The 124,242-nt window shown below is 38.6% G+C and overlaps 7 protein-coding genes and 1 long non-coding RNA gene across 16 annotated transcripts; 4 read left to right on the forward strand and 4 right to left on the reverse strand.

Annotated features, from left to right (window-relative positions):
* Positions 1–10,507: 10,507 nt before the first annotated feature.
* Positions 10,508–26,038, reverse strand: LOC122659754. Of its 4 annotated transcripts, none has more exons than XM_043854878.1 (10): positions 25,128–26,038; positions 23,879–25,021; positions 22,597–23,793; positions 22,284–22,325; positions 16,601–16,677; positions 13,154–13,238; positions 12,969–13,052; positions 12,716–12,817; positions 12,528–12,626; positions 10,508–10,863 (listed from the first exon to the last, which is right to left on the reverse strand). In XM_043854878.1, exons 1-10 carry the CDS (start codon positions 25,860–25,862, stop codon positions 10,753–10,755), a joined length of 3,675 nt encoding a protein of 1,224 aa, XP_043710813.1. In that variant the 5' UTR covers positions 25,863–26,038; the 3' UTR covers positions 10,508–10,752. The 4 variants fall into 4 exon arrangements, 3 of the variants coding, with proteins under 3 accessions (XP_043710813.1, XP_043710811.1, XP_043710814.1); XM_043854876.1 differs by having other exon boundaries at positions 25,125–26,038; XM_043854879.1 differs by having other exon boundaries at positions 23,879–24,978; positions 25,125–25,259.
* Positions 26,039–32,208: 6,170 nt separating this feature from the next.
* Positions 32,209–43,642, forward strand: LOC122659755 (patatin-like protein 2). Of its 2 annotated transcripts, none has more exons than XM_043854881.1 (7): positions 32,209–32,213; positions 41,607–41,788; positions 42,103–42,289; positions 42,383–42,544; positions 42,659–42,961; positions 43,097–43,272; positions 43,538–43,642. In XM_043854881.1, exons 2-7 carry the CDS (start codon positions 41,688–41,690, stop codon positions 43,608–43,610), a joined length of 1,002 nt encoding a protein of 333 aa, XP_043710816.1. In that variant the 5' UTR covers positions 32,209–32,213; positions 41,607–41,687; the 3' UTR covers positions 43,611–43,642. The 2 variants fall into 2 exon arrangements, with proteins under 2 accessions (XP_043710816.1, XP_043710815.1); XM_043854880.1 differs by lacking the exon at positions 32,209–32,213 and adding an exon at positions 41,312–41,492.
* On the forward strand, positions 35,563–37,714 carry LOC122659756 (patatin-like protein 2). Its single transcript, XM_043854882.1, has 7 exons — positions 35,563–35,716; positions 35,889–36,070; positions 36,189–36,375; positions 36,477–36,638; positions 36,757–37,059; positions 37,149–37,324; positions 37,617–37,714. Exons 1-7 carry the CDS (start codon positions 35,576–35,578, stop codon positions 37,687–37,689), a joined length of 1,224 nt encoding a protein of 407 aa, XP_043710817.1. The 5' UTR covers positions 35,563–35,575; the 3' UTR covers positions 37,690–37,714.
* A 3,829-nt stretch (positions 43,643–47,471) lies between the features above and the next one.
* Positions 47,472–57,143, forward strand: LOC122659758 (26S proteasome non-ATPase regulatory subunit 14 homolog). The gene is made up of 6 exons (XM_043854889.1): positions 47,472–47,664; positions 47,768–47,945; positions 51,318–51,399; positions 55,149–55,325; positions 55,573–55,740; positions 56,763–57,143. The coding sequence occupies exons 1-6, from the start codon at positions 47,526–47,528 to the stop codon at positions 56,952–56,954; spliced, it is 936 nt and encodes a 311-aa protein (XP_043710824.1). The 5' UTR covers positions 47,472–47,525; the 3' UTR covers positions 56,955–57,143.
* LOC122659759 lies at positions 47,848–67,239 on the reverse strand. Its single transcript, XR_006332540.1, has 3 exons — positions 67,229–67,239; positions 60,389–60,394; positions 47,848–47,972 (listed from the first exon to the last, which is right to left on the reverse strand). It is a non-coding gene; the product is annotated as an uncharacterized LOC122659759 (long non-coding RNA).
* An 881-nt stretch (positions 67,240–68,120) lies between these two features.
* Positions 68,121–79,139, reverse strand: LOC122659757. Of its 5 annotated transcripts, none has more exons than XM_043854884.1 (8): positions 78,720–79,136; positions 78,122–78,174; positions 73,429–73,488; positions 73,241–73,318; positions 71,738–71,867; positions 71,479–71,531; positions 69,242–69,382; positions 68,121–68,295 (listed from the first exon to the last, which is right to left on the reverse strand). In XM_043854884.1, the coding sequence occupies exons 1-8, from the start codon at positions 79,015–79,017 to the stop codon at positions 68,146–68,148; spliced, it is 963 nt and encodes a 320-aa protein (XP_043710819.1). In that variant the 5' UTR covers positions 79,018–79,136; the 3' UTR covers positions 68,121–68,145. The 5 variants fall into 5 exon arrangements, with proteins under 5 accessions (XP_043710819.1, XP_043710818.1, XP_043710822.1 ...); XM_043854883.1 differs by having other exon boundaries at positions 69,194–69,382; positions 78,720–79,132; XM_043854887.1 differs by lacking the exon at positions 69,242–69,382 and having other exon boundaries at positions 78,720–79,138.
* An 18,392-nt stretch (positions 79,140–97,531) lies between these two features.
* Positions 97,532–105,306, reverse strand: LOC122659037 (F-box protein At3g07870-like). Its single transcript, XM_043854195.1, has 2 exons — positions 104,856–105,306; positions 97,532–98,205 (listed from the first exon to the last, which is right to left on the reverse strand). Exons 1-2 carry the CDS (start codon positions 105,274–105,276, stop codon positions 97,532–97,534), a joined length of 1,095 nt encoding a protein of 364 aa, XP_043710130.1. The 5' UTR covers positions 105,277–105,306.
* Positions 105,307–106,177: 871 nt separating this feature from the next.
* Positions 106,178–106,810, forward strand: LOC122659038 (putative F-box protein At3g23260). Its single transcript, XM_043854196.1, has one exon. It carries the CDS (start codon positions 106,178–106,180, stop codon positions 106,808–106,810), a length of 633 nt encoding a protein of 210 aa, XP_043710131.1.
* The last annotated feature ends 17,432 nt before the right edge of the window (positions 106,811–124,242 follow it).

The raw sequence follows: 124,242 nt of genomic DNA on the forward strand, positions 1-124,242 counted from the left end.
GGGTGTGATGGACAGACAGAGATAATGACAAAGTTTATAAAATCAAACCATTCTTTAGAATGACTTGCAGAATCCAAGCCAAGGAGGAGATTTGATAGGTTTTGTTTTGTATTCTGTAAGGCACACGTAGTTATTTATGGGTTTGTATATGTTTTACTAAATCGATTTTAAGTCCATTATATATACAGGGGAAAAATTGTAATTGTGTTGGAGTTAAGGTTTCTAGGAATGCCTATTTATTGTCTCTTTAGGAAATACCTAGGTAAAGGGATCACACTGAGAGGTGGATGTAGGGATTAGTGCCGAACTAGGTTGAATTCCTCGTGTTTGTGTGTGATTGTTTGCTTGATTTCTTTTTCGTGTTTGCACACTTGACCCAATAGATTGTTTGATGTTTTTATAATAGCAAATCCTCTAATTCAACACTTACAAGGTGCAGCAATTTCAATCATTTGATCTTCTCTATAGAAGAGAAGAAAGTAATGTTAGTTTAATTTGATCCGAATAGGGACAAAATCCCAAAAGCCAGGATCTCCATAGGGTGTTCAAGAATACAATCAAATAAATAATAGACAACAGGGATAAGACCACCAACCTTGTTTTGCATCCATGGTGAAGATGATCGCAGTGGAAAATAAAGATCAAAGATCTAGGTGCTTCTCCTCTATTCCCAAAGTAACTGGCTTGATGAGAATACCGTATGCACAGGGATGATGAGCGTTGAATATGTCATTCTCTTTCTAGAATGCACTCCTCAACAGAGATTGAGAACTAATAGTTGTGATGGGTAAAGGAGGGACCTAACTCTCTTTATATAGTAATTCCTATAGGGTCTGACTCATCACAGTCCCAATAGGAATCTATCTGCCCACACTAAAGCCAGTCCACATAGGATTCCTAATATAACCCAATGACCCCCTTAATTAGACCAATACCATAATTAGCCTAAGTTTTAGGTTATTTAATATTAGTCCATAATAAGGAATATAGAATTTTATTCCAAATATAATTCTAACAAGTAAACTTCTAATATCTAAAATTAGATCAAAGGCTCCACACCAGTCTGACTGAAAATTCAACAACTTCAAACCAGCTAACAGTTTCATAATTGGAAGTCCATTACCTTTGGTTACCCCAAAATATCTTCATATGATAAAAATTGACCCTTGATGGCCTTAAAATAAGAAAATGGGAGAAAAGTTGCAAGTTCCAGATCAGACCTACAGAAGCTTAGAGTGGCTTGCTCATGAGATTAAAGATGTCGTTGAAGGTTCTAACTTATAAACAAGAGGTTCATTGAGAAGAAAATGAAAACAGAAATTGATGAAAAATACAAAGATTTACGTTCAATAGAGAATCAATCTACCTGTTGGTGGTTCACTTCAACACTGTAGGCGCAGTTCCCACTTCCCAGATGACAATTGCAGCAGAAATCGCTTCTTCGTTCCTTTCACTAACGAAGTATTCTTTCTCATTTAATATTTTGTTATAAGCATTGTCCAATTTTAGTGTTTTAGCCCCAGAATAACGGTCGTAATAGCGCATAGCAGGTTTCATGGCCGGACCAGATGGGGCTCATGTGTAGCACGACATGTAGCACACATTCGATGGCCCTGCATGCTCTGGCACACAGGCCAACACTCCACCTATGTGTTGGGCTGCTTGCCCGAGCATGCAGGGCCATCGGATAGTGTGCTACATGCCATGTCGCTCTATAGAGTACCCAAATCCTGCTCTCGGTCCTCTCCACAGGGTATCTATCCAAAGGGATGTAAACGGATATTCGAAAATCCGAATTCGATTCGCATCCGTGTTCATGTAGAGGTATTCGTATCCATTTAAGGATATCCAAAAAAATATTCAAATAATCCAGAAAAAAATCTATCCGATCCAAATAGATATCCAACTAATAAAAAAAAGATTAAATAACTAATGATCTTGAGGGTTTTTGAAGATTCAACAACAACTGATTTTATGAGGAAATGAGAATCATGAGACTACAACAGCTGAGAGATCTGGATTGAGGGTGAATCATAGGGAGGAAGGTCTGGGTTACATAAGTCAGGGATGTAAATGGATAGTCGAAAATCCGAATTCGATTCGCATCCATATTCGGTCATTGAATATTCAGATCCGACCATCTGATTTGTAGTCGTCGATCCGTTTACATCTCTTTATTCTATCGATGATCCACTTATTTGTACAATACTACTACATAACATTTAGGCCGAAATTTTATAGAAAGGTAGATTCAAATGTCCCTCTTACTTCCATGTCAAGTTTCAGTTTATAATAAGATCGATCAAGTGACAAAATAAAGTTTTCAAAAATTCAAAACTACCTAATAGAAGTTGCATTACGCATGACAAGATGATCCGATTAATTTTCCAGATATTCAATGTTCAGACTTATTAGAAAATCAATCCATATGGCACAACTAGGGTGGTTCACCCATAAAGATAAATCGGCCAAGTAGCCAAGTGAAATTCTAAAAATTTTTAGAACTACCGAGCATGTTAAGGTGATCGAACCAAAAACATTTTCTAGATATCTAATGTTCAGAATTATCAAAAAACCAATCCACGTGGCACAACTAGGTGATCTCTTTGAACGAGACCATCCATAAATTCTTTTTGCCTTTTCTTGTGCTACAACTTGCATAAAAGAACCTCCAACCCATTTCCCAATTTTTCCAGAGCTCTCTTTCTTTCCTAAACTTTTTTTAAGAAAGTGGAAAAGTAATAGTTGAAAATGAATCATAGAAAATTATACCAAAGCATTAGTGGGTGGGACATTGTCCTTTATCTTTTCCCTTTGTCCATTATTGTGTGAAAGGTGGTTGTAAAGGTATAGCACAAAAGAAAATTAATCTTGGTCACATAAAGGAGTGATCAAGCATCTTAGCCAATAAAATCCATTGGATGGATAGTATGTGTTTTTTTTTTTTTTTGGGTAAGAGGATAAGATGCATTTTGGGTATGCCACATATCAAATTTGGTGATCAAATGTAACTATATTATTTCAGTTTATTTTTTTATTGATTTTTTTCCTTCAATTATTTTTGAAACATCTATTTTATAATATGGCAAACTTATTGGGCTTGAGATTTTGTATGTGACAAAGAAGAAGGTAAAACCTATTTGTGCACCGAAACTATCATGTAGTACTTACAATGTTGTAGACTAATTGTTGTGCCATACCTGGGGTATTTATTGGGGGTGTGGAGGATACTTTTTTAGTATAGTTATTTTTCTATGACATTATGTTTTTGTTGTATTAAATGATTTATAGATGGAAGTTTAAAAATACTTCTTTTAAAAGGTTTTACTATGTTTTATTTCAAGTGTGAACCCAAGGCTTACATGTTGTGTTGCTTCTAGCAAAGTAAAAAAGTGAGAAATCTATAGTCCACATTGGTGAGAATAAACTACAAAGGTAGGGCTCCATAAAATGACTCATTATACTCTTGTCTACAGGGATTTAGGGTTTATTTTCACAGAAGCAAGTGTACGGAGCAAGGTCGTGGCAAGGTGAGGCGAGGCTAGCTAGGCCTTGGTGTGTGTCTTCCTTTTTGCCTGCGGCCAGACTTAGATCTGTAACAACCTCGATCAACGATGGATAAGCTTTTTCCAACGCCATTTTTTGGTTGTTGACTAGAATATGTTCTAAGTCAAGGGGGTTTGTCAGGAATGTTATCTACATGTTAGTCTATGTCCAATGTTCAATGGGGTTTTACCAACGTCGGCAATTTTGAGTTGCACTTCGTTCAAATTGCATTAAACATCAACAACAACTATTTTTTTTTGTTTCTTCTCTCTCCAAGAGACACCCCTTTTAGGCTTTCTTAGACATATATTCGTAAGAGGTAACTCTCCTCTATAAGTAGACAACGTCTTGACACTGTAGTACGGATTTCTAAGTATTCTATCATTTCTCTCACTCACATGCTCTTCGATACTATCTCCTTGTTTTGCCGCCTAATTTTCACAGTTTTTAAGAGTATTCTAAGATTCTTGTCATTATTGATTGAGCACAACCTAAGTGTGTTTCGACGTAGCCCAGTAGTTGAGTGCAACAACTTTCGAAAGGACCTATGGGGCTGTTTCATTTTGGAGGCTCATTCACATTAATTGAATTGCAACGTGAGGAATGTCTACATCCTCAAGAAGAGTGATCGGCGGCACAACTCAGCCCCAACATTTTCACTTAACAACTGCAAGTTTGTCACCATAAACGAGTTCATGGTTGTTTGTGAAGCATTACTACACTATAGTAATTCTAGGTTGGTAGCCAATTTAGTTAAAATAAGTCTATCTCTCATACTTTTATTGTTCTATTTAGAATATATAGTTTGTTTTGTTGTAAAAATATTTTACAGGATTTGGTAAAAATCAATACCAAATTGTACAAGAATTGAAAAAGGGAAATATATTCTATTGAAATGAAATATAAAAATTTGAGAAGCATCATCAATTTCAAAATCCAAGATGCTGTTTCCTGAAAATAGAGATGGTATTTTGATCAATGGTACTCTTGGCACCCAAGAAACGATATGCATTCTATTCCCATCATTTGGTTCAAAATTTTTTTTTTTTTTGGGTTTTTTACAATTACCACCCTCAAATCTTTCATATCTACTATTACCCCCCCCAAAACTTTCAAACAACTGTTACCCTCCCCTGTTGCATACTAATGACAAAATGACCCCCCACGTTACAGACCCGTAACGGAGGGGGTTAGTAGTGATATTGTGCTATTGTCACGAATTATATATGACCAAAATACCCTTCGTCCAAACCCTTCCTCTTCACTTCATCACTTGCAGCAAATCGGAGGAACAAGAACATCGTCGGCTTCCTTCTCCGGCGAATGAAGTTAGGGTTTGAAAAATGACCTCTCCAATGATAAATTAACCACTCTCATTGATTCAAATCAAGCCAAATGAGATAAACATGCCAAAAAAAACACAGAACCACCAAAATCCATTTCTATGGATTCAGATTCAGGAAGTTAGGGTTTGAAAAAAAAATTCAAACGTTAAGGTGGATTCAGATTCAGGAAAGCTCAAAACCCTGAATTAAAATTAGAGGTTAACAGAGGAATAAAATAGAAATCGACCTCTAATCTCTGCAGCGTTTGGAGAAGATGGTTTCTTCTATGTGATTGATGCCAGTGGGAAACTAGATGCGGTATGATGGGAGACGAATGGGAGTTCATGTGCAAGGGAAGAAGAAGAAGAAGAAACACCTCCCGCCTTCTTCTTGCTCCTCTACGAACAAGAACCTGAAATCCTCAAATCCCTTATGAAGACCAATTTTGAAGTAGCTGCCATGGTTCCAAATCACCAATATGTCATCAATTCAAACCCTCGCAAACGAATGGGTCAAAACCAATCTTCTCCCCTTCTATCCACGATCGTTTCAGAGCAAACCCTCCTCGATTACACCCAATTTTGTGTTTCTGAACGAATTGGATCCTAAAATGGGAACAAAATTGCAAAAAACGAAATGAGTCTCCTAAACCTTTCCACAGCATGCCTACGTAGGTTTTCATCAAAAGGAACGGTGACAGGTTCAAATGGCCCATCAAGGGTCGTCGGAATCCGGCCATGAACGATGGCCAAATTCTCTAAATACAATAGAGTGATCGAAATCAAGGACAAACAGAACAACAACTTGTAAACCATTCCTAGGGTTCTTCCCATTCGATTGATTTGATTTGTTTATTGGGTTCTTATCTATTTTTTCTTTTGGGGGTTTCTTCTTTCTACTATTCATATTCTCGTTTTGCTTCCTCTGTACACGCCGACAAAGTTCGGGGATGAGTGTTGTAGCGCCGCCGACGAAGTTTTTCCTCTGGTTTGCAACACCATGTGAAGTGAAGAGGGAAGTGAAGAGGATGAAGTGCAGGTGAAGTGACGAGGAAGTGAAGAGGGGAAGGGTCCCATTTGAAGATTTGTTTTATTTCGTTTTGACATAAGGGTATTTTGATCCTTAAAAACCCGTGACAACGGCACACTCTCACGACTAACCCCCTCCGTTACGGGTATGTAACGGTGGGGGGCAGTTAGGTATTAGTATGCAACAGGGGAGGGTAGCAGTTGTTTGAAAGTTTTTAGGAGGGTAATAGTAGATATCAAAGTTTTTGGGGTGATAATTGTAAAAAACCCTTTTTTTTTTTGGTAAGAGGTTGAATTTTTTTTCCTCAGTGAATTATGCTCAAATGTGCTTATTGGTCATACACTCATACGCTATTTAAAAATTATCAAATAATAAAAATATAAAATAAATATTTAAATAATAAATACCTTTTCATTAAATATTATATCTTGAAAGAAATGAAACTTTTTTTTATTAAAAAAAAGTAAAAGTTTTCGTGCACGATCGTGCATGTGCACATCCTATATTAAATGCAGTCAGATTGATATAAATATTAATCTAAAATGACATAAAAGCCTTGCACCCTTTGTTTGATGGAGTTGATGGGAGAATCTCCTCTATGAATACCTTCCCCATAAGAAAATGCAACCTTGTTAGACGAATATAGAAGTAGTGGCTTGGAATGGTTTTGGAAAGTAACGAAAATCCTTGTCACTAGAATTGATACCTAACGAAGTGGAGGACCCCAATACCAAATTCTTCAAGAGTTCTGCCAAAAGAAGATGCCCTATTCCTGTAAACAAGTGTGGAACCTTTTTCTTTTCTTTTCCAAAATAAAGACACACCAAGTAGAATCATTGTTTCAATTTCACTATAGTGGTCCCCTATTGACAAAAAGCCTAACCATGTCCTTCAATATTCCCTCTATCCGTACTTTTTTCTTTCTCTCTTTCTCTCTTTCTCTCCCCCCCACGCTCTTTCCCTCTTAGAATGTTGAGAATTGATTATAAATTGTGGTCATAATACCAGTAAACTAGTTCTCAAATGCTTACCTTATAGTTCCCAAACAATTTTTTTTTGACAATTTCTTAAACACCTCAAAATTTTTGGGGACCAAGAGGTTCTCCATGTAATAAGATTCCTATAATAATTGATGTTGAGACTTGAGAAGGTGGTGTATGGTCAAAAATGAAGATGAACCATTGATGTCCTTTCACAGATAAGTAGGTCTGAAGACCAAGACGACTAACTGTGAGAGGACTGAGTGAAAAGAGTCTGTCAAAGTGAGACAAATGGTTCATTTTTGAGTAACTTAAATTGGGTTTCTGAAGTGGTGGGTAGAGAGGGTTATGCGCTTGATTTGATCAGCTCAGGATGTCGTGAAAGCACAATTACCATAGAGAGGTTGGACTGGAAGACTATCTGTTTTTATTGTTACATTTTATGGATTGTTAGGGTTGGACCAGAATCAGCCCCTTGGACATCAAGTCCTGGTCCAATTTCAAAAACAAGATTTCTAGAAAAGGATAGCCATGGGCTGTGTTCTCTTGTTGTTAGAATATTTTTTTAAGTTCTATTCGTCTGTTCTCCTATTTCAATGTTAGATTTGTATTCAGAGAGGAAACTTGAGAAGCACATTCTTGATGCACAAATTTTTTACTAAAAACTAGCAGGTGATGCTACATGTGGTTGCAATCAAATTGAGGTTGAGTATGGGGGATCTGGGTCACTTGGGTCTGATGCGTTTGTCCTACAGTATGGCACCTTGGGGCTAGTAGATTAATAATCTACATTATGACCCATTCCAAACCCTGTAGTAGTGGGAGCCTCATGCACTGGGTATGCCCTTTATCTTGGTTTGTAGCTATCTACATACATTCTTTAAGGGAAAAAGGTATGTAAGCTGGTGGCATAGGCTGCGCCAGCGCTTTCTCTATCTATCTATCTTCTTTGCCAGCCTTATTGGCGAACCATCTCTCGTTCTCCCCATTGGCTAGCTTCCCATCCCGCAAGCTCAGAGATCACCCTCCCAATTCTTGAATTTACTCAATCTGCTATAGTTCCTGGTAGAAATTCTCATGTCTTATTTTCATAGGTGCCAAATTGATGCGGGCAAAAACTTAAAAGGTAGCGTAAGCCATCAGATACACCAATCTGCACAAAAGAAAGAGGACACAAGAGGTGAACCAGAGCTGACCCAGGTGTAATCATCCGATGCCTAAATCAGTTTTTGTTAACAAAACAGGAATTTCGTAAATGGATTGAATGATCAATGAGATCAGTCAAGCTCTCTATTTATAATAATAATAATAAAAGATATTACAAAGGGAAACACTGTTCATGATACTATTCACGACACTGTTTATGACATTGTTCACGTGAACAGTGTCACAACCCAAATTACAATCCTACCCTTGTTCAAAAGTACATAAATAAAGCATAAATAAAAAACCCAAAATACCCTTATAATATCGAGTAACACATCTCAACACTCCCCCTCAAGTTGGGGCATAGATATCACACATGCCCAACTTGACTAGACTAGGATAAAACAACTTCCCACTCGACCCTTTGGTGAAGACATCAGCCAGTTGATCTCCAGACTTCACAAAAGGAATACAAATCTGCCCACTCTCTAACTTCTCCTTGATGAAGTATCTGTCAATCTCCACATGTTTGGTACAGTCATGCTGCACTGGATTGTGGGCAATGCTAATTGCTGCTTTGTTGTCACAGTACAACATCATTGGAAGATGAACAAAACCACGAATATCAAGGAGTAAACTCTGAAGCCACAGTACCTCACATATGCCATGGGCCATAGCACGGAATTCAGCTTTAGCACTAGATCTTGCCACAACATTGCACTGATACCATGTTAACAAAATAGGAATTTCGTGAATGGCTTGAATGATCAATGAGATCAGTCAAGCTCTCTATTTATAATAATAATAATAAAAGAGATTACAAAGGAAAACACTGTTCACGATACTGTTCACGTGAACAGTGTCACAGCCCAAATTACAATCCTACCCTTGTTCAAAAGTACGTAAATAAAGCATAAATAAAAAATCCAAAATACCCTTATAATATCGGGTAACACATCTCAACAGTTTTCGATGCAACCAGTCAAATGCGAGAGCCAGGGGAGAACCAGGAGAGAGTGTCATGGGGGAAGGGGAGGGGAGAGATTGTGAGAGGGCAACGTGTTCAGCTTTTTCATAACCAGATTTTGGAATGCTTACAAAAGTTTCCATTTTAGTTTCACAAATTTAATTTCACTTCCCTTCCCTTGGAACCAAACGAAGCCACAGCTTTTGTAAAGACAGCGTTTGTCCTTCCTGTTGGGCTACAATGGTTTTCTCTGCTCCTTTGTGGCCTATAAGTAATTTTTGATGGAGTTCGTAATTGAATGACCATTAGGGTCAGTCATGGCATGCATTGTAATCTTTAATGTCCTTTTTCTTCTCTTTCTAATTAATGTAAATTAACAAGGGAGCTGCAAGTCATCATCATAGCATCACATTGTAAAGTTAGGCTTAATTAAGGGGCAAACATAAGAAGGGCAGTTACCAATCAAAGCCATCGAACTGGTGAGCCATGACCCCTCATCAAAGTTCAGGAACCGATGTGGGAGACAGAACTACAGTTGTTAAGAAAAAGAAACTGGTTCATTGTCTATGTAGGAGAACACAATACATGAGGTACGGCATCAACCATAAGTAAAAGTAAAGGCAAAAGTAAATGCCTGCAATAATTTGGGATGCTTGAATCATGAGAGTTTGTCGATCTAGCTGCCAGGAAATAACCTGAGATTGTTTCTGTTAAGTCATTTCTATTGTGGGAGGAGGGAAGACAGGAAGGATGAAGGGTTGGGACATGGACAAAGGAGGCAACTTTCTCCCTGTTTCTGGATTTGGATCACTTGTCACTAAGGTCATCACTGCAAACCATTCTTGTTGAAGCAGGATGGAAGATGGGTGCGAGTCTATGCAACAGAGAATCCAAAATGAAAAGCAAAATATTTAACATCAATTTTTCTAAGATCTAATTTTTTAACAGATTCTGTTATGCAACTGATCTTATTAAACTTTACAACAGTTTACAGACAGAAAAAGGACTGAAGACTCAGCAAATTATCATAAAATGTCTTTAGAAGGGTTGAAGGGTGCAAACTCCTTGCTCAGAGTTTCAACACTAGAACTTCTACAGAAGATTTGATGCCTGTGGTGTTGTGACAAAAATAGATTAAGCATTGAGCTGCAGTTAAGTGGGTTACCAAATAGGCAGTACAGTAATTTTCTCCTAAAAACCATGAAAGCAAAGCCGTGGTGCAAATAATATGTTACTCACAATGAATTTCCACCAGATATCGTCTATCAACTTATGAAGCAAACCACTTACAATTTATCAAGCAAAATAGCATCATCTCATAAATATTCATTTCTTTTATTCATAAAACCAATTTTAATGCAAGTACATTACATCTTCAACCTTTTCAGTACGTATCTGAACCATCACTAGAAATGAGGTACAAACTACACCCTCCCCAAAAATTAATAAATATATACTGTAACATCCAATAATGAAGTACATTTCTCACCATTTTCCCAGCAAAAATGACTATGGCTGAATGACCTTTACACAAGTGGGGCTTCATCTCTACCATGTTTCGGCTCTTCATGTATCTGTCATCTTACTCCTGCAACATACATGTATCTCTACGTCTACCTACCTTCTCCAACCAACCCTTTGATATGTGGTGCATGAAGATCTAATAGCCGAATTCATGTTTACAGAACTCCACAAATGTAGATGGTTACACTGCTATATGCACAATGTCCAAGTGCCACATATACAAAACCATGTCTCTTCATCTACAATGGGCTTTTAGCTTCTCCATGAAATGTAATGTCTGTGTGTAGGAAGGATCTGTACGGCTAACTGGCTTGCAGGAATTTATATGATCACTTGAGTCTAATACCTGCTCCAAAATCAAAACAAAACAAAACAAAAATATAAGCTGGTACAACACACCTGGCATCCAAGTTAAAATGATCAATATTTTAGACTATGAGGTAAAGAAGCCCACTTGTAGACAAATTGGAGCCTATAACTCCAGGCACCATCCCCAGCTACTTTCAAATGAAAAGCACAACTGATAATGTGATAGTTTGTTCCTACAACTTTGTATTCTACCTTCAATCATATCGTCTCATATTGCACATTTTCCTTTGTGCCATCAAGGGCCCAAAATTGCTCAATAACACCCCCCCAAATAATAATTATTTGCCTAATTTGACACTACACATTAGTTAGGTATAAAATTTGGGGCCCTAAGCCCCTAATTCAATCTTTTGGCCCACCCTGCATTGCACATTTCCTCTTATTTTTCAATGGCCCAGAATTGTTTGAAGATTTATTTTCACTTTTTTTTTAACATTATTTGACACTTGCAAGATCATACTGGACTCAAAACTTGCACATAAGTATGGAAGGGTGGAGCATTTAGGTCCCACCTGACCTGCCATGTGACACATAGGGACAGTGGTGCTGAACCCTCCCCCCATACAGCTATAACATCCTTCTAGTAAAAAGAATCACTCAGATCTAGATGATGAAAAACCTAATGATTCACCCATTCTTTCACTCTCCAAAATAACGATGAAATTACTCTCTTGCTTCTTGGCCTTCTCCATAACAGAATCAGCCGTGTCCCTATTGCATTTCTCCATGGTCACAGCTATGTCAGAGGAAATAAATACCTTGCGAAGTGCAAACCCCAAGTTACAAAACATTTGCAAATTTATAAATCAAAATGGCCACAAGTGTAGCAGCTTGATCAGAGGATTCAGGGATCTCAATTCTAAACCCTAAAATCTTACCCACTCATAAAAACATAGAAAAAGGAACCCAAATCACCAGCTCTGCTCATTTGTTCCATCTTTCAAAACCATTAGGAATCCATTGCATTATGTTCTTCCCATAATTTCCCACCAAAGAAAACTGTCATATTGTTGTCGGGCAGAGGCAACGAGGAAGAAAGAAGGCATGGCCATTTCATAGGGAATTTTCCCTTATTTTATGGGCTGTAGAGAGAGGGCCAGTCATTTGTCAAACTCCCACCTAAAAAATAACCTTTTTAATCAATTCTATACGAGTCATTCTCCCAAAATTAACAAGCAGTCATCACATGCAGTTTGGTTAGTGCTCAAATTTACAGGATAAGTTGTACATGTCATCATCTCGTAGTCATGCATTAATTTTCAGTCCAGTCTGACTACATAATATGTCAGAATTTCTGAATACTGTTTGAAAAGTCAATTATGCTTGAAGAACATGGGCTGTTGAAAAATAAAGAAATGAGTGGGCACCGTACATGGTGGTCCATATAGTTGAGATTGCTATTAAATTTGACATGTGGCCTATCCAGGGAACTCTCCATCTATCCAATGGTTGAATGACCAAATCATCTCCTCAACATGGAGGAATGTGGCCACCAAGCCAGATTGGTCTTCAGCACTGTCTGTGCCAGGAACATGTTTCTAAATATCTCATCATCGTAACCAATCACTAATGCTATCAAACTGACAACAAAAATGCTCGAACAGAGAAACAAAGGGGGGGAGGGGGGAGAAAGAAACTTACAACAAGTTCACCAAACCCAGGATATGCAGATTCAATAGGTACAATTTCCATTCGGAATGCCCATCCTCCATAACCTTCAACAATTGGAGTCACCTTGGTCTGTGAAATGGCTCTAATTAGCCTGCTTGATGTGCTGTAAAAATGATTTTGAAATGCTAGGGATATATCTAAAGCACAATCATTCATACCTCACTGAAACTGAGAACTTCTAGCAATCCTTTATTATGAAGGTGACGAATGAAGTCATTAAACTCTACCAGTCTTGGAGATCCACTCCGTAGCTCCCCTATCTGCAAAGATGGATAAGTAATAATTATGATATCAAAGCATGATACAAGAACTATCAACAAGTTAGCAGCACTGTTTTCATGGAAAATCATGGCTAGCAATGATTTATTTTGAACAAAACATATGTTCAGGCTATTATGAAGAAAGACTAACAGTAGGAGCAGGACGAAGTACAAGGCCCATCCTCCAAGGCATGTCTGCAAGCTTGCTGCCAAAATGTGGACAGCTATAAAAAACCTGAAGCAAAAGCAGGAACAATTTTCATGAATTACTCTGAACAAAAATTTGTAAAGCTCTGCCTTGAAAAGTAAATGGCATAGTTCATGAAGGAAGCATACAACTCCAATGGTGTTGTTTATAAACTTATTCAAGTTATCTTCCCTTGCTTGGTACAGCATCTGCTTAACCACCAGACCTCCCATGCTGCAAATGAGAACACATTGGTAAGTATTGGTATGATAAGTACTCGGAATACAAAGGTTACTGTAAAAATAAATCCGAAACCCATTATACTTAACTTGATAATACTATTGAGAGGGAAGAGGACATATTTACATGACATGCTTTCATACAAGATTTTATGAGAGGCAATGCATAATAACATAATAACACAAATTCTACCAGTCATCTCCCCTATAGTGGTTCTAAGTGATCATCAGTGTGTTCATCAATGGCATTTACTAGCTCTAGAGCAGTTCTCAGTGATCATCAGTGTGTGCATCAATTGCATTTACTAGCTCTATCTATATTGATCTATAAAAGTAATGCTTGTGCATACAAGTAGAAATTGAAAGCAACTGTAAAAAAGAGAATAGTGGCAAGAGAAGCATCAAATCTAAGTTTCTCACCATAGTGGTCAAGGTGTTGCCTAGGTGACCACCTTGGCATCCAGTCTCCTTGACAACTAGTGTCACCCTGATTGCCTAGGTGGGCGTTTTGGTTGCCTTGGTCCCCTTGTTGGTGTCGCCTTACATCCAGGCCCCCCTCCAACGCCTTGGTTCGCCTAGACGCCGTGACAACTATGTTTCTCACAAAAGATCTATTCGGAGGTAGTGAACTGAGGTCTAATAGTCAAATGTTCAATTCCCATCATGATTATTTGAGGGTTAAAAGGTGAATGGAGGAGTGACCAGTTGAATTTTAGAAATTATCAGTAAGGGAAGTAGTGCATCTGGGCACCACCTAGAATGGATCACTGTTGCATAAAAAAGAGCGTCCCAGTGCATGAGGTTACTGCTACCGCAGGGTCTGGGAGGGGAAAATGTACGTAGCCTTAACCCCCAGCTACGCAGGAGAGGCTGTTACCAAGTTTTGAACCCGCAACCAACAAGTTGCAATAGCACGCAACTTAACCGTCACTGTTGCATCCAAACAATAATTGAGTAGCAGAAGCATAAAACATTATCATTTAGTCTAGATCCCGCAACAGTCTAATTCATTTAAATGGTTTTTGCACTGTTTGGGGTGATGGCCCTTGCAGCAGCGTGGTCCCAAAATAAATCAGCTAAAGTTTGGCATTTCTCTATAGAATTAAAAAACAGGCCCTTTGATATATATGCCCTTTCTGAGGGGCTCGTGAATAAACTGATGACATTATACTTAAAGAAATGGAACTAAACAGAACTGACAAACTCAGGATGATACTGGACCCTGAGTATCACCACTACACAGTGCTAGGATTGGTCATTGAACAATCATGGATTCTTTCCTTCCGAAGTCTCCACAAAATAACAGAAGGGACCAATCTTGAGAGTGCAGTCAACCCTATACAATAAGGTAATGATCACTACAGATAATTTTCATAAATAAAATACATCCTAGCTTTGCAAAAAACTGTCAATCATTCTTTCTTCCATAGCCTCTTGGATCTTGCATAAATCCATTAGGAACTTCAGCCACCATAATGAATAATCAATTGGAAAGGAAGAACACTTAAATGATGCAAAACATTTGACTGAATGACCATGTCGAGCCCATTCAACCTGAGAACTTTGTTTCCCTGAGACCCTTAAAGGATTTCACCACTTCTCATTCCTCAAAGAAGCCATTTGAAACAACCTTTACCCAGGAGAACAGTAAAATGGGGTACTTGACTCCAAAAATAGTTTTTGGGAGAACAGCTAATCTCCTGCATCACTCTCGCTTCAACAGCAATACCAACTTTTACACATAGTTCGAAAACTCGTTTCGTTTCAGTGTTTCGGTCTGACTGAGATGAGTGAAATTTCGCCAAAACAGTGTATTTTTTCCCATGAGTTCGCTTGGCCATTTCAGGGGGTAAACGACCGAAATGAGTCAAATGGCCAAAATACCGAAATGAAATGACTGAAATTTCAACGAAACAATGCATTTTTTAGACAGAAATTGCGGATATTTCGGTCGAAACACTGCCAGTCTCATATTTCCCACAGAGCTTTGTTTCGGTGCCTTTGAAACTACCGAAATATAGGAACTTTTTCACTGAAATTTCGGCGAGTTTTCGAACTATGCTTTTACAAGCATGGGATTTTGGGAATCAAATTAAATCAACTAGTAGCATTCTCCTTCTAATTTAAAAAAAAAAAAAAAAAAGAGAGAGAGAGACTATTTTGGCCACCAGATTTTAACCTGTGGATCCTCAAGTAACGGTTCCAAATTATTTCCTAAACATGAGCTAGTTTCTTGTAATCTTCACTTGCAAGCAACTTTCTCACCTTTTACTCCATGTAAACACTTCCGGTTTTTCCCTCTTGCTATTTACCGTTTCAACATTTTTCATTATCAATTATGCTAACATAATAATACACCCATACTATGGAAAAAGCATAGTAACAGCAAAAATGTAAAATAACAAAAATAATATTAATATGGTGATCATTGACAAATGTAGTAGCTGTTGATGTATACATTTACGTTGCCCTTACCTAACAGTTCAAGCTTTTAGGCTAAGCGGTAACCCACATGGTATCAAAGGAGGGAAGTCAACTGTTCGACTCCTGGGAAGTGCAATGGGGTTCCACAACACTTCATCCCCCTTGGTTCCACGTGAAGTGTTTCAGTGTGTACAGGCCTGCATGTGTGTGTGTGTGTGTGTTGGGGGGAGGGGTGTTGATGTATACATTTACGTTGCCCTTACCTAACAGTTCGAGATTTTAGGCTAAGCGGTAACGCAGAATAGCTAGTTTGATACCGGTGATTCCAATACCCTTAGGTTGCTCATGGCCCCCCACAATTCTGAATTCAGAAAATGAGGATAACATTGACTGTTGAGTTATAACCCTTCCAGAGCTATTAGACCATATTTTAGATGGATTCATGCTCATACATGTCCTATTTAATGACGCTAGGATCAGAAACTTATTTAAGCAACTCCCCAACCACCCCCCCCCCCCAAAAAAAAAAAAAAAACGAAAAGGAAAAGTGGTATCGTTTTTTGGAGGGGGGTGGGGGAGGACTAGGAGAAGCGGAGAGAAAAATGGTGGAGCCTTCAACCTTTATATTAAAGAATTCACATCAGAAAAATTGAACCTAAAACCTCATCTTCCACAAATGGATTCCAACAAATGAAACCCAGCTGAGCAAAGATCCAAAGAAAAACAAGCAGCATGTAATTGGTCACTTTCCATTAACATGTTGTATTTGAATTGACTGTTTCTGCAATTAGAGACCCATCATTTAAGACTCCCATAGGAGCAAAGAGTAAATCAACATAGTTATGAATGACCACTCAGTTTAAGCATCATAGTAATTGCAAATGATTAACAGTCCAATATCACTGTCTAACCAAAGCTGAAATAAGCACAAACCTGTGAGTCACAAACACAACAGGACGACTCCCAATGCCTGCTGCAGTAAGTCTCTTCAGCAGCAGCGAACTAACTTCCTGTACATATCAAACAGTCAAAGAGGCTAGACTGAAATTAACAGAAAGAAAAAATAAAATGAAGCAACTAGATAAAACATGCAGAAATCTGCATGCATAAAAAGTCCTTAATAGTAATAAATACCACAAGTTCAAAACCGTTATATTTATGAAACTCCATAATGATAAAAAGTTAGGGAAGGATTTGCATATAACTATGCAGTTAAGGAAAATAAATAAAATGAAGCAACTACAAGAAAACATGCAGAAAACTGCAAGCAACAAAGTTTCCCTGAAGTGATGAATATACAAATTCAAACCCCATAAGGAATCCTGTAATAATCATAGTGATAAATTGTTAAGGATAATTGGTAGCCCCAAACAAGGTGTCAAGTATCGGTATTGGGCAGTGTATCGGTAAGCTGGTTTAAAGAAATGTTTTGGAGACGTATCGGAGAAACGTTAAATACGTAATGCAGAAAAATCACAAATGTGAGCTTATTTTAGTGGAAACAAGCTTTGGGTTGGGTTATGTATGTGTTGGGCCTTTGATCCAATGTATGTTCATTGTAATGGACAACTTTAATAGGTCAATAATATGGGTAGAGGCTAGAAATACACGATTAGTTAAGTAAGTATATTTTAATTTTTATTAAGTGTTTTAGTTAGGCTGGATTAGGATTCTATAAGTCCAGTCCGGTTTTGAGTAAGTTTCCTAGTTAGTTTATGTTACCTAATTAGTTAAGGATCGGGTTAGGCCTTTCCTTTTTAATGTTCGAGGCTGTTTTTGAGTCTTCGATATAAGTTTGTAAGAGGGTCCAGCATTGTACACGAATTTTGATTAATCAGAAGCTTTGTCTTTGCTTTCTGTCGTGGTATGCTCTTCCCTTGTGTGAATCAAGGTATGTAAATCCAGCCAACACCTTGCGGCAGTAAGCCAGGGTGCCATTGCTCTTGCTCTATTCTACCTTATGATGTAGTACTGAATTTGAATGATCAAAATAGTAGCCAAACAAGATCCTTTCACAGAGAAATAATTCCTGATTTGGGAAGATTATCCATAACACAAAATCAGATGGTTGAATGGTAACTCCAATTGAGTTCAGTATAAGGATGGGAAATAGTTGCTGAAAATTTGAACCCAATCGGGTGGTTAAATCAGCAACTAATAAGGTAATCCTAGATTCCTAGTGAAGTAGTAGGAGTAAAACAGTAAAAACAAAATTCAGGAACTAGGGTTTGTAATGGACAATCGATCCAATAATGTTAGACATAAACAGTAGCTTAAACATTAGAATCGATTAAGGTAGGAAGGTTGAAACAGTAGCTATAATGGGGGTAGGGGCAGAATAGGAAAACAGAAATATCTCAAGATCCAACAGTCAGAAATAGGTCAAACTTAGGGTTCATGAACATGCGGTTAAAATCTTAAGACAATCCAACGGCTGAATTGCTCATCTCAAAAACATGTAGCATATGATCTTCTAGAAGCAAAGGTTCTAGTTGCAGGAAAAATAGAAGAATACTTGTTAATGGACGAAGAAGATGAGGGAATAATAAGAATAAAAAATAACACCTGAGCTTAGGGTATCCTTGATCAAACACAAGAGATCTTCAAACATGAAGAGGCAAGCAAAAACTGCAATTTCTTTTCTAAATTCGTGTACAATGCTGGCCTCCCTTACAAAGTTATATAGAAGACTAAAAAACAGACTTTTACACTAAAAAGAACAGGCCTAAACCAATCCTTAACTAATAAGGTTACCTAAATTGGCTAAAAAAGTGAAATAATAAAGGAAACAGACTCAAAACAGGACTGGACTTATAGAGTTCTAATCCAGCCCAACTAAAACACTTAATAACAATTACTTGGAACTTAAATTGAACTAGATAGAACTGAATCAATTGAACTAACCCAAAACAACTTAACAAATAAACTAAGTATAAGAAACTGAGTCCTAATAAAAGAAATCCTGTATGCAGCCTTAATACCCATAGTTTAGGCCCATTAAAGTGGCCTATTATATTGAAAACCCCATGAACCAAAGGCCCAACATGTATACAACCCAACCCTAGGCTTATTCCCTAAGCAAACAAGCCCCTTTTGGTTATGTACGTCACCTTAAGGTACTGTTTTGCAATTCTATTTTCTGATATTTTGTCCAGATTTCATTCTTGTTATTCAACAATCATACTCTCACTAGGATTGCCAATTTGAAGGTGATTTAGGCTGTTGATCTCAGTTCTGAGTTCGAAACTGTTTTGTCAATAATATTCCCTTTCAGATCTTATTTTCAGTTTTCAAAGCAGTTGGTTATTTCATAGAATCCTATATCAAGTAGGATTGCTTTAAGGTTTGAAGCGTGCATTCGATAAAGCTTAATTCTATTCTGTTTGATCTGAAATTAACATTACATACTGATGTTCTACTTGGTTATATGAATCTGTAATTTGTTCTTTGATCTAAGTTCTAATTTGACAGATTTACCCATCCCTAGTGTCAATAGGAATCTCCCATAAATTCAGATCCGACCATTGGATCAAGCTGAACTTTTCAGCAAAGTTACTAACCCTTTAGAGAGTAACTCGACCAGGCTTTCAGCCTGATCCGACCATCTGATTTAAATCTATTGGTTTTCTCCGTAATCTGGAATTTGACATCTCTGTTTTCGATTCTGTTTTAGTACTGTTTTAACTTCTTAAATCAGTATTGCATTAAGTGGTATCAGAGCATGGCAGAAAACAGCTCAAGAACTCCAGAACAGCCTCCTGAATTAAGTCCCTTTAAGGTAACCTACATCGAAACTATTCTTAATCAACTTCTTGGAGAGATGAGGCAACAAAATAGCTCTAATTCAGCATAAATTGGCAGTACCAGAATCAGCCTTTAATTTAAATATTGATCTCAACTTTGCACCTCCAAAAGAAGAGAATATACCACCACTCAGAGAAAAGGAACTTAAGGTCGAAGATAAACCTGAAAAGATCACAGTAGCCTGTAGTAACAAAGAAGCAGTGCTTGTCGATTCCAAGATAGAAGACCTACAGGTAGAGAATTCTAATGTGGAGTTCTACCTCATAGAGCTCAAAGCAAACAACAATGAAGATGAGGTTGAAGTAGTAGTGGAAGATGAGCTAGTGGCCGAGAACACTCTACAAGAAATCGTCAACATTCATGATGTTGTTCTTGAAGAGGTAAGAGCGTGTGCACAAGTCTTCGATGAGAAGGCTACCAAAGTTTGGGACTACAGCTAAGACATTCACAATTGATATTGATTCAGAGGTTGAGCACATAGAATTCATTATGCCACCAAAGTTCTTTGAAGAGAAAGCTCCACGCCACGAAGACTACATTCCAAACATCCATGAACTACCATAATACTACTTTGGGCTACAGATGGATATGCATCACATACAGATAAATCATAGATGTGGGCTTATTTTAGTGGAAATAACCTTTGGGTTGGGCTATGCATGTGTGGGGCCTTTGATCCAAATGTATTTTCATTGTAATGGACCACTTTAATGGGCCTATAATTTGGGTAGAGGCTAGGCATACGGGATTAATTAGGTTTCTTTATTTTATTCGTTATTAAGTGTTTTAGTTAGGCTATATTAGGATTCCGTAAGTCCAGTCCTGTTTTGAGTCAGTTTCCTAGTCAGTTTTACATTACCTAATTAGTTCAGGATTTGGTTAGGTCTTTCATTTTTAGTGTTTGAGTCTATTTTTGAGTCTTCTATATAAGTTTGTAAGGGGGTCCAACTTTGTACACGGATTTTGATTAATGACTAATGAGAAGCTTTGTCTTTGCTGCCTATCGTGGTAATGGTATGCTCTTCCCTTGTGTGAATCAAGGTGTGTGAGTCCAGTCAGCACCTTGTGGTGGGAAGCCTGGGTGCCATTGTTCTTGCACTATTCTACCTTAAGGTACTGTTTTGCTGTTCTGTTTTCTGATATTCTGTCCAGACTTCGTTCATGCTATTCATCAGTACTACTCACACTAGGATTGCCAATTTGAAGGTGATTTGGGCTGTTGGTCTCAGTAATGATTTCAGAACTGTTCTGTCAATAATATTCCCATTCAGATCATGTTTTCAGTTTTCTAATCGGTTGGTTATTTCATAGAATCCTATATCAAGTAGGATTGCTTCAAAGGTTTGAAGCTTGAATTCGATATAGCTTATTTCTATTCTGTTTGATATGAAAACAACATTACATACTGAGGTTCTGCTGGGTTATATGAATCTGTAATCTGTTCGAGTTCTAATTTGACAGATTTACCCCTCTCCTAGTGTCACTAGGAATCTCCCATAAATTCATATCCGACCATTGGATCAAGCTAAACTTTTCAGAGAAGTTACTAACCCTCTAGAGAGGAACTCTACCAGGCTTCCAGCCTGATCAGACCATCTAATTTGAATCTATTGGTTTTCTCCCTAATCTGGAATTTGGCAACTCTGTTTTCAATTCTGTTTTATACTGTTTTAACTTCTTAAATCAGTATTGCATTAATATGTTTAAGTTACACTTTTATATGCATGAGTGGTGTATTTTAAACCTTGAAGACCATAAATAATCAATAAATAATGATATCCAACCAATGCCAGGTTATCTCTGCCTTCACGGCATCTATGTAATTCAAATCTTTATTGGCAAATGCAATGTCAAACCTACTAATTAGTAATAAGAAGCAATTAAGCAAGAAGGTTTGAAAAAGAGAAATCTACGCGATTACAATCTTCATTGGCAAGTGCATATTTCTGCTCATTTAATCCTTCTTCCTAGGATATTTTTTAGTATAAATGGGGTCCGCTTAGATTTTAGCCAAAATATCAGAGTAGGAAAAAGTTTTCTATAAAAAAACTATGATTTTTGGGTTTTGGCAGTTTGTATATCAAACTTTATCGTTACATAAGTTCTGCACATATTTTTATGTATTGGTTCTGTATCGTATCGACATGGCCAATCTCGATACATATGACTTGACACAAAAGCCTAGATGCACACATTTAAAGGACAGAATCAACTAGGAGCCTACAGAAAATGGTAGCCAGAAGTGCATCAAGAAGATGACCTCAAAACTGATTAATAAGATTGTTCAAGTAATGCTCAAGACACTACTATTGATTTTTATATTAAACACATATCAACCTTCTTAGGTCCAGTATATGGTATTACAGATCACAGACATTATAGGCTGACTAGAATTAAGCATTTATGAAATAGCATGCCCATTTAAATGCAGTTGTGCAAGTTAAATTGATAATCTATGCGAGAGTGGTACATTTACACAGATAGGAAATCATAGAATTGTGTAACCTTACACCACTGAACTCCTAACTGTAACCTTTTATTTTTGCTACTCCCTAGCTGTGTACTCTCTGTTGTATAAATCCTCAGAAGAAGAACTTCTATGATGATGTTTTCTATTCTTCTGGCATCAACAGAAAAGGGTTCAAAATAAACAAAAAGTTTATTCGTATCCAATCAAAACATGGAATAAAGTCTGATAAGTTCTGTCTTCTACAAAAGCAAATTCTTAAACGAAAATTGATGAAATAGAAAAATCCTTTCAAAATAAAGAATATTTAAGATAATTCATCTCAATAAATGAAAAAGGGCAAACCTGAAGAGGCAGGCTAGCTCCAGACCACTGAGTCAGATTTGTCTGCATGAATCATTCAATTAGATGGTATATGTTCATCAGAGGGTCCCAACCTGGAGGCGACCTTAGAATATTAAAATTACTAGAGCTGCTATGAAGACAGGCATGAAGGATAGCAGTCTTCACAATATGAAGACAAGCATGAAGGATAGCAGTCTTCACAATAAAATTACGGAAGAAGATACTATTAGTAGGTCTTAATAAAATATTAGGAACATCACATTAACGAAAGATGCAATATCAGACTATTAATGCACCACAATACATCACAAACCTTGTATTTAACACTAAATAAGCGAGCCTGAGGAAAATCAGCTGAAAGCCATTCTCCTGGCCAAAATGTTCCCTCTTTTCCAGCCTCCAGATCAATAGTCTCTACCAGGCCAGATTTAGTAGTCGAGGACTTGTCCTCTGCCATGCGCCAAGTTTTGAAAGGGCCGCCACGCAGACCATGAACAAAAACAACATCCAGTAAAGGAACCTCTGACTGAGAAAGTTTGCCAGGCCCAGTAGCAGGAGAAATACCCCTATCATTTGAATCTCTGGTTAGAGACCCACCATCACTGTTAACAGATTCTTCATGATATGCAGATAGATTACAAAATGGTTTATTGGAAGATGGAAATTCTGACTGAGCTACACCTGAAGCAGTTTTTTCAGGAGATTTCCAATGTGGCAGTTCAGGATTGATTAAAAAGATCTTGTCTTCATAGGAGGGACACATATATCTTTGGATCCCAGAACCTATGTCAGGAACACTACCATCTACAGGATTTCCATCAATTTTCTGAGAGCAAAAAATATTCAACAGTGTTGCCCTAGCATAACTTCGAATTTTAAGATCATTACAACCAGGGATCTTCCCATTGGCACAATCTTCAAGCCATTTGCACCAAGTTTCATCTGCCACAACAGCCTTCTGGACCTTTGGGAGCACAGAAAGAACAGTGAGCAGCTGAGCAGCATGCCTTCGAATATGTGCTGTAGGAGGAACTCGAACACTTGAAGAATTATTAGCACCTAAAGCATTTGCTTCAGAAGAGACATTTACAGTTCGGTCCTGTGCAGTTCGGTCCTGCATCTCACGGACTCTTGATGCATCATATGCCTCAATAGCAGCCAGTTGTTCATAATCATCCCGCAATAGGAAGCGCCTCAGCAAACACAATACTCCAAGATCAGCTATTTTGTTTTGGGCAATAGAATCTTCAGTGCAAACCTCAGACAGTGCTTTAATACCCTTCAATGTAGCCACTGCAGAATCGGCAGCATCAAACTTAGACGAACTATTTTTGTTCATATTTTTTAATGGCCCAGCAAATGGTTCCAGAGAAAGAAGATCCGCCAGAGGGAACATATCAACAGAATCAGTGGTTGTACTCAACTGCTTCCCTGCACGATTAACAACAGCACCAGCTAATTGACTTGCAATCTGTGCAGCAGAAGCAGCATTTGAATGATCAATTTGAGTCTGCAAAGATCAAAAGACTTTCCATAAATGTCAGCAGAAAAAATCAGTTTGTTAATGTTTAAAAAACACGGAAACCTAAGGGAACCTTCACTTTATCGCCCTTAAGCTGTGTGCTTTTTTTGAATGATGTTGTCTTGCTGGAACCCAGAACCTCAATGAGCAACAGAGCCAGCCATCCTTGAGAAATTGGGATTGAGTATGGCCCACAGTCTTCAAGAATGCGAGAAAGGATTTTTGTAGCTGAAAACCGTGTTATGTCTGAGGAGAATTTTCCAAAAACCCAGGGCAGAAGGATACCAGACCATTTTTTACTTTCTTCAATAGATAAATGCTTGTCTCCAGTAGAAAGCAATTCCAAGGCTTTCGCCAATGCTTCTTGTACATGCTTATGCTTTTGAGTTCTTTTAGCTGTTTCTCTCATCAGATGAAGACCCTTCTCCATGACTACTCTTTGTGCATCAGGACTTCTCTGGACTGAAACAAGAAAAGCTGAGAGTGCCATCCGAGCCAAAGTAATATCTTCAGTTTTACTTGCCTGAGAAACAGTAGAAAGAAGAATGAAGCTCCAATCGGGAACAGAATCGGTTAGGGGTAAATTAAGATCTTCCAACAGCAGTCTAGCCACCAAACTCCCATGCCATTTCACAGTTCTTTCAGGTGCCATTAAAGCAATCATGACAGCATAACCATCTTGATCGAGTTCTTGAATATGTGATCGATTAACATCTGATGCCAACGCCCAATTTGCTAAGGCCCATGTTGCAAAAGGCACGGCAACATGTTGACCCTGCAGATCATCCCAGAGGCCTGGAGTAGGACTAGGAGCCAAATTCCCTTGCACAAGACAATTATCACGATTTTCAAGTAACATAAGTGGTCGAGGAATACACCCAACTGATTCCAAGTAATTCAAATGAGACCCATTAGTCCTTGAAAGTCCCAACACAGTTGTACCTCCAAGAACTTTAATTCCAACACCCCGAATTCCTTTCCCCCCATCCTTATCATTGTCATTCCCATGTGACGCATCAAAGTGCATACCACCTTCCTCAATAACTTGAATGGCGGCTGCAATATCCCTCATATCAGCATTCCCAGGTAGCGATGGCTGAAACATAGTTCCGTCCAAGTTATCACAGTTGGAAGTGACAATGTCCATGATGGCAGCAACAAGCATGCTCCTACCTTTCAAAGTATCAGAAACATCAAATGAACTTCGTCTAATTTGCTGGTCCCAGGAGAAAACAAAAGGTTACTATCTGAAACAATATCACATTAAACCCAAGACGTAATTCAATCCAATCAAGAAATCCCCCAAAACTAGAACTCACCTTCTTGGAGCGCTGAGGTTGGAAAGAGAATATAAACCTGAGAAGATAGGGAACAGCGTGTGGCCTTCCAAGCACCGCCTCGCACACCTTTGGGTCAGCAATCAAGTGCGCAAGCGCCCTCGCAGACTCAGCTTGGGTGCCTGAGTTATTATCTCCCGAAGAAGCAACCGTCTCGAGGAGCCAATCCACAACTGCGCCACCACCAGCACTAACGATGGCCGACCTGCGTGTATCATTGGCGGCAGCAATATCGGCAAGAAGCGCAGCAACCCTCAGCTCGAACCCGGAACGGACTTCCTGATTGGCCGTCGACAAGACGGAACTCAAGGACTTCCAAAGAACACCGGCGGCAACACCGGTATTCTTCATTTGGTTGAGAACCTTCTTGAAGGATTCACTGGAGCGGTGGACGGAGTACTCGAGATCAGCATAGATATCGGTGGTTTTGCGCTTGAATCGATCTACGTCGGTGGATATTAGAACGGCGGAGGCGATGATGGCAGAGAGGGCGAAGAGGGATTTACGAGAGAGGGCAGAGGATGATGCGGAGATGGTGGTCGTGGAGGAGAGAGTGGACGAATGGTGGAGGAGGACTGGAGGGGGAGGAGGGACATGTTGAGGATTTTGGAGGTTTTTCGGGGAGTCGGTAGGATTTCCGAGTGGGCGAGAAGACGAGGAAGAAGAGGAGAAGGTGTGGATTGGGAAGCGACGGGTTCTACGGATGCAGAGACGAAGCATATCGTATATAACTATAACTAATCATCCAACGAACAAGAAATAGAAATGGAAATGGAAATGGAGACGAAGCTCTCTCATCTCATCAGCAACTGGTGCCTGGATTAATTGTGAAAGAAGAAGAAAGAACGATTAATGTGATTTTTCACTTTTTAGAGTTGCAGCAGAGGAGAGGAGAGGAGAATCGTTGCAGGGCGCTTCTCGCGGGCAAAAAAAAGAGGCTGTCCGTTTGCGCGGGCGGCAAGTGTCGTGTTTGCCGAATTGGAGTGGAAGGATTCGCGAGACGTTCGCTCTTAGTTTGAGGATTGCAGACGGTAAGGATTGTCTACCAACGTGAGTATTAAATTCCGGATTCGGATCTTCGAAGATCCAGCATTCCCTCCACCCTCCGCCCCGGGGGAGTTTTGTGAGGAGTAAATCAGGCTATAGTTACCGTTAACTTGTAATCCCCAAAAAAATCTCTCTTTCAAAGTACTTTTAATGGAGTGGGCATCAAGGATTTAGTAATTGGCATGGGGATCGGTACAGATCTCAGCAGATACCGATCCAGATCAGCTCATATCAATATGGATCAGACAGATTTTCCCTTGTCTTTTTTTCTTCAAATATCAGATTTTTTTTTGTATATTTTTACCCTTAGTCTGTTCAAATCCACTATTATGGGATTGGCCAAAAATCGATACCAAAATCGATACGAATATGCCTCTATCGATACTGATAGATCGACTAATCTAATCGATTCAATACCAATACTTTCAGTTCCTCCATCACATGGACCCAACTTTGTTTGCTGCTGAAAATGGCCTGTTACATGTTCCATTAAGCTAAGCTGAGATTTATACAAATGTGCCCCAGTTGATTGGGCTAGGGTTTGTCCACGGACCATCTCGATTCCAAAAGACAATTGTCAGCCACAAATTATAACATAGGTCCAGCCTACTCAACTGAAACCTCGGTCTGGTAGCTTCAATTTTGGAATGGGCCAGTCTACTGTACAAAGTCCACACATAAGCCCATAAGATTTGCTTGACGAGAGGGAAAAAAGAAAAAGAAAAAAAAATTGATTCTGTTGCGTCAAGAACTGGTGCTAGAACGAGCTATTCCTGCAAGTAAAGAATTAGCAAGGGAGGCCGGGCTGAGCCGGTTTAGCCACTTCGATGCTTACGTCAGTACTCTTAGCAACATATGATAATACTAGAATTCAGATGATCACGAAAGGAATTTACCCAGCTATTTATAGGCGATGAGCGAAGCTTTGAGGGTAGAGTCATGCCCTATTAGGAAAGGAGTCCTGAGCATGGAGTGAGATAATTTAGGAGTGATTCTAGGGATAAGGTTAACCCTTTTATCCCCTTACACCTTATTAGGCAGCGTATGAGCAATAATCTCTGGCCATCAGGGCTCGTTTGGCAGTCGTGTTCTTTCCTCGTGAAGTGTGGTGTACAGGTCGTCCTCGCTCTGTATAGGGTGGTCATAGTCCCGATCTGATTGTTCTTTTAGGACGGCTTGGTCTGACGACTTCTCGCTACTCGATCGTATCTGGCCCCGTGCCCACGATCTTTGGGGTCGCGCATTCGCGTTTGACCTCGATCTTCTGGATAGGGACAGATCGTGCTTGTTCTGCACGACCTCACCTCATCCCTGATACACACATCAGCCTCTCATTGGCTGATAGTTTTGTGAAGTATCAGGTTCCTACCGATAGTCCGATCATGATTAGAATCTCGGAATCAATACCAAAAATCCTAGAATCAGACCCTTAGATCTGAAACCCAACGATCCAATCCAAAATCTCTCGGAATTTGAATCAGTCACGGCCAATTCTGATCCGAATCAGCCAATTTAACCTGTTCAATTCCGGTTTTTGAAACATTGATCAGAACATCAGGATTGGCTGAAAACGCTTAGCACTAACCAAATCCAATGAGTTTTTTTTTGTTTTTTGGGTACGATAACTACTTCTAATTAACTTCAAGGAAGAGGTAAGGGAGGTTGTGAATTTCCACGTACTGGTGTCAAATGGTTGATCCGGTCAATTTTAATTGGGCTTTAATCTGTCTTGCACTTTTGAAGAACGGAGGCCAAAACCAACCAATTATATAGCGGTGCTCAAAGCCCAGATTGAGACCTATTAATAATTAGTTGGTCCGTTGGTCCGTTGGTCCGTTGGTCCATTTTCAGTCAAAGTTAGTTGGTTAAGCCATGAGAGGGTCCCATATGTTATGGGACACTCAACAAAGGAATGCCACTGCATCATTCTATCACTTCCCTCAGCAAAAAAAAAAAATTTGATGACAACGGAATAAAACAAGAAAATAAAATTGTAGATGCATCATCTCAACAAGTTAATTTAGCTGATCTGACATGGTGTTAACCAGTAACTTTTTGTTTTTTTAAATTGACCTAACCAGAATCCTTTTGCCATGACTACTACAATCCTAGCAAGATCTCTTCGGACTTCGGTGCCAACATCTCTGCCCTATAAAACCAGCCCTCAAATAGTATAGTGAACATTTTGAAATTATAGAGTAGTACTAAAATCCATCCACTACGACAAGTAGGAGTGTCAATTCCAGGGCTAGCCCGACAGACCTGATCAAGCCCACTCAATTAAAGCCCAAATCGGTTCGGCCCACTTACGAAACGTGTCACGCTTAAGCTCAACATGTTTAATAAACTGGCAGTCCCAATGTGGGATGGGGTTCTAACCCGTCGAGCGCCCGACCTAGCCCGACCCTTTAACTTGTAAACTTTCCCTCCCCTTCCCTCTCCCGGTCCCCTCTGTGTGGTTGTGTCAATATTTACCTATGTATGAAAATTGAGAGGAAATTATATGGAATTTACGAGATTGGAGATGCTTTACCTGAAATATTGCACCAATTACACAATTACAATAGTTGATTTCTCACCCACTCCATTAGTACCCAAGAGAGTACAAAGAAAATAAGAAATTATAGTTCAAAGTATTAAAAAATGCATACAAGTCTAAAGGTGAATAAAGTACTTGAAATAGTTGTCACTTGTCAGGATTTTGAAAATTAGAACCTTACTTGGGTGGAGTCATGAATCCCAATTTTGGAAAGGAACGAAATCGGACATCACACTACTCTGAAATGGTTGCACCTTTTAAAATCCGTTTGGATTTAAACAGGGTTGTAGCCCAGTTCTACACCATTTAGGGCCCGGTTAAGGTCTGATTATATTACCCGATTATAGCCCGAGCTCGTCCAGGCCTGACCCGATTATATAAATGGACGGTCACAGTGTAGGCTTTAAGCATCGTGAGGCCTGGCTAGGCCCGATCGGTTGACACCCCTAACGACAAGTATTCTCTTCAAAGAGCCATCACATATAAGAACTGGTTGATCTCTAGTCAGCAAGGCTTGATATTCAACATGAGACATCAATAACAAGCAATCCGAAAATTAGATAAAAGAGGAGCAGAGATAAGCTACAGATCGGATGCCCACTTATTAATAAAGTTAATAGTATCATAGGTTGAAGGTTGAGTATCCTAAAAGACACACCTCTTACGTTGTAACTAGATAACATGCATAGTTCTAACAAAGATAGATAACAAACTGTGATATGAACGGTGCTTGGAGGAACTCTGTACGCAGTCCCATCAACCCAATCACCTAAAAATGGTTGGAAAAAATACATGAGAAGAACATGTGTCATGGAGATTCAAGTGCAGAATACAGAGAGAGCATAAATATCAACATGAAAAAACTTCGCAAGTCTATTACGCGTGGCAGGTCCATCAACCAAAACCATCCGTCTAAATTCTTTAAACCTATGGTGGACCTCAAATTCTATAAGATACACCATGTATACATTTTATAGGAGTAGAAATTATCCCTTGACTCAAGTATAAGAAGCAACAAAACTATTTTTCGAGACAAAAATATCCCAGATTTATGATCCATGCTTATCTAGTATCTATAATTTTTTTCTCTTTTCGACTTGTACCATTTTCTTGATGAAAATGTACTTTAACCAACAATAGAAAAGGAAAACAACATTACCAAATAATATTGTAAAAATTATGATTATTTAATAAGAATAATAATAATAACAATACCTGAGTTAATTTAAAGTTAATATGAATACTTAAATAAGGGGAAAACCTTGCTTTAAACAAAATTGGTGAAAAAGAAAATGTAATCTTGTTTTTTTTTTTTTACTTTATATAACACACTTCTTCTTTCAATGAGGGTAATAGAATCCAATCATTTCACATGAGAATTCTAAAGAAGTGTAAGACAATGACAATTCTTGAGAATGACCAAATGATAAGTCATTTTTAAAATCTTTTTTTACCTTGGTTTACAAAATTTTTTAGAATTAGACAAGACGCAATCAAAATAAAATTACAAATTCTCACCTCACCACTTTGATTACAACAAGGTGCACCTTTATATAAGGGATTTCTTAGTGACATCCCTTAAAGTGTCAAATAATTTGCAATCTTATTTTTTTACCCTTTTAATATAGAGGGTGTCCGAATGACACTTCTATATATAAGTGTATTTATAACTTGACACCTTCTTTTAATTGCCCTTTGTCTTATTCTCAAAAGTTCTTTCAAGTTAGAAGTATATAAAGGTTTTTAAAAATAATTTGAATATGATATATCATTATGTCATTATCAAAAGGTGTCATTGTCAACACAAATTTCAAGTATACATGTGAAATGACAATACTTACCCTTATTGGGAAAAATGTGTTTAATAAAATGACAAAAATAAAGTTATAAATTATTTGACACCTTGAGGGGTGTCAAGATGAAAATCCCTTTAGTATAAAACACTTTTTTTTTTCCTTCTTCTATTGAGGGTAAATACCAGCGGTGTGCCCAACACTTTTCCATTCATTTAAGGTTAAATCTAGATACATAAAGGAGAAGGTTTTCTGGTCTGACAATCCACACATGCGATCCCATGGTTGGGTGTTGTAGGTGCAACGGACGAAGATCGATCCGCGACCTCTTTCTGGGGTGGTGCACCCAAGTGTGGGAGCGGTGCGGGGATTGTAGCTGATGGTGTAGGGAGTCGCCACCTAGATCAGGGTCTAGGACCCACAAATGGTGTCCATCCTTCATTCAGAGAAGGGCGCTAAATTAACTGCAATGACTCAATGGATGGTCTGCTCTAGATCTTTGGGTAAGTGTCAAGTTACGGGCTGGGAAGGTGTTAGGCACCCAGCAACCGCCCGGCCGATGACCGGTCTTCCTAGACCAAACTCTATTGTATACTGTTGTGTTATACATATTATGCACCTAATTAAACTATTTTTCTTTTTATGTTTTGATTATCTTTGTTGAAATTTATGAACCTAATTAGACTAATTAAAATTAATGTTTTAATCCTAATTACTACCACTAAGTTAGGTGATTATGTACATTATGCGCCCTAATTAATCTAGTTGATTTATTTTACCTAAGTTTGAAAATCTAACTCTATGATAATAAAAAAAAAACATGATCAATTGTGCAAATTTATTAAGATCTTAGGGCAATGGTAATATCATGGATAAGTTTGATACACAAAATGGCTTAAGGATCAAAATAACCAAAATTACGAAAATGCCCCCAGAAGGTAAAATGCATGAAAGACTCATGAAAAAGAAAAATTATGCTCAAGACATGCTTATGAAAGTTAAAACATCCAAATAAGGTGATAGAAACCTTTCCAGGACCTTAAACATGATTTAGTCGCAAAATGACCAAAATACCCCTAAGGGCAAAGTGGTAAAAATGCTAGAACAAGAACTTTTAAGTTATTTCAGGCATTTGATATGTAATTAAACATCCTGAAATTACTAAACATGTCGAGTAAGACTACTGGATGGCACAATGGGCTTGCATTTGGAAAATTACCAAAATGCCCCTGAGGGCAAGGCTGACTTTTTGCACATGGTTATGATTCATGGTGGGCATGTATGCATATGAAAACATTATAAAAAAACTTGAAACAGATTTTAATGCTTAGAAATACATATTTTTTTAATGTTTTTCTTGGATTTTCACAACAAATAGAAAAATGACATCTACGTCCCTAACATGGTAGGGAACACTTATGAAAATGATCAAACATTCATGTCAGTGATTAATGATCCCATAAAATCAATCCTGATGAAATATGTATCCCATAATTCTTTTTGTGAATTTATATGCATTTATACTATTTTTAATATTTTCTGAAATGCTAAAAAGAAGGGAAAACAAAGAAAAATACAAAATCCCCATCACAGATCCGAATTGGATCAAACCAAAGTCCACACCCACTAATGAAAACATGATATTTAACATGGTTGGAATGATTTTGTCAAAATGCCCACCCACAGCTTCAGGTTTCATAAAACTCTAAAATACTCATAGGGGCAAAAATGTCACATAAAACATGATTTAGAGCTCTGGAAAATTAATGGACATCAAGAATAATGGTAAACATCATCCATGAAAATTTCATAATTTCATCACTCTTGTGTTATTTTTGAAGATTTTTTAACTGAAAACAGCCTCTTTTAACTAAAGAAAATCAAAAGAAATACAAAAAAAATAAATAAAAATATATAAAAACTACCCTTGAAGTGAGGAAGTGTCTGGGCTCAGTTTACATATCCTTGGATGTCCGGAATAATCTCTGGAAGGCACCGAAAGCCACTCCAAGTGTGTTTGTCTGGAATGGTAAGAGTGGTGAACAAGGGTTATTTGAGGAATTTTATATGTCTATGGAAGTATGATATGAGGATGTCTCTAGCATGTATGAGTTCGTTCACAATGATAATTTTTTCATGAATTTTATCGGTGTCTTACCTCTCCAAATGACCTACTATTTATAGGAGAAAATCCATTCGAGGAAATGTCTCAAAGACCCTTGGGGCCTTAATGGCAGGGGATAAGGTGGGTGGGCAGCTGGGGCTGGCAGGCATGACTTTGGGGTGCCTAGGCCGGTGCAGCCAAGACTTTGGCTGGCACATGCAGGTGGGCATGGGGCCAAACCCATGTGGGGGTGGTTGGTGGGCCTAGTGTGGCTCCCAAAGGGTTGGCCTTGGCTCAGCCAGGCTGGGTTGGCTCGGGTTGGTCTGATTGGGTCAATCCGGTCTGACCTGGGTCAGTCAACATTTTTTTCTTCTTCAAAAGATTCCATTTTAAGGGTCCACATTCAAGCATTGATATCTCCCAATCCGTGTGGCCGATTTTGATGCACCATATATCACCGCGAAGGTCTCAACACGTACTTTCCATCCGTGTGATAGATATGGCCGGATTTTGCATAAAAGTGGCACGGATTTTGAGGAAAACACATAAATGGTGTTTCACACCGATCAAAGTCCAAATGATACCGGAATTACATGAAATTTTACGTGTAAGCACAGTATGATTACATAAAGTTATCCAAATTGTTTCAGGTCACATCGGGTGGCTCGGATACCAAGAACCATGCTAGGGGCAAAACGGTCATTTTCATAAAAATTATCCGATTTGGCCGAAACTTTTCGTGAAAGCTTAATATGACCAAATAAGGTCATCCACAATGTTTTGGGCCAAATCAGGCATTCCAGATACCGAGAATCAGGCCAGGGGTAAGACAGTCATTTTGACAAAAAGGCGTCAGATTGGAGTGAAATTTCACATGTGGGCTTAAAATGGTTAAACAAGGCTATCCTAGGGATTTGGGCTCTACTTGGGACAGTTTGGTTATAAAAAGTGGGGTAAGGGTAAATTGATAATTTTCTACCATTTGATCACCACGCAAGCCAGTCGAGCTTTAATCATCATCGCCGAGTCACACTTCCAAGGTGCCACAATTCAGCGTCTACAGGTGTCTACTTCTACCACGTGGCAAATTGGATTGGACTAAACTTTTATGGATAAGTGTGGATAGTCAAAAATCTGTATTCGACTCATGTTTGTAGCTGTTGAAGGGGAATCCATATTCGAAAAATCGGTTTTCCAAAACTATCTGAAACCATTCAAAAGATAATGGAATGTAGATATTTCAATTTCAAACCAGATATTATCTGATCTGTTTAAGTCTGATTATAAAAATATGATTAAATAATAATTTTATGAATAATATTTATGATACTAAAATACCCTTATCAAATTCACAGTATATTAAAATTAATTTAACAAGAAATGAAATAAAGAAAAGACTCATGATGACATCAATGTAATTTCCTATATGACACTTCAACATCAATCCTAGTGGGGGTAGTGGATTCAACTTTTCACCTTCTTTGTTTCTCGAATTTTCGTTGTCTCCAATTTTTCGCTTTTAAGCACAGACACTGAAACGCCGCTCTCTCCAGACTCAAAACTTAATAGAGATTTAAGTGGATAGTTGAAAATCCGTATTTGATTCATATTCCTATCCACTTAGGGGAATGTATTTGAAAAATCAGTTTCCACAAGCTATCTAAATCCATTTGAAAGCTAATCGGATGTGGATACGTATTGTGTTATATTCGATTCAAATTCAATCAATTTACATCTATATGAAGAAAAATTATCTCCTCTAGTTCCCTGCCCGACCCAGTTCCTCAGTTCCTCTAGGGGGTGGTGGACTCCACCTGGGCAGAGTATTTAGGTAGGGGTAGGGTGGTCATTCCAGCCCCTTCTATTCGAGGAACTTGGGAACTGGACCGGGCAGAGAACTGGAGGGGATAAAGATGCCCATATGAATAAGTAGAAACCAAAATCCCCTACTCACATGTCAAGTTTTAACGCAAACAAAATTAGCTATATGATGAAATAAAAAAAAGGGAAGCAATTTTCTGTATGGGAGTGCGGTCTACGCCAACACTCCCATGTGTCTATCTGTCTCCTCCTTAAAACAAGGGGGTAGAGGTGTCTTTTCACATGAGGAGGAGAGAGCTAGACTCATGGAAGTGCTGGCGTAGGCCACACTCCCAAGAGATCTTTTTCCTTAAAAAAATTCTTAGAATTCACCAAGGGATTACTGAGAAGGTACATGGACATATATGGGAAGATACAACATTATAGGAAGGGCTAATGATCTGTTTGCCTATAGAGTATAGATAATGAAAGAAGACGACTTACAACTAGAATATATAATACGATGGATAAGTCTATGGATGGCAAATGATATATCACCATAAGACCGAATCAAACAGGTACTATAGGCTTTAGGTACGAGAAAAAAAACGAGGTATCTTATTGGTTCGTGCCCTTCTCGTCAACTCTCCCAAATCCAAACTCCGAGTAAATAAGGTAAGATACTTTGACTGGCAACTTCGCAGAGGAAAGTGTGTTAGCCCAAGTGGAAGTGGTCATCGTTCAACGTTCAAAACTCAAAAAGTCTTGCTTGGATAGCCTTTTATCCAATTAAACAGAATCTTCTACCTGAAAATTAGAATTCCTACCATTATTCTAAAATCAAAAGTCCAAAATGGCCTTTCTTGGACTTCTTCATCGCCGACTATACCTGTACGTGCCAAATCAATCTTTCCATAAATTCGTGTTGGGTTCCTTCCTTCATCCTCTCTCTCATCATCAAAGCAAAGCAAAGCAAAGATCGATCATCGATTATAAATACTCCATTGCATGCCCATTCTCTTCCTACCCATCCTTCTATCAAATCCCTTCTTACTACAAATTATAAAGATTGTAATATCTGAAGAAGCTAGCTCTTGAGCATTAATCCACACCACTTTCTCACATATTATATTCTCTGAATCAATTCCTTATGGAGAGAAACTCATCATCTCTTCTTCAGATACAACCTCCCACTTTTGGAGACCTAATTACCATTCTCAGTATTGATGGAGGAGGTATAAGAGGGATCATTCCAGCTACCATTCTTGAGTTCCTCGAATCGCAACTTCAGGTGTCTTTTTAAGTCCTAACCACATTTCACAATAATAAACTACTCTATCCATGCATGTACCCAGTACCTATATGGTTTTTATTAGTATTTTGGATCAAGCACTTATCGCTACACTAAAATCATAATGGTAGAATTATCTTATTTTATTATTATTATTTTTTTGATGTGCCAGGAATTGGATGGTGAGGATGCAAGACTTGCCGACTATTTTGATGTGATTGCAGGGACCAGTACGGGTGGTCTTGTGACAGCTATGTTAACAGCTCCAGATGATAAGAATCGTCCTCTCTTTGCTGCCAAAGATATCAAGCCCTTCTACCTTGATCACTGCCCTAAAATTTTCCCACAGGATAGGTATCAAATGAAATGAAATAATAAATATTAATTAGTTTACTTCATTGATGTGTCTCCAAAGTACAACAGGCTAGAAGAGCTAAATCCTTCTCATTCTTTCTCTTCTACTCAATCACAGGGGCATGTTTGCTTCCATTGGAAAACTGTTCAAAACTATGACAGGACCCAAGTATGATGGGAAGTATCTTCATAGCGTTATAAGGGAGAAGCTAGGAGAAAGGAGATTGAATCAAACCCTAACCTCTGTTGTCATTCCCACCTTTGATATCAAGAACCTCCAGCCTACCATCTTCTCCACCTATGAGGTTTCTTTCACTCTCTCTCTCTCTCACTTGTTAGTTTCAGTAGGTTATAGGTATAACAAAAGATTCATTTCTCACCTAGAAAATATATTCTTCTCATGCAGGTTAGCCATGATCCCACAATGAATGCTAAACTTTCAGATATATGTATTGGAACCTCTGCAGCTCCAACATACCTTCCAACCTATTACTTCAAGAATGAAGATAAAGATGGGAATGTAAGAGAATTCAACCTCACTGATGGTGGTGTAGCTGCTAATAATCCGGTAATTTCATCTCTGAAAACCTTCTTGTTTTGAGTTTTATTTTTTTCCCCAAACATCATATTTGGTAAATGGTGAAGTTAATTATAAGCTAATGGATTTTTGTCCATACTGGTTATAGGCTTTGTGTGCAATTGGTGAAATCACCAAGCAGGTAACTAAGAAAAATCCAGATTTCTTCCCTATCAAACCCATGGACTATGGCAGATTTCTTGTCATCTCCATTGGAACTGGTGTAGCAAAGATAGAACAAAGATACAATGCTATTGATGCAGCAAAATGGGGTTCTATGGGATGGTTATTTAATGATGGCTCAACTCCATTAGTGGATGTGTTCTCTCAAGCAAGTGGAGACATGGTTGATCTCCATCTTGGTGTTGTCTTTCAAGCTTTACACTCTGAAGATAATTACCTAAGGATTCAGGTAATTAAACAGATAACTTTATTCTTAGATGAATTATTACTAACTATGAATTAGTACTAATTTTGCTCTTCGATTCGATGGAAATTCAGGATGATACATTAACTGGGACAGTATCTTCAGTTGATATTTCTACCCAAGAAAACTTGAACAATCTTGTGAAGGCTGGTGAGGAGTTACTGAATAAACCAGTTTCAAGGGTGAATTTAGAGTCTGGTAACACTGAACCTGTTAAAAATGGTGTTACCAATGCAGAGACTCTTAAAAAGTAAGTCATCTTTCATGTTTTTTTTAATAATCCCACATCGAGTATAAGAGCCACAAGAGGACACCCCATTTTAAACCAATTGGTTTTGAGATGGAAACTTAATATGGTATCAGAGATGGTACATTGGGCCTCCGTCAATGATGGGCCATGGTCCACCCATGAAAGCAGAGCCCACAAGAGGCCACCCAACTTTGAATCAATTGGTTTTAAAATGGAAGCTTAATATTGATCACCATTTGATCACATCTCTTTAAAGTATTGATTGATTGATTATCTTCTTTGTTATGAACAGGTTTGCAAAATTGCTCTCCAATGAAAGGAAGCTTCGTGAGCAAAGATCACCCAACACTAAAGTTTGGAAATAATTGGTGCCATACAAGTTAATGATATCATCACCACAAAATACTAAGTTTGGTGGCTAGATGTGAAGGATTAGCTTTATTTTGCATGCTTGGATTATTATTGTATTGGTTCCTTGTTATGTTGTAGTTTTTTAGTTCTTTTCTGAATTAGAGATTTTGTAAAAGTTGAGTAGAATCTCAACGATTCTTTATTCATTAATTTGTAGGAAAAAAAAAAAAAACTTGTTATTTGAAATAAAGCATTTTTCATTTGAATTGTAGAATCTTGCTTGTCCATCAAAATGTTTTACCATATATAGAGTTTTCTTATACATTAAATGAAGTTATGAACGCACACGAAATCCAGATTTTCGGGTACCCGTTTCGTTGTCCTTGGAATGGACCATATCCTATTTCCGGAGCACCCCTTTCCATAATCATTTGGAGAAATGACAAGAAAAAAAAAATGGTCAATGTCCTCCATAGCATTCCAACACAAGCAAAAATAATTAGAGATAATAAACAAATCTTTGAGGAGGATGGAATCCAATATACAACATTAATTACCACTGCCAAGGGTCCTTCTAGAAATTAGATGCAAGTGATCCCAAACCCGAGCAAGATCCGAGGAAGTGGCAGGAGGACCCGGATTCCATACACCATTGGAGAGAATGGTGGACACCAAAGCAAGCCTATCTGAGCCTGCAACATATCTAATCCGGTCACCAAAAACTAAGAGGAGAACCCCACAGGAGTGTTAATTGTCCAACCATAATTGGGTATCAGATCCATTATCAATCTAATTTTTTATAACCTTCAAAGCAATAGGTCTAAACTTTAGGAGCTTCCTTCAGGTCCAAGGAGCATCAGAAGCACAAGAAACAGTCCAAATAGAATATAACTTGAGATATCTGGAGTAAATCCATTTAACCCAAATGTTGTTTTTTCTTATCAACAATTCTCTATATGAGCTTTAAGAGGTTAATATGATTCACTTCTTTCATCTTCCTCAAAACCAAATCCCCTTCTTTCTTAGGGAGATAGACTATAGCCCACCCGTTAATGTGTAAGAAATTATTATTATCATTCCCCTACAAGAGAAATGCACTCATAATTCGAATTTTAATCTTCTCCAATTCCCTAAAATGTGCAGTGCGGCAATGCGGGGTGGAGATGTCGATATTTGTCAGCTCGGACATCCAATTGTCCGAGCTCATTGACTTCCATTTTGTTTTTCTTCTTGAGCTCGACGCCATTGGATGTCCAAGCTGTCAAGTGTTGACATCTCCACCAACTATAGCACTGCACGTACACTTTCAAGGAATGGAAGAGGATTATTTTATCTTATAAGTCATAAGGGATTTAATATTTGGAAAAAGGTTTGGCATGCTGCTAGCGTGGGAAGGAATCTGCATGCTACCACCAATTAGTGGTCTGAAAAAGATATCAAATCCATATAGACCCCATACTTTCTAAATAGATAAAAAGGGAGAAAAGACTGGGCACACCGCCAATGTACCATAAGCTAGGGCCCTCTGTGTTTATCTCTCTTCCTCCTTGGCCTACCCGGCTACCCCTCCTGCATGATGCTCATTCCTATGCCTCCATTGGTGCCACCTGTTACCTCACTGCACATGGGCGGTGTACCTATTTCCCTCCCAAAGAAAAATAATAATAATAAATAAATAAATAAAACTATTATTGACCATGGAGTTGAATTCCGTGCGTCCATGGTTGTTGGATCCATATCTAATGGTCTTATAACTTAATTAAACTCAACCAACTTTCCTCTTTTTTGGTAACATCTCAACTAACTTTCTAAATTAACTTCTTCCCCCCCTCCAAAAAAAGAAACAAGGATGCATGAACCACCAGAAGTCAGATATCAATCTGATCAGCTTAATGCACCAGCGGAGAAATCACTACAAAGAATCTTAACACGCAATCAGCAGAGAAGATAAGGATGGAAATCATCCTTCTCATAATTTACACTGTTTCAAAAAGACTCCGGGATAGGATCCCTTTGCAATATCTGGAAAAATATCTCCTGATTCCCTGACCGGTACAGTTCCCCTAGTGTTTATAATAAGAGGAGGTGGACCCCACTCGGGCAGAGTGTTCGGTTAGGAATGGAATGGTCATTGCGCCCCCTTGGTAGGGAACCTCAGGAATTGTATTGTACAGGGAATTGCAGGGGATAGAGATCCTGCAGTATCCTACATTCCTACCTACATCTTTTTAAGAGCTTCCTTTTTCTAACCGATCGAGTTGAAGAATAAGATTATTGGTTTTCAATCTTGACCGGGGGCAAGTGGGTGACCACCAAACCCGGATGGTACATAAGAATGATATGAAATTCAAAAATCATATTTAAATTGATTTTCATCATCTTCATACTTTTTTTTGTTTGGTAAACATCATTTTCTTACCTAACTAATTAATTATAGGCCAAATGTTCTCTATACCGGGGCACAGGCTGCACCCAGAAAGATGAGGGTGGGTGAAATGACCATCCTGCCCCCTGAATGATAGACCCATGTGTCTAGGCATAGACTGCTCTGAGGCACAGAGAACATCAGCCCTTAATTATAATGTGCATACAATTGATTCAGAATTCTTGCATTTCACTTCAACATCAAAGGCCTTTCTCTGTTCTGTGAAAGCACAAAGAAAATGATGAAATTATCTTCATAGGAGATGTTAATGAAAATAAAATTAGAATTTTGTGAATAGTATAGATATCAAGATCCCTTACTTACATGTCATAAAAAAAGGACATACCCAGTGCACAAGACCGGCTTCCGCCACTATAGGGTATGGAGAGGAACATAATGTATGCACCTTACCCCCGGTTTGCAGAAAGGTTGTTTTCCAATCCTTGCTCACAGGTCAAGTTCAACCCAGATGGAATTAACCATATACAGCGAAACAAATCATTGAAAATATTAAGAATTTGACATATATGGACGCAAAGGACTACCAAGTTGGTACACATATAAATGGGGGCATCGTTATAGGAATCGGTATCAGGTATAGTATTAGTCTCAGTCGATACCGATACAATATTGATATGGATCAGCCCATATTGGTCTGGATTGGATGGTTTTCCCTATATTTTTTTTTTACATTTTTACCCTTAGCCCGTACCAGTATCGACATCTGCATCTACTGATACCGTACCATGGATGGATGACGGATCCTTGAAAAGAAAGAGACCTTTTTACTCTCGAAACTCCAATTAGATAAAAGGAAAGACACTTTGACGGGAAACTTCCTCTGTAGAAAGTCTTAACACAAGTTTCCATCGTTCCAAAATTTAAAACTTTGAAGTCTTGCTTGGATAGCCTTGTGTCCAATAAAACATAGTCTTGATCTCCATGGAAATTATCATTACTACAATTACTGGAGAGCTTCTTGGACTACTCTAGAGCTGGTTGTACGTGCCATGAGAAAAATGAAAAACAAATTTGTCTTACCAGACATTCTTGGTTGGTTCCTCTTTCTACTCTCATCATCAAAGCAAGAAAATATTATAAATACTTTACATTGGTTCTCATCCCTAAATCCTTCAATCGAATCCCTCCCTGCTCACTACACATAAATAAGTTCTTTTTGGAGCTCTTGAGCCTTAATCTCTTCTTACTCTATTCAATCTCACATTTTCCTTTTCTCTGAATCAATTCCTTATGGAGAGAAAACCAACACCCTTTCTTCAGATACGACCTCCCACCTTTGGAGACGTAGTTACTGTTCTCAGCATTGATGGAGGAGGAATAAGAGGGATCATTCCAGCAACCATTCTTGAGTTCCTCGAGTCGCAGCTTCAGGTTTCTTTGTCTAAACCACATTTCATAAGCTTGTTAGTCTTTTGGATCAAATGTTTATCGTTACACTAAAATCAATTGGTGACAGTGAGGGTGCAACTTTATTTCCTTATGCAGGAATTGGATGGTGAGGATGCAAGACTTGCAGACTACTTTGACGTGATTGCAGGGACCAGTACCGGTGGTCTTGTGACGGCTATGCTGACAGCTCCAGATGATAACAATCGTCCTCTGTTTGCTGCTAAAGATATCAAGCCCTTCTACCTTGAAAACTGCCCTAAGATTTTCCCACAGGATAGGTATCAAATAATATAGAAAATACTACTTAGTTTACACCATTGATGTGTCTCCAAACCTAGTTGAACTTTTATCCTCTCAAGTGCAGTGCACTGCAAAAGTCCATCCGACGGTGGCCAAGAACATGTTCTTGAATTTTAGAGGTGAACAGGTGCACTGCCCACCATCGGATACACTTTAAGGTGCATTGGGTAATGCACCACATTTGAGAGGATAAATTGACGAATTTTTATCCTCTCAAGTGAGTTAAATAGAACTTATCTAATGACCGAAGAGCTAAATCCTCCTCATCTTTTCTCTTTCTACTCAATCACAGAGGCCTGTTTGCTTCGATGGCAAAGCTGTTCAGAATGATGACAGGACCCAAGTATGATGGGAAGTATCTTCATAGCATTATAAGGAAGAAGCTAGGAGAAAGGAGATTGAACCAAACCCTAACCTCTATTGTCATTCCCACGTTTGATATCAAGAAACTCCAGCCTACCATGTTCTCCAGCTATAAGGTCTCTCTCTCTCTGTCTCTCTCTCTCTCTCTCTCACACACACACACACACATTTTAAATAAACCTTGAGAGACTAACTTTCTTCTTATGCAGGTTAGCAAAGATCCCACAATGAATGCTAAACTTTCAGACATATGTATTGGCACATTTGCAGCTCCAACATACCTTCCAACCTATTACTTCAAGAACAAAGATAAAGATGGAAATGTAAGAGAATTCAACCTCACTGATGGTGGTGTAGCTGCTAATAATCCGGTAATTTCATTCCTGAAAATTAAATCTTCTTGTACATTGTGAATGAAGTTAATTATAGCAATAAAAATGAAGTTTACATAAGCTAATTATGGATTTTCACCCAAATGGTTCTAGGCATTGGTTGCAATTGCTGAAATCACTAAGCAAGTCTCAAAGAAAAATCCAGATTTCTTCCCTACTAAGCCCATGGACTATGATCGATTTTTAGTCATCTCCATAGGAACTGGTGCAGCAAAGATAGAAGAAAAATACAAAGCTAATGTGGCAGCCAAGTGGGGTGCTATAGAATGGTTATTTAATGATGGTTCAACTCCATTAGTGGATGTTTTCTCCCAAGCAAGTGGAGACATGGTTGATTTCCACCTTGGTGTGGTCTTTCAAGCTTTGCACTCTGAAGAAAATTACCTAAGAATTCAGGTGATTGAACAGAACACTTCTTCTTAGATAGTCTAACTTGAGTTGCAACCTTTTTTTTACTTGGAATTAAAGATCACTAATCTGTAGTTTATACTTCCATGAATTACTGACTATGTTCTTCCTATGGAAATTCAGGATGATGCATTAACTGGGACTGTTTCTTCAGTTGATATTGCTACTCAAGAAAACTTGAACAATCTTGTTAAGGCCGGCGAAGAATTACTGAATAAACAAGTTTCCAGGGTGAATTTAGAGACTGGTCTCACTGAACCTGTTAAAAATGGTGTTACTAATGCAGAGGCCCTTAAAAAGTAAGGCACATTTCATGTCTTTCTCATCATTTTGTTTTTGTGAAATTATATCAACATTGATGATCCCATCTTGTGTTTGTTAGGGATTTGAGCAGAATTCATCCTTAAAAGTTAGCTTTTAAGGAAAGGGTGTCCAAGTGCCTATAAGTTTTTATATTGGGCTACTTACCATCCCATATGGGATTATTACTTCTGCCTTCCGCGTGGAACCCCAACAGTAAACTTACAGTATTTATTGATTGGTTATCATCTTTGTTACTAACAGGTTTGCGAAATTGCTCTCGAATGAAAGGAAACTTCGTCAACAAAGATCACCCCAAACTAAAGTTGAGAAATAACTGGTGCCACATGCAAGTTTATAGTATCATTGCTGGAATAAAGTGCATGTTACATTCCGTGGCAAGCTATATGTGAATTCTTAGCTATTGCTTGGATTATCTTTGTAGTTTTTCTTCAGTGAATTTTAGTTTTTGAATTCTTTTGCAAGTTAGAGATTATGTAAAAGTTGAGATGAACCTCAACAAACATTTTTTCTTTAAAATGTGGAATCTTACTTGTCAATCAAAATTTATTACTATTGAGTTCCTATACACATAACTTCGACCTCTTAATTTTTTTGTTAATTATCTCGGCGACAAGCCTAATTAGATACTACACAGATTAAAAATAAAAAGTTTCAATACATATGCCATGCCACTTAAAATCATGCCGTCAAGCCTAAGAGAGGGGACCCCAACAAAAGATAAAAACTGAAAATCAAAAATCGATGATTCATCAAAAGTCAGAGAGAGGAAAAACAACCATAAATGATGATACATCAAAAAGTCAGGGGAGAGAGAGAGAGATCCCAACATGTAGCTAGATACCCATACCTCAAAGTGTCAGGGCTCACTAAATGAATTGATAGAAGCCTATTTTTTATCTCAAAAGTAACAGCTTCCCAGATCTGTTCTACAGTGTTCGACGAGAAAGTCCATCTTCTTTTATTTCTTTCCCGTCAAACATGATGAATCATACATAGCTTTAACAAGAAAACTTTACCAAAAAAAAACCTATAAGAAAGGATTAAGGAAAGCTTTGAGTCATTTTCACCACACAAAAACCAAAGCTTTAATTATTCAACCATACATTTCTGAAATCATCCTTATTCCTTTGCTTGTAACTTGTTCCTTTGTCACTAAAATTGAAGAGAGAAGATTGGTTTTGAATAATCTTGACCAGGGGGACCCACCAAACCCCAATGATGCATAAGAATGATATGAGATTCAGAAATCATGTGTAAATTGATTTTCATCCAGCTGGTACCTATCTAAGATGATATAACTGATAATTCTTGCAATTCAAACACAAATATAATTAACTAAAGAATAATGCCAAGAAAATAACAATCCTAGGTCTCTCAAACATCAAATTAAGGAGGAAAGAAGTAACCTGTGGGGCCCACCCTTTGGATAGACGAGCAAACCCAAGCCTATCTATTTAAGACGTACTCAACAATCCAACATGGACCAAGAAAGTCCAATGCCCATGAAAACCATAGAAACATCGTGCAATTGACCCCAAGAGGTAGCAGAAACAAGTTGAATTTTTTGGGTGTAAACACTACTCCGTGGAGTTATAATTGGTGATCTTGCCATCCCATTGGAGATGTCAATGAGAATCGAGTCTAACAAGGAAGTGACGAGGTGGCACAGGGGGACTAGGGGACTGAGCCGAACAGGGAACTAGAAGGGATAAAGATCCGAGTTAATACTGATCTCACGAAAAAGGGGGCATAATGACCACCCTACTCCTATCAGAATACTCTGCCAGGGTGGGGTCCACCCCCTCCCCCCGTCCCCCACTTTATTAGAAGGGCTGGGGAACTGGAGGAGATAATTTTCCATGTTAACTCACCCTTTGTGATCCTAATCTCAATATTATTAGTGTATTAAATGATCAAACCAATCATAAAAGTTACAAGAAAAGCATGTATGGAGCTGACAAGTTCAATATACTAAAGGATGCATCATGTTGTCACCAAAATAGTGAAGTGAGAAGATGTCTTTTGATTGCCCTTGTCTTATTTTTAAAAAGATATTTTAAAAATGGACTTTGTTCTTTAAAAATATTTGAAAATAATTTGAAGGACAAGAGAATATTAACTGGTCGTGTAGCCCTTGCACCTGCACATGAGCCAATGAGAATGCAGATAGAGGCATTGGTTTGGATGAGATTTTCAATTTCACTTGGGGTTGAGTAGTCCTTTTACACGCTCTTGTATTTGGGTGCAAGAATCATGCATTTTGTTAGCATTTTTTTCTTCTCATAATTTGAAAGTGACTTGTCATTATGTCATTCTTAAAAACTACATATTTTTCGAGTAAGCATGTGAAATGACATGATTTACCCTCATTAAGGGGGAAAAACCATGTTATATTTCTATTTTTTTTCCACCAACTTTGGTCATAACAAGGTTTTCCTTATAAAATTGTCAACAAAAAAATTCAGCAGTTTCTTGGATGATGTTGAGCAGCCCAATACGCTATAATAAAAAAGATCTTTCCAACTCTTACAAATATGTTTAGTTTTATCCAATTGTGCTCCAAATTTTGTGGATGAATCGACCCAAGGACTCTTGCCGACATGTCTAGTTTTATTGAAATGAAGTTTTCCAAGTGTCAAAATAACGTTTTAAAATTTTTAGCAGTTACAATACATTGCATGAACATATATGCACATACGACTGAAGAATACAAAGATGTATGAACATACATAATAGAATATATCATTAAATTTAAGTAGGAAATTTGACATGTAATTGACAAATAAGGTAAGGTGTCAAAATCAAACCAAAACCAACTGAGGCATTTACGTCGAACTGTGAAACCGTTTAATAAATGGTTCAATTTTGGTTTTAAAATTGAGACCGTTTAATTAAACGATTTAGATGAAACCAAGTTGTTTTAAACCGATGATAAACCGTTTAAATTGAAACAAATATTAGTAATATATAATAGCAATAATTAAGTATTAATGGTAACAATAACTAATTATTAAACATGTAATGGTAGAAATAAATAATTATTTAAATAAAACATATAAGAATTCAATACATACTTCCATTTCATTAAAAAAATTTAAAAGACATATAATAGAAAGTAGCCGTTTAAATAAAAAAATTAAAAACTTTTAATACCGAAATCATTTATAAATGGATTCAGTTTCAATATGTGAAACCGTTTAGTAAACAGTTTGATTTTTATTTTACCTAAAAAAAACATGCACCGAACCATTTACACAGTGTTACTCAAAAAAACAAATCCGTTTACACAGGAACCAACCGTTTTAACACCCTAGTATAAGGTGTATAGAACTTCTTATTCTCTATAATATTGCAACCCCTCTAATATTCTAAATAATACATCTCTTTCCTCCCCAAAAAAAATCACACCCTGTTAAACGACAACAAAAATAGGGGTAAGATAGTCATGTCATAGGTGATCCCATTTGGGCCCCACATGTGAAAACCATTTGGGGTGATTTTCGTGCTGCACCTTTGCGGCTCCTGCCACGGTTGCACAAGAGCCAAGATCATTCTACCACTACCACCTGATAGCTGATAAGTACAAAAATGGGTCCCATCCATTTTAAAACTTTGGTAAGTACTTGGTAGGGTACCGTGATACACTCACATCATGTCACATCAAGTCAAAGCTCTCATCCAAAAAACACAATAAATAAATAAAAGAAAAAAGTTCTCTGTCCGGGAGTATGGCCTACGCTAGCACTCCCATGTGTCTGTCTCTCTTTTCCGCATATGAAAAGACACTTCTGTTTCTTTGTTTTAAAGAGGAGAGAGATAGAAACATGAGAATTCTAACATAGGTCACACTCTGCTTCCCATCAATAAAAATGTAGTGTGTCAAAAAGGAGTCCAATCCGAAAAATCGATCGGACCAAGCTGAAAAAATCGAACCTGACCGAACTCTTTATGGTTTGGATTTGGTTTTGGATTGTAATTCAAAACCGATCGAATCAACCAACAAGATTTACTGAATGGGGAATTGGAGATCATAGACAGAAGGTAGGGTAGGGTAGGGTACAAGAAAGGGACAAATAATGAAGGCGACCTTTTTTTTCTGCTTTTGGTAAAGGATAGCGAGAGCTTTGAGATTTTTGACGATTGACAAGCAACATTTGACCGTTCGAGCTTTACAGATTTATCAGATCAGATTGGAGAAAGAGGAAGAGATCGAGAGAAGGAAGTAGTAATGGAGAGAATACAGAGGATGTTCGCGGGAGCCGGAGGAGGGTTGGGAGTGGGACACCCAGCTCCGGACTCGCCGCTGCTGGATTCATCGGAACAGGTTTACATCTCTTCCCTTGCCCTTCTGAAGATGCTCAAACACGGTCAGTAACCCTCCCTCTATATATCCTTTTTAATTAATAAATGTAATGTGCCTTTCACAAATCAGAATAGCAGAGTAAAGTAAACACCATCGATCTCTTACAGGCAGAGCTGGGGTTCCAATGGAAGTGATGGGCTTGATGCTGGGGGAGTTCGTCGATGAGTACACAGTCCGTGTTGTTGATGTCTTCGCCATGCCCCAGAGCGGTACTGGTGTCAGTGTCGAGGCTGTCGATCATGTCTTCCAGACTAACATGCTCGATATGCTCAAGCAGACTGGCAGGTTTTTAAATCAACTCATTTTTTTTTTCTTTCTCTGGAATGATTTTTTTAGCTTCATTTCTTATCTCATTGTGCTTTGACATCCAATTAGCCTTAAATTAAAATTCAGTTTTGCTGGAGTAAATGTCGTGTTTATTTGTTAGCAATATATCCCTTGGAAATAATTTTTTTTTTAATTGGTTTTCCCACTGTGCGGATATTCTATATGTTTTTTTATTTATTTATGAATCAGCTATGTTTCAAAAGTTTTAGTTTAACACTTGGCAATTCAGTAAGCAGTATAAGTACTCTGGGGGAAAACTCGTCTATAATTTGGCTTCGAAAAAATGAAGTTTGATATAAGACAGTGAAATTCAGTCTAACGGAAACCCCCGGGTTATGGCGGGTAGATGTTGAAATTGGTAGGAAGAGACCAATTCCCAAATGATACAATCGTAACAATGGAAAAAAAACAAAAATTGGTGTAGGGCATCCTTTATCCTTTCAATTTTTTCTTTTTCTGTTTTTGGCCACTTTTTTGTCTCCATATTTTGATTCCTAGGTATCCACCCTATCCCACAGATTTACCGTATTTTAGTCTCAATTATGATTGTTCTATTATGTTACAATAATGAGCCTAAAATCTAGTTGCTTTTCATTTATAGACTCAATTATAATTGTTCTATTATCAACAATAACATTACTTTGCTGTGATTTTCTCTTCTGAAGCATCACAATACAAATAGAATGCATTGCACAGAGAGTTAACTTGTTTATCTTCTCGATCCTATTTTCCGTCCCAATTCTTTTACTAAAATATCAATTAATGAAGAATCTCCAATCCAAATCTCTCAAACCCCAACAACTTTCCTAGGGGTATTTCTTGGGTACCCGTCTCGAGTATTTCTTGCCTAATCCTCCAGTTTGAAGCAATCTTTATATAGGAGGAAAAAAGGATTTCAAATTTGTTTGAAATCCCTGAGATTGGTTTTGATGAGAATGCTGTAAGGCTTGGATAGCTTGCTTGCGTTCTTGATTAATTGTAGCATGGTTACTGATGATATCTATGTGCTAAAATTGCAGATAGTTTCTATGTTTTACAATGGGAAAGGAAGATCAACAGGAGTTAGGGACTGGATGAAGAGTAAACAGAGATTTCCATAGATTTATTTTTTCTTTGCAAGTTGAATTCGTCTACTACACTTGGTATTTAGGGATGAAAAATGCTTATACAACATAGTATCTTAAGGCTCAGTTTGGATTGTCGGAGTCCAAACATCATGGAATTTGTACGTTTTGCATTTAATATGTTGATGAGCTTGCAGATTAGATTCCCATCAAAGGAACTAATTCCTGCGGCTTAGTTGAAATCAAACTCCACAATTTTAGGTGGATATCTCGATTCCTATCAAATTTGGAACTGAAGCATTAAGGTAGAAGTTGCAATGTCTCGCTACCTTATCCATTATGAATCACTGCATTTATGGCTGTTTGGATTCCCACAAGACAATCTAAGCTTTATTGTAATGTTGTTGATTTACTATATTTGGTAATCTGAGGTGTACCATTTTCAGTAGATCTTGATTTTTAGTGACTGTTAGCCTGAAGATAAGTAGAAATTATATTAAGTCATAGTAGGAGTTCAAAGTCTAAGTTTATTTTGGGATTCCAAGTTTGAGTAGTTGTTATAATAAGTTGGTTTCCTCTTTCCAAGTTGGATTAGCATAGGTTACCATGACTATTATCACAAGAAAATTTTAATTAGAAGTCTTTTTAGTGTGTCTTTTGGGTTTGACAAATGAATAGTAATCAACTCTTGAGCTTTGATAGTCAAACCTACCACTGTTAACCGGGAGTAGTCCTCTCTTTCTCCTTAAATTTTTTGCAAAACATTACTCCCTCAGTCCCACAATGATTGTCCCCTTTGCAAAAGTCCAAAGTTTAAGGTGGAGTGGTTAAAGCATTAAAAACCCTCCTATTTTTTAAAATTCCCCCTCAATTACTTTATGTAAACTATGTGGAGAGGGTGCGTCCGAAGTGCTGTGTGACCGACGTATTCCTCTAAAACTTAAAGGAAAGTTCTATAGGACTGTTGTTCGTCCGGCCATGATGTATGGGGCAGAATGTTGGACTGTTAAGAAATGTCATATTGATAAGCTTTGTGTAGCTGAGATGAGGATGTTACGTTGGATGTGTGGAAAAACAAGGAAGGATAAAGTGCGTAATGAACTTATAAGAGCAGACTTGGGAGTTGCCCTATCAATGGTAAGCTTCGAGAGAGTCGTTTAAGGTGGTATGATCATATTCAACGGAGACCTAGGGAAGCCCCAGTCAGGAGGAGTGATATGATTTCGATTGAAGGGGCGAAAAGAGCTAGGGGCAGACCTAAAATGACCATAGGAGAAGTGGTGAGGAAGGACATGCATAGCCTAGGTCTGGTCCCAAGTATGACCTCGGACAGAGCCTATCGGAGGGCAAGGATCCATGTCACTGACCACATTTAGCTGAGATTATCTTGACGTACTGGCTGGGCCTTTTTCCTCCTACTATCTTTCAGCCTTCTTTTTATTTCTCATTTTCCATTTGTCCTTCTCAGTATATCTTTGTTTTCTCTTTTTGTTTTGTTTGGATCCATGTAGCCGACCCCATTAAGTTGGGATAAGGCTTAGTTTGTTGTTGTTGTTGAAACTATGTTCATCTTTGGTAGTAAATAAATGTGCTAATCAATGTAAGAGGGAAAGATGGAAAAAGTTCATAGAAGTTCATTACTCGATTAGTAAGATGGACAAAGAATTTGAGACAGCCAAAAATTGGAAGGACTGTCTTTGTAGGGTGGAGGGAGTACTATAGGTTAGTCATCTTCTGCTTTGTTAAACTTCATATTATTTTTTAGTCGTTTTTCGTTATGGGTTAGGTTTGCTACTCGTGGGACAATTCCTTGCTGTCTAGCAACAATTTCATAGAACCATTGTTGAATTGAGAGAGAGAGAGAAAGAGAATTCTCAAGTGAATGCATAATCAACATTCCATTGACTCATTTTTAGTTGTAGTATCTTTCTTTTTTATTCACTGTATATCTAAATTTTTCTTTCTTCTTCCCTTTTTTCCTTTGTGAATACAAATTTTTTATTAAAAGAGAGAGAGTGAAATATTTATCAAGAAGCAGTACAAATAGAGGGTCCTGTGTGAAATGCTATAAAAGCCCCATCAAAGGCCCTTTCTAACCCAATATAAATGAATTTCTATTTACCACTTTTTGGCAATAGAGTTTTGATTGCATCCAAAAGTTGTGTGGGCTCTGGATATGATTAACACACCTGATTATATGTTTGTTCTAGTTCTGAGTTGGGCCTGACTTTACTAATACTGTGGTCTGGTATTTCTGCTATTGTAGACCGGAGATGGTGGTAGGATGGTATCATTCACACCCTGGCTTTGGCTGCTGGCTTTCTGGTGTGGATATCAACACACAGCAGGTTGGATATGTCTGATTCATCAATCCTGTTTTTTTGGTTCTATAATTGACTCTCTGTAAGCCATATATTGGGTTTTTTTTTTTTTTTTTAATGTTAATTTGCTATGTACATGTGTATTTATTTTAACCATCGTATGAGGGAGAAGTTTGTGTTCTACACTTTCTTGTTCATTTTCTTTTCCATTAACAAATTCAGTAGTTTTTTCTTTCTACAATTTATCGTTCTTGATGAAAGATTTTTGGTATGTACAGGTATGGGTTCTAAATTAATGTTAGGAAATTTAAGGTTTAGTTTCAAATAATGTATGTGAAGAGATCCTTTTTTCTCCTTGTTTAGCATTTCTGAGGGAGGTGTTCACATTATGTAGAAGAAAGATAGGTAAGGTATTTCTTTGGCAAAATTTAAGGGGTAGTTTTCTGCTAGTGGGGTATGGAATCGGAAAATTGTTAAGAGAAGGCAAGAAAGGAAGAAGATAATATACTCCAATGGTATCAAACCGGTGAAACTGAAAAAAGGAGAAGGGGCATTGGAATCCTGCAGGTTATGGGTGATGCAGATAAATGTAGGGGGGGGTTAACTAGGAATTTATTTCTTCGGGTTATTTTTGTAATTTACCATTTATATTTCTATTTCCATTAGTTGTTGGTTGGTTGTAGAGATAGAGTGTGAGTTAAAGTTGTTTCTAGTTCTAGGATGTGAAAATGAGTCTTTACCACATGCATGTACCCTGTTTCTAGTTCTCCTTGTAATTTAACATTTATTTTTCTATTTCCATCAGTTTTTTGAAGATTTTGAATGAAGTTTTATCATGTTGCTGCCAAGAGCTGTCTATTCCTTCTTTGATCTCTCTTGTTTCAGTTACAATCTATCCACATCCTCTCCTTCATTCCCTTTCATTAAACTTCTGTTTTCTTCATCTGCTTTCCATTTTCTCCTCTCTAAGTTCTTTTTTAAGTTATCACTGCTGTACCCTGTTTCCAGCAGTACCTGTTACCTAAGTATATAATGTCAAGCTCTTTCGTTCCTAATCCTGTTACCTTGAGACTTCGTGCAAAGGTGTACTTCTAACGGTGACTTAGCCTGTCCAAATTGAGGCTATAAAATCTTCTGACTGAAGAATACATGATCGTTTAGGACTGTTTTGCATATATACAAGGGTCCTCAGGGATAGGAATCTCCATTTAAGATTTCAGCTTGTTTGGATCTTATTTGAGGAAAAACTCTTAATCGAAACAGGCTCTACTCCACCGCTGTCCTGTTGTTGTGAGGTTGAAGAAGACTTAGTCTTCTTATTGCATGTGAGGACAAGAGTTTGAACAGTTGCTCCTAAGCCCTCCAGTTCTGATTCCTTTTATAGCTCATCCTATTACTGATATTTAAATTCAGAAAAGTTCCTTTGGCTTGATTTCATTACCCTTTTGACCCATAATCTGTTAGCCTACTTCAACAGGGTCTCAAATTCTCCTGAGATTTACGAAATTAGCATTGATCATATTCTTGTGAATTATTTATCACTTGTGGACCCATAGCAATCTAAATTTAAGGCTCTCGAAACCTACACTCGTATCAATGGGCCCAACCAATAGAGTTTTTGCGGATCAGGCTTACCTTCCAACCAAAGTAACTGTACTCCTGTCATCTCCAATAGAGAGAAACTTTGCATAACCAGAATCAAAACCCAAGTGATGTGGGTGAACAGTGGTGTTTATTGTTTGGTATGCTCATAGCTGACTCAAGGGAAGCCATGCATGTATGGGTTTACAGTAGCAATTTTGTATTAAGACTGGAGTCATTAAATGGTCTTTTTCTATTGCTTTCATTTGTGGCTATCTTTGGAAGGTCAAAACTCATAACTTCTCTATTTGGGATGATTATGATGATGGTTGAAAGATGTTTCGTTTACCATTCCAGTTAGACCCAGATTTTACAATGTCAAATTGCTCGTGTTATGACTGATCTGAGAAGCCTGCATGGCTGTGCTTGTCTGGTCGAGACTCTGAGTGAGACGAGTTTTTGAACCTTGGAAGGCACACAAGATGCAGGCTTCTCAAATCAATTCATTCCATATTCTTCAACTACTCCAATCGTTGGGTTCTCATTCGGTGTCTCAACCAGGTCAAGATGACCGAGATCTTGGCGAGTTATTGTAATTGTTTTTTTCCGGTATGATGTTTCGGTGGGCAAATGGCTATAGTTGGCTCTGAAACTGTAAGGGAAGCTTGTTTTAGGTTTATTAAACATATTTAAAACTTCAAATTGTAAAAAAAAAAACACCCAATTTGGTGTTTTGGATTTGCACCCTTGGTTGGCAGTAAATGTCAAACCCTGAATGTAATATTGTCTATTCTACACATTGTTTGAGTGCTATGAGGCATAATAGGCAGTAAAAGTCGAACCCCTAATTTCAACACCGTGAGGTCGTAGATTGGTCTCTAGTGTTTGACATATAAATTATCTACCACCATACAACAAGTATTTGTCATATTTTTTTTCTTCAAAAAATAGTTTTTGGGAATAGTGACTTTACCTGAAATAGTTGAATATAGCCAAATCTTCCATAATAAGCAGCAATCGATCTCTTCATAGTGATGTGGCGACCCCCAGTAATATTGAGTGATGATGTGGCAAAAAAATCAAGATCCAAGCTTTTCTCCCCTTCTTTAGGTTCAAAACCACGAAACTGTCGAGTTTTCTTCGAAATGGGTCGAGTTGCTGCCTATTTATAAGGTTGTTTCTACCATTTTGGCTGAGTTTCTCGAAAAAATGTCGACTTGAGATCTCTTACAAGATCTCGTCTTGTGCAGCTCAAGATTCTCGAGTTTTCCAAGATCTCGCCGAGTTTTCCAAGATCTCGTTGAGTTTTAGAACTATGGTGCCTTCTCCCTCTTCCTTTCTTCTTCTTCCCTGTGAATCGAACCCTCCTACCGCTGGGTTCTGGTTCTTGTCGAAGGTTGAAGATAACCTCTCGTCTTCTTCCTCCACTTTGATATGATTACTTCTCTTTTCTTGTTTTTCCTAAAGTGCATCTCCCTTTTTTATTTCTTGTCCATTCTTTTATTTTATTTTACTTCCAAGTCTGTCCCTAAAACAATAAATCCTAATTCCCTTTGTGTCCCCTCTTCTTTTACATACCAAGTACCCCCTCTAATATTCTGGTTAATTACAATTCTGCCACCAGCCCCTTTGCTACCTTTGATATATTCACGGTTTTGCCATTATCTTCCTACTATTGGCTATTATACATTTGGGTGGGCCTATAAAGAACCCTAATAGGGTTTTTCAACCCCGGGATCGCATCAGACAGTAAATGAGAAGGTTGGAAGGTTGATTTTTATACTTGCTGTCCTTGTCTTTGTCCCTTATGCTCCACATCATTATTCTTCTTTTGACAGTAGTTCTATTAGCATGCCACCTTAACCAGTGAATTTGAGCTGCACCATTGTGGTTTTTGTTTTAGAAGAAATGTAGTGGAGTAAGCAATTGGTACTTATTTCATTTGTGGTTTAAAAGCTGATCTATGGTGACCTCTACTCTTAATTGGACTTCCACCTCTTCGAGTTTTTACACTCTTTATCTCATTGAAGACTGATGATTGTGTTGGCTTTGTGGGAATCTCTCTTAGTTGTTGGTTTTGGTTCTTGGCCATGGTGCACAGAACCCTAGATCGTTGCATGATTTCTTTTTGAAGCTTCATTTGTATTTAATACTAATCCTGCAACTTAGTTGCTCACATCAATTATCTCTTGCAGAGTTTTGAAGCTCTGAATCAGCGAGCTGTTGCAGTGGTGGTTGACCCGATCCAGAGTGTTAAAGGAAAGGTGGTTATTGATGCCTTTCGATTGATCAACCCACAAACAATGATGCTTGGCCAGGAGCCACGCCAAACAACATCCAACCTTGGGCACCTCAATAAACCATCAATTCAAGTAAGTCGTCGACAACTATTTTTTTTGCTAAAAGATCATGAATAAGAGAAAGGAAAAATTACAAGATTAACATCTAGGCATACCCAGACGATACAAAAAAAAAAAAGGAAAGGGAACCCCACCTTCGCCAATGCCATTAGTGGGAGAGCCCTAACCCAACTATTATCATCGTATTCTCTCGAATTTGTCAACTGACTTAATTCTTATACTCAACCCTTTTTTTCAACCTTCTATCTATTTTTATCAGGCCTTGATCCATGGGCTGAACAGGCACTATTACTCAATCGCAATTAATTACAGAAAGAATGAACTCGAGGAGAAGATGTTACTAAACCTACACAAGAAGAAATGGACAGATGGGTTAATGCTACAACGATTTGATACTCATTCCAAAACCAATGAACAAACTGTTCAGGTAAGTAGGTCTATTTGCATTCCTCTTTTAGTTGGTGGTACAGGTAAGAGGTTCCCTTGCTTTATCATGATGCTGTGTTTGGGCATGCATGAACTTCGATATAACAACAACAACATAGCCTAATTCCAACTAAATGGGGTCAGCCAACTCATGAACTTCTATACGAATTATCAGCAAATATTGAGTCCTCGCAATTCGTGGGAACTCAATATTCCCTTTCCTTGTTTACCTACAACTCTCTCTATATTACATGTGGTAATCTTAGTTTCTATTTTTTATGTAATTGATTGTAATCCAAACTCTCCATATGTGTTTAACCTAGGGTTACACATCTTTTGTATTTATTCATATGTTCTCCATAATTGTGGAATAATGAAAACCATTGATCGACACCTGTTCTAGCACTAAGAGTAAATTTGATGATACCCATTTTGTTCTACTCTTGTGAACAATATAAATAATTCTGGCAAGGGCCTGACTATAGGGAAACCAAATAGTAAAAAGACTGGAAAACAATAGGAAAAACATATATAAACCAATAGGCAGGATTTCATTTACATTTGGATAAAGCTTATTGGAACGGGCCACCATTTTGACTGTTGGACTAGTTGTACACCTTATAAATTAGCCACATTCCAAATTCAGACTGAAGCTCAATCAATACCCTCCTATTTACATCCATGCATCCTTGTATTTTTAGCGTCTCTGTATGTCCATGCACTCCGGGTTCAGGAAACCTTTGCGCTAATCAATAAATCAAGATTTAACATGTTTAATCTTATCCATCAAAAGAAGAAAAAGAGACTTTCATATGATCGTCGTGATATTTATTATATGATAAGATTCTTTGCCACGGGCACATCTGTTTTATAGGTCATAATGATGACTACTAATGCACCATCTGGTAATGATCACAGACTTGTATACGAGTTATAAACCACAATTTAGATAATTTCTTAGTCAGATTCTTGATAGTTAGTTTAATACCTATTGTACTCATTTGACTTGTTGGGATTGTGCAGGAGATGCTTAATCTAGCCATCAAATACAACAAGGCAGTTCAGGAAGAGGATGAGTTACCTCCTGAGAAGCTGGCAATTGCAAACGTGGGCAGGCAAGATGCAAAGAAACATCTAGAAGAACATGTCTCTAACTTGATGTCATCAAACATAGTTCAGACTCTGGGCACCATGCTAGATACAGTTGTATTTTAATGACTCTGGGGAAAGGGGTGATTAAGATAACAACTCTATTGTGCTCCCTATTGACTTCCTACTGGTATTATAGAACTAGTCGTTCTATGATGCCATCTCTCTTTGATCCAAACTTTTTTAGTTGATTCCAATAGTTGGGGCATTTGATAGGTGACTTGTTTTTGTGCATGGAGTTTTTGTTTTCACTTCCTTCTAACTCTTCTCCACCTTTTCTGTAAGAAACGTATTAAGCATTTTTTTTTTGGGGGTGATAGTAAATGTGTCAATTGAACTTCATTTCTCAAGCATCAGGTAGTTCCATAGTTACGAGCATGAGACTTTAAAAAGGTACTGAGAACCATTAAGACTTTGTAGATGTTTTCTACAATGGTAGAAAATTTGGCCTTTTTAAGAATAGCTATGCTTCCTCACATACACAATTTGATGAGGATCCAGATCCTGTGTTGTTGTGCTTCCATTCTTAAATCAAAACTTCTGATCGCAGATCTCTTGGACTATGGTAATTCGTTTAGTAACATTCCTAACCACCTATCTTGAAGGGGGGAAAAAAAATCATCACGGATGGAACACCGGAAAATTATTTGCTCCATTTCATGGTCAATTTCCCCAAGTTCCTCTAATAGTGGGGGGGGGGGGCTCTAGGCAGTATGTTCGGGCAGGGGGTAGGATGGTCATTTTTGCCTCCCCTCCTATTAGAGGAACTTGGGGAAATGGACCGGGTAGGAAAATGGAGCAGATAATGATCTGGGGCAGCATACCGCATGTGCCCAAGTAACGTTCTCTTTTTCATTTTATTAATGGAAGAAAGTTTTATGTCTAGGAGTGTGGTTCTTGTGCCTGTTCCCTTGTGTTTGTCTATCTCATCCTTTCTATAAAATGACCTAGTTGTGCTCATAGATTGAGAACCAGTAGGGGATCGCAGATAGGATCTCATGCAGGCGTAAGAGCCATGCAGAGAACACTTACCCTATAATTGTTTCATTTGGATTTAAATTTGATGGGCTTATTATCGATTACCAACGATGATCAATATCTTAAACCAGTCCTTCCCATGTATTAATTTGGAGGTTTCAAAAAAAATATAAATTTTGGGTGGAAGGTTTCGAAATATTTTTTGAAAGTGCAGGAATTTGTTGAAAAATAAGGGGAAGATCTCATGTATTATAGGGAAAGTGTTAACTTACCAAGTTAGGTAATACGGTATTGTTAACTTACCAAGTTATTAATCCATTTTATGTTTTTCAGAAATTGTGATTTGGATTGGTGAATCGATTGTTGAATTATGTATCCATCAATTCCGGGTTACTTTAAATTGAATCGTTTATTTGTTTTGGTTCAATTTCATCATATGCGAATATAAACTTTTTTTAGAATTATGTGTCCTAAATTTTACAATGGTAGTCATGACTAGGTTTGGGTTAGGCACCCTTATCATATGGTTGTTGCATTGGGTAGGATCTTTATCCCCTGTGGTTCTCCATTTGGTACAGTTTCTGCAATTCCTCTCATAGGGGGCGAAAATGACCACCTTACCCCCTGCTCAAACACATTGTCTGGGTGGGGTCCACCCCCCTTTTAGAGGCACTAAGGAACTGTACTGGACAAAGAATCGCAGGAAATAATTTTCCCTTTGGGTACACCTAGACATGTTGATGTCAGGGTACGAATGCGAGTACACATATGGATGTGTATTGATAAAGAAACTTTTTGTATTGATTCCCTCATGTGTTAGTGCCAGACAAGTGTCACAGAGACCCAGTATCTGAGAAATCTTGTCACGGTAGAATATGAACCAAAGCCGATGTACTGGGAATGTGTAACCATTTTGAGTGAAAGAATCACTCAACATGGTCTCCACTGCCTGATTGAGGAACATAAGAATGGGATTGTCTGTGGATGGTTGGATCAGAATCTGGATCCAATATTATTTTGGCAATTGTTTGCACACATATATTTTCACATAAATTGATATTTATATGTATGTTTTAATTAAAGTATTTATTTGTTTTTGCGGATCCGATCAAATACACAAATTTTAATATGAACATGTATTAGAGAGTGAGGTTTGACGGTATCGAATTCTTCGATATCGGCTTTGATGTAAAGGATGGGTTTTACCCGAATAATCGTGTTAGGATTAGTCAGTTGGATCGAACACCAACGAGGGCTTTTTTCCCAATGAAGAAGGGGTTGGTCAGTAAAATGAGAAGAGAGTTTGTCAAGGAGCCAATGAGAAATGGCGGAGGTGACAGATTGTGACCAATTAACAGAGGTAACCTGTTGGAGAACGGAAGAAGAAATCCGTTGAGGAATGAAACTGAAATCGTCACAAACAGATTTGTGAGATTGGAGTAAGGGAAGAGAAATATCACCAGAAGGATGGTGTATTTGAATAGAATCAGAATGCAGGATGAACGGTAGATACTTATGCATAAAGTTCGTACCAAGGATAAAATCACCATGCATAGTGGGAAAACAAGTAATTTTGGCAATTAATGATCTCTAGATAGTATCGAGGATCTACAAAGGATCGTCCATCCTATCTTCAGATCTGCAACAGAGTGAAAGAGGCAGACTTATTGCCAACTTATTGTAAGGATATGCACATATATTATTGAAGTTTTCTTTTCTGTCTTTTCTTTTGTTCTTTGTTGAGACTTATGAGCACACAACCGAAGACTATCTGCGAAGTGATAGATCGCTAAGGGTTACCCCCTTTTGAGTACTGCGAAGGTCGTTTCATCGATCTAGAGTTCCGGTTAGCACACACACAGGTTGGTTTATTTTGCTGTTTATTTCTTTGCTTTTATCATGTAATTTCCACGGCCATATATTTGCATAGGAGATTGATGTCCTGAGGAACACCAGGTTGGAAGAACCGTACGTGTTTAGGACCCTTGTCTCTCCCAGTATTGCAAACGGGTTTAGCCCCCAGGAAATTATCTTTTTAATTGCTTAGTTATTTCATGGCTTCTTTTCCTCCTTGTTTCTGTGATGACCCGCTCATCCCATATGACCACAGTATTCACGAACAGCACGATCGCACTAGCAATAGCGGTGCTTTAAATTTCTTAATAGATCTCACATTAGAACATAATGAAAAAATATCAAAAAAAATAGATACTACTCTCACTCTCTTGTCGGATCTGGTTGGTACCCAACCACCGGAAACACCCCCTGAGTACCCTCCCCGGGCTACTTTTCTTGTTATAAGCACCCATGATGAGGTTTCTTCTTCTGAACCTCCTCCTCCTGATGATAATTATATTTATCATAAAGAAATTATGGATTATTGGAAAGACCGGTATAAAGATTCAACTGATAAAAATGAACAATCCCGACTTCTCTCCATGATGCAACAATTCTATGTTGAAAACCAACAGAGTTTTGTCGCACATAATTTTGTACTTTTCTCTGACGACGACGAAGACGACGAAATTCTAAATGAATCGTCCTCTGACTCAGCTTCGTCCTCCTCTGACTCAGACTTTGAGTCACCTCCCGAGTCTATCCCTGACTCACCTCCTGTTACCTACAGTACCCCAACTGTCGGTCAACCTTCTTCTAAACGCAAGGTAGGTCCAACAGACCATCTTGACACTGATGCGGACTTTCAACCCCACACTGGGGCCCGCACTTCTTTTGGTACTGACGACGTCTTTACCACCAACCCTGAGGTTCCCATCCTTGCCCGTAAGGACGACCTCCATAAATATGGGTTAGCCTCCTATGACACTTATTTGGATCTTACCAATATTGCCATTAAAGATTATGATAAGGCAATCACAGAATGGGCTCAAACCTTTTCTTTGTTGATTACCAATAACAAGACCACATGGAAAGTAGAGCAATTCTTAGAATACTTTTGTGGTTCCCTGCAAGGTGATGTCTTGCAATTTATTAAAAAGTTTGACCAAACAGACGATGGAAAAGTTGCAAAAACAACCCTTCTGACCTATGTCTCAAACCCTGAGAAGGTCTTGGTCGAATTCACGAAGCTCTTAAAATCTGAGTTTTGTGGTTACCATCACCCTGACAAGCTTGCAGAAGATGTCAGTTTCAACCTAACCAAGATTAAGCTTAATAATTTAAACGAATTTGAAGCTTTTTCTAAAAAATATATGTCGCTTTTTCAATTATTAGATCCCACAAAATCTGATTATTGGAAGGAACAATTCTTTCCTAAACTCCCTCCTCCTTGGGATGAACTATGTCACACGACATATCCTGGTTTCATCAACGATTCCAAATCTGTTGATACTCTTGGCAACCGAATTAATTTCGTGTTTCGCCACATCCTAGATCACTGTTTAAAGGCACGTGCTGCCAAACAGTTAAAACAGAAGGTCTCCCCTGGCCTCTGTAAAGATCTTCTTCAAAATGAATTTGAGTTTGGAACAAAGCCATCTCATTTCTCTAAATCTAAGTCTTTCAAATCTTTTCCTTTTCGTTCCAAGAAAAAAAGATATCATTGGAAGAAGTTCCATAAAAAAGACTTTCCCTCTAAGGACTTTTCTTCGTCCAAAAACAAACGTTTCACCAAAAAACGTTTTGTTTCCAAACGTACCCCTTACACTGGTAAAAAAGACAAATCTCAATGTACCTGCTACCTCTGTAATGAAAAGGGCCATTTTGCAAATGAATGCCCTAACAAATCTAAGAATGCTCGCAAAATGATTCGTTACCTAGACGAATGTAACTACGAGATTCTTTTCTTCTCTGAAGTCTCTGACCCCACAGAACTTCTCTATGAAGTCTTCTCTGAATCGGACTGCTCTGGTTCTGATGATGACTCATCTGATTTCATCTTTATGGAAAACGAATCCACAACAGATTCAATTCCTATTGAAATCCAACCGATTCCCTCCTCTGAAAACGACTCGGTTTCTCTTAATCACCTTATTCGTGAAGATGTCTCTTTTGACCCTAATCTCTTCACTAAGCTTAAATCTATTAAGCATGACGAGGTTTACAAGCTTTCCAAGCTTAACCTCTGGTCTCGACGTTTCTTTGACCAAGCTAGTGGCAATTCCACTGCTCAGTCTACAGACGACGCGTCTCTTGAGATCTCCCTGTTCAATCCGGCTCAAATCCAACGATTAATAGCCAAACATCCTCGTTTGAGATACATTCACATTGGTCTCATTCAGATTGAACTCACGGCTCTCTTTCGTCAAGGCATCGACACTCCTGTTGTCATTGCAGTCTTTGACAAAAGATTCCTCTCTGACCCAATTAATGCCTTAATCGGTGGAATTGAGTCAAACCTCATTCACGGTTCGGTCTGGTTCAAACTTAGACCCAACTTCTTTCTCTCTGTCCAGGATCCAAATCTTTGTGATTCAGTGGTTCTTAAAATTAAGACCCAATGGACTGGCATGAAGGCCGACAGCCATAACCTCGCTGTTAGCTGGAAATGTTTGCACGAATTAACCAACGTTACTTCTACCAAACTATTGCCCCTTCCGGATAAACGGTTCGTAGAACTATTCGAACCAAAACCTTTCGAACACGAGATCCAACCTCGTTTACTCGATTGGCACGATATCCAACTCCCACAGGAATGGATGCTCTCCGATATTCTTGATACCCCTCAGAATATCACTGCTCCTTCTCCTTCTACCTTTGAACTACAGGCTTCTGGAAATAATCTATATTTCCGCCGACGTTCTACTGGTTCTCCTTCTCCAGCTCGACCTTTTACTACTCCTTCTCTTAGATCCGCCATACCCGGCTCATCTAACACCTCGATTGGCTCTTCTTCTCGCCATTCAGTTTCCTCCTCCTACGTTCCACGCAATATGCCTGGATTCAACCCGCAGAACTGGTTACCTCCTTCTGCTCGAGCATTCAAAGCTCCCCTTCGTAAAGATTTTTCTGACACCGATTCTACTGCTGTCATTAATATCTTTCATCGGTATGTCACAGCCGACACCGATATTTTCTTTCAATCTAATCAAAACCCCAAAAACTACACGTATGTTAAGGGTCATTTTGATTTCTCTGGTTTCAAACCTTATACGCTCGATGTCCTCATGGATACCGGCGCTACCGGATGCATTTGTAAAACAACTGCACTTCCTGGTCATTTTTGGGAAAAATTGGAACAACCCACATATATTAGTGGCGTTTCGGGTCCCACAACGACCCTTGAGTATCGCGCTCACAATATCCCAATCTTCTTCCAAAACAAGAAATTTATAATTCCCAAAATTACTTGTTTTCCCACTATGCATGGTGATTTTATCCTTGGTACGAACTTTATGCATAAGTATCTACCGTTCATCCTGCATTCTGATTCTATTCAAATACACCATCCTTCTGGTGATATTTCTCTTCCCTTACTCCAATCTCACAAATCTGTTTGTGACGATTTCAGTTTCATTCCTCAACGGATTTCTTCTTCCGTTCTCCAACAGGTTACCTCTGTTAATTGGTCACAATCTGTCACCTCCGCCATTTCTCATTGGCTCCTTGACAAACTCTCTTCTCATTTTACTGACCAACCCCTTCTTCATTGGGAAAAAAGCCCTCGTTGGTGTTCGATCCAACTGACTAATCCTAACACGATTATTCGGGTAAAACCCATCCTTTACATCAAAGCCGATATCGAAGAATTCGATAAACAAATCTCCGAATTATTGGCTCTCCGACTTATTGAACCTTCAACAAGTCCTCACTCTTGCCCAGCTTTTATGGTACGCAATCATGCGGAAATAAAACGTGGCAAAGCCCGTATGGTTATAAACTATAAACGTTTAAACCAGCACATTGTCTTCGACGGATATTTCATTCCGCGAAAAAGACGTTCTTATCCACCGTGCTAAACAGGCCAAACTCTACAGTAAGTTTGACTTAAAGTCCGGTTTCTGGCAGATCAAGCTCACCGCGGACTCCAAACCGCTAACAGCTTTCTCCACTCCTTTTAATCGTCATTACCAATGGACGGTTATGCCCTTCGGATTATGTACTGCCCCTCAGGTTTTCCAACGTTGGATTGACTCCATCTTTGGTTCCCTCTCTTTTTGTGTGGCGTATATAGACGACATTCTCGTCTTCTCCGATTCCCCTACTGAACATACGAAACACCTTCGTATCATCAGTGATTTATTCCTCCAACATGGAATAATCCTTTCTCCCACGAAAATCGAACTCGAAAAAACTCGAATCGAATTTCTTGGTCTCATTCTGAGTGATCAAGGCCTTCAACTCCAAGATCACATCCTAATTAAAATTAAGGATTTTCCCTCTGTCCTCCGTGACAAACAGCATCTCCAACAGTTCTTAGGAATATTGAACTATGGACGCAATTACATAAAAGACCTCTCAACTAAAGAAAAAAGTCTTTTATTAAAATTGAAAAAAGATGTTGACTTTTCTTGGACCCCATCTGACACACAGATAGTCCTTGACATACAGACCGAGATTACAAAATCTTGTCCGTCTGTTTATTTCCCTCTTGCTGGTGATCTCTTGATCTTAGAGACAGACGCTAGCAACGAACATTGGGGATGTGTCCTAAAAGCACGACCCCTCAAAAACCCTTCTGATGAGCAAATTTGTGGATATAACTCTGGCAAATTTACCCCCGCTCAACAGAATTATAATATATATGAAAAAGAAATTCTGGCCATTGTAAATGCTATTCAACGGTTTAGAATTTATCTTTTACCTGAGAAGTTTCTTATTAGAACTGATAATCAAGCGGTTCGTGATTTTCTTAAAACCAAAATCAAAGAAACTAATTCTCGCCGAATTAATTGGGCCAATCTCATTAACCAATATCAATATGAAATTGTACATGTGAAAGGCACTGACAATTTTTTGGCTGATTATCTTAGCAGGCCACCGACGTCATGAATCCTCGGCATCCTCCTGATAAGGGTAAAGGTAAAGCTCACGCGACACCACATCGCAAGAGCAAAAAGAAAGCCTCTTCTCTTGGCTTACTCCCTACCCCCCATGGTGGTATTCTCATTAGAGAACCCCAAGTAACAACGGCAGTACCTACCCAATGGACTCCCCCTGGTTACATTCGAGTTCCTGCCACAACAGCGGAATTCTCTCCTTCCCCTTCTCACCATTTAGTCCCTATTTCTTCCCGGAAATAGTCAAGAACAGACAGTCCAGGATCCTTTTTATTTGTGGAATATACCCTGACCTACTACTCCCAGATTGTACAAAAACAATCGGCTAATATTCCGCCTTCACAATTTGGTCGATCGGTCTCCAACACCACTGATTTCTTTCATCACGATGGCATACCTACCAAGTGGTACCATCAGTTGAATACCTTGTGGAAGACGCAGGTTGTCGGCCAGAAAAAGCCGTTTCGTACTGCTCTTACCGCCTTCTCCAAAGCTCTTGGATCTTTCTATGCCAAACAGCTTAGCCTTCAGTCTATTGTACTCGACTCAATTAGACACACTGATTGGGACGATGTTACTTCCCCTGAGAAAGTACACAGCTTTCTTCAGATTGCAGATTGTATTGAAGATCATTTAAAAGATGCTCTCTTCCATAAAGCATACAAAATCTGCTTATATTTAAAAGCTAAAGAACTCCTTCCCCGGGAAATATTTCCAATGATTCTACGTCATTTGGATCATGACCAATACCAGCGCTATCAAGATTTTATGCTGGAATTTCCCAAAAATATAATACGGACGGAACAACATAACCAATACCGTCTTATCTTCTACCCTGGCTCCGAACCATGGAGTATTGCTGCTGTTGAATGGGGACTAGTAGGCCAACTGGTCTTCTCTAGTGATAATACTGCTGTCCTCGACCAATTGCCCATGATGATCAGAACTATGATCGCCCATGCTGTCGCCAATTGGAGATTCTCTGGTGGACTTGAATTCACCATTTGCAGCACCCTCGGCTGGCGTGAACGCGAACTCTTCTTCCAGCCCTATCAGCTCTGGCATCTTCGCCCAGCCTCCTGCTACTCCTTAGCAGAACCTTCTCTTGTTACAGACGAAGCCGAAGCTCTGCATATTGCCAATCTGCAGATACATGCGGAAAGCCTGTACAAATAGTCCTTGATCGCCTTACACAAAGAAGTTCTCGGACTCACTCATCCCAACGGTTGTCCACGATACCGTTATCTTGTCTCAGACGGAAGACGAATCTTCGTCACCCAGTTCATGATGGATTACGAGATCCCTGATGAAGTTGCTGCCGATACATTCCAACTGATCGACCAGCTCCAGACACTCTCTCCCGTCCTCGACATCCCTGGCACTCTCCTTGCCGATGTTGCCGAAGCCGTTGAAACCATGGCTGCAGCCGACGCCGCCGAACTAGCTGCTCAGGAAGCCGCCAATGAAGCCCTCCTCAACGAGCCCAATCCTCTCTTTGCCGGTCACGACGAAGATGACATCAACCTCGGATCAGACTAACGTCATCCCTGCCGTCATCACTGGTCCCACATGAACAGTGCCGCCGCCCTACGTCACCTGACGTCAAGCCGCCCTACGTTACCCATGACGTCATCTGGACCCATGAACAGTGCTGAATAGTACCAGCCGCCCTACGTCAGCATACGTCAGCAGTTACTATTCCGGAATTGAAATAAAATTTTGGAATCCGTAGCCGACCTCTCCCTCTATATAAGGCAGCTCATTTCTTCAGAGAAAGAGGACCTAGCTCCGCCAGCTCTCGAGTTTCGCCTCTCGCCCCTCTCTAATCTTCTCTTTCTCTTTTGATCTCCCTTTCGATACCTTCTCTAAGGATCGACCCCCTCTTATTTAGATACATGCCCTAGATTCTATAATGCTGATGTTGATTAGTAGAGGATTGGTACATAATAAGATGTTAATATGTTGGGATATTTTTGGGAGTTGCTAGTTAAATAATATATTTATTTAATTTAATGGATTGATCCAATTTTAATTATCCATTAAAATAAAATAAATCAAATATTTTGTATTTCCTTTTAGATTCTGCTTTTTCCCTTGTTTGAAGCATACTAGGAAAGAATCACAAATCAAGTCAATTGGAGAGAGAGAGAGTCAGACTCTCACTGGGAATGGGATCCAATTAGTTCCCTTCTATTATAAAAAAGACGCCCAAATGGGAGGGGGGGGGGGCACGCGCTCAAGTCTAGCCGGGTCCCTCCCCCTCTCCTCTCTTGTCTTCTTGGTCTCTTGATCCTTGTTTTTAGATCTTGAGATTTGGATTTTGTGAAGCCTGATTTCACGAAGATTGTGGATTTTATCCCAGAAAAGATTGGTGATTGATTTGAAGATTTTTTAGTGCACTCAAACAAATTGATCTTGTGAAAGAACCATTATTTTGAAGAAGACCAACACTTGGAGCTCAACAAGTTAGCAAATTAATTTCTTTTTGTTAACAATTTCATTGTTCTGTCATCTTGGGATGCGAAAGAACCCGAATTGATCTTTCCGCTACACATTTAGATATGAGATGGTTTCCTTTCTTCATGGAAATGAAAGAAAGAAATCGATTTGGTAATCTTTATCGAACCAGAAATTTTCTATGATTGATTTTCCCTAGTTCCCTAGTTTTGAATTGGATTTAACTGATCCAATCAATTTCAGCTGATTCCCACCTATTCTGCTCTGTTTCCGGGCGAGTCTAATCTATTCTGACTGGTATCAATTGATTCATTCTCGATTCCATTTTTTGAAATCTTGATACATGATGAAACTCCTTTTGCTTTTGGGTCTCTTTGCTTCAATAAATGCTTAGAAGTGAAACAAGTGAAAAGGCTACGTTTGCTTCAATATAAATGCTTAGAAGTAAAACAAGGAAGAGGCTGTTACCGGATCTTTAGTCCTCCCAAAACCATTGATTTATCAATAAAGCGCCCGGTCCGAATGACCTGATCATCCACATTGTTCGAACCTTAACAGTCACCACTGGGCCAATGCAAGTGTTGTCTACTTAAAAGATAATGATCCTATATTTAAGCTCCCAACATTTTGAACCACATGGACTGCTGCTCAGATCAAACCGGCCATTGTTGATATAAGTACACCCAATATGTTTCCCTATCAAAAAAAAAAAAAAGGTTTAAGTTCTTTAGCATCACAGAGATTCACTTACTCCGCCCATGGATAGGGATAGCCACTACTTGTTGCAACCAGAGCCAATCTGAGCCAATTTGCTAGCATCTTTTTGAGCTGAATTACCAGCATTATGGCTGACAGTGGACCTTTTCTCATGCAACTGGTCCGCAAGGTCTCCATTGTTTCACGCTGGAGCTTAAATAGTCAGGGACGATAGCAGACCATGCATTCAAATCTGGCAAAGGTCCTGTAAGTGCAAGATAGTTTTCCCCATCTGCTTTTGCCATTCTCTTCCAGCTTAACTGCAACAATCAGATTACAGATCAGTAATCTTCCAATTTGAGCATCATCTTTAAACATCACAGGAGTCGTACCTGCAGGAAATTGAATTCTATACAAAGGATAACAAACATGAAAATGAAGGCCATTCCTACGTGTGCCAATCATACATCTCAACCAGCATGTTTGTAAGTAATTTAAATTTTGAATTGGGTTTAAACAAGTCAATTTTTTTATGAACAAAGTGATTTGATGGCACCCTTTATCTAATTAGCACTTCCCCGCCCCCCACCCCCCCCACACAAAAAAAAAAAAAAAAAAATTTGTTCTGCCATGTTCATCTGAGGTCCTACTTTGAAGTTTGAACAGAATTCCCCAATGAGTTTGCCAGAGGTGTAATGGAAGAAGACCATTAGTTTTGACCTTCCAATAGTTTTGAAGTCAAAATCTTTAAGGAAATTTTGAGAGGATTATCGACGTTTAAAATGAAAAGTAAGAGACATAATAAGTGCAAAATCAAAAATAGAAACATAACAAGAGAAAGAGAGGGTAAATATTAGTCAATTCAAAGTTTCCGTTTTTTTTTTTTAAGTATTAGCTGTCACTGATAGAGCATCACTATGCTGACATCTTATAAATTCAAAAGTAAGAAGCATCCCGCTTCAGCTGCATTCCTATTTCAAAGTGAAGGGAATCCGGGCCCCTGTATATTTACGTACAGGCATTCCAAATTGGTTCTCCAGGGTATTACCCTATCGACATAATATGAATCAACAGCTTCCACAAAATCATATATTTCACAAGATTGCAATATAATTACTCACAGTTAGACCCATAAATTAAGATTGCAATAGAAATGCATGTGCCCGGGGGGAGGGGGACTGCATACAGAAAACAGATATAAGGAAATAGTAGCAATACATTTCCAGGAAATGCTTTGCATAATGCCGTAATAGTGGAATTTTGTACCCATGCACCATCATTTGCAGAAAGCTCCGGAAAGGTTATTCCATCTCTGATGATGGATGTTTCAACATGATTTCCACCACAATTTACCATGATTCGACCATGAGGCATCAATCTACTACTCATTTCCAACCATGTTGACACCTGAAATACATAATTTGATACAAAAAATCTGCTAAGTGAGAAAAATAAAGATCTAAAGGCCCTGGTAAATAATAAGAAGCTGTCAATTAGGCTAACAGAAATACAACCATGGAATGTATGTCCTAGAAGCATACAAAACCTTCAAGAATTAAGATTTCATAGGGCAAGTGAGGAGGACTCACAGTCACACCAGATGCAGGGTCAATATGAACCTAGAAAACAAACAATAACTTATCCAATCAATGGTATGCAGTGGGCCTGGCAACGACTACAAAATCCTGCTTAGATTCCCTTAAAATTTATATCGAGGATAGAAGAAGATGGTGCTCGTATAACTTAAGAATCTAAAAGATCTACCATCTTCTATTTCACTGACAACTCAGAGAATTCTATTGAACGTACAAGAGAGATACACAGATGACCAAAGCACAAACCATACAGAACCAGAAGCATACTATAGAGAACCCACAGAATCCAGAATATATCCTTCTGTGATTTTTTACTTTTTGATACTCATTTATCTTTCTATGATAGCATGAACATGAGTCTTTTAAGTTCTGATCCAATAGAAGCCAAATAATATATTCGACTAATCTCCTCCCCTGACATGACAAAGCCCGATCTTGAATTTTCAAAAGCTCTGCAGTTCATAACTTTCCACAAGTCCTAGTAAATGGCTAAGGACAAAGATCCATAAGATTTGTCCTTTTGAATTCAGATCCCTACATGTTCTCCTGAATAGAATTCACATGCTAGAAGGGCAAACCCTGACATGGCCAAACAAATCACCTATAGAATTTTGTCCTTTTTGACAGTCCAAGAATTGGACCTTGCTTGGTATATTCTATTCCAATATCATGTCAAAATGATTGCTATAGCATGTATCAATTAGCTTATACATGGACTTCACAGAAAACACTCCATCCTTGGTCCCCAGACCGCACCTCCAATCAGGCTTAGTAGCATCAACATGGAAAGGTTGCAGCATGTCTGCAATATCCACAAAAGAGTGCAATTAAATTGCAAAGACTACAAAGCTTTGTCAATCATCAACTCATAACATTGCATTGTCATAGCAAAACTAAATCCAACCAAGCTCAAGAAGAAGTGGGCGAGCCTTGGCACAACAGTTAAGTTGCACTATTGCAACCTGTTGGTTGTGGGTTCAAAACTTAGAAACAGCCTCTTCTGCGAAGCAGGGGGTAAGGCCATGTACATTTGCTCCTCCCAGATCCTACAGTAACGGGAGCCTCGTGCACTGTGACGCTCTTTCTTTCTTTCTTTCTTTTTTTCTCTAAGCTCAACAAGAATGAGAACATATATGAAGATTACTGCTTACATTTTTCTCACATGAAAATTACTGTGCAGTCAAATATCAAAGCAATGTTTGTAAGAAACAAGGAATTTAGCAGCAGCCTGAAACATCCTCCTCCACACTTGCAGCTTATTAAGCCACCAAACATGGTCCCTGAGTGTCATTTTTCCTTTTCCTATCCAGTTAGAGATAATTGCCAATATTCCAGATACGTTACTCACCATTTTGCTTCCTCCATCTGCAGACTCAACAGCGTCCCACTGTCCCTTAAAATTTTAACATCCACGCTAGTTGGGACTTCAGTTTCACAGTATTGTTATAAAATTAACATTATCATGCTTTCAAAAATCTAGCAATCACTTCATGCTTGGTAGGAAAAGTGCTTTGCAAATGGCCAATTCAAATCTTTATCCAGCCAGGCCCTTCTTCTTTCAAGGTTTTTAAAGATATTTAATGACTTCGATTTTTTTTTGGGGGGTCTGTATTAGGAAGCAAATCTTAACAAAAAACTGAAAGCGAAACATGAGCAGCAAAATGACCAAACGAGAAAATCCAAGTGATGCGAAGAAGCATCATAAAGTTTGGTGAGATCAATATGAACCCTCCTTGCATAGACAACCATTCCAGTATTCCACAATGTTTGAACCCCTGGAATCTATATAACTCCCTGAAACCGTGGGGAAAAATAGTCACAAGGTATCTCAGTATTTCAGCTTCAAATATCGAAAGTTTAAAGCATGGAATCCAAGGCCTTGTTATTCTTTAACACTACTAGCTATACCTCTTGCAACTCTGGCAAAACTTTTCCATCAGAAAACAAGTCCACGATAATGCCTGAATCATTGATGAAATTCATCAATCAATAAGTGCCTTGGAAGCAAGTTGATTGAAAGGTATCTCCAAGAATATACAACACAACAAAGATGAGGCTTAAAAGAATAGATATACAGTAACTAGCTTGTTCTATATGAGTACAACCCTCAAATTCGCTATTCCAAAAACATGCAAACTAGTGCATTGCTAGAGTTCAGAGCCCTTACCAGAAAATCCACCATCAACAGTGGCTGAAGAAGAAAGCGCATCACCAACATGAACATGAAGAACACCACCAACCTCAGTACATTTCTCTAGATCAGACAGCCCAAAATATTCTCTAGCTTTATCAATCAGCTGTGTAGTAGTATGATGAAATCAATTCATAGTAAGCATGAAGCCCTTAGACAGGATGACATGCAAGAGTATTTAATCTAGAAAACTTACAACCATGATTCTCATATTAAATGCACCTCAGGAGCATACACTTCATTCCTCTTAATTTCTTATCCAAGAAAAAGAAGAAAAAACATGTACTCTTAGTTTCTTTTTTTTTTTGGATGAATAAAAAATTCATTACCAAAGGAAAGACAAGGGGGGAGCGGGGTGAAGAGAACAAACAATACCACAAAAATTACACAGCCCTGCTTTTACAACAGAAAAAAGCAACATGAGAAACACAATTTGGCAATAGTGAAATTATGTAAAGAGTATTTAGGGCATAAAATTTGTTAAGGGAAATTATAGGAATGTGTAAATTAAGAAAAATACATTATGGACTAGGAGATTCTTACTTTTATTTAAGGATCAAGGGTGCTTTGGGCATAAATAATGACAAAAACCGTACAACATAATGAGAACTCTCGCTTTTATATAAGATTGGAATCCCGACTTTTCTCAACTGTCCCATATATTATGAGTTATGACCTGTTATATCAACTTATAAGCTTCCCTCCAAAACACCAAGTCTAACCCTTGTTTCCATGATTTCTTAGTTCTTTACTTCTTTATCTGCTTGAAAATTTTCAAATAAAGATTTAATCTCTTCTTTCCAACCCATTCTTTTCATCCAATAATAATGCTGTTGCAGATGAGTATTTATATTATCTGACACTCTGAACCCTAAAATTGCCAGTGTGACATAAAAAAAACTTCCATTCAAATACAATGGTCTCATCCAATGTTCTTGGAGATAGTAATACTTCTTCACTGAAGCGAGATTAGTAGCCCACAATAGGAACATTTCCACTTATTTCAAGGTGAGCAGACACCTTTCAATTGCAGGGGAGGGGCCATGTAATCACGTAACTGCCTATCATGTTTTCTTGGTTTTTTTAGGCTGCCCCTGTTCTGTCAGTTTATTTATTCTTCTCTTTGTGCACTTAACTTTGGCAGCCAAAAAAAAGTTATCCATCCAAAAATAAATAAGTAATAACAGATTTATCTTAAGATAAATTGATAGGCTTCAACAAGATTTTCCACACTTGTTTATATCTGTTGTTTTAAGTTCTTTTCTATCTTTCTTCTTCCCCAAGAAAACATATTTTCAAATGCCAATTGAGTAGTCACACATAGCATTCGTGGATTAGGACACTACATCCCTTCAGCAAGACCAGTTAATGTAACTGAGTGATATGGAGATCCAAAAACTGAAAAAATAAATAAATAACTTTCCAAACATAAAATAAGAAGCAGAAATCTAATTCAAAAATACAAGCAGTTTTTCTTACAATCCTATCAATCTCCCAGCCTTCAAGCTTCAATGAAGGCCATAGATCCAGCATCAAATGAGCTACAGTTCCGCCACCCTAAACATCCATAAATTACACACTAACTTATTTCTTCATTGCCATAATTTAAGAAAACATCAAAAGTCCAAGTAGCAAGGAGATCACAAAATAGTGAGAATGTCAGTTACCAAACCTAAGATCCCAATGGGGCCTTGTGGAACAATAGCCGGCAAACTCGCAAACTCATCCTGAGACATACAAGGCCATAAAATAAGGTAATGGATTTTAATTTGCAGCACTCTCAACTATAAATAATATATATACTAAGAAACAGAATAAGCAGAGATAGTTCACACATTGTTGCTTCAAATCAATAAGTAAAACAACTCCCTTTTTGGACGTTTTGACATAAAGGTAAATAGTTATTCTCCGTATTGAATGTTGTTTACAACTCCCTTGAAGTTAAAAAATCAAACCAGATGTCTGACCGTTTTGGCATGGCAGTTGGTGGTCCGACAGTCGGAACAGTCTGCTTTGAATAATGTAACGTATGTCTTATAGTTAGATACATATGTCTTACAGTTAGATAAAACATAAAACATCAATCTGTGAATAATTAAGTTCATGGAGTGCTTGCTGCAATGGGTGTGGCTTTGCCCCAAATTTCAGTGGTCACTATTTTAATCCCCCTGTCTGCATGCATTTTCTGCCCACTTGCCCCCGGGGTCTACCAGTCAGAGTGTCAGACCATGCAGTCCAAACAATCTAAACCATTGTTTGGACCAGACAGTATGTTCACTAATCAACAGTTTGTAGGGGACGTTGGGTCATGAGGGTGGTATGGATCATCAACTCTTAGCAATCAACAGTAGGAACAGAAACCAAGCAGTCTAAGAGTCCATGGAAACACTGATTTAGAAAAGAAGCATCTAAGATTAACAGGGGAAATAACTGGCTAAAAGAGAGGTGGAAAATAATTGGCTGAGAGAGAGGTAAGACTAATATGATAAATTGAAGTAACCAAAGAACCTGGCATCTTTATATTGACAAAGAATCAGATAAGGGACAAGCAACTGATGAGACATAAAATTCACAAAACCTAAATGTACCAGTTAAACACTTTGTAAGAAATAACAGTTCTATTTACTTCTTTCTCTTCTCTCCCCCATTATTCTGATAAAAAAATTTCCAATCTTGCTTTCTATGTTCTTCTTCTTCAGGAAGTAGAATCCCCAAGCCTAAAAGACCAGAAATCCCAACACCCCCCCCCCTCCCCCAAAAAAAAATAAGGAACACAAATCAATGTGCAGAAATTAAAGGTCATATCCCTCCCCAAAACAATTCTTGCCCTAGCGACGCCACCTCTAGTAAGTCTATCAGCTAAGAAATTTGCCCAGATCAGCCTCCAATGAAATGAGGTGGAGATGGGGGGATACTAAAATACGAATGTGACGCACAATGCGAGATAATCTCCATAAACAAACACCAGCATCTCTGAATCACTTTACCAAATAGCTGAGTCACGTCCTTGCTTTCCATAATCTTGCTACTATAGTTCTCACAGACGTTAACAGACCTGCTTCTTCCTATTTACCTTCTTAATTCTGAAGTCAGATCTGAATTGCCAATTCTGACATTTATCTCTAATATTTTGCTAAAAAGTGGTTATAGTAACAGGCAAAATTGAATCTCTGCCCATTTTTTTCCAATTCCTAAGCTTTTGGATTGATCAGTAGGACATATTGCAGCAGGGTTTAAATGTTCGATTAGAGTCTCTGATCCTTACCCACATCACACTGGAGGAAAGACAAAGAACCCTCAATAGCAACCAGCTATAACACCCAATAAAAGATCCAAACAAACCCATCTCTTTTTGTGAGAGACTAATCCAGGTTGCCACATATTTCTTCTAATTCATCTTCAAACCCATGATTTTCTGAAAATATGTCAAAGGAACCCTAAGGTTTCCAATCCTGTCCGCATTCAGAATGGAAAAAATGATAATATCATCAGTAGATTGGTGATGCTAAATTTCAAATGATTCGTGGCCAACTTTCTTACAACTGACCGGCCCCCTCTCAGTAGCTCTAAAGAAGAGCCTGCTAAATCACCTCTATAAATTAGAAACCCTGACTAAGTTTCCTTAATATATACATAATACATACATGCTGCATAGATAAACTCCCTGATAGGACTTTGACAATCATTTTACAAATGCTCATCAACAAACTGATTGGCCGATAATCCTTAGGGTAAGAAGCTCCGTTTATTTAAAGAACCGATGCAATGGAAGTAGATCAGCAGTCCATACTTTTCCTCCAAAACCATTCAACTAGTAAATCATTATTTTTTTTACGATTAATTGAAGAATTGTTATAGAAAAATAATAAAAAAAAAATACAAAAGGGGGAAAGGAATTCTAAGGAAAGATCACAAAGCCAGTTTAGAAGCCTAAAATTACTAGAAGTGAATTGGAATAAGTTCTTCTCATGATCCTCCCATCTGAACTCCCACAAACTGGTGATTATAACACACTCACATTAATGCAAATAATTTAGAATGAACCTAACAGGGACTTCAAGGTGTCTACTGCACCCCTTCGTAGGAGTGCCTCGAGCCTGTGTTCGAGTACCAGGCACTACAGCGCTGAAGTAACCCATGACATACTCCCAAGAAAAACTTGAACGACCTTCAACAAAAGGGTACCTGTACCCGAAACCGACACAGGTGGTTAGGTAGAGAATAACTAGGGGCGCAAGGCAACTCTCTCTGGGGAACTTGGCAAAATAGCCCCGTAACTTTGGGAGAAGGGGTGCCTCCTCACAAAGTGGGTCGCAGTGACCAGGCCCAGGCGACTGTTTGCTAAAAACACAAGTCTCTGCTAAGTCATAAGACCACGTATGGGACCTAACGCCTGCCCAGTGTCGGAAGGTCAAGGAAGTTGGTGACCTGATGACACCCCAACCAGCCTACATGCAGAGACTCACCAATATTACAAGAGTCCCAATATAACAAGCTAGGTAACACAATTGTAGACACCTAGCTTGTAATATCTCTCTTACAGAATACTGCTCTTCTTGGAAGTTAAAAAAGGAAAGGAATGGGTTTCTCTCTACACCTATCCATCAAAAGTGGGGACAGTTTGGGGTTGGGTTTTTTTTATTTTTTATTTTTTGGGGGGAGGGGGGAGGGGAAGTGTCATCTTTGAGTAGTCCTAAATTGAAGTTCTGAAATCTTGACAATAAGATTACTATGGGAAGAATTTACCGTATTATGAAATATGGTGCTGTTGCGGACCAGGTAATATATCATAATCACATAAGATCTAAAGGCTCCCCTTCACATGGGACTATATGGATCGAACAACATCCCTCCAAATGGCGGAAATATGAGATATCATCTGGTTAAGAAATTTAGGTGTCTCACTTTGAAAAACATTTCAAAATACATATTGCAACGTCTGAGTATCAGCTGCATTGTTCTTAACTTCAAGATTCAAAGCATTCTTTAGGTGGGCAATTATCAGTTCTCACAACATCTTTACAAATTGGGGAGAACCTTATAAAAATGCTTCAATGGGAAGGGGATCTGAAAGGCATGAGACAATCAATAAATTTTTCTCAGCCTGTTGAACAAAAACATGAAAGTAAACACAAAGAATAAATCAAAATATATCAAACTAATATATAGTATATGCTACAAACAACCACTAGCTCGATTGATTGGAGGCATTTCCAGTTCAGTGCATGCCCCCCCCCCCCCCCCAAGAGGTCAAGGGATCGACTCTCCTGGATTGCATTTGTGCCATAAAAAGGCACCCCTTGCCCCCCCCCCCCCCTTCTCCTCTGCCCTCCCCTCAGTAGTTGTAGGATTCTGTTGGCTTGTCTTAGCCTTCCCTTCTAGCTTCGATTAGATTAGGACTAACAAAAAAAAAATCTATATATATATAGTATATGCTTCCCTCACCAACAACCCCCCCCCCCAAAAAGAGAGAGAGAGAGAGATGCAAGGATTTCCCAATATGAAACAAAGTGTCCCCTTGATAAATTGAGAAAGCCAGCAACGATTTTGGTTACACAAGTAGTGAAGTCCCAAGTCAGCAAATATATCAGGCCAACAAACATAGGAATTTCAATAAGATGAATTCTAAGAAAGAATTCTCCAATCTCCATGACTAAATCTAGTGGTGTCAATTTGGGGAGTTCACTCTTATTGGTAATGAAAGTATGCCGTCATGGCAACTAGGTGACCCAAGGCATTGGAGGGGCACCTAGGCGCACAGTATATAATATATCATTGATAATTTTATATAATCATGTTTATATGTAACATAGAAACCATATCAATGGCTCAATGCAATATGATATAATTATGCTAGTAATGACCTAATATAAGAAAGCCAACATATAATAAACAAAGCATAGGATATAATATAAGCATATTCATATATTAAAAAAAAAAACATAAATCAACATAGACTCATGAAATGTCAACAAGGAGTGATGTCGCCTTGGACCCAAGAAAGAGCCTAGACGTCTAGGCGAGACCTAGGCAATGCCTTGACAACTATTAATGAAAGGCTTTACCAGAAGAAGTCCACAGCCTCGGGGTGTTCCCTGTAATCGGCAATGTCAAAGAATAGTAGGGCTATGTTACATGTATGTATCTGCTGGTGTCCTGGTCCAACACAACCAATAGTGTCGGATTATGTCCATGTTGGACTCAACAAATCCCAAAAACATGACCAAGGACCGCCGAGGGGGTGATCTACTTAACATAGTAGCAGGGGTTATAGCAGCAGTGGTCATACTTACGTGACATGTATTTGGATGAAGAACAAAAAAAAAAAAAACCAAATGGAAAAGAAGCAGCTTTACTTACCCAATATGCACCTGTCCATTTTTCTCCCCTATTAGACATGCTATGAATGTTCTCTGCAACAGAGTACGATCAAGTTAGGCTGAGACTTCAGTGAAATAAAAGCAGGCATGCCCAGACTAAATAATGGAAGTTAATAATTTTTACACAAGTTCTAAGAAGGGAATTTCAGCACTCAGGGAAAATTCAAGTCCCACGACCTAAACTAGTCTCAATTAGGACAGATGAACGCCGCCTGGTTTCTGGTTTCAGACAACCAAGGTGTTTGCGAGAGAAACAGCTTCCGATATCTCATCCAAACATTGTGACTTGTTTGTAGGCGTCAAAGTGAAATTGGAGAACCAGAGCCCTCAACAATAATTGTAATGTACATTATGACTTCTAAATTCTAAATTGCTGTGAGCGTCAAAAAACGAAAACTCAAGATATCTCAACCATTCCCTAGTAACGCGCAATGGAAATCAGCAGTTTTGACTCCAACGTAGACGTAGCGAACGAGATGAATTATAGAAGGAAATAAAATGCAAACAATACGGTTAACTAAAAAAGGAGCAGCAAGTGTAGTGTTGAAGTGGAGAAGAAAGGGAAAGATTGAACTGACGAGTAGAATCAAGAAGCAATATCCTGGATTTGGGTGTATCCACAATTACTATTTCGTTGTAGTCACTTCTCACAGCCGTCAACACTCGAAACTCCTGACCCTCCAAGTTTTCGTCCTCCGTACTTGCATCCTGTCCATGAAGAACCCTCGCTTTTAATTGTCGAACCAGAAAGAGGGACGATGGTTTCAGGTGTTTGCTTTTCCTGCATGCAGCTGCAACCGGGAAGTCTACTGCAGTAGAAGAAGAAGAAGAAGAAGAAAGTGGAAAGAATGGGTTCAGTAAAGGCAGGGAGAGCATCTCAGCAACCTTATTATCCTGTTAGGGAGTTTATTTGAGTAACAGATGAGGTGATAACAACTGAAACTCCGTGCAAAGTCCCTGGCCGAGGGTGAGTTTACGGTTAGGTAAGCGATGAAGCCTACAAGTACAAGGGACTTACCTTCTTTGGTAAAAGATGCCTTGGGAGTTGAGACATTTGAAAAACTAGAAGAGATCGCTGACCGGGCCTGTAGAGCCTGCTAGCGCGGAAGCATGGCCCTGAGCAGGATTTCCGCCTTTCTATGGGAGTTAACGCGATACTCTGAAACGTTTTTGTGTCTAGGTGTAGGAGCCACGAGGGCTACGTGACTAGGTAGTGTTCTTTCCCCCTTTGAAAAAATAATAGTTTTTTTTAGATCAAGTTTCCCTCCACCCAAGAGAGAACGGGAATGGATAGAGAGGGCATTTTGGAACATACCAAAACCCTAGTAGGGGTTTGTGAACCTAGGATGGTGGGTGAACCATCCTTTATGGGTGGAGAAAAACTGTCCTTTTTTTATAATAATAATTCGTTGAGAGATGGGCACACCATTCATGTGTAGTAATCTAGTGATTGGCACCAAGGGGGGTTGCAAGATGGGGGTATCATGTAGGAGGGGTAAGGGGGTCATTTCAAAAGGGAGAAGAGGGAGATAGGCACGGTGGATGCTAGCTTACGGTAGACCGTTGGTGTGCCCAACCTTTTTCCCTTTTCTATAAAATAATAATCCACTATTTACTATCTAGGAAAAGGTTGGGCATGTGGGCTGCTCAACATGCGTCTATCTCTCTCCCCAACCCCCAGAAAAGACCCCTTGTCCCTCTCATGCCTACCGCCCCATTGTTCCAGCTGCCTGCATGCAAGTAAGTGGGACGGCGTGCCCATCCTTTGCCGTTTCTATTGATTGCCAAGAATAATTGTATGACTTACCAAAATACTAAGGTTGTATTTAGTATCTTTCATTAAAAAAAAAAAAAAAAGTTGTATTTAGTATGCATTCTAGGAATAGATTCTGGGTTTAGAATGCAATCTGAAGCAAGAAAACAAAGAAGAACCAGGTTTCATAATGCATTCTAGAGCCAAAATCTATTCCGAGAATGTATACCAAACACAACCTAAATTAAAGTGAGTTTACCTCATTTAGCCCCCCCCCCCCTCCTCAAGGTCTAAAGCAACACCTTTTCTGTGCTGCACATGCTTTGATCCTCTAGGGTATATGGAAGCAGAGGAATGCTATTGTCTGATAGAAATTATGCCACTTCTTGTAAACATGTTTTCTACGATTATCTACCCATGTAATATTTCAGGTCATAAGGATTTTCCAAGGTGGAGTTATAAAACTTCATGAAATGATAGAGAAGTCGACGACATTGGACAGTTATTTAACAGTTAAATTACTAAGTTTCAATACATGATCTCTACTATGTCATCAAAACATATGATGCTCTATAACCAATGGAAGGAATGGTAAAATCTGGAAGTACAGCTCTTCCAGAAATTGTAAGATCTTCAGCAAAAGAAATGATTAATCCACATCTAAGGTTCTAATCACTCTGTGACCACCTATCCAGAAAGATGAACTCTCCGTGTGACCTAAATTTAAAAAAAAAGAAAGAAAAGAACTCAACATTTTAGCATGAATGGTACAGGATGGTGGCCATAAGAAGCAGATGACAATAATTCCACTGCTCCACGAACCATATGTACATCAGCTTAATTCTAGGACAAAAAATGAATAAAATATTTTTCAAAGAAAAAAAATGAAAATTTGATGTAATTAGAGTACAGTTGCCAGTGACATATTATCCAAATATTTGTTGAATGACAACCTCAGCATTTCCTTTGTATTGCGCTAGAAGACTTATGGCATCAGCCCTCGGCAAAGCAAGAAATTCCTGCAACCACCCAGAGGAGGAACAAGATACCAGAAGGATTAAATTCATTTTTACCAAAGCAAAGGCCTGAAATAATCAGGAGAAAAGCTCCAATTTCTTGATAGTGCAATTTCTGGAAACAAACGCACTTATCAATACTCTGATAAGTTTGCTGCTAATTCAGAATAATAGACAAAATTTGATAGATCTGATCTACAATTACAGAATAGAACTACTAATCTACTATTGAAAGCAGAGAAGAAACTAGACATTTCAGTTGAGAACAGTTCAAGTGAAAAGAAGCAGAGCAGAGACTATAAAGAATAAGCGAAAATAGAGAGCTGACAGGGAGGAAAAGACGAAGAGAAAACAGAGTTGAATGATAGGACTTAAGAGGGCAACAATTGGACTAATTCTTAAATTTTAGGACTCTATGAAAGACTTTGATATGACTCATCTAGACTAACTACAGACAAGTCTAAGTAACATTCTGAGATTAACTAAAAAATGACCCCTCCACATAGAGAGAGTTTTGTCTGGAAACACTTCTTACAACTCTCCCTTATCCAGCAGCCTAATCGATTTACAAAACTGCTGGCCCCATAAATAACTACTTAGGGCATATTTGGCTAGGCTTCTTGCACCCTGCTTCAGGCAAAGAAGCACAAGCCCAGGACCCCAGCCCAGAACCAGGGGGAGGGGGTCCTGGGTTTCTAAGCTTTTGGTAGAAAAGATTGCATTTCTGGACTTCTCATTGATCCGCATTTTCAAACTGGATTAATTGAGTCGAAACCGAAATTTTGGCAGAAGTATTGGAATTTTGGTCGAAACCTTGCATTCTTACTAAGTCGCACCAAGTTTCATTTCGACCTTCGTAGAAACTGAAATATTTTGCGAAATCTCGGTGGTTTCGACCAAGACTTCGAGCTATGATTTTCATCTTATTTAAAACTTCCTTTACTTCATACACCCTAATTTTTCCTATATCTAAGACCTTTGATTTCTTGATGGTTATTACAACCTTCTAAAACACTATTACTTGTATTTCCACCTAATACCTAATATTTACACCTCACATTTTGGCCTATGACAAGTAATTAACACATAAAAATATCAATCATGCCAATATCATATTAAAATAACCACCGTTAGATAGGAACAGATTTGATAAATACTGATAACTCTCGGATGGAGTATTAGAACGGAATGATCCATTAGATAATGAACAGTAAACTATTGGCTCTAAGCCATCTATGACGATTAATCAACAATTCGAAGTGTTTTTCTTGTGTATTCTTGATGAACCAGCGTTTATATATAGATGAAGGAGGATTTGTTTGGGAAGTAAGAAGCCACTTTCAAAACATAAAGATGGATACTTTATATAATTTCTCCAGGAAGGATGAAGTGGAGAGGTGCATCCAGAGGGTTGTGTGATCGACATATCCTTTTAAAGCTTAAAGAAAAATTTTATAAGATTGTCATACGACCGGCTATGATATATGGTGCGGAATGATAGGGCAGTTAAGAAGCTTCATTTAGATAAACTAAGTGTAGCAAAGATGATGATGTTGAGATGAATGTGTGGCCAAACTAGGAAGGATAAAGTAAGGAACATAGTTATCAAGGCGTCGCCATGGCGTCCAAACTCCTTGGTCGCCTTGGACGCCTTGGGTACCATGATGGGCGCCTTGCCGCCATGGCGGTGTCGCGTTGTTTTTTTACCCTCTAAAACACCATGGTCGCTTTCCCGCCTTGATAACTATGGTAAGGAATGACCATATTAGAGCTGGATTGGGAGTAGCTCCGATTTATGATAAGCTTTGAGAGAGTCATTTGAGGTAGCATGACCATGTGCAACAAAGGCCTAGGGATGCCCTAGTACGGAGTGATTTGATTCAAATTAAGGGTACTATAAGAGCCAGGAGTAGGCCTTAAATAACCACAAGAGAAGTGGTGAGGAAAAACACGTTTAGTTTAGGCCTCGTATCATGTATGACTTCGAAATTTCGAATAGAACTGATTGGAGAGCAAGGATCCATGTGGCAGAACCATTTAGTTGAGATAAGGCTATGTTGTTGTTGTTGTATTTCTAATGCGTAAAAATAGGTCCAAATATGGGTTGTTAGGGAGCACAAATTTTTTTTTTGACTTTCCAAAATGTTGGTTGGTGTCGTGGGTCCCTTGTCTAGAGTGAAAGTAAGATATCGATTTGGTTAGTTTGGGCTAGTTTTATGTTAAGAGTCCCAACCCAATATGGCTAGTTTAAGAGGTTTTTGTTTTGTTTTTCTTTTCTCCCTTCCCCTTTTTAAGATTAGAAGTATTTTTTTTTTAAAAAAAAAATCCTAGTTCTTGATGTATTTATTAATTAATTTATTTATTTCAATATATAAATAAGCAATTTATAAGGATGTTGAGATGGATGAGTGATAAAGCTAGAAAAGATAAAATAAGGAATGAACAAATTAGAACTAATTTAAGAATAGCTCCAATACATGATAAGTTGCGAGAAAGTCATTTGAGGTGGCATGGAAGTGCGACGAAAGCCTTTGAATGCTCCAGTACAAAAGGGTGATCTGAGTCAAATTGAATGAACTAAACTAAAAGAACCATGGGTAAGCCTAAAATAACTGTAGGAGAAGTGGTGATAGCCGACCGTGCTAAGGCTGAGCTGAGTTATATAAATAAGAAATGCAATCCTCTCTCTCACTCTCTCTCTCCCTTCCATCAAAGTCCTCGTTCCTACCCTATACCATTGATATTATCTCTGATTCTCTTCTCCTTATTTTTCTCTCTTGTTGACTTCTTTCTGTTTATCCAGTTTTCGTAAATTGATTTCAACAGCTAATGATACCTTGTTTCTTTCTCCTTAATTGAATAATTCATATTGTTTGTTAATTTATTTACTAGCCCGACCTAAAATTATCTAAAAATTCACACAGTATATTCTACTATCACTTTCCTTTCAAATCTGACCATGAGAATTTAGATCATATCATAGTTATGAAACCGGCAAGGCGACCAAGGCGTTGGAGAGAGTCCAAATTCAAGGCGACACCAATAAGGCAGACCAAGGCGCCAATGGCGGCCAAGGAGCCTGGACGCCTAGGCGATGCCTTGATAACTATGAATCATATTACTTAAATGGGCCCATTACCCATGGGTGGTCTTCTTTTGGATATTGCCTCTGCATCAAAACCAACCCCCAACTTTGATAATTAAACAAATCTTTTATCAAGAGATCCATGAGAGTGGCATCACACTCCATCTTACCCTCGAAATTGCCCAATTCCACATTGATTTTGCCTCCCAAAATCTAATTCTCTTCCCAAATCGACCTTGAAACTTGAACTGACCACAGAGTTACCATGAAACTTTGCACACGCTAACAAACAACACCCCCCCCCCCCCTTTGCGGGGAGAAAAAAGTGTCAAAAGGTCTCCCTAGAACTTCCATATCCTCTCAGCAGCAAATGCTGGCACCTTGACTAAATTATTTGGATTTTAATAACAAAAAAGTTTTCTAAACTTGAGGCCATATAAGCTATGAAGTGAGTGAGAAAAAAAACAAATAAAAGAGGAAGCAGATCTTCCGTTGTTAGATGAAGTATTTCTCTAATTTTTGTTTGAAATTTGATACGTTATAAGGCATGTATTTCAAATCGACAAGCTCCACCCTTTATAATTGTCGCACGTCTGAATAATCCATTCCTTCATTTGCTATCCCATCAGAACCATGTCTAATACGTTTCCACTATAAAAATCCAGGATAAAAAAAAAAAGGGTATTGGCCTTTAAATAGGTTGCATAGTTTGCTTCTGGATTTCGGGGTCATGGATGTGAAACATAGCTGGTCATAAGTTAAATAGCTTTAGACTATAGCAATGGAGCGACTCGAATTAACAAATTTATCTCTCAAGATAATGATATTTGGATTTCACCCAAAAAAAAAAAAAAGCAGAAGGATTTTAGGAAATTTCTGTGGAGATTTAGATTTCGGTGGAAAGACTGCAGTGCTTTGGTCTCATCATCGGATTTGGAGTACATATATAACCCATATACGATATACCACGCAGCCCACCAGACAACCCACCAAACAACATGTGTGACATGGTCAACAACTGCCTCATTTGTTTAGAGTCGGAGTTTGTCTACATTCCACCATTTAAACTGTCAATTAAATCCCTTCATATGTAATCAGATGCAGACTATGTCGTTCATAGACACAAGCAACTATAACCTGGGAGGAACCTTTGGTTTTACACCATTAGTAGAATAAGAGAATGTACACTACATACTACATAGAAAATGCTGCACACAAATATAAGCCATACATGATACAACTCCATTACAACCCATGCATCCAGCAACCATCTTCTCAAGTCTAATGTACAGAGACTACAGCATAGTTAGAAGGAAATGCAGAGCCAACCAATGAGAATGTTTCAATTGGATGATCCAAAATTTTCATTCTAGGAATAAAAATGAGATTAGACTAATGAATGCAACATCAGCATAGGCAGAATCATACAAAATGTGAATAAGCCTGGCTCTTGAGTACATTACATAGCCAACATCCACTTATTACAACAGCAACACATTGGAATAAAATAAAATGTCTAGCCACACATTTTTCTTCCTTGCAATGTAAATTTGTCAACATTGAGTTTCACTAAGCTGATGCACCAAGATCATTGATGAAACCCAAGAAATCATCCTTTATCATACACATGCAGAAGTGCAAATTGAGTGGGGGGAAATTTGGATGAGAATTGAGAACCATAGAATGGAACTTAATATATACGAGTTTAAGCAAAAAAAAGAACCAGAAGTATTCAAGGAGCGCAAATGCTAAAAAATGCAACAGTTCCTTTCAATGACCAAGTCACTGTATTCGAAAATTATATAACAAGAACAACAACTCAGTCTTATCCCAACTAAATGAGGTCGGCTACATGGATCCTTGTAAAGTCAATAAAATAAAAATAATAGTCAAAAGACGAGAGCACAACAACATCAACAGAACTCAGGGAAAACCCACCTAAATGGGGTCGGCAACATGGATCATTGCCCTCCAATCAGCTCTATTTGAGGCCACACTTGAGGCATGGCCCAAACTATGCATGTCTATCCTCAGTACTTCTAGGGTCATTTTAGGCCTGCCCCTAGCTCTTTTAGATTCGTCAATCTGAATCAAATTACTCCTCCGTACGACTGCATCCCAAGGCCTCTGTTGAACATGACCATGCCACCTCAAACCCAACTCTCGTAGCTACTCAAGTATGGGGGCTACTCCCAACTCAGCTTTAATATGTCAAATAGTATGTCTGGGATTCATGTTGCTTCATCCATATTCTATAGTTGACATATTGATGCGAACCCAGGTCGAGTTAACCCTTATTGGGCCGCTTATGGGCCCACCCAAACAATTAAAACCAAGTACTACAGCAATAATGACAGTTTGGTAAATAACCAGAAAGTTTAAGGAGTTTCTTGGTTACCAGGACACAAAGGGGATTAGCATTTATCCTATGCAGGTAGGATTGAGTGTATCAAATCTGTTCTTCAATCCTGCTACATCTATTCGTGTGGCATCTATGGGCTTCCTAAGTCTACCATTAAAGCAATGGAATACCTCTTTTGTGCCTTCCTCTGGAAAGGGAAAGAAGCTTCTAAATTCCTCCACCCAATCAGCTGGAAGTCCATTTGCCTCCCTAAATCTGGAGGTCTTGGTCTCCGCTAGATCCGCGATTCCAATATTTTCAGCTCATTTGGAAAATCTCCACTAGGCATGATTCTATCTAGGTCAATTGAGTGTACTCCTACCTCCTCAAGAATGACTCCATTTGGACTGTCCCCCTTCACGCCAACTCCTCCTGAGTTTGGCGTAAAATCCTTCTCCTTCGCCCCCTCGCCCTCAGTGCAACTTCCTTTGTGATTGTCGACGGGTCCTCCATCTCCCTCTGGCTTGATCTCTAGCACCCCCTTGGAGTCCTTTACAACTTACTTGGAGCTCAGTTGGTTTACTCTTTAGGGATCCTCTTTATAATGTGGCATCAAAAAATGGTGCACCCCCTGAGTCTGATGGTTTGCTAGTGGTAGCCATGGGTGTCTGAACACCTTTGCAATCAGTCATGCCGGATCTATCTAACAGATCACCAATGTACCTGGACTGGGAGAGAAATAGCCCTTTGGGGTGTGATGTAGCTTCAATCCCCAAAAAGAAGTGCAATGGAACCAAATCTTTGATGGAGAATTCCGTTGCAAGAGAAGATAGCAAACGAGTGATCTGGGTTGGGTTGTTGCCAGTAAGCAAAATATCGTCTACATAAATGAGGACATATAACAAGGTGCCACCATGGTTGTAAATAAAAAGTGATGGGTCCGTTTTCGAGGCAATAAACCCAAACTGGAGGAGGAATTGGGTTAATCTCTGGAACCAAGCTCGGGGTGCTTGCTTGAGGCCATAGAGGGACCGGTGTAGGTGGCAAACATGGTGAGGATGGTTCGGATCTGTGAATCCAGGAGGCTGAATCATATAGAATTCCTCAGTCAGATGCTCGTGTAAGAAGGCATTGTGAACATCAAGTTGTCTTACTGGCATAGTTGTCACGGCGTCACGGCGATCCAAGTCGGTGGAGGGGTGTCACGTCGATATATCGACATGTCGCCCGCCATGGCGTTGCCATGGCAAGCATGTCGACCATGTTTTATTTTTTATTTTCTCTATTTTTAATGTGTTAATAGATGTATACTCAAGCCATGTTTTATTTTTTCTCTATTGTTTCTCAAGTTTTAAGAAGAAAATTCAGAAATCGAAGAGGGAAAGAAGACATGAAGAAGAAATCGAAGAGGGAAAGAAGAAATCGAAAGAAATTGAAGAGGGAAAGAAGAAATCGAAGAGGGAAGAAGAAATCGAAGACAGGAAGAAGAAATCGAAGAGGGAAAGAGAGACAAGAAGAAGAAATCAAAGAGGGACGCCACGGCGTAGGTCGCCATGCAACCCTCTCCAGCGCCAGGACGCCATGACCACTATGCTTACTGGCCAACTATGTGAAACAGCAAGAGAAAGGATCGTTCGAATAGTGGTGGGTTTGACTACAGGGCTGAAAGTGTCAGTATAGTCTATCCCATGCTGTTGGTGGAAGCCTTTGGCCACTAAACGGGCCTTGTAGCGCTCAAGGGTGCCATCGGCCTTGCGCTTGACCCTGTAAACCCACTTGCAGCCCACCAAGTTCATATTAGGCCGGGGTGGCACTAGAGACCATGTTCCATTGCGGACTAAGGCATTAAATTCCTCAGCCATCGCAGTCCGCCATTCAAGGATTTTATTGGCTTGGGAAAAGCAGGTCGGTTCAGGGGAGAAGGTGGATGGGGATGTGGAGGTGAGGGCATGGGCGTTGTTGGTTCTGGTTCGAAGCTTCATGTGGTGCACACGTCTGATCGGTGGAGGTGGAGGTGGTGAGGCTGGTGCATTAGGGGAACCAGTTGGAGGAGAGTCATAAAAGTCTTGAAGTGGTCGGGTGCGTGGTGTGGGTGAGGTAGGGGTCGGATTTAGAGGGAGGGATTGAGGAGTAGACATTTGGGGTGATGGGGATGGGGAGTGTTGAATGGGTTGTGGCGGGGAGGGATTGGGAGAGAGTTGTGGGGTTGGAGATGTGGGTGGTGAGGTCATAGATATATGTCTCAAGTGTCAACTCTTAACTGTTGAGCTGTTCTAACTAACCTATAAAATATATCTATCTCATGAGCTGGCCGATTTCTCCTCTAGATTTTCTGAGGTTTTTTTCCCCCCTTTTATGCGTGGGAGTGCTTTTCCTCCTTTTTTTTTTCTCCTATTTTTACTCAATCGCACAACTCTCCCCTCTACAACCTTCTGATTTTTTTCTCTCCGTCCTCCTTTTTTCACGCACACTTTCCGTCCTATTTTTTTAAATTTCCTCCTCTTGCATCCTCTCTCTCTCTCTTGCTCTCTCTCTACATATATATATATATATATATATATATATATATATATATATATATATATATATATATATATATATATATATATATATATATATATATATGAGACCTGCACGGAAGGCTCGTAATGCTGCATCTCTTCCGAGACCTGGACCCTTTATCATGACTTCTGCTCGTTGCATACCCTGATCCACTACTGTACGAATAGCATTTCCTGCTGCGGTTTGAGCTGCAAATGGCATCCTTCTTCTTGTGCCCTTAAATCCACAAGCACCGGCAGAGGACCAAGAAACCACTCGACCTCCCCTATAGTTAAAGGAGCTGAGCTATCCTGCCCGCAAATTCCGATTAGGAATTGGATAAGGGCAGCCCATCTATTGAGCTACTGAGCTAACCTGCCCACCATGACCGATAGGGCATGGAGTAAGGGCAGCCTATTGAAAGCACGAGCTTGAGTCATCCTACCCTAAGTTTCTTGCTGGAAGCAGGAACTGGGAAAGGGCAGCCAAGAACAAAGTCAAAACGTGATGTATGAGCGACTTTTGGCACCAGAACAGCACTCGGAATCTCAGAAGGGAATCCCCCTGGGACCTGATTGATCCTTTCAAGCTGTTTTGACTTAAATGGCAAGCAAGGGTTAGAGCCTTCCTCTATGAGGGAGAAACACAATTGAAGAAGCCAAAAAACGTGAGCGCCTGAACCTGGCGGTAAACAGAGAAACGGATAAATCCTAACTAACAAAAACCCTAATAAATAAATAAACTAAATATCCTACTGAACCCAAAAATCAATTGGACCCGGTTCTCGATCTGGGTTCTCAAACGGGATTGAGCCAACCCCTAAAAGCGCTCCTGCATCACATATGCATGAAGTGCGAAAACCAATTAATGCATATCCACTCCAAAAATACAAAAAACTTTGGATATTTAAATGGTGGACACTAGTTGTTAACTAGACTTTAAACTCATTAAGTTCCACAAAATTGTTAATGCCACGACTACTATTCTGAAGCTTAATATGCCTGCGTATGAATATTGCACAAGGCCAGCAAGCTAATTAAATTATCATCTAAACATCAAGAGTTAGTAACAGTCTAACAGATGACAACCAGGATGAGTGTTGCTATAGGTGCATTTATGAAAGAATCTTTTAAGAAACAAAGTGTATATTGTCTGATAAATCAATCAATTAAAAAAGCATTATGGAGTATTGAACTCCATGGTTGATCCCTCAAGCTTAAGAGCATGCGCCCTCTGCAACAACAACAAAGCCTCTGACTGAATACACCTCCAAGATCTATACCTGATGAAACAAAATAAACCCTTGTTGTGCTTTCCCTTTTTACCAAAGAAGCAATCATATTAAAAAGGTCGTACCCAGTGCACAAGGCTCCAGCATTTAGCAAGGTCTGGGGAGGGTCTAATGCACGCAGCCTTATCCCTGTTTCCAGAGAGGCTGTTTCCTGGACTTGAACGTGTGACCAAGCGTTCAGCAAGTGAGCACTTGACTAACGTGCCAAGCACAACCTTCCAAAGAATCAATCGTTCTAAGAATAATTATTACCTCCATGGTTGATTTCACAACCTTGACAGAATGCACCCCTCTGGAACAAGTCAACAACTAAGAAACCTTTACCTACTTAGAGCACCACCAACCCCACCCCCCATCCCCCAAAAAAACAAAGTAGGGTAAGAATGACATGTTGAATTTTATGTCTTTCATAATGGGAAGGCAAACAAATGGTCTCCAGGCCCAATCTGTGAAATGCAAATAACAGTAAAGGACGTGAATCAAAGTACAATGTCTAAGAATCTATGGTTTTTAAAGAGGATCAATTATCGCAGGAGTTTAGTTTATGCTCTACAGTTTACACAACTGAAGACCAAGAAAAGTCCCAATTCAAGAAGAAAGAAGATCTTAGTTGATAGCTAATGTAAGGCTAGATTTTAAGTAACCCAACCCAAGATAGGATCACCAATTGCACCAATATGAAAACAGGATTCAGATCTGACCACAGGGTAAATAGGGCTACTAATAGTAGGTTAAATAGATGTTACAACACTTAACCCACAAACTGTCAGCAAATAACCCAAACTCAGATCTAACAACTGTACGATTCAAATGGGGCTTGAATCCCTATTGAGTTTAGATCTATAATAGGATCAAGTATTGCTGAAAATCTCAGACCAATATGACTTCTAAATTCAGATATACCAGTAGGTAATGAAAATAGAAGGTTTGTAGCATAGACCAAACCAGCCAGCAGAAGAGGACCAGATTAGGATCAAAGGTAGCTCTTATGGTGCAAGGGTAGTCCTCTAAATATGAGCCATAATGGATGGATGGCTGCTGAGATATGATGAGATGAAGTTGCAGCAAAATTGCTTGATGAATGATACGACCGCAGAACTGATCTGGAGATTTCGGAAATCCCAACCAGCAGGCCTCAGATCAACTCTTTCTTGCTACCGAATGGAGGTCTTTGACTAGGGAATATATCCCCAGAATTTCAGCTGTACTGGTTCTCAGGTTGCAGAGATGAGCAGGTTCAAATTAGCAGCAGGAAATTAGAAACAAACCCAGCCACTGAGTTAAGTTAGTCTCACAATCAATAACTAATGTCCAGGAACAGTGATGGCTATTAGCAAGTCTCTGCAGATGCTCAACGGCTCCACATATGGGTCTCGGATGGCCTGGAATAGTTGCAGGAAAAATAAAACAGAAAATAGGGAAAGTAGGGAGATTGAGTAGAAGAATGGGGATGGAAATAGATGTCTATCTCAGACTGGGCATCTCACACTCTCGGCCTCTCTCAGGAGTCAGGACAATGGATTGCAAACAGCAACATAATTCTTCATTCATTAAATCGTTGGGAGAGCTCTATGGCTCATACAAATTTATAGAGTTGCTGAAATACAAAATTAGAAAGTAGTGAAAAAGGAAACTACTTGAAGCCTTAATATAAGGCTGGATCACGAAGGACCTAGCCCCAGGCAGGATCTTCTTGAAAAAGTTTAATGCTGCTTTGTTGGTCTTCAAAACTGGCAACAATTGATGAACTTATAGTAGATATTTCTTAATCGATTACAAAACTTATAGCAGATCACACAATGAAATAGAAACAAAGAAGATAGAGAAGGACAGGATTGGATTGAGTATCCCACTCTCTCCTGGGTCTTTCAACCACTCACAGCTGCAGGCATCTCACCCTTTCCCACTGCATCTCACAATATAGCATGGTTTACAACCCAAACTTTCTTTCTTTTTTTTTTTCTCAAACTTGACTTGGTTGGTTATAAGCCTATTCCTTTATTTCTAAATCCAACGGATTACATCCCCAATTAAAATAAAACTCCTATTCCTAATCTAGAAAATAACTAAAATAATAAACTTCTAAAACCCCACGCAAGGCAGCAAGCTTCTTGAATTCGAAGTACTCCATGCAGGCTGTCATGGGCCCACCAAATCTGGGTAGATACCTCCTCTTTAGTCTTTACCGCAGTCAAAAATTAATCCTAAATTATCTCCAACTCTAATTAGATCAGATAACTGAATTATATCTGTTCTAAAATGGGTTCAAGGGTATTTCCTAGGGTATTTCTGTCCTTGTACCTATTCTAGAATGTTTTCTCATCTATTATAAATAAATAGGGGCTGTGATCATAAAGTCACAAGCCATTATTCTCAAATCTCCACATGGTATCAAAGCAGGGATCCACTTCGGGATTCAAACCCTAATGGGTCCCATCTTGAAACCCTAGGCTCTCTACCGCCTCCCTCTCTCTCTTTTTCTCGATTCTTGAGCCACAAGCACCACCACCGTCTCTCTCTTTTCTTCTCGGTTCCAGCTACCGCCGCTGCTACCATCACACAACACTGCCGCCATCACCACCTACACCAACCACCAGTTCCCCTTCCGCATTTGTCTAGTGGCTCCTCTGCCTCCGCCTCCTTCTCGGTTCACCCTTGGTGGTGAGTTTTCTCACAGCAAATTTTCTTTTCCGATCCAAAGTGATTGATATTCTTTTTCGGATCCACTCAGTGTTGATGTGTTTGTGAATCTGTGCTGACCAGCAACTATGGGCGACTTTGAGATCTCCACCGCATCTACTGGACAGGAAGGAGTCAATCAACATGAGTTTCTTCCATTCCCTGTTAGCTCCATCAAATTAAATGGGATCAATTATTTGAGGTGGTCGCAATCTTGCTATCCTGCCATTGGTTCCCGTGGTCTTTCAGGCTACATTACAGGGGACACTGTTCTGCCTACAACTGCTGGTCCTTCTCAAGATAAATGGGTGACATCTAACTTTCTTGTAATGTCCTATCTCATCAACTCCATGGATCCTACCATTGCAGGGGCTACCTTCTTCTCGATACTACTGCTAAGATTTGGAAGACAGACATAAATACTAATTACGGAAAGTGAGGGTTGAGGGAATTAATATATAAAATAAGATAAACAAATATCTTATTAAAGAAGAGGAGTTGAGGGCATTTTCGATGTCGATGGATTCTAGAAGCAGGGACTGGAGGGCCATGGGGAATAGCATAGCAAAAACCACTCGTCTTTCTGGAAATATGCTCTATGCACAATGTTGAAAGAATCGTGACTCTTTGGCTTCCTGTTCTCGACGAGGCTACGACTGTGTTAAAGGGAGTGGCAGTGACAATGGAACTCAAACAGGTACACTCCCTCTTTTTCTTTTTCTTTTATAGTGGCGATGATGGCGTTTAGTGGCCACTGCAACTTCTCTTTGTCGGTGGCAATTGTTGTGGCTGCCACTGCTACTGCTTCTTCAATCTTCTTATTCTTCCTCCTCCCTCTACTTCCATCTTCAACTTCTATTATTACGCTGCTGCTATGGCACTGGTGGTGGAAGTGGTAGTGTTTCTATTGTGGTTTCCTCCTTATCAGGGGTGGGGGGAGTCGAGTCGTCGTGGTGAGCATGTGCTGCCGACACCAAAGCGCCTTGGACAAAGAGGTGACAGCTTGCCTTGGCCCAAATTTTCTGCTTGGACACCTAACCAGTGCCTAGCCGACGTTTTCACAATTATGACAATGCCATCTAACTAAACAATTACTTATGTTGTCTACACTTGTTAAGATCATAGTCCGAAATCTCGTGAGATCTCGCCGAGATTCTCGGTTTTTTGTAATACCGAGTTGAGATGGCATCCGAAACTGAAAAGTGCAATATCTCGGTGAGATCTCGGATCTCGGTTGGATCTCGGTTTCGACCCATTATTTTAACCCACCTACCACTTAAATACCTTACCTAATTGGACAAAACTCGACATATCTCGGCAAGATCTCGGATCTCGGGTCCAGATCTCGGGTTGACCCAAAGTTCAGGCTTCAAGTTGGAAAAAAAAAAATGCACCAACTCGGCGAGATCTCGACTCGTCTCGGTTTTTCCAAGAGTCGAGTTGGTCCCGAGACCCGAGTTTTAGTACCTTGGTTAAGATGTTCAGTAATTATTCATGAGTGCTCTTGTATTGATTGAAGTTCTTGGAAGAAAATAAACCTATTGTAAGAACCCAAGGCAAGAGTAGGCTCTAATACCAATTGATGCAGATTCATAAGAGTATCTGCTTGTGGTGAGCGTAAGAGAGAGTAAGAGAAAACGAAAGAGAAAATAAGCGGTTGTTCTGAGACTATGAATAATGCTCGTGAATAGTAACCTGAACAGTATGTTAAAAGAAATATGAGAGAGAAAAGAAAAAGAAAGGAGAAGCACCATCCTCTACTTATAACTAAAAACTCCTTCCATTATCAAATCATTGGCTTTGCCATTGGCCTACATAGCTTTATAAGACTCAAAGTAGAAAATAAAAATAGAAACAAAGATTGACCCAATCTCCCAATCACAAACTATATGGTAGGTTTCCTAAATTGACTATAAAACTGAAATTAGGAACTACTTAAGAAGAGAAACAAATCAAAAAAGAAAACTGACCAAACAAGACTGGGTTTATAGTAACCTAATCCAGCCTAACTATTACAATATAATAATAAGAATAAAGAAATAGAATCCAAATAGTGTCTAGCATGAATTGTAACACATGACCGGTCTAAACAAGAGGATTGGTTCAAAATTGAACCAGACCAACCCAACCCAACCAATAGGAACCGGGTTTCTTCATCCTTTCTAACAGAATGATGCACCACTACTGCACCAATCAGGTTACAATAACAAAAATTCACCTATAGAGGTGTCATTTAGACAGACCCTTTAGATAAAGTCCAACTTCTTTAGATCAAGTGAAATTTAATGTCCATCTGAAGTTCTTTCAATCATATAGATAATTGTTTCTTCAACTACATTCTACAAATGGAAATGACTTTCAAAACATTTTACTTATAGGAAAGTTACATTAGACTGCAAATTAACTTATAATCAGATAATGAAATGGACAGCATGCCTAATTAATTTGAGAACTGAATAGCTTTTTGTTTCTAAAATATATAAATTAGGTACAAAGGATTATTGTCCAACCACTTGCTTTCATGCAGATATTAGATTTTCACATTACTTTTTGTTTTGGGGCCCAAAGCCTATGGAAGGTTAGTCCAGTGGGCCATGCACCATGCTGTTTCCAAGAGCGAGATCAGATTCGACTTATGTAAGGCAGGATCACAAAGGACCTAGCCCCAGGCAGGATCTTCTTGAACAATTTTAATGCTGCTTTGATCTTCAAAAACTGGCAACAATTGATGAACTTGTAGCAGATATTCCTTAATCGATTGCAGAACTTATAGCAGATCACACAATGAAATAAAAACAAAGAATAAAATAGAAAATAATAGAGAAGAAGGATAGAATTGGATCGAGTATCCCACTCTCTCCCGGGTCTCTCACCCAATCACAGCTACAGGGATCTCACCCTTCCCCACTGCATCTCACAGTATAGCATGCTTTACAACCAAAACTCTCTTTTTTCTCAAACTCGACTTGGTTGGTTATCAGCCTAATCCTTTATTTATATTTTATAAACCGATTACATCCAAGGTTCTTCTAGAAATATCTCAAAAGAAAAATCACAATTAAAATAAAACTCCTATTTGTAATCTAGAAAATAACTAAAATAATAAATTTCTAAAAACCCACGCATGGCAGCAACCTTCTTCAATTCAAAGTACTCCACTCAAGCTGTCATGGGCCAACCAAATCTGGATAGATACCTCATCTTTCCCGTAATAAAGAAAATAATCCTAAATTATTTCTAACTCTAATTAAATCACATAACTGAATTATATCTTAATTAAACCTATCAAAAACAACTGATCTAATCCAGCTGGCCATGGGGCCAACACGAAGTGGAATTACTTCTAGAAAATATCCCCCAACAAATCAGAAAATTTGATTGCAATTAAATCTCCCGAATATAACTGATCGAACTTTAATTCTGGCAGTAAATCCACTTTAATTCTGCTGGACGATATCTCTCTTTGGGGCAGAAATCAATGGGTTTGAATAAACTCAGAATAGGAACAAGGCCAAATTGATAGCAAAGGAAACCTTATCAACTACTAACATAGCCAATCCTTCACCGGGGAAATGGAGATAGGAGTTGCCTGCAATACAAATATGGATTGTTCACGGCCAGCAGTTCCTCAAAATTAAAGACTGGGGGAACCCAACACCTGATATATTATTTCATAAATGTGTCACTAGATTGAAAAGTTATATATGAACTATCCTTCCTTGAGGGAGAGGGTGAACCTTGGTGCAATGGAAAGGTTGCACCATTGAGACCAAGTGGTCACGGGCTAGAGTCTGGAAACAGCCTCTCTGTGAAAGCAGGGGTAAGGCTGCGTACATTATGACCCTCCCCAGACCCCACAGTGGTGGGAGCCTCGTACACTAGGTACGTCCTTTTTTATCCTTCCTGGAGGGATTGTCATATAAATATTAGCCTTGATTCCATCTCCAACAGCATATCAGTGACTCATGTAGACTACAAGAAGTCGCCATTACTGCCCCTGTACAAAATTCCTCTTCATGCTACTATAAGTTGCCTCCACTTCAGAAATTCAATTAAATGAAAATGGAGAGGGCAGTAGGCATTTTAGCACTCCACAAGCAATTTCACCAAAAAACAAGGATTAGAAGCCAAAATAAGAAATCCTACATGGCAATTCTGATAGAGAGTTAATTTGTTTTACATAGCGTGTTCTGCATTATAAAAATATATTGTAGTGCAAATTGCAAAGTTTACAGTCTTTAGCTCCTTTCTTTTTTTTTTTAATTGTTCTTGCTGACTTATGCAGTGTTTATTCTTTGAATCTGACTGTACCATGTTTAAAATGACAATGTGGAGCTTTAAGAAATATCTCCCTAAACACACATGATTTTGATTTTTTTTTTTTCAAACCACTGAAGCACATCAAACTAAGTGCAGAAAATAAATTCAAAGACACTCAAAAAGAAGCAAGCAAAAACAGTAAGGGAAAAACAAAATTAACATCAAAGTTTGATATTTAATACCGGATTTATCCATGAGTCAAGACCGCATAATTTCTCTAGGAATCTCATTAACATGAAAGAAACACAGTTTAAATCTTTCAATTTTAGGTACCATAGACCTAAGTTCAAATTCATCTTCAACTACAACTAATAACACATGCTAAAGAAAATCAACATCCCCACCTGCGATTCTTTACGCCTTTTTATGAGTTCTGGTGCACATCGCCTGTCTCTTCAACAGTGACCATTGCAAGGCTCTCGACATAGGAATAAACATCAAATTCCTTTGGTTCACCACGAAGACGCAAACCTCTAACGGCTCTTGTCAATGGGTCAAATAAAGCTGGCCCGTTGTTCCGCAGTAAAAACTGACCGTCCTTGAAGCCGTACAGCTTTATCGCGTATCCATCCGCAAAATAATCTCTAGGTATGTATGACTCATTAAGGGAGAACCCTTTGAACCAAGTAGTATTCTCCGATCCATCATCCGCCCTTAACCACATTTCAAAACGATCCGGTTTAAATAGATGACAAAATATAGAAAGAACACCTCCTAATGCAGTCAAATTCGTTCTTTTTGTCATAGAATTATCAATGGGAGGCATTGGAATTTTCTTGAACTTCTCATTTCCAATACCAAACGAAACAATGGATTTCAAACTATGTACAATCCAATGGGGGCAACCTCTGAACAACTGCGGTTGTTTTAACTCCAAAACAGGGTACTGAACTTCTCCGATGCTTCTCCAAGAACTTGTCCCCACTGTATACACAGTGACAGTGGCTTCACTTTGAATTGGAATCCTCTGTGAAATTACCAGCACTTTGAATTTACCAGAAATACGATCATAACCAAACCCTAAAGCACGGATATAGATAATGTCATCGTTAACATGTGCCGGCAATTGCTTGTAATCTCCTGTAGCAGGATTCCATAAATACATAATTTCTCCGTAAAATCCTCTGTGGGTTAAGCACAACAACCCATTACAAGAACCTACCAATACAATTGGGCTTGTGCAGGTTGGATTCCGGAATGGGAAATCTAGTCGGATAGGGGAGTTAAATTCGTCAATATTTACTTTATATATCTTGGAAGCAGTTGTAATGATGATAGTAGAACCATATTCCAGTCTAATCTGTTGGTTCAGGTGCATTTTCATGAAATGAGGGTTATGGAATCGAGTGTAGTCTCTGATTACGCACCTGGATCGTAAGAGAGTCGTCATCGGCAGACTCAAGAAGATTTTATCCTTGATTTCATTTGGGAGATTCTCCAATTCCTTCTTAGCAGACATCGTCTCCTCTTTTCTCGGTTTCTTCTTCTCTTGTCTTGGCTTCGTCATGTTTATTTTTTTCCCCTCTGAATCTTTCTGGTTTCTCCTATCTTGGTTGCGCCGGAGAGGAGAGGGGAAGAAGAAAGGGGCAAACAGAGATTAAGAAGTAGCTCTGATTGGATTCCCGATCCCTTTCCCGCCCACGACTATATACTAAAAATATCTGGTCTAATTAGTATAATAATAAGGAAATTGAATAATCCGGATCATCTGCATTGGCTCGTTGCCACGTGTTTTATCAACTGACGGGAAGTTTCTTTCTCCGTTATATTTTTCGAAACCGTTCTCTGCGTGGCATGCAGGCCATGCCGCATGCGCCAGCCACCGAGAGCAGCGCACGCGGCAGCACAACGGGTGACAAAATTTCCATCATACATGGGGGCATGACGGTTATTCAGCAATTTGGATCTTCTACTGCCAAGCTACCTGGTAGGATCGTGTTGCCCAGACACGGTGTTGCATGCAATATCCGCCTTCCCTCTACCCAAACGCCTTATCCTAGTGGGGGTAAGATGGTCATTACATGCAGCACCGTGTTTGGGCAGCACGGTCCTATTGGACAGCTCAGTAGTAGAGGATCTGGATCCGTCATTCAATAATCCACTGATCGTGGCGTCGCTCCTGCATCCCACGCAAGGAACTTCTTTTTCCCTTCTCTTATACCATTGTTGCCATATTTCCTTTCACTCGTTAAGTTGCACATCCCTAAGGGGGCAGCCAGGCCAAGAGTCGGAAGTGGATCAGACAATCCTATCTGTAATGGGTTGAGCTCTTGGAATGAATTGAAACTTACAATCATCAAAATATGAGCAAAGATGTCTGATGTCTTCAATAACCGACCTTACTGATAAGACTGAGCGATGGAGAAGAATGAAATGTAGATTTGGATATAATTTTGAGGGAAGTAGTTACATATTTAAAACTTCCAACTTATCTACTGGGATTGAGATTATCTTATTGACACCCCAACGTGTCAAATAATTTAAAATTTTAATTTGTTGGCCTTTTGTATTATATACAAATTTTTTTCAATGAAAATAAATAATGACTTTTTACATGTATATTCAAAACATATGCATCATAATGACACCTCTTAATAATGATAATAAGATTTTACTTTTAAATTAATTTGAAAATTTTTTTATAACCCAATTTTAAGAACTTTTGAGAATAAGAGAAAAGACATTTAGAAAAAGACATAAAAGAATAAAGATAGACACCTTTAAAAAATAATAATAATAAATAAATAGAGTGAAGAGAAGTCAATTTTCGTGGGAGAAGACACACATGGCACGCAAGGGCAGATGGGTAGGATCGACCAATTCAAATCCACCTCGATTCAAATTGGAATAAGACAGATCGATTCCAATCCACCCTCATTTGGTTTGGCCGATCTAATCCACCCAATCTGGATCGCTCAATCTAGCTGATCCGGATGTACAGCTTATAAACATAGACTTCTTAATGTAAGGGTGTCAATTTGGGATCAGAACCAGAACCATGAACCATCTCGCTAAAACCCGATACTGGACCTTCCCATTAATAAACGGGACATACTAGGATCTGATTTTGGTAGCAAATAATAAATAGGAAGGGTCGATTCTGGGATGAGATTCCCAATGGTATCAGTACCGAAATACTACCAATTAGGTACCAGTTGACACTGAAACTATCAATGCCCTATCAAAGGGTATATTTCATGTATTACTATTTAGATGGCATTTTTCTGTTATGAAGGTTTCAAATGATAGACCTTTAGTTCTATTTCTATAAATTTGTTTAGTGATAGTACTAAAATTGCATATAGACTTGTTTATTTCATCCTTATTAATTCTTAGTCAACATTTTGAGAAACTTATATGTGATCTTAAGGATACAGAAGAAATAAAACCATGAAATTCAATTCATCATGATTCAAAGTAAGGAATGTCTTAAATCTCATGATAATGAAAGATCCATAACACTACTAATCTCATTAAAGTTCTCCCTTTTTCTACCAGGATTAAAACCGTTTAGAAACCGGTACCGTCCCCATTTCGTTGACAATCGGGACCGGAATCTAGGTTTGATCCCGTTAACCTCATCCTATGCACCATAGCCATTTAAGAAGCCAAGAAGAATAAGTAGATAGTAATAGACATCAAAACATCAAACATTTCTAAGAGCCACCCCCTTAATTTGATTCTGCTACTGCAACCAAGAGTGGAGAGCGACATCATCCAACCACAAAGACAAAGGAGAATTGAGATTTATATAACACAATAAAAGCCCAACCAGCAAAGTAAGTGTCAGACTCAAGGAAACCATCACAAAGCAGAATGAGGCGATCCTTAGCTTGTAGGTTCCTGGTACACAGTAATGAGCAAAGGACTAGGGGATACTGGAACAGAATAAAGAGAACTTGGAAAACTCAGAATAAAGAGAACTTGGTCAAAATGAGATTTAACTAATGAATGCAACACCAACATAACCAAAAAATCAAACAAAATATGCATATACCTGCTCTTGAGTACATTAAATAGTCCACATCCACATATTACAACATTAATACATTGGAATAAAATAAAATGTCTAGCTACACATTTTTCTTCTTTGCAATGTAAATTTCTCAACATTGAGTTGAATTTCACTAAGCTGCACCAGGATCATTGATAACACCCAAGATATTATCCTTTATCGTGACGTGCAAATTGAGTGCGGGGAAAATTGGATGAGAATTGAGAACCATAAAATGGAACTTAATATATACGAGTTTAAGCAAAAATAGAACCACAAGTATTCAAGGAGTGCACATGCTAAAAAATGCAACAGTTCCTTTCAATGACCAAGTCACTGTATTCGAAACTTATACAACAAGAACAACAACTCAGTCTTATCCCATCTTCGCCCAACTAAATGTGGTCGGTTACATGGTTCCTTTCAACAGAACTCAAGGAAAACCCACCTAAATGGGGTCGGCTATCAGCTCTATTCGAGGCCATACTTGAGGCATGGTCCAAACTATGCATGTCTATCCTCACTACTCCTAGGGTCATTTTAGGCCTACACCTAGCTTTTTTAGATTCGTCAATACGAATCCTCCGTACGACTGCATCCCAAGACCGCTATTGAACATGACCATGCCACCTCAAACCCAACTCTCATAGCTTCTTAAGTATGGGTGTTACTCCCAACTCAGCTTTAATATGTCAGATAATATGTTTGGGATTCATGTTGCTTCATCCATAGTTGACATATTGATACGAACCCAAGTCGAGTTAACCTTCATTGGGTCGCTTATGAACCCACCCAAGCAATTAAATCCAAGTACTAAGGCAATAAAGACAGTTTGGTAAATAACCAGAAAGTTCAAGAAGTTTCTTGGTTGCCAGGACACAAAGGGGATTAACATTTGTAGTATGAAGGTACACTTGGAAGGGTATGTGAAGTATGGACAAAGTAGAATAAAGTAAATAAGAAGAGCAGTTTAGGGAAAACAAGAGCAGAGAAGTAATTGCATCAAACAGGGGAAGAATGACGTGAGGTAATCTTCTTCCTCCAAACTAGGTCCAGAAAACCATCGGGAAGAACTGGTTGCAGCCTGGAAAACTACCTCTCAAGGAATCCTCTTGATTCCCGTCAATAGTTATCCCAATCAGCAAGTAAAGAAGAGGAATTTAAAGTTTGAAACTGAAGGCCCGTAATGCTGCATCTCTTCCGAGTCCTCGACCCTATATCATGACTTCTGCTCGTTGCATACCCTGATCCACTGCTGTACGAATAGCATTTCCTGCTGCGGTTTGAGGAGCAAAAGGTGTCCTTATTCTTGTGCCTTTAAATCCATAAGCACCTGCGCAGGACCAAGAAACCACTCGACCTCCCCTGTAGCTAAAGGAGCTGAGCTGTCCTGCCCGCAAATTCCGATTAGGAATTGGATAAGGGCAGTCCATCTATTGAGCTACTGAGCTAACCCGCCCTAAGTTCCTTGCTGAAAGCAGGAACTGGGAAAGGGCAGACATCTATATGAGCTACTGAGCTAACCTGCCCACTATGACCGATAGGGCATGGAGTAAGAGCAGCCTATTGAATGCACGAGCTTGAGTCATCCTGCCCTAAGTTGTTTGCTAAAAGCAGGAACTTGGAAAGGGCAGCACAGAAAAAAAGTCGAAACGTGTTGTATAAGCAACTTTTTGCGCTTGAACAGCACTCGGAATCTCAAAAGGGAATTCCCCCGGGACCTGAAATTGGTCCTTTCGAGCTGTTTTTAACTTAAATGGCAAGCAAGAGTTAAAGCCTTCCTCTATGAGGGAGAAACACAACTGAAGAAGTCAAAAAAAAGTGAGCGCCTGAACCTAGCGGCAAATAGAGATACGGCTCTCTGGGATGCTTTTGGTTCTCAGAACTGGATAGGGTTTAAGGGGTGAAGCTCTAAGGGTTTGTTCGCCCAGGGGTGGGCTCAAATCTGAGAGCGAAAGAGAGAAGAAGTAGATATCGATAGCAACAGTTCTGGTTGTTGGTATCACTAGAACACTATCTACTTAATTACCTAAACCAATCAAAATGGAATTAAACTCTAAAATTAAAAGGAATGAAACTCTAGCCTAACTAAGGGTCTCTTTGGTATCATTTTTCATTTTCATTATGGTTTATTTAAAAAAAGTCATTAATAAAAATCATTTTTGATAAAAACGAAAAACTATTTGGTAGCTACTAGACATAAAAGAATATAGAATGAAAAACCGTTTGGTAACTATTTATGTGTAAATAATTTTCATAACATTTTTTAAGTGGTGGGTGAAGAGATTCAGATCTGACCGCAGGGTAAATAGGGGTACTAATAGTAGGTTAAATAGATGTTACAACACTTAACCCACAAACACTCAGCAAATAACCCAAACTCAGATCTAACAACTGTAGGATTCGAATGGGGCTTGAATCCCTATCGAGTTTAGATCTATAATAGGATCAAGTATTGCAGAAAATCTCAGACCAATATGACTTCTAAATTCAGAGATACCAGTAGGTAATGAAAATAGAAACTAGAGAATGGAAATAGAAGGTTAGTAGCATAGACCAAACCAGCCAGCAGTAGTCACTTTAGCACTCAAGCAATTTCACCAGAAAATAAGATATCCTACATGGTAATTCTGATAGAGTTAATCTGTTTGTTCTTTAAATCCGACTGTACCATGTGTAAAATGACAATGTGGAGCTTTAAGAAATCTCCTTAAACACAAATGATTTTGATCTTTTTCATTCAAACCACTGAAGCACATCAAACTAAGTGTAGAAAATAAATTCAAAGACACCCAAAAAGAAGCAAGTAAAAACAGTAAGGGAAAACACAAAATTAACATCAAAGTTGAATATTTAATACCGGATTTGTCCATGAGTCAAGACCGCATAATTTCTTTAGGAATCTCATTAACATTCAAAAAGAAACAATTTTATGTACCATAGACCTAAGTTCAAATTCATCTTCAACTATAACTACTAACACAAGCTAAAGAGAATCAACATCCCCACCTGTAATTCTTCACTCCTTTTTATGACTCCTGGTGCACATCACCTGTCTTCAACAGTAACCATTGCAAGGCTCTCGATATAGGAATAACCATTAAATTCCTTTGGGTCGCCACGAAGATGCAAAGCTCTAACGGCATTTGTCACTGGGTCAAATAAAGCTGGCTCGTTGTTCTGCAGTAAGACCTGCCTGTTCTTGAAGCCATACAGCTTTATCTCTCGATATCCATTCCCAAAATAATCTCCAGGTATGTATGACTCATTAAGGGAGAGCTGTTTTCTCCAAGTAGTATTCTCCAATCCATCATCCACCCTCACTCATAATTCAAAACATTTTGGTTTAAATACATCACAAAATATAGAAAGATGACCTCCTAATGCAGTCAAATTCGTTCTTCTTGTTATACAATTATCAATGGGAGGCATTGGAATTTCCTTGAACTTCTCATTTCCAATGCCAAATAAAACAATTGATTTCAAACTAGGTACAATCCAATGGGGACAACCTCCAAACACCTGCGGTTGTTTTAACTCCAAAACAGGGTACTTAACTTCTCCATGCTTCTCCAAGAATTTGTACCCACTGTATACACAGCGGCAGTGGCTTCAACTTGAATTGGAATCCTCTGTGAAATTACCAGCACCTTGAATGTACCAGAAATACGATCATAACCAAACCCTAAAGCACGAATGCCATCGTTAACATGTTCCGGCAATTGCTTGTAATCTCCTGTAGCAGGATTCCATAAATACATAATTTCTCCGTAAAATCCCCTGTGGGTTAAGCACAACAACCCATTACAAGAACTTACCAGTATAATTGGGCTTGTGCAGGTGGGATTCCGGAATGGGAAATCAAGTCGAATTCGGGAGTTAAATTTGTCAATATTAACTTTATATATCTTGGAAGCAGTAGTAACGATGATAGTAGAACCATTGTCCATTTCAATCTGCTGGTTTAAGTGCGTTTTCATGAAATGAGGGTTATGGAATCGAGTGTAGTCTCTGATTACGCACCTGGATTTTAAGAGAATCATCATCGGTAGACTCAAGAAGATTTTATCCTTAATTTCATTTGGGAGATTCTCCAATTCCTTCCCAGCAGACATCGTCTCCTCTTTTCTCGGTTTCTTCTTTTCTTGTCTTCTTGGTTTCGTCATTTTTTTTTTTCTTTTTTCCCTCTCTTAATCTTTCTGGTTTTCTCCTATCTTGATTGTGCCGGAGAGGAGAGGGGAAGAAGAAAGGGGCAAAAAGAATTTAGGAAATAGGTCTGATTCCCGATCTCAGTTTCTTCTGTTCTTGTCTCGGTTTCATCATTTGATTTTTTTCTCGATCTCTCTCTTGCCCAAAGCTTTCTACCACAAAGAGTAAGGAGAAATAAAGGAACACCTGAATAAGAAACTTCCCGTCTGTTGATAAAACACATATTCTAATAGGTAAGAGATCTCTACTTGGTCACATATTCTCTACACAAGCGTTTGGCCCAATGGATGAACACACCTGGGTATCTACCCAAGAAGCAAACGCATGAGAGGACATACGAAACACCACCAAGTAGAGATATTTTTTCCTATTTTAATATATAGGTTTGGGCGAGAAAGAGATCGGGAATCAGGGCTATTAGGACGGAAAAGAAGAAATTGAGAAAAGTGGCGAGGATGTCTACTAGGACAGAATTGGATAATCTCCCAAATGAAATCAAGGATAAAATCTTCTTGAGTTTATCGATGATGATTTTCTTATGATCCAGGTGCGTAATCAGAGATTACACAATTCCATAACCCTCATTTCATGAAAACGCACTTGAACCAAGAGATTGAAATGGACAATGGTTCTACTATCATCTTTACAACTGCTTCCAAGATATATAAAGTTAATATTGACGAATTTAACTCCCCAATTCGACTTGATTTCCCATTCCAGAATTCGACCTGGACAAGCCCAATTGTACTGGTAGGTTCTTGTAATGGGTTGTTGTGCTTAACCCACAGGGGATTTTAAGGAGAAATTATGTATTTATGGAATCCTGCTATAGGAGATTACAAGCAATTGTCAACACATGTTAACGATGACATTATCTATATCCGTGGTTTAGGGTTTGGTTATGTTCGTATTTCTGGCAAATTCAAGGTGCTGGTAATTTCACTGAGGATTCCAATTCAAGTTGAAGCCACTGCCACTGTGTATACAGTGGGGACAAGTTCTTGGAGAATCATCGGAGAAGTTAAGTACCCTGTTTTGGATTTAAAACAACCACAGGTGTTCGGAGGTTGTCCCCATTGGATTGTACCTAGTTTGAAATCCATTGTTTCATTTGGTATTGGAAATGAAGAATTCAAGAAAATTTCAATGCCTCCTATTGGTTATACTATAACAAAAAGAACGAATTTGACTGCATTAGTAGGTCATTTTTCTATATTTTGTGATGTATTTAAATCAAAACGTTTTGAATTATGGGTGAAGATGGATGATGGATCGGAGAATACTAATTGGAGAAAGCAACTCTCCCTTAATGAGTCATACATACCTGGAGATTATTTTGTGAATGGATATCGAGAGAGAAAGTTGTATGGCTTCAAGAACGATCAGTTTTTACTGCAGAACAACAGACTAGCTTTATTTGACCCAGTGACGAGTCGTTAGAGGTTTGCGTGTTCGTGGTGACCCGAAGGAATTTAATGTTTATTCCTATATCGAGAGCCTTGCAACGATCACTATTGCAGAGACAGGCGATGTGCACCAGATCTCATAAAAAGAGTAAAGAATCAAAGGTGGGAATGTTGATTTTCTTCAACATGTGTTATTAGTTGTAGTTGAAGATGAATTTGAACTTAGGTCTACGATACCTAAAATTGAAAGATTTAAACAGAGATTCTTTCATGTTAATAAGATTCCTAGAGAAATTATGTGGTCTTGACTCATGGATAAATCTAAGGATGTCAAATTGGTATCGAAACCGTTTATCGAATCGATACCATATCGAATTACCATACCATACCCTACCGAATACAATTCGGTACAGTAATGGTATGGAAAAATGGTACCGTAATCGGTATGATAAAACCGTATACCGAATCGATACCATATGGTCCGATGTCAATAAGGGAAATTGTACCATACTTGGTACGATACGGTATCGATATGAGGTGTTTGGCTTCAATACCATACCAAATACCAGATACTGTACCGATTGACACCCTTAGATAAATCAGGTACTGAATATCAGACTTTGATGTTAATTTTGTTTATTTCCTTACTGTTTTTGTTTGCTTCTTTTTAGATGTTCTTAAATTTATTCTCTACACTTAGATTGATATGCTTCAGTGGTTTGAAATAAAAAGATCAAAATCATTTGTGTTTAGGGAGATATTACTTAAAGCTTCCCATTGTCATATTACACATGGCAGTCGGATTCAAAGAATAAACACTGCATAACTCAGCAAGAACAATTAAAAAGATAGGAGCTAAAGACTGTAAACTTTGCAATTTGCACCAAAATATATTTGTTATAATGCAGAACATGCTATGTAAAACAGATTAATTAACTCTCTATTAGAATTGTCATATAGGATTTCTTATTTTGGCTTCTAATCCTTGTTTTCTGGTGAAATTGCTTGTGGAGTGCTAAAATGTCTATTTCCCTCTCCATTTTCATTTAATTGAATTTTGGAAGTGGAGGCAACTTATAGTAGTACGGAACAGAAACTTTGTACAGGGGCAGTAATGGCGACTTCTTGTAGTCTACATGAGGCAATGAGATGCTGTTGGAGATGGAATCAAGGCTAATATATGACAATCCCTCAAGGAAGGATAAAAAAGGATGGGGTGGAACGTGGTTCCAACTTGTTATAGGCTTGAGGACGAAGGGATAACATAAACAACCAAAAGTCTTAAGAAAATTTTACTCAGGAGGAGTATTGAACATCTTTTGAAAATGACTGACATTTTCCAGTAAAGCAGTTGGTAACCTATTGATGAGGTAGACAGCAGTTAAAAATGCATGAGACCAGTATGATAATGGCATGTGAGAGTGAAATACAAGTGCTAAACCATTCTCCAAAACATGGTAATGCTTCTTTTCAGTAGCACCATTCTGTTAGTGTGAGGGCAAGAAATTCGTCTAGAGATGCCATGAGAACCCAAGAAATGATTCAATTTTAGAAATTCTCCACCACCATCAGTTTGTAAACATTTAATGAGAAGAGAAAAGTACTTTTCGTACTTTTCAACCAAAAATTTAAAAAGAGTAAACACTATAAGAAGATCATATTTATGCAAAATAGAATACAACCAAGTATAACGACTGAAGTCATCAACAAATACAATATAATACCAAAAATTATCAACAGAAGAGATAGGGGCAGGACCCCACAAATCACATTGTAGTACTTTCAGAGGAGTAGAGATCATTGAAGAAGAGAGAGTGAAAGGCAACAAATGACTCTTTGAACAAGTGTAGGGATCACAAACAGTGGTTGAAGACCTTGAAACAGAAAGATGAAAAGTATCAGTAACACTCTGTACCAAAGGGGTGAGATGGATGGCCAAGTTTGTTATGTCATTCACTAATAGGAGCCTTAATTGCAGAGTGAGAAACAGGGGGTGTAGTATGTACCAGCGAAATCTCATAAAGACCATAATTAATCTAGCCTCGGTACAAAGTTTGCTTAATTTGTCTTCTGATCCTTTATTGTAAAGAACGTAGGATGAAACTCAAAATAAGTATTTGTATCATGACAGAATTTATTCACAGATAAGAAGTTCCGATGAATAGAAGGAACACACAAAATATCCAAAAGAACAAAGGTGTGTGTAGAAGAATGAAAAACTATCGAACCAGTGTAAGTAATAGGCAAACTTTGATCATTTCCCACAATTATCTAGTCAAAACCCATGAATGGGGTGCTAAGAGCAAGATTGCTCAAATCTGCAGTAATATGATGGTTATAACCAAAATCAAGTACCTAGTGATGTGAGAATTGTAAGGAAACAGTAGTAGACAAGCATTCTTTACCAAGAAATGCATGATTGAAACGCTGCGGGCATCGTGAAGCCAAATGGCCCTCATAGTTGCAAATCTAACAACATGAGCATTATTGTCCAACAAATGATTGAGTGCAAGAGTCGTGCATACCAGAATGATTATGGTGAGGTGAGGGTTTACCTGAGCGCCAGTGAGCACCAAGAGCAAGGTTCTGATCAGAACATCTCTGAGAGTAGCCTCTGGAATAAAAGCAGCGACCACCATGAGATCAAGAGGAGCGTGAAATATTGCCCCTAGGACTACCGTGAAATGAACCTCAGTTAACAGTAGAAGAGGAGACAGAGCCAACCGAAGCAATGTTCACAGTTGAGAAGGACGCAACAATCTCATCAGAAATCGAACGAAGGTAAGTTTCATGACTTAGAAGGAAATCTGAGAGCTCGACAAATGATACAGGCTCATGACGAAGACGAATAGAAATCGAAAAACCCGCAAAAACCAGAACCAAGATCTCTAAGAGCTATAAGAACAAGATCCTCATCATCCACAGGTTGATCGATCGCAATTAGGGTATCAACGATGGATCTGATGGAGAGAAGATACTCAAAGACAGATCAGTCCCTTTCTAAATCCGGGAGAGACGATCCTTCAGATCCATGACCCTGGTGCGTGAAGAGGAAGCAAAGACCCTAGCGAGATTTTCCCAGGCCGCATGAGAGGTCGGAGAACCTACGATGTGAAGCAAAGCGGTTTCAGTTACCGAAGAGATGATCTAGCTTAATATAAGCTAATCTTGACGATCCCAAAGAGCAGCCACAACAAAATAAGAGGAGAGCTCATTAGGAGTTGCAGAACTAGACAGCACTGGACGAGGAAAACTACCAACTACTTAACCGAGAAGATCATAACCCCGCAACAATGGCAAGAACTGAGCATGCTAGAGAAGGAAGTTTGAAGATCCAAGCTTCAAAGCGAGATGCAATGTAACAATTGGTGTAGAAATCGAAGAGGCAAGAAGAGGCGAGCTCGAGATGTTGCTCGTCGTCGTAGGAGATGAAGCGGCCATGGAAAAGAGCTCGTGAGAGCGATTAGGGCAAGATTGATAACATATAAGAAAGTAAAGTCGAATCAGATTTCATTCATCCAAGAGAATATATATACAAGAAACAAAAGGAACCCTAAATAGGAAAAGAGCTCGTGAGAGCGATTAGGGCAAGATTGATACCATATAAGAAAGTAAAATCAAATTAGATTTTCATTCATCAAAGAGAATATATATACAAGAAACAAAAGGAACCCTAAAAAGGAAAAGAGCTCGTGAGAGAAATTAGGGCAAGATTGATACCATATAAGAAAGTAAAGTCGAATCAGATTTGCATTCATCAAAGAGAATATATATACAAGAAACAAAAGGAACCCTAAATAGGAAAAGAGCTTGCGAGAGCGATTAGGGCAAGATTGATACCATATAAGAAAGTAAAGTCGAATCAGATTTTCATTCATCAAAGAGAATATATATACAAGAAACAAAAGGAACCCTAAATAGGAAAAGAGCTTGTGAGAGCGATTAGGGCAAGATTGATACCATATAAGAAAGTAAAGTCGAATCAGATTTTCATTCATCAAAGAGAATATATATACAAGATACAAAAGGAACCCTAAATAGGAAAATAATAAGATACATGCCAGCTGGACACATAAATGACGTGTATCCTTGACAATAAGCATGCCCATCATAATCTGTACAAAATTAAGAGGCACAAACTGGAACTATGGATACAATAGTCCAGCCAACAATATTAATGGAACAAAAACATAATTCAGTAAAATTGTTCCATAAGTGCTCTAAGAACAGAAACAACGTTTGACAGACCATTTACAAAATCACTTCTTGCATTCTACGTCAATTTTGCATTCTAGGGCGATAAAAACAACTATTTCTATCATCCGAGAATGAGAAATTGACTTAGAATGCATACCAAACACTGCCCAAGTTTTCCTTCAACCAATGGAGTCATCTAATCCAACGCAATCTATTGCATCAAACACCACCATGAGATGGGGGTAGGGGAGGTGTAAGAACAAGTGGACAACCATTACTTATATTGACTGATATAACTCATTGCCAGTTACCACATTCTCTCACCTGAAAATACCTTTAAAAAAATTCCTTGCCAGAAAATAAGAGAGAATTAAATAATAAATAAATGAATGAATGAAAGGTAAATCTAAACAGAATGATTCAATTAAAATTTTGAATTTTTTTGTAAATAATAATAATGGTTTGAGCCAATTCACAGGTTAATGTAGTTAAGTTCAAATCCTTTAGGACCTGAAAGATTCAGCAATAGTAAACTGTTCATCTCTTGTTGTTCCTCTCTGGGATGGCTCCGGCAGGTGCCCTTGGTATGATCTTTAGCACAAAAAGTCCTTGCTATACTTTGCTCGCTGGTGTAGCTGCTCATGAGCATTTTAAACTTGGTAACAAAAGACGAAATCATTGATATATCAAAAGGACCTTCAGACAGGTAGCCATCACATGATGTTTCATCACTGAATGTAGATTCACTCGTCAAATAGGGAGCAATGTTCCAGATTCAGATGAGCACACTGAATATCATTGACTGAGATTCCAAACTTTGGTAGATCTTCACAGCAACCAAGTATAATGGTCTTGAGGCTACAATTAAGGTCATGCTACCATTAGTCATATTCAGCCGGAAGTTAACAAGAGTATTTTCCAATATTAATTCGCTTTTTAATGCTTCCATTAGTCATATCCAATCCAAGGTAAACAAGAGTATTTTCCAACATCAATTCCCTCAAGAAATCAGTTCATCTTATTGTGTTTTGCCTTATGCTCTTCCAGTTGAAACTCAAGTAGGGAATTCATTGGACACTGGAATAATCCAAGATGCATTCTTGTCTAAACCCATGAGATCAAAAGAACTAAGGTGCATGGCTTCTGACACATGAATCTATTAACGAGAATATGGTAGCAATCTTAAACCTCAAGGATTGAACTTTAATCATCTATACATGGGATCCATCCTGAAACCAAACAACGACAGATATGTTTAGTTTATACAAAGATAAAACGAGACATAGAAATTGCATCAGACATCAATAGATCTTGAAGAACTTAAGATGAAGCTAGTCTCAACAAGAAATATAAACCTGAACCCCCCACAGCAAACAAGAAAATTGCCTGGAAATTTTTGCTGCTTAGAGAATTTTCACATGGTGTACATAGCATCTCTTTTATCAACATCCCCATTAATGTTTAACATAATTACAGAAGAGGCGGCGCAACCTCACTTAGAAATGCAAAGGCTGCAAATTACTGCAACTATTGCAAGAGAACTCACTACTTCTTTTTTGGTAACAAAGAGATCTCACTACTTCAACTTGTTTTAAATTGCTACAAGACAAGCTCTCTTCAAAAGATATTAGAAAATTAAAGTAGAACCAAACTTACGATGGAACAAATAATTTTGAATATAAAACCTATCCCTATATCTTTAACTGCTTAGTAGTGAATTAGCTCTAATATGAAATGAGATCCTGTCAAGTTGATAATGAAAGATCTAATTCAAAGGCCTTCCAAAAATATTTATTACAACATCGGTATGAAGAAGTTTCAAATACCAGTCTTCTGGATTGGAGCTCTGTGCTTCATTACCTGTTTACATGGAAATTACTCCTCATAAGTGACACAAAATGACATCAACCCAGTACACACAGGATTGGGGCTGCAACCAACCCTTGGATAGAGTCTGAGTCCACAAATCAGAGATCAGTTTTTTGACTCATATAATGACACTTAAACAATCAAAAAGAATATCTGAGTTGACAGAAAAGAAGATGCGACTTGATAATATCTGGACACCTAGTTTCAACAACTCTTTTCTGGGGGTGTGTAGAGATCAACTAGCACTAGCAGTATTCTGAGAAGGAACCCACACATGTGGCAAAATATGGGGAACGACATAAGATATGACAAGGAACTGGTAATTCTCTAATTCCCTTGGCAATTGCAGTGACGGAGGATGATAGAAGGAAGCAATCATATAATGGAAGAATAAAGTATCAAGCTTCCAAAAAACTAAAAGTATCTTTACAACTTATTTAACAAGATTTTTTTTTTTTTTGGTTTGCTTGGTCTTTTTGCCCCTTTATTCTTCTTAGCTTTTAATAGAATTTCCTTCCAAACAGAAAAACAAGAAAGAAAAACAACTAAGAGCTTCTTTGAAATGTCCGACATTAATTTGAATGCAAATTAGATCCCCATTGACACCAAGATATCTCTACTCCTTCCAAATTTTTTGGCTAAATGTCCAATCAAGTAGAAAAACCCTTTTTTCCCCCCTTTTTGTTAAGCAGCATAATCATCTGATATAAGCACACAATCTTGGAAGGTATCTCACGTCAGCTTCAAAATCCAGTTAATTCTTCATCTCTGAATTCCCTATGTAGTATCAAAGAGGATTAGTTGACATAGAGGCCTTGCACTAGGTTTCCACTTCAATATACAGCCAAGACAAAAAATCATCTTGATGGTTTAAGAGTAGTGGTGAAACCTATCCCATCATGAAAAGTTAGTAAAAAACTGCCAAATTGAACCAGCTATATCACAACCTGAAAATAAGGGAAAAGATCATTTGTCCTCTTTCAAACACTTATAGCACAAGTAGGCAAATCTGAAACCATTATTTCCAATTGTTTGCCAGTCACCAACCAATCTAAAGAGGGAACCCAAGGAAAAGCTTCAACCGTAATAGAAGGCCTTACCCTCCACAACTTAAATGTGTCCCCATACTCATCTGCTCCTTCACATAAGAACTCATAATATAAAAAAGGGTAAATGGCACCTAAGGTACCTAACATTTTGTGAAGTTGCAGCAAAGGTGCCCAACGTTTCACATATTGTGTTTGTGATACCTAAACCAAGATAACATTAACCAAATTAATAGTTTTTTTTTATTTCCAATTTTACCCTTAATTTATACCAACTATTCTCTCTGTAAACCAATAAACTACGACTCTGTTCATCTCCCTCCTTCGTTCTGCAACTCTCTCACCCATCACTCCCCTGTTCCACCCCCATCTCCCACTTCAACGATTCTTCCTCCCGGCCCCCATCTCCAACCTCTGATACTCTTCTTCCCTACCCCCCATCAGTACCCTGTACCGCCTCCAACCCCACCTTTACTACTCTTCTTCAGATTAAGTTGTTAAAGCGTAACAGAAACTAATGGGCAAACTTACCACCTCCAATAAATGGCGTATAATAGTAAGCACTTTCCATTAGAAAGTCCTATTTTCATTTTCCATCGGTAGCTGCTTTTACCTACTCTGTGTGTATCATTGCACAGCCGCACCATAAATGAAAGAGCTCAGCCACAGAAATTGCCAAAGATACACTGTTGGCAGTTCATTGCTAGAACATGTATGTCGAAAACTACTGATTAAGTGGTGAGAACACCATTTCTGCCAATGCTTTGAGTGCATCAGATTAGGAGAACAGAAGGGGTTGTGATTCTGTCTTCCAAGCTTGAAAATATCATTCTGTTTTATTGGATCCACATGCTTGCTTAACTTTATATAAATTTTGTTAATAATTTGATTTCTTTCAAATTATTCTTGAATTGAAACCTTAACATATGTGACATTCTCATAATCCTTGAGTAATCTAAATTGAATTGCTCAATACATCCTGTTTACTTTGCCTCCAAATTTGTGTAGCAACGAAACCTGAGGGAAAAATTCACCTGAAATGGCTCAGATGAAAATCACAAAGTTTGTGTTTGTGTCATCAAAGGATTGCCTATGGAAGCTGAACAGGGGAGTAACGGGGGTGGGGAAGAAGAATAATAGAGGTGGGGGGTGGGGCGGTACTGGATAGTGATGGAGGTGGGGAAGATAAATAGAGAAGTGGGTGTGGGGGCGCTACAGGAGAGATGGGGGTGGGGAGAAAAATAGCAGAGGGAGAGGATGGGGGCGGTACAGGGTAGCGATGAGGGTGGGGAAGAAGAGCAGTAGAGGTGGGAGATGGGGGTTGGCCAGGGGAGTGTTGGGGATGGGAAAGAAGAATCGTTGAGGTGGGAGATAGGGGCAGGACAGGGCAGTGATGGCTGAGGGAGTTGCAGAACGGAGGAGCAAGATGAGCAGTGTCATAGTTTATTGGTTTATGGGAAGAAGAATAATTAGGATATATTAAGGATAAAATTGGAAATAAAAAAACTATTAATTTGGTTAATGTTATCTTGGTTTAGATACCCCAAACACAATATGTGAAACATTGGGTACCTTTGCTACAAGTTCACCAAACATTAGGTACCCTAGATGCCAATTACCCTATAAAAAAGAGTGCCCCAGTGCATGAGGCTCCTGCTAGCTGCTACTGCAGGGTCTGGGAGGGACAAATGTACACACCTTATTGCTTCTAAAGTGCTCAACATTTCATTTCTAGTTTAATCGGTATTTTGAATCTTATGGGGGAATTGTTGTATTTTATTGTTTTTAAATAAAAATATTCAAAACTTCCTGTATCAACGTTGGTTAAGGATTTAATGACGTCGGGTGTTGGTCGCCAGAAGTGTCAATGTCACCTTTCCTCTATTGGACGTCGAACAAAACACTCTCTAAGTCTTGTTGAGTTCTTATAGTGGGTGAGCCTGGCACAACGGTTAAGTTGCGGGTTCAAAACATGGAAACAGCCTCTTCTTGGTTCAAAGGGCAAATTCCAAGACATAGCTTTTGTGTTTGGCGTACTCTTACAAACTATCTCCCAAGTCCCAACTCAGTCTTTCCTCATTCACCGGCATCTAAGTGTCTCTCCAGCTTGCTGCCTCTGTTGGAACGGCTTAGAAACTATTGATCATCTGTTCTTTAAATGCTATTTTTCGGCTACTATTTGGTCTGGAATCCTCATCAAATGCTGGCCTAGAAGAAGAAGGATTCTGTCTTTTCAGAGAGAGTGGAAGTGGATCTCCAATCTTTTGGAGGTAACTCGCATTGTGATAGAATTGGCTTGTTGGCTTTTGGCTCTACCATTTCGCATATTTGGATGGAACGCAACATTAGGAGATGGACTACCAACTCTAGGTCTTTTAGATTGATTTGGGATTCCATCTCTCTGGATGTCAGCTCCAAATCCTTCTCCCCTTCCCCCCCCCCCTCCCCCTTGTGTGAACTCCCCAAGGAACAAGCTCATTGTTGCTTCCTGGCGTCCCCCTTCTTCTCTTCTCTCCCCTTCCCCCTAGGGGGTTGGTTATGTATTGTAGAATGTTCTCTTCTTTTCTTTTCTCCCCCTGAATTCTAGGGAGTGGGAGCTTCTTGTATTCTTCTTTGGTAATGAATTTTTATTCACCCCAAAAAAAGTTGTGTCATTGTAGATGTATTTTGGACTTGAATCTACACTAGGTTTGATAAGTGACACTGAAAGTACGGGTAAAATTGTACTTCTTGAACCTTTCCTCATTAGTGTGGCTGACTAACTTACTAACCTCAACTTACCATTTGGCTCTTGAGTCGTTCCACTCCAATTACTAGACATCTTTTAAATGGCCTTGTCCCCATCTCAGAATAATGGATGTTAAGAGAATTCGCCTTTAAAATTCTCACCGGAAGTGGCCACACTTCCTACACCCACTTAGGTTAGGCCATAGTGTACACCACAGTTAACACACCCCACTTTGTAAGCTATTGTTGATTAAGAGTTTAAAGTTCATCCTCCTTTCATTGTGGTATTGTTACTTTCATATCTAACCAAAATAAGCCAAAAAAAAAAGAAGGTAGTATTGTACTAGTCATCCGGTGACTTCGTTTTTACCCTTTGAACCTAATTCTATGGATCTCCTCTCACATACGTAGGGTATCCATCACATGACTTATGTCACAAGTCTTAAATTCATTCCTTTAGATGTCTCATGTATAATAATTTGGTAGTTTGAGCCTTTGTAAACATGTCAACCAAGTTCTTTTCTAACCTTACAAAGTCGACAGCTATTGTTCCTTGAGTAATGTCTCACCAAATCATGCTTCAGGCGTATATGCCTCCTCTTCCCATTATAGACCTTACTCTTTGCCTTAGCAATTACAAGCTGACTATCACAATGAAGCGATATAGATGGCACATGCTTTGGCCATAAGGGGATATTTGTCATTAAGTTTCTCAATCATTTGACTTTAGTACCGGTATTTTCTAAAGCCACAAACTCTACTTCCATGATGGATCTTGTTCTATAGTTTTGTTTACTTGATTTCCATGAAATCATTCCTCTACCTAGCGTGAATACATATCCACTAGTTGCCAAGGATTCCTTTGTATTTGAAATCCAATTTGCATCACAGTAGCCTTCAAATACTCTGGGGTTATCACTATAATGTAAACCATAATTTATAGTGCCCTTTAAATACCCCCATCAACCTTACAAGAGCATTCCAATGCTCTATACCCAGGTTGTGAGTTCGTTGACTTAACTTTCCAACTGAAAGTGCTATGTTTTGTCTAATATAATTCATTAAGACACCGAAGTAATTATTTGTGAATACTCATTTTGGGACACTGGTTCACCTTCGTGCCTTTGCAAATGAACTCCGACAACCAAAGATGTCATTACAGATGGGTATTCATAGTATCCATACTTCTTAAGTATTCTCTACATAATGGGATTGAGACAACCCAATTCCATCATGTTTCCTGATGATTTTGATTCCTAAATCACATCAGCTTCTCCCATCTCTTTTGTATCAAAATTTGACATTCAGAGCTTCTTTATTGACACAACTATCTCATGACTAATACTCACGATTAGCATATCATCAACATAGAAAATAATATTTACACCTTTGTCATTAGTAAACTTGCTATACACACATCTATCAGCAAAAATCCATTTGATATCAATACGGTATCAAGTTTTTCATGTCATTGCTTAGGTACCTGTTTCAAATCATAAAAGGAATTAAACTAGTTTACATACTTTATATTCTTGTCCAAGTACAACACAACCTTCAGATTGTCTAATATATATCTCCTCTTCCAATTCTCCATTCAAAAATGTTGTTTTCACATCCATTTCATGTATAACTAATTTATAAATTGAGGCAACATCAATTAAGTCTTATGGTTCTATTCTAGAAATCAAGAGAAAGTATCAAAGTAAGTCTATTCTTCTTTTGTTTAAAACTTTTTACTACTAACCTTGCCTTGAACTTGTCAAGAGACCAATCCGGTTTTAATTTCTTCTTAAATATCCTTTTAGTATCCAACATCTTGGTACATGATTTGCTATTATAGAGTCTAACTCACTTCTAATAGCCTCCATCTCAAACATTGAATCTGGAGAAGTTGCATATAAGTATATCATTACCCAAGTTGGTGGCTTTCCTTTGTTTCTTACTTCTCCTTAATTGACCTTTAACACTAGGTTAACTATCATTTTTCATAAGACACATCTCTATCATCAGATCCAGATTTATCCACCTTAGGTAAGTCCTTCCTCACGGGAAATATATTCTCAAAAAATTCAGCATCCTTTGACTCAATGATAGTGTTGGCATCAAATGGGCTCTATTGTCTTGATCATCACAAAACCTATAAGCTGCATTATATTGTGCATACCCAATAAACACACAATCACATGTCTTGGGTCCTACTTTCCTTTTTCTTAGGCTCAGCTATTCCTACCTTAGTTATACATTCCCAAACCTTCAAATACTTCAAAGTAGGTTTCTTTCCATGCCACAATTCAAACGGTAGAAGATTCTTCTTATGAGGGATTCTATTTAATATGTAACAAACCGATAGAATGGCTTCTCCCCACATATTCAAGAGTACACCTGAACTTATGAATAAGGAGTTTATCATTTCCTTCAAGGTTCTGTTCTTTGTGCAACTCCATTCGACTCGGATTGGTAAGGAGCTGTAATCTCATGTATAATCTCATTTTCTTCACAATACTTTGATAGACTTTGCGTACCATACTCAATCCTTCTATCAATTCTTAATCTTTTTATCTTCCTACCCAATTGATTTTCAACCACCAATATGAAGGACCTAAAACCACTTTCAGCCTCGTACTTAGTCTTTGAGATATATCTTAGTATTAACTAGAATGGTCATCTATAAAGGTAATGAAATACCTCTTACCTCCTCTTTACTCATGAGACTTAAAATCACCTAAGTTACTAAGCACCAAATCTGGAAGTTCACTTTATCTCTCTACTGACTTGTTACGCTTCTTAATGACCTTTCAGCCTCTACACAAAGTTGACAACTGTTAATTGTCGGTTTGGGATTTCCTTCTATGAGACCTAGATTAGAGAGTCTTTATATATGGTGCACTATGATGTCCTAATCTACAGTGCCATAAATCAAAGGGCTCAATCATATGAACACAAGAAAGACAGGATTTTTCATTAATAACTTCAACAACACTCAATATACAAGCCCATCTTACAAGTACCCCTTCCCAGCAAATACATCATTCATTAATACAATCACTTTGTCTACCACAATAATAAGTTTCAGTACAGCCTTATTGAGAAGGGATCCCGACACCAAGTTCCTTCGAATCTCTGGTACATGCAACATGTCCTCGAGTACAAGGGTCTTTCCTGAAGTTAAATTCAAGATTACTTGACCCTTACCAATAACACAAGAAGTTTGGCGTTGTCAATGTAAACTAGGTCCACCAATATCAACTGTTAAATAGTTGCAAAACAAGTTCCGATCCCCACAAATGTTCTTGGCAGCACCTGTGTCTATGACCCATTCCTTTGGTCTTTCAACCAAGTTGACCTCGGTCACAAGTGCTACAAATGTTTCTACCTCCATTAGATTCATCTTGGCTTTATTGTTGCCTTTCTTCTTGAGTTGTTAGCAATCACGTTTGAAGTGTCCCGACTTGCCATACACGAAGCAATTCCCTTTCCTTTTTGAATTTTGAGTCCTTCTTAGTAAAAAGTCTCTTCTTCAAATGTTTCTCCTTGGCTTTTTCAACCTTGCCCTTTTCCCGGTTCTTCTCCTCAATATTTACCCGGATTATAATTTGGTCAAGTGACCAGTCCTTCCTGTTATGCCTCATATTGAGTTTGAAGTTATTCCAGGAAACCAGCAACTTCTCAAAAAGAGAATTAGCCATGAAATCATCGGGCAATACCATTCCTTCTTTTGCCAACTTAACAACTTGAAACATATCTAATTATCTATTTCAGTAGACACATTCATATCATCTTTCATAATAAAATCAAGGAAGTTTGCTACTACATACTTCTTACTATCGGCATCTTCCAATGCATACTTCTTTTGTAATGCAGCACATGTAGTATATGCATATTCATAAGGGCCATATACATTATACAATTCGTTGGACAAATTCAAAATCCGGTAGTTGCATTGGTAGTATGCTTGCAACAAGATTTCTCTCTTGGTTTTGAGAATAAAATCATTACTCTTTGTTGGTAGAGGTTTAGTCAAGGCAAATAAGACTGCCGGTTGACTTAATGCAAACTTAATCATTTGCTTCCATCTCTTATGATTAGAATCATTGAATGGCTCTATCTTCTCAAAGTCAGAGACTATCCTCAAACTTTCCATAGCCAAGAACAACAATAGCACTTGGAAAACTTTGAGAAGCCATAATCCTATAATCTCAAAATTACAATCTTAAGAATTGTAGTAAACAATTCCAAATGAAATGTGGAACTTATCTTAATCGCTCCAATTGAGAAACTCTTCTTGACTACGAATTGTTGATGAGTCCTTTGCACAACACCTATGATCACACTGCCACAAAAACCATCCAAGAAAAAGCAGGTCAAGGCGTGCCATCGGTCATTCTCCTCAAGATCGTAGTCGCCCCCCTATGGTGCAAACCGGGGTTCTTGCAAATCAACATCCAAGATACAATAACCTAAAGAGCCCTTCTCCAATAGTTGTTGCACTCAACTAATGGGCCACGTTGGGGCTCTTAGAATAGTGCTTGACAAAACAATGAGAAGAGACTTCAAAATTTTTGAGAGAGCTTGGGAGTAAGAGAGCATTCAAAAATATCATATACAACTACTGGAAAGTCCTCTATATATATAGAGGAAATACACCCATTGGAAAAACCTGTCCAAAAGGGGTCCAAAGTAGACAACTCTCTATTAGAGTAAAAACAGAAAACTAAACATTAACGATGATGTCGGCAACCCATCAAACAACCCTCACCCGACGTCAGCTAAAACATTTTCCATGTTGAACAGAGGACATTCAACGTCGGTGTCACTCAGTCGGCCAACCAACACCCGATGTTGGTCAATCCTTAACCAAAGTCGATACAAGAAATTTTGGATCTTTTTATTTAAAAACAATAAAATAATAGATTCCTTCACTTCACTATCCAATGAATTACATAAAAAATAAATCAATCAGACCACTTCTCCATTTAGTACCTCATATCAATGACCAGTTCTCAACCCCTGTAGATCACCAATGCATAAAGAGACGGAAAAATATCAAATAATGTGCTCTCCCTCCCTCCCTCCCCCCTTCCAAAAAAAAATAAAAATAAAAAGAAAGCATCCTCTTAAAACTCATCATAGAAAAAGTCCCCATGAATCGTCATAATATTCTTCCAAGCATCCATTCCCAAACTTCTCTTTGAAATCCATCTCCCTAGCCCCCCCCCCCCCTCCCTCTTCCATTTTTCTCTTTCTCAAAGACCTATATATACTAACTATTTCTGCCATTATGAGATTCATACAGAAGAAAGTAGTTTAAAAGGTTATGACACTCATATGCATAAAAAATGAAAACAGTGCAATACTGACTGATTAATTTAGTGATTCCTAGAGTTGGACACTTTATGGTAAGAGTGGTGAATCCAAGAAGATTGACTATTGTATATTTCAAAAAAGGGTTTCCCAAAGCTGAGACTCTTAACATAGTTTCCAGCTATAAAAGATGTAATTCCTTGGAATATGAGATCACATTATCAAACCAAAATAAAAATCTAACAATAATCTTACGAGACCATAATAAGGTCTTTTAAATGAATCACCAGGCCAGTAGGAGAACACATTATAATAACTAGACTGGGAATAGTCTCTGGAATGTGAGGCATTTTAGAAGCTATCAATTGTTGTTAAGGTAAGCTTCTATTGAATGAATACAGAGGAAATTTTCCTTCTACTTTCCCTAAAGCCCTTTGAAACCAACATATTGAGTATAATATTGATTAGTGGACTATGAAATACATTCAAGACCCTTCTGAAAAAAATTAAGGCAGACTCAATCAGCTAGAACCTTTCTCATAGAGTGGACGGTAAGTAATCAACCAGCATAAACTTTCGATTTTTTGTCATCTTAAGAGGGATATTTTTTTTGCATCCATGTGATACTTATAGCCCAGAGACCCTCTCTAAGAAGACTCATGCCAGAGGCTGCAGTAATCTAATTCTCATTCTGACTGGTTCGATGGTCTCTCTACACACCTAGTAGGCAAGGACTATAATTAAACAAATACTAAATAAATTGATTAAATAGAGATGCTATTCTCAGTCTCAGAAAACTAATTGAAGAAGGCGTAACAACAACACAAGTAAGCTAAAAATGTATAATTGGAGAGGTGTGTCTAGTACCTACTTGAAGAGAGTTAACAGAGAGGTGAATTAAAAATCAGGTCGAGGTCGGGCTGGGTTCTTGGAGTTGCTGAGAAGCGAGAGAGATGAGGGAATGGAGTTTAGCAAGGGCAGAGCGCTTGTCAGGAGGGCATTTGGAGAGAGCAATTCTGAGAGAGTGGAGAGCCTCGTTGGGCTTCCCTACGGTCAAAGCAGCACAGCCTGCCCTGTACGCTTCGTCGGCTAGCCGAGCGTCGTACTGGAGCTGGGGCTGGGGCTCCTTTGCTGAGCTTGTCTTCGTTCCCGAACCACTAGTGTTATTCGTCTCCTCGGAGGAGGAAGAAGAAGCGGAGGATTGGAGAAGAGAGGTGACATGGACATACTCAGAAGCAGCAATGGCCGCGTTGATCTCTGCCATGAGGGCTTGAGGGCTGGAAGGGAAGGATTTCACCCCGTCGAATACGCTCCAGCTATGCCCTCCTCTCCCTGATCCCATCTTTCTCCCTCAACAAAATTGAGGTTAAGACCTGGACGGTGGCCATATCTTTACCATTTTAGTGCATTTGTGGTGAAGCGTCCTGCACTAAATTCAACTCTTTTCTAGCGGCACTATCCAAGTCACCAACGATCAGGGATTGGGCATTGGCCATGCCCTTTGCTAATTCCTGACCCTTCAACTAACCATCAGATTGGAAAGGAATCAACCAACCGTCTGACATGTTTCAACTAACCATCAGATTGGAAAGAAATCAACCAACCGTCTGACCTTGTTTTAAATAGAGTTGTAACCAGATCGGAATCGGCTCGGATATGGATTGTGTGATCGGATTCGAATATTCCCTTGGTCAAATACCGATACCTTGAATTTGGATGCAGATCAAATTCGGATTTTCAACCATTCGTTTACATCTCTGCCTTGTGTAACCTGGAACTTCCTCTCCCTAGTGGATACAATTCACCCTCAATCCATATCTCTTATATCATTATTTTCTTTTCCTTATATTCTAGGACATGTTGAATCTTCAAAACCCCTTAAGATCATTAGTTACTTAATTTGTTATTATTAAGTATTCAGATTTTTCTTCGGACAGATTTTTATCGGAGTACTTATATTTTTTTCTAAATATCTCTAAACGAATACAGATGCGGATCGAATTCAGATTTTCGATTATCCATTTACATCCCTAATTTTATAACGGTTTGATTCAGTGTAAATATTTTTACGTAAAATTTAATATTGAACCATTTAATCTAGATTCACATGTTAAATTGAAACCATTTATAAACAATTTCACATGTTAAACCGAAACCATTTATTGAACGATTTCAATTTGATTTTCACACCTTTGGGTTGGGGGAGGGGGGTGTTGCGTGGATTTATGCTTAAAACAGATGATTTAATTCAATCCAAGACATCTGAGGGAAATCCACCAATAGTGGTGCAACTCTACAGGCCGGGGTTGGAATAGCTTATCACGAC

Source organism: Telopea speciosissima, chromosome 4 (genome assembly GCF_018873765.1).
Source record: "Telopea speciosissima isolate NSW1024214 ecotype Mountain lineage chromosome 4, Tspe_v1, whole genome shotgun sequence".
Classification (NCBI taxonomy): Eukaryota; Viridiplantae; Streptophyta; class Magnoliopsida; order Proteales; family Proteaceae; genus Telopea; species Telopea speciosissima.

What these genes read in the sequence shown, in the direction of transcription:
- LOC122659754 (XM_043854876.1), bottom strand. Translation starts at nt 25,862, where the DNA reads ATGCTTCGTCTCTGCATCCGTAGAACCCGTCGCTTCCCAATCCACACC. An exon ending in TTAAGGGCGATAAAGTGAAG is followed by an intron (nt 23,794 to 23,878) that starts GTTCCCTTAGGT and finishes TGATCTTTGCAG; the next exon opens with ACTCAAATTGATCATTCAAA. An exon ending in GAGCTAGCCTGCCTCTTCAG is followed by an intron (nt 16,678 to 22,283) that starts GTTTGCCCTTTT and finishes TGATATGTACAG; the next exon opens with GAAGTTAGTTCGCTGCTGCT.
- LOC122659756 (XM_043854882.1), top strand. Translation starts at nt 35,576, where the DNA reads ATGGAGAGAAACTCATCATCTCTTCTTCAGATACAACCTCCCACTTTT. An exon ending in TCCTCGAATCGCAACTTCAG is followed by an intron (nt 35,717 to 35,888) that starts GTGTCTTTTTAA and finishes TTGATGTGCCAG; the next exon opens with GAATTGGATGGTGAGGATGC. An exon ending in AATGCAGAGACTCTTAAAAA is followed by an intron (nt 37,325 to 37,616) that starts GTAAGTCATCTT and finishes TGTTATGAACAG; the next exon opens with GTTTGCAAAATTGCTCTCCA.
- LOC122659755 (XM_043854880.1), top strand. Translation starts at nt 41,352, where the DNA reads ATGGAGAGAAAACCAACACCCTTTCTTCAGATACGACCTCCCACCTTT. An exon ending in GTGTAGCTGCTAATAATCCG is followed by an intron (nt 42,545 to 42,658) that starts GTAATTTCATTC and finishes AAATGGTTCTAG; the next exon opens with GCATTGGTTGCAATTGCTGA. An exon ending in AAAATTACCTAAGAATTCAG is followed by an intron (nt 42,962 to 43,096) that starts GTGATTGAACAG and finishes ATGGAAATTCAG; the next exon opens with GATGATGCATTAACTGGGAC.
- LOC122659758 (XM_043854889.1), top strand. Translation starts at nt 47,526, where the DNA reads ATGGAGAGAATACAGAGGATGTTCGCGGGAGCCGGAGGAGGGTTGGGA. An exon ending in TCTGAAGATGCTCAAACACG is followed by an intron (nt 47,665 to 47,767) that starts GTCAGTAACCCT and finishes GATCTCTTACAG; the next exon opens with GCAGAGCTGGGGTTCCAATG. An exon ending in TCAATAAACCATCAATTCAA is followed by an intron (nt 55,326 to 55,572) that starts GTAAGTCGTCGA and finishes TATTTTTATCAG; the next exon opens with GCCTTGATCCATGGGCTGAA.
- LOC122659757 (XM_043854883.1), bottom strand. Translation starts at nt 79,017, where the DNA reads ATGCTCTCCCTGCCTTTACTGAACCCATTCTTTCCACTTTCTTCTTCT. An exon ending in AATGGACAGGTGCATATTGG is followed by an intron (nt 73,489 to 78,121) that starts GTAAGTAAAGCT and finishes TGTATGTCTCAG; the next exon opens with GATGAGTTTGCGAGTTTGCC. An exon ending in TGTTGATGGTGGATTTTCTG is followed by an intron (nt 71,532 to 71,737) that starts GTAAGGGCTCTG and finishes TCAATGATTCAG; the next exon opens with GCATTATCGTGGACTTGTTT.
- LOC122659037 (XM_043854195.1), bottom strand. Translation starts at nt 105,276, where the DNA reads ATGTCTGCTGGGAAGGAATTGGAGAATCTCCCAAATGAAATTAAGGAT. An exon ending in ACATGTTAACGATGGCATTC is followed by an intron (nt 98,206 to 104,855) that starts GTGCTTTAGGGT and finishes ACGATGACATTA; the next exon opens with TCTATATCCGTGCTTTAGGG.
- LOC122659038 (XM_043854196.1), top strand. Translation starts at nt 106,178, where the DNA reads ATGTATTTATGGAATCCTGCTATAGGAGATTACAAGCAATTGTCAACA.